Genomic DNA, 144,179 nt, shown 5'->3' with positions numbered 1-144,179 from the left:
ATCTCATGCTTTCTTACCTCCCATAGCCCGACCTTGAGGGTGACATTTTAAAGCCACAATATCGTAACCTTAGGGATATATTGTACAGTAGGTAGCTACAGTACATGAATTCTACTATATTGTATTTGACTTTGAAATAAATCTGGCTTTAAAGATCAGACTTTTTTTTTTATTTTTATTTTATTGAATCTTTATTTTGAACATGTTGAAAAAGTATAAAAAAAAAATAGAATTAAAAGAGACAAATGAACAAAGCAAACAAAAGGAAAACGAGCAACCACAACTCCAAATAACGTCCATGTTCAAAAAGGAGCAGGAAGAAGCATAAGCTTATTTAATCCCACCCCTTTTCCACTATCTAGTATCAATAGACTACAGAAATACCTCCTTGCAATTACATTATATGTTATGTGTAATTTTATTTTATTTTATTTTATTTTTTTAAATATATACACATATATGTTTCTATCTATCCATACATACGTATATACACACATACGCACATATACACATTTTCAATAACCCCATTAACACCTCAAGGATACACAGCCTACAAGTATATATATATATCCATACCAACAAACCCGTGCATGCGCACACACATGAAAATATTAGACAAGAACACCCTATCAAATCTCTACCTTTTCCCTGTACCCTGTAAAAACCATATCCTTAAACCGCTTTTTAAACTGCGCCATGCTTGGACATTGCTTCATATCTTTACTTAGTCTGTTCCACAGCTTCACTCCACACACAGAGATGCAAAAACTTTTTAATGTTGTACGGATACGAGGATGTTTTAAATTTAATTACCCCCTCAAATTGTATCCCCGTTCCCTTTTAGAAAACATTTTTAGAATATTGTCAGGAAGCAGGTTATTTATTGCTTTATATATAATTTGTGCTGTGAGAAAATGAACCAGATCTGTGAATTTTAGAATTTTTGATTTTAAGAATAGTGGATTTGTATGATCTCTGTAACCAGTTTTATGGATTATCCTTATGGCCCTTTTTTGTAATATAAAGATTGATGATAGCGAACATTTGTAAGTATTGCCCCAAACCTCTGCACAGTAATTCAAATACTTCAAATACGGTGCAATCAGGGAACAATAGACAATGTGGAGTGATTTGTGGTCCAGAATGTGTTTTACTTTACTCAAGATTGAGACACTTCTTGAAATTTTGTTATGTATATGATTTATATGAGACTTCCAGTTTAATTTATCATCTATAATCACACCAAGAAACTTATGTTCAAGTACTCTTTCAATTTCCACACCATCTACATGAATCTGCACTTGTGCATTTCTAAGGGAATTCCCAAATAAGATAATTTTAGTTTTACTTAGATTTAGCGATAGTTTGTTCCTGTTAAACCATTTTTTAATTTTGCACATTTCTGAAGTAATTGTATCCAGCAGCTCCTTTAGATTCCCCCCAGAACAAAAAATATTTGTGTCATCTGCAAATAATACTAATTTTAATATATCAGATGCCTTACAAATATCATTTATATAAATAATAAATAATTTTGGACCCAGTACAGAGCCTTGTGGAACACCACAAGCAATGTCCAAGCATGATGAGGAATGGACACCCAGCTTCACAAATTGTTTCCGGTCACTTAAATAATTTTTCACCCATTGCAGTACAACCCCCCTAATCCCATACCGTTCCAGTTTATTAATTAATATGTCATGATTGATTGTGTCGAATGCTTTCTTGAGATCCAGAAATACTCCAGCTGCATACTGTTTCTGATCTATAGCATTCGTAATCTCCTCAATTGATTCGATTAATGCCAGAGATGTTGATCTTTTTGATCTGAATCCATATTGACTGTCAGAGAGTAATTTATATTTATCTAAGAATTTGTCTAATCGTTTATTAAACAGGTTTTCTAGGATTTTGGAGAATTGTGGTAGTAAAGAAACAGGCCTGTAATTTGTGAAGTGGCGTCTATCCCCGGTTTTATACAGCGGCACAACTTTAGCTATTTTCATTTTGTTTGGCACTTTTCCCGTCTGAAATGATAAGTTGCAAATATATGTTAGAGGTCCTACAATTCCTTCAATGACCTTGTTAGATTTGTATTGTTGATTGTCATTTATGCTTAGAAATATTTACTTATATATGCTTAGAGTTTTGTAATTAGTTGTAGATTGGTAGAGGTTTTGATCCTTGATAGTCTGCAAACTTTGTGTGTATTAGACAGCACTTTGGGAGCATGAGAGGTCATACCGTGTCTTATTGTTTTATGGTAGGATTAACGTAGTTGCGTCTGTTCTAGTCTAAGTGCTCTTTGTTTAGATGAACTGCAGGACTTCCTCACCATGTTATCTAGGATGAACCATCTAGGGGGAGGGGGAGGCTACCCTCTTCCTGACCAAGGATGTTTGACCCTTTGATCAGCAGTCCACACACACACACACACACACACACACACACACACACACACACACACACACACACACACAGTATTCTTTGTTCACATGTATACCTATGTAAGACGTTATATGTTAATGAACCTATGCATATTCATGTAACCTCAATAAAAGGACAGTGTATGGGAGGACGGACGAGAGCTACTGGGGTCAAGCGAAGGGACGGCGCTCTGTCCAGTCTCTCCCGTGCACGAGTACCATGAAGAAGTTTGCCTACTTGTGTCTTGCTTGCAGTGTAATTATATTGTCTTAACGTTCCAGCGAATAGGTTCAAGCTACAAACCTAACATTAATTGGTCCTTCGATGCCGGCTCCCTGGGATCGCATTCACCGAGGGGGGGGGGGAGGCACGCTGAAAGACTGACGTCAGCCAGGAAGTTCCTGTGGATTCGCTGTCTGTCTTTCTCCTCGATGAATGGCGATCGGCGGGATTCAGGCTGATATTACACGCTAAGCAACGCCAAGTAAGTTTAAAGAGGCCGACTCTATAACCGTGTCGTTGTGCAGTCTCCGCCATTTTGTGAGGCGTTGAGAAGTTCGCTGCTTTGTGGAGCGATAACTGGGTTAGTGTCCCGAAAAAGAAGTTTTGGTTAAATCGCCCAAGGGTCCCAAGCGTCCGGTGAGTGTCCGGTTTTGAAATCGCCCTGGGTGTGTGTCCCGAGCGTCCCTTCATTGGGTTTTGTCGCGCGAGTGGGTGAGCGTCCCACAACTGGGTCAGGGTCCCGAGCGGTCCGGTGTGAGTCCGGAGTAGGCCTATTTTGTGTTGTTGTCATTGTTGTCGTCGTCGTCGTTTTTGTTGTTGTTGTGTGAGTGTGTGCGGAGCAGAACACGTGGTCTGTAACACCGACTGTTGTTGTTATCATGGGTTTCTAAGCAACCAAGAGTGAGTTAGAGGGAGAAAGACGTTTGTGCTGGACTTTGCTCCTGGCAGCACAAAGTATTTATGTATAAAAGAGAGAGAGCGAAGGCTCCACAGCTGCGTGGGTGCACGCGAATGCGGTCGCGCGGGTTTCACGCGGACCTGAGCCGTGCGGTTAATCGCAGGCTTATAAATGGAAGAGATTCAAATGTTAGAAGTTTTCAGAAAACACACCAGCCTTGAAGAGTGTGTGGAAAAGGCCAGCCCACATCAGCAGCTGTGCTCTGGTGGGTGGCTTTCCCCCCACCCCTTCCTGACACAAAATGTTAACAGCCTGTGTGCCAAACCATTGAGGTGGATAGTTGTTAAAAGTAACCTACATTAAACTTGTGGTTGCTTAAATTCAGTACAATGACATGTGAGGAGAAGTGATATAGGTAAATATTTAAACTCATGAAGTGCATAGAGGCACTTGACCTGTGTGGAAGACTGTCGTCTTATTATGAACCATTGTTGAGATATACAGCACACCTGTGAAAACAACTAATATGCTCAACCCTGTATGAAACATCTGAAAATACATGATGGAGGAGCTGTGTTGAATATGTAAGTGTAAGACTTTGCCACTGTGGGCAGAGCATGCAACTACTGTGTGATGTCGCGTTGCAGTTTTGTTTTTGTTTTTTGAGCTGATGAGCAAGCTACACATTATCAGATCAAGAGCTGTCTGAGAACTACTCAAAGAGAGGGAAACAGAGAGTGTGCAGCGTTTCCATGAGCAGTTTTTCTGCACCTTGACTCGTGTGTGTGTGTAGCATCAGCATCATGTTTTTGTTTATTTGTTTTGTTGGATTAAAAATAATTAAATAAACTGGTGATCATGCTTATGGATCACCATGGCACATATCTCCAGCCATATGGTTTATTTATGCAGATGAAAAAGTGAGTGTGAATGTGTCTGACATCACAGTGTTTTTGTGCGCTGTGTAAAAGTAATTGCCTTTGATTGTGAGTGAGAGCGGTGATTCTGCAGGTCACCAGCTATTGTAACGAAAAAAAAGAAAAAAAAGAGTGAAAAAGAAAAATCATAGGAAAAAGGTTTTGTGTTGATCAGCCAAAAACAACTACAATTTCATTTTCTGCTTTTAAGAAAAGACTGTTCACAAAAACACACAGAGAGAGAGAGATGTGTGTTGATTAAGCAGTGATGATAATAATGAAATGTCTTAGTTTGTCACTTTCAGGTGAAAAGCAGACCTGAATCAATTTTCCACATGCAGCAGTCGGAAGAAAGTTATAGTTTAACATCATTGGAAACATGCAGGCCAAGTTTCTGGCTGACTTATTTACAGCGCCATGTGTCTCTCAACCTCACAAGCAAGCAAGCTCTCACCCCTCCCTGAAGACAAGGAATGCAGCTCCAAAGCAATAACATGATAAAGAGACAGCAGCAAGTCCTGAGCAAAGAGTCCCAGCAAAGCAGCAGCAATGTGGACAAACAGTATCAGAGAAGAAGAGCAAACCCATCATCCTGACTGATCGGATGGATGGCACTGTGTTTACAACAGGCTGTGACTTCACTGTGCATGTGAAGAAAACGTTTGAGGAGAACTGAACAGTTGGAGTTTGACATTTGCCACCTGTGGAGTAAAATGGCAAGAAGAGACAGTGGAACACAGGACAAAGCTGAAGGAGAACTGCCGGCTGTTTGGACTGTTGAAGTGGGAGAGGACAAAAGAGTGAGAGGACAACAGAGTGAGAAGACTAGGTGAGAACACAGAGGAATGCTGTTATTTAATGTGGGAAATCAAAATTTGGGTTAGCAAACCTGGGGAAAAGAAAACTGACTGCTTAAGTTGGAAAATTGAGAAGGAGTCTGGATATATGCAAATATAAAAAACATATACATCATATACAAAATCACACACACAAGCAGAACATGCATTAACCCTACTAACACAAACACAAGAGAGCTCATGAAGATTAGACAACATCTTCAGCATGTGAGTCTGTTTATCATCTTGTCCAAGTCACTTAGTGTGATGCAAAGACCAGTGGACTCATAGCACATTAGTTAAGAAATGATTAAATAATAGCAGAGAAATGTGTAGGAAAGGCACAAACACCCATGCAATGAAAATTAGTTTGTTATCTTTCATCAGTGTTAAAATAGTGTCAATTTAGCAGACACTTGTTATTAAATACTGAATTTATCCAATGCAAAAAATTGACTCTCCAGGTTGCAGGACAACAGTTTAACTTTTGTGGGAAAAAAGATCCTGGTTTGACCAACCAGTGATCAGACAATAAATTTAGTTGTTAAAATGGTAAATTGGGAGAAGCTTCCTGCTTGATTGAGGCAGCACATGTAATTTACTGTATGAGGGAAATTGTCTTTTGTGATACTATTTTGAACATGCTTTTCTGTCGTCCTGTCAACTTAGTGGGTTAATAGCTGATATGAAAATTAGTTGATCGGTTTTAGATTAATGAAAGGTGACTGAATTCTAGTACGAGTGAATGAGATGTGTTGGAGTTTGTTGTGTGTTGAGTGGAGACTCTAAAACACTGAGTTTCCTGTTTTGATGTGCGAGTGAATCCTGTATTTAGATACACAACTCTGAATACGTCAGAACAAACTTCTTTTGTGAAGTGCATGACAGCATGTCACATGTTTTATGATGAAGGGAAAAAAGGAAAACTGAATAAAATAGATCTGTGGCTTAAATGAGTGAAGAACACAGACCTGGTGATTAAACTCATAAGTTAAAGAAGACATTAGGCTTATGTTGTGAGTGGTGCAGCTGATGGTTGGTTTGGAGTGAATCTAGCTGATGATTCTTCTCCTGTTGTGAAGTTGATGAGGAGTTTGTGTCATGACTTAGCAAGGCCTTTTTATTTTGATACTTTCACAGTGCACTGAAAGTTTGGTTTGATAATCTCTGTTATTTTTCATTTTTATTTTTTGAACAGGCACTGATTTTGTTTGTCTATTTCTTTTCTTTAAGCAGATCTGCACGTCGGGAATTAAAAGTGCTATACGACCTGTCGAGAAAGCTGTTACAAGTGAGTTTTCTCCACGTTGAAATGGGCTCAGGAGAAAGCTACTTATTGGGACAATAGGAAATGAGAGTCCCCCCCAAAAAGGATTCAACGAGGAAATCCAGTCTAAATTATTTTTCTTTTTGAAATAACGTCGTTTTGCTGAGCGTGGAAACGAATGCGATGATAATTTCCACAATTAGCAAAAGAAGGAACCACTGAGTGAATGAGTAAGAATTTTAAAATAACTGACTGACTGACTGAACATGATTGTGTGAAGCTAACCCCCACCTGACAAAGGTGCAGATGAACCCATGTGTTTCCTTTTACAGGAGCAGAAAGATGACAGCAACACTCGAGGTTGCATGATGATTTAACCTTTTAAATGCCATTTTCTGTGTCTGTGCATTTATCAGGTGTGTTATTCATAGGCTTGAGTTGCTCACAGAGATAACTGTGACAAAGTATGCATATGCCTGCGCAAGCGCTAATATTTGCATTTTCTTTTCTTACAGCATGCCAGTTCTTCATGTGAATTGATGATGCTGTTGCATTGTGTTGATGGGAAAATGTGAAGGTTACTTTGATAATGTGAATAACCTGTGTGAAATTTCCTGTGTTGAGAACTGGTGTTACTTCTTTCCACAGCTAGGGTTGACTTTATGGTGTTTTTATGGCACCTCTGGAACCTGTTGACCTGTGTCTGACCTCTGTCTGACTACAGTCAATGTGTATTGCTAATGTTAGTTTCTTTGAGAATGCTGTGGAAGATTCAGCTGAAACGGACAAGTGACATGAGTAAAACAAATAAGAGATACAGTGTTTCTGGGATAGTTTGATATGGGCTCATTAGCTGGCCACTTTTGAGCCCATAGTAATATATAAGTGGAGTGACTTTGCTTAAGAGCAGTCACCGATTACATTAATGTTGCCTGAGTACATGGGATGATCCATGTCTGAGGCGACTTATGAAAATAATTGTAGTTTACTGATTTGAGAAAACCTGCACATGACACTTGTCTTGCTGATGTTGAATGCTTCTTGTCCTTATGATACAATTGTTTACAGGTATGGAGTTAGATTTTACTTCCAGATTTTGTTTTCCAGGCCATGATGGTGTGTATGCAGGCTCCTGGGAGAGCCAGGTGTTAAGCAAACTTAATATGCAAAGCACACTAAAATTTTATTGCAGGATTATAGATCCAGGGTGGTGCTGCTCCAGGGGAGGAGATGCCCTGATGTTGCCTGGGATATGATCTAGCTAATCTTTTTCTTTAAGACTGGAATCCAGGTTTGGTGAGTTGACGCATGGGTGTGTCCATGCGTCAAGAGGAGGGGTCCAAGGATTAACATTAAACAATGTTTTTTATTATTGTTGCAGTGATTTGTGTGATTAGCCGTTTATTTACAAGTATTAAACCTATGCAAGTGGTGCACCCATGTTCAGATGAGGCTTTGATGGCCTATAAGTGAAGTTCACTGAACTAAAGAATGTGGTTTGATGATTGTTGACATACTCTCCAAATAGTTTGTCTTCCTAGCAAGGAAATACAGGTGCAGCAGTAATCTCCTGAGAAATCTTCAGAGACCCAGTGAGAAGCGTGAACCATTCCAGGCATAGCTGACAGCCAGGCAGTGGTTGAGGTCAAAGGTCAAGCTGATTGGGGCCCATCATGAAATCAGACCTTGGAGCCACAGCAAGGACCATGAAACTGCCTGCAAAATAGAGGAGAGGATCGTCCACAAGATGGGAGCTGAGGCCAGGAGAGAGGCTTCAGGAGGATCAGAGATCATCTTCAGCACAGCAGACATCACACAGAGAGCTGTGCTACTGAGCTTCCAGGAGATTTTAAATAAAATGAAAGATTCAATATTGACGCTGAGGAAGACGACTAAGGTGTACGACGTGCTCTGCCTTAAACCTTCAGCAGCGTTGGAACATAAACACTCAGGGGATGAGGAGCGTGCCAAGCTCCATCGACAGCGTAGAAGGAGTTCGAGGATGACATCATGATTCTGTAAAAGCACAGGAACCAGAAGCTATGGTGGTGATAACAGCAGTTTCCTATGAACATCACCTAACGCTGTGCCACTGTACTGTGCATACGATGACACTCTGAAGGCTGCTGGGATCATAATAGCAGTAAGACAACCCTGCACCCTTTCCACAGAGGTGTTTTCTGCAGAGTATGGACAATGAAGGACAATGAAGGAGTCATAAATATCCCCCTCACAGGACGAAGGCCTGAAGTGAGGTAATGGGAGGCCATAAAACTAGAGTGCTGAGAGGTCTGCAGCTTTGGAAATAGCTGAGAACCATGTTGACAAACAACAAAACCAACTGGTATGTTTGAATGTTTATTCTACATACATTTGGACTCTGGTCCTATGGACAACGATGGAAACAACTGGAAGAGACATTCATGACACCCTGCAGAACTCAAACCACTCTGCAGAGAGACATGTGATGTGCACACCTGGAGGAAGCATTACCAAGCTGAGATGTTTTTGAAAATGTTACTTTTTTATTTTCACTATTAAATTAACAATTTCTTTGTTTGCTCGTAAGATGCAGTTTGCCATGAGATGAGCTCAATGAATGGGATAACTGCTAATACATTTGTTAAACTGTGTACCTTTTCAGTAATTTAGGGTGATTTGACATATGCTGAGTATAAAAATGTTTGCATTGAAACTGTTAGACATGAGGTATTCATACCTGGGAACTTTTCAGGCATAAAGGTCAAAAAGGGGGGAAATGTTAGATTTGTATTGTTGATTGTCATTTATGCTTAGAAATATTTACTTATATATGCTTAGAGTTTTGTAATTAGTTGTAGATTGGTAGAGGTTTTGATCCTTGATAGTCTGCAAACTTTGTGTGTATTAGACAGCACTTTGGGAGCATGAGAGGTCATACCGTGTCTTATTGTTTTATGGTAGGATTAACGTAGTTGCGTCTGTTCTAGTCTAAGTGCTCTTTGTTTAGATGAACTGCAGGACTTCCTCACCATGTTATCTAGGATGAACCATCTAGGGGGAGGGGGAGGCTACCCTCTTCCTGACCAAGGATGTTTGACCCTTTGATCAGCAGTCCACACACACACACACACACACACACACACACACACAGTATTCTTTGTTCACATGTATACCTATGTAAGACGTTATATGTTAATGAACCTATGCATATTCATGTAACCTCAATAAAAGGACAGTGTATGGGAGGACGGACGAGAGCTACTGGGGTCAAGCGAAGGGACGGCGCTCTGTCCAGTCTCTCCCGTGCACGAGTACCATGAAGAAGTTTGCCTACTTGTGTCTTGCTTGCAGTGTAATTATATTGTCTTAACGTTCCAGCGAATAGGTTCAAGCTACAAACCTAACAGACCTTCTTGACGATTTTCATGTCAATATCATTACAATCAGTAGATGTTTTATGTTTACACATGTGTACAATGTCAATTATTTCTTTTTCCTCCACTGATGTGAGGAACATTGAGTTAGGGTTCCTATCAATCAGGTTTTCACTACAGTCTACTGATGGCAGTGACTCAGGAATTTGTTCTGCCAGTTTTGGTCCAATATTTACAAAATAATGATTAAAGCTGTTGACCTTATCAGCAGTGTTTTCCATAATATTGCCATTATCGATAAAGTATTGTGGATAACTTTGTTGTCCAGAATTATTTTTAATGATACCGTTTAAAACATCCCATATTCCTTTCATATTATTTTTATTGTTGTTCAATATTTTACTATAATACTCCTTTCTACATACACGTATAATATTGGTCAACTTATTTTTGTATTTTTTATATTTATTTTCAGCATCTTTTGTTCTTTGTTTTAGGTATTCCCTATAGAGTGTATTTTTCTTTTTACATGCATTTTGTAAACCCTTAGTGAGCCATGGTCTATCTGAATATTTGTGCTTTCTGTTGTATTTTATTGTTGGACAGTTTTTATCGTACAACTCCATGAATATTCTTAAAAATATGCCATATGCAATATCAATATCAGCTTCTTTGTACACATTGTCCCAGTCCTGATTTAATAGATCGTTCTTAAATGCAGTCATCGTTTCTTCCGTCCTTACACGTCTGTATCTCAGTTGTTCTTCATGCTGATTTTTCTTATAATTAGTGTCATAAACTGCAAAAACTGGTAGGTGATCACTGATGTCATTAATTAATAATCCGCTCACAATGTTGTTTTCCATATTGTTAGTGAAAATATTGTCAAGTAAGGTGGCACAATGTGGTGTAATTCTGCTAGGCCTGGTTATTTTAGGATGTAAACTCAAACTGTACATAGTGTTTAGGAATTCGTCGCTCATTTTATGCTTTTTTGGATTCAACAGGTCAATATTAAAATCACCACAGATAAACATAACTTTTTGATTTGTTTTAGAGAATATTTCCTCTATGAAGTCATTAAATACTTGAATACTAGAGCCAGGTGTTCTATATATACAGCTAATTATTACATTTTTTTCTTTTTCCTTATAAATTTCAATTGTTATACATTCTAGTAAATTATCAATTACAGTTGTCATACTTTCTACCACCTTGTAGTTTAGGTTTTTATCCACATACACAGCTACTCCCCCTCCACTCTTGTTCCTTCTATTTACAAAATTCACTTCATATCCCTCCAGTCCAAAGTCCATTCCTTTCTCCGCATTGATCCATGTTTCAGAAATGGCAATAATTCCAAATGGATTTGTCAACTCATTTAGATATTCCTTTATATTGTTGAAGTTGGCATACAGACTTCTGCTATTAAAATGGATTATTGATAATTTATTTTCCGTGTTGATGGTGTGCTTAAACTGTTCATCAGTGAAGTAGCAGCAGTTACAGCTGATGTTGTAGAAGAAATTATTTTCCGGGTCTATATCCTTTTCTAAGTCTAGAACATTATGGTCTGTGTATCGAAATGTTCTCAGTTCCAGATTATCATAAAGAGAATTCCAATGAGTTATGTTGATATTGTTGCCGGATGCAGATGAAGTTCTTTTGGACTGTGCCATGTGTTGTGTTGTGTGTCACGTCACATGTGTATTCATACCTCCAGAGTAAGTTGACCTCAGTATTTGTCCAGCTCTTCCATATTTCTGATGACCAACACTTTGGCTTGTTCCGGTGTTCCATTGAGTTTAATGAATACTTTGCAGTTGGTGGTCCATGTATTTTGAATTTTTCCCTGTTTCTTCAAGTAACGTGCTTTCCTGGCAATGTCCGCATTTCTTTTTATCAGATGTTCGTTCATGAAGACATCGGATCCTTTCAGTTTCTTTCCTTGTTTTAACAGTGCTGTTTTCTGTTTTCTGTTTGCAAATCTCACAATGATGGCTGGTTTGTCACTGTCATTTTTTCGGGGTAGAGGGTGGCAAGCCTCAATGTTGTTATAATCCACTTCCACACCTTTGGACCGTAGAAAGGTAACCACTTGATGCTCCGTGGAGTTGACATCTTCCTCTCCTGGCCCTCCTACATTGTCAGTGGCGACCGCCCGGGCGTATGACCGGGGTTTGATGCGAAGCCCCGTGATGATAACATCGTTCATCTGGGTGTACTGCTCCAAATCCGCCACTCTGTTCTCCAGGTACGCCAGCCGCCGATCTTCTCGGCGTTCTGGATGCGGAGAGCCTTAACTTCCTCGACCAGGTCCAGGATGGCTTTCTGCTGCAGTTTGACAGTAGAAATCTCCTCTGTCATAAACTCCAGCGACTTCTTAATATCGTCTCCTTCCTTGGCTGACAGAACTTTTTTCGGGCCCATGCTGAGAGATGCTCTTGTAGCTTTGCCGTGACGACCGGCTAGCTAGTTGATGCTAGCGTCCTGCGAGTCCTAATCTAATGGTGTGTTTGTTGCCAAAATGTGTGTCAGTAATTGACGAACTTAAAAGCAGAAGTCTGCAAAGACAACATCAAGGATATGATATTTCCCTGCTAGTGGGGTCAAGAAAAAGAAGTTGTTTTTTTACAGTTCACAAAAGAGCAAATCACTTGTCTCCATTTCAAAGTGAAATGCTCCAGCAGTGTGGCCTTTGGAGGAAGGCAGATGTTACATAATAAGCCCCCCCCCTCCCCCCCCCCCCACACACACACACACACAATACACACACACAGAGAGACGATGCTTTAAATACCAATGACAGAGGCAACAGTGTTGGCTAAATAACGTGTAATGTAGTTATGAGGTTACACAATATAATATGGCATATAAATCAGATATATGGGCAGAAACTGTCACACACACACACACAGGCACTCATAGCATTGAGTAAAGTATTATTCTTCCATTGAGAGACTGGTTTCCAGAGTTATGGCTCCACCTGGACTCACTACCAAATAGTTAGTGCCTGAACTATGGCTTCAAACACAGACTCCCAAACAGTGAGTCGCTTCTTTTTCTTCCTGTTTTAGCATTGTCTACAACCTTTGCATCTTTTCTTACACTTTAATACTTTTTTAGGTCTTATTCCAGTTTTGCCAATTTTCTTCTTCTGCATTTTACACAGCATGTAGAGACTCTAAGATGTAGAATTTTACAGTTACAGCATAGACATCAGCATAGACAGCATAGACAAAACAAAAAAAACCCTCGAATAAAAGCAGTAAAAGGTACACATTTGCAACCTTTCCTTTTGATTTTAAAATATTTCCTATATACATTCATGCTTTTTAGTGGGATGGAGTGGTTAGCTTGGTTGGCTCACATAAGATCTTGGGTTCAAATCTTGAGACCTCTTTTGCCCTTTTGCATGATAGTTTTTCACTGGTTGCTCCAGCTGCCCCCCGTAGTCCAAAGCAGGAATATATAAATGAATTAAAATGAGTTATTGTTCATTACATTAATGTAGGTACAAATGGCAAAGGTGTACTTAGTACTGCCCCTCAAGGGTACAGCAACTGTGCTTTCGAGGCTACCAACCACCATTATATACAGCACCACTAACCTTCTGACAAAAAAAAGACCATATTGACCATTAATTGTTATTCAAGCCACTGACGGTGATGAAATGAGTAAACATAATGGTGCTTTGATGTCTTGACAGGTAACAACAACAATGGTTCAATCTAGTCACAGTGGCCTACGTGTAACATTATTTTCCACATTTGTTTTATTCAGATATATAAATAGTGTGGTAAATTTTTCTAATATGTTCAATTCACAACTATTCTTCGCTCCTGTGCCACACTCTGTGACCTTCTTAAAATACCCGGGGGGTGCATTTTATTAGCATTTCCAGACTGGCCCTGGTACAAGAACCTCCAGGTAACAAAAGTCCAATGTGTACCAATGATTCTGCTTTAGCAGATGTTCTAGCAGAATCAGATGAGAGCTGAGGAGGGGAAGCTGCAGACTGAGGCAGAGAAATGTGGACACTGAAATAAAATGTGTTATTTTGTAATGCTTTGTACAGCGGTGCTGCTATTAGCTGCTAAGTGCTAGCTAACTGCTAAGCTTTAGCCAGGCACTAGTGTGCGTTCTCAAATTTAGTGCAGGAAAACAATACCAGGGGTGGTTTATAGGCTAGTGACTACAGGCCTGTAGTTTAAACCTGATGCTAATGGCTGGAGAAAGAAACAATGGGTTTAAACTAACTCCAGCCACCAAATGTCTTGTTCTTCAAAGGTTGCCACTGACAAGCAAGAGGTAAGAATCACAGACTATATAACAAACAAACAAACAAAAAAAGATCTCTGAAAAGCATGACCTTTTCTGCCTTTCATTTTGGATTGAGGGCAGACTGCACAGTACAGTGACCTATTATCACCTCTTGAATATTGAAAGTTTGGATAGACTCGTACTTGCGAACTAGCATCCTAATTTAGCTAATATCTCTGCAGTATAATATATAATCATGTGTTTGACATAACTACAGCACATCTTTGAAAGAACAAGCTCCTATTTTTTTATCCAGTATACTGTTCATTTTTACACAGTTTTCCACATTTAAAATCTAAAGAATTGACATGATGCAAACTATTTTTAGATTTAAGATTTTACTGAGTCACATCTATGATTTACAATTTTGTAAACAAAAATTTGGACAACATTTTCACAATTAGTCTGTTTTAACCACTGCAAAGATCAACCAGTGATTACCAACTCGTGAAATAACTGCTGAAACTGTTCAGTGTGATTTTTTCAATTTCTCTTCCACTACCTGATCAGAGGGTGACCAGATAGTGGTGGCGCCTCGTCTCTGTCAGTGCACCCCAGGGTGGCTGTGGCTACAATGTAGCTTGCCATCACCAGCGTGTGAATGTGTGTGTGAATGGGTGGATGACTGGATGTGTAAAGCACTTTGGGGTCCTTAGGGCTAGTAAAGCGCCATTCAAATACAGGCCATTTACCATTTTATATGTAAAAGATGGCGGGAGGCTGGCGTCAGCCTCACTCTTAAAGAGGCTTGATCAATTGGAGATCAAATGTTTATGAAGCTGATAGGACAACTCGGGAGGAAGACACGTTAAGGGTAGCAGCACCGCTATATATATATATATATATATATATATATATTTATATATATATATATACATCCTAAGTATATTTTGGGTATTAGAAAACTAAACTACAGTCAAGGGTGCTTAGAATTTTATTAGGAAGTAAGCACACAGACTTAGGTAGGTAAGGATGATCCAGCAGACAACCGAGTCACTTTGTATGCTTCACTAGCTCTAGCCTCCCAACATGCAGTAAACCCTCCAATTTAACCCCCGCCAATTGTTTTTCCCATCTCAAAAATGTGATTCCCTTCTTCTTCATTGCTCCTTGGTTTCCTATGTGCTCCCCTCTCCTCTACTTCCTTTCCTCTTACTCCTGCTGCTCTCTCTCAAAGGCTTGCTATCCACGGGGAACTAGTCTGTCTATTCATTTGGGCCTTCCCTTTGTCATTATTTTCCTGAAAAACCATGAAAACGTTTTCCTGCAGAGCTTGAAGTTCTACATTACTTTTTAAATGAAAATGCTCTGCACTGAAAGTTAAATGTTTTAAATTTCAAGAAAGAGAGGTCTGGGTTTGATAGGTTCTCAGTTGTTTCAAAGCAATGATAAGAAACTAATAAGTGCAATTCATTGTCCCACAAATGTGTCCATGTCACTGGAAGTAGATGGCACATGGACTGGTTTTTGCGTAGCACTTTTCTACTGTATCTGAGCACTCAAAGCACAAGCACTTTTTTTCCTACACTGTTTCTAAGTGCTTCCTATCTGACATTCATACTACGGTGGAAGAGCAACATGGGGTTAGTGTCTTGCCCAAGGATGCTTGGCATGCAGACTGGAATTGAACCACCAACCTTCCAGTTAGTAGGTGAACTGCTCTACCACCTGAAATATGGCAACTTCATATGTGCCTGCTAAATGCTGCTTGTTGGACAAATGGGCTGGATTAGAGAAGCGAGTGGCAGGTACTGAAGAACTACGTAAAAAACTTCAAAGAAACAAATAGAGTATTTGACAGACAGTGCAGAATTTTCTTTTTTTTTTAACACGAAGTGTCACTTCAGTTCTTTGTATGTTATAACCAGTGTTGGGAAGGTTGCTTTTGAAATGTATTCCACTACAGATTACAGAATACATGCCCCAAAATGTATTTTGTAACGTATTCTGTTACGTTACTCAATGAGAGTAACGTATTCTGAATACTTTGGATTACTTAATATATTATCATGCTTTTTTACAACTTATGAATGTCCTGTTCCTGTGTGATTCATTACTACTCGCAGGCTACTCAATAGCAACTAGATTTTTAAATCTTAATATAAAATGAGTAACAGTAGGGTGGACATTAGGTAAGGCTGCACTTTTTGCAGCGATCTCGTATAGAAAACTATTCCACACGTATATAAAATAGGTCCGCGGCTCCGAACCTTAGTAAAGGGACCTCTGGCTAACACGTCGGTTTCCGTGTTGGGCGTAGCCGAAAACTAGCTTTACTTTGCTGTCTTGGTCAACTTTGCTGGCGAGAGACAGAGAGGCGTTGAAAGGCTGCTCCAGCGCAACTTTATTGTTTAGGAGGAAAACAGGAACACAGTGTACAGTCGAGTCTTAATAGCTTACTTACAACTGGGCTCGTCAGGCACTCTTTTTTGGCTGCAGTGGTTATTATTATATTTACATGCTTCCAGCTCCCGTTTCTGCTCGATGACAACTCGTACTTTTCCATTCGCGTTCCTTTTTCTCCCTCCCTCGCTCATAGATACATTACGTGTATGTCAGTCCATTCTCCCTGCAGCACGGACTACACTGCCCATGAGGCTCCATTCTTTAGGGCTATGCCTGTAACACTCTGCTATTGCCTTCATATTAAATCATTTAAAAAAATATTTCTTCACGTCATTATGAGACTCGAGATTGAGACATGGGCATTTGAGCCTCTTAATGCGTGTTTTGTTTGGGTTTCCACCAGTGTGGAATTACAAAAAATAGAGAGGGCATAGCCTAACATATGAAACAAGAAAAGACTGCCGTGTAATCCCTTTATTTCAACAAAGTAACTGTATTCTAAATACCACCCTTTTAAACTGTAACTGTAACGGAATACAGTTACTCATATTTTGTATTTTAAATATGTAACGGCGGTACATGTATTCCGTTACTCCCCAACACTGCTTATAACAATAAGGCTTGCTAAAAGACAGAAGAGTAGCCCACAGACTGGGCTACAGTCTGTGACAACAGAGCTCTCTGCAGGTAGACTGCATCCCTGGATTAGCAGCGGACTGTGAACATGCTACCCCTGCTGGGCCATAAATTTGCTTCACAATGTTTCCAGATTCTGAAATGATTTGCCACACCAGAGTGGTACTCACTATTTGACATACTGTAGGGAAACCTGTATTTGCAAATGGCTCAGTCCCACTAGAATAAAAATATGACGTCAACCTCAGTTGTGCACTGATTGCACAAAATTTTCCTTGCATTTGGCAACTAATTGCAAGTAGTTGTCGTGACAAGGTGATTGAGTGTGCATTACCCTCAGTTTGATTGCAAGGCAATTTTTAAGGTTGTCTGTTAGGAGGCAAATAATCCAAACAAGTACTGCAGTCCACTCAGAGTCACTCACAGACACATACAGTATCTACTCTGTAGTCTGCCTGTTTGTCTGGTTTGCAAATAATTGTCCCTCTGATTTCTGAAAGCAAACAGATTCGTCACATCTGAGTCAGTCTGCAGCTCTGAGCTCAACTTGTTTGCAGCATGTGTCTTTGCAGTAGGAGACTCAACTCAGCTGGTCGTCAACTTGCTATATTTTGGTTGTATTTCTACATAAGAGGAAGTTTAATGAATCTATCCTGCAGGAACTACATCACTGTTTGTGGAGGAATTTCTCAATTACTGTTTCAAGTCAAGGAGATTCTGGCTGGACTCTGGATATAAGTTTTTAATGTAAATTCTTGTTTAAAGTAGCAGATTTGCACAGTTTTGATGGTGACAGATTTTCAGCAGACAGGAATTGTGTCTTGTCATATAAACACTGTATTATCACACAAAGGCTATGTAATTTGCATTCGTAAATTGATAGCAGACTGATATCAATTCCTTTTTTCTGCATTTATACACCATTTTGATGCACCCAAGTTACTTTGAAGACAGAAACTGATTATGAGTGAGTCACAGGCTTTGAAATAGCCCAAGAATTACTGTGGCCTCCAAAGGCCACTTTCTCACTTTGACTACATTTCAGAACCTGAACTTTTTCACATTTACTGAAATTTAAATCAGTACTTCCACTTTTACTGGAGTAACTTTTACTAAAGTACAGAATGTCTGTACTTTCTGTTAAACTTCTTTATACTGGCAGAGGATTTTCACTGGTCCAGCCCACTTAAGATCAAAATTAGCTGCTTGTGGCCCATGACGTAAAATGAGTTTGACATCATGAACTGTCTCCATTTGCAGAAGCTTGCCAAATCTGTCAGTTTTACAAAGCTCTTAATGATGAAACCACATAGTATTCTAATTAGTAAAACAAATCTAAATTGTTATACTTTCATTTTATGTTGATGGAGCTCAGAATCTACAGAAAACATTCAATAGCACATCTGACTTCCGACTTAATGCCATCAGTAATGCAGAATTTAGAAATGTACCTCTGGTCTCGCAGTAGATGTGGTATTGTTTTCTAGACTTCTTGTACTCAAAATTGCGTACTGTAGAGCTGTGGAGCCACTGAATTGATTAGACTAGTAATTTGGTTAAGGCAGAAGTTAAAAAAATACAAGCTTAAAATAGCTAAGGAGCCTTGAATTATGTTGTAAAATGAACTTGGGGGAGGGGGGTAAAACCTCCCTAAATGTGTTATATTTCAGAACATAATTTGTTCTCATCATCTGCTCATATCACGCCTCACCCATTTTTCAACGCCTTTATCACTTGCTGTCTTCTATTCACTCTCCCTCTCCCTTCCTGTCACTTTCATTGAACACTCACTTTTCTTTATCCCTCCATCTCATTTCCACCTCTCTCCTCTCTTCAGGACTCCTGTCGTGTAGCAGTAAGTGATTAGCATAATTCCCCCTCATGTAACAGATGGCACTTCTACGTCAGGGACCCTGCTCCTTACCGTGACAGTGTTACAGCGCAGAGAGCTCACAAATGGAACTGACATGGAACTTCTGCTAAACAGAGCACATTTTTGATAAGAGGTAAACATGCAGTGTGGTCATAGAAACAAAATGATTGGTGCTCATTTGTAAATAGAGTGTGGCCTCTACTCATGTTTTATGCCTGCCTCTCCTCATTACTGCTGAGTGGTAGGTCTTGTGGAACGTCATATTAACCCGTAAGGTTTAAATTGTTATCAGTGATGACCCCCAAACCCCAATCTTTGCAACTTAAAGACAAGAAAAAGCAAACAATGTCGGATGTGTATCAGTTAAAATTATGTTTGTCCCCTGATAGCTTAGAGTTTGGGTTTGGGTCATCTCTGATGATGGCTTATACCTCAGAGGGTTAAGTAAAAAATATCTGCAAATCAGTGGTTCCATTTTAGCAAATGATTTACTGTCAGCTGTCACCCAAATAAGTTAGCCACAATTCAGCTGCTGCTTGCCAATTACAATACCAGGGGTGGTTTATAAGTCTGGCTGCTCTCAAGAAATGCCATCCCTAATGAGAAGATATGATTCCCATTCGTGAGAAAAGTGCATTTAAAAATGTGTGTGTGCAAATGCATACTTTGCAAGAGTGTGAGCTTTAGGCCTTTATGGTGCTGAGTGGAGTATACCTACAGTACCAGTAAAGACTTTGGACACATTACTGTATTGTTTTCTATACTGTTGAACAAATCATCAGCTCATTTGACTCTTCAGCAAATTAGAATTTTTATATAAAAGAAGATGGATTTAGCTATGATGATATCACCTAGATTCTGCATTTTGGACTCATGTTCTGCAACTTTTGTCGTGAAAATTTCATTCACCAAATTGGAGCATAACTTGAAAGTTATCCTTTTAAGCTGAGTTTATGCTACATGAGTGTCCTAAAACCAAATACTACCTTATGTTAGCTAGAGATAAAATAAAAAAAGATGAACGCTTTAATTGAGGTAATGTGTCAGGCAAATACTGCAAATTATGTACAGTATCTCAATCAATAGTGTTCCTTCATATGTTATTGTGTCGATCCGGTCTGGGTCACCATTGCTGATGACCTCAACCCTATGTTTTGGAGACAAGCAGCGAGGGAGCATTTTAGGAGTAATGTAAAGCGTTTCTAGATTGTTATAGTAAGTTAAAATGTTTAAAAAATAGTTTAGTCAGTGTCAAGCTTAGGGAGCACGACAAAAAAAAAAAAGAGTATGTTTTTCTCTCCTCCCTGAGCCTGGTTCTGCCAGAGGTTTCTTCCTGTTAAAAGGGAGTTTTTCCTTCCTGCAGTCGCAAAACTGCTTGTTCATAGAGGGTCATATAATTGTTGGGTTTTTCTCTGGGCGTTTTTGTAGGGTCTACCTTACAATATAAAACAAGAAAACTGTTGCTGTGATTTGGCACTGTTCAAATAAAATTGAATTGAACTGAATATATATGTGTGTATATATACTTATTATGCTGAATTAGACTGCATATTGCAAAGTAGTAGGGCTAAGAGTGTTTCCTGACAAAACGTGAAAGTAACAGTCCTACTTAGAGATGGCACGATACCACTTTTTTATGTCCGATACCGATACCGATATCATAAATTTGGATATCTGCCGATACCGATATGAATCCGATATAGTGTGTTTTTTAATCAATAAAACTGTTTTTTTTAATATCTTGCTGCATTTTGTATAAGTTCATACTCAAGTTTAAATAAACAACACTAAAGCTATTCTGTTATACCTGTGTGTAAAAAATACACTGCACCCAAAATATTTCATAGTTCAGCAAAACTGATCAACCTAATAAACTTAAACCTACTCCATCCTTCCTATTCTGGTATTTTACAGAGTACTTAGCAGAAATATTAAGCAACCTAACTAATAGGATTGCAAACTCCCAGCAAAAAAATAATAATAGGGAACCACCTCCCAACCTCCACCTCATGATGCTTAATCGATGTAATCAACTTTAATTTGATGCAATGTGAAAAAAAATGCACACAAATAAATTAATTTTCCAAAAATAATTAAAAAGATTCAACATCTTTCTTCAACAGAACTGCAGACTGCACAGATCGTACCTTCCCAAAGGAAAAAGTACTATAGCTTACTAGGGTATATTAGGCTTAACAGTTACTATATACAATAACGGACTTCTATACATTTTTACATCAGATTAAAACTTTGGGTGTAAGATTCAGATATTTATTTATTAAAAGCTAGACATTTTAAATGAGAATAAGAAAGAAAAGTATGTCTTTGTGCCCCCTTTTCCCTGTTCATGCCCTATCGGCCCCCCTGGCTAAACTCTGCTAGCTCCGCCCCTGCAAAGTTACCAGCTGTCAGCTATGTAGAAAAAGATCCTGGTGTAGAGAGTAATATTAAATAAATTCTAACAATAGATTATCAAGCTTAAATGTGCTGCTGTTGTTCAGCCGCTGGTTTCTTCTTTCTGGTGCAAAGTGGGCCAAAAACAAACAAGAGAGACCGACTCGCAACAGAAAAGCTGATCAGCTGATCATTAATCAGTTTCACGATTGAAGTAGCAGCAGGAGAGGGAGGGAGAGAGAAGAGGCAGTCACTCCATATATCGGTTGTTAAGCTTAACGCTGGAATGCTTTACATTCAGAGATGAACTTGCACACTTGCTTTACTTCTCTCTGGGATCACTTCCTCGTAGATGAAATGCCGGTTTGGTAGCGAGGCTACAAATACACACAGCCGCTCTATCACTGACGCATACTGCTACGTGCTACGGTTATGAGCCGAGTTACGCCGCAAGTTTTGTGAGGTGCTTTTTTGATATTTAATGGATTTGATTACATTTTTCTCCGATATCTGATCCAGTAATTTACGTCAGTATCGGACCGATACCAATACGTAATATCGGATCCGTCCATCTCTAATTCCTACTTATGTATGTGAATGTTAGCTACAAGCCTGCAGACATGCACAGTGTTTTTTAGATGGACTTGTTCTACTATATGTATATACATGGACTACGACTCCATAGGTCTAATTTAAAATCAACCTTTGTCAGGACACAAGACAGATTTTATGGCAGTCCATCCTCAACAGCACCTGAGAATTTTAATATTTATTCTAAACATCATAAATACAGTTCTGGCTTTTGTAACAAGCCACTTGAAAAATGGTGGAAAATTTAGCAAGTAATATCAATTTATAATTGTTTACCGATTTATTCCTCCACAGACTCCATGGACATGCTCTAGGAGAAGCACCAACAACTGCAGCATCTAAATGTATAAATGTATGTTTCTGCCCTATTATTCCTCATTTTCATACATAAAACATGCAGCGTTAGAACTGAATAGTCATTACAACAATAAGAGGGAGCTATAATGTTGGAGCAATTACAGTGATGAGCGCTTCTTTGCCTTTGGTGCAATTATCTCATGTCGACTTCCAGAACAATAGAAATGACCTTCACTGTTAATCTTTAATTAGGTTTTGCAGACACATCACAAATATAAGGATGTGAATCATTTCAAAAACAAGATCATGGGAATGCTGTGCTGTGATGAGTAACAGCTTTTTCCACTTCCACGGGTATTGACATATCCATGTTACATTAATGAATGAGTCTAATCCCTACATCAATACATCCTCAAATAAACGAGACATACAGTATCAGTAAACGCTGGGTTATATGTTTCAGCAGGTGAAGGGCATTTGGATAAACTCCTGCTTTACGTTACCAGAATTCTACGTCAGACGCCATCGCTGCTGCCCTTCACTGTCACGGCCCAGCGGCACGAGGGAACAGAGATGGACACAGGTGCAGAAACCAACCCGGAAGCGAGACGATAAGGGAACAAAGGATTTATTTCCGCCCACAGGCAAACACAAGCAAGAAAACAAAACGACGCCACCACACTAGTGGCGCGTAGGATAATCTAAGATAACGGAGGGTGACCTAAACACCTCTAGGAGACGGCTGAACAGCAGAGGCAGCGGGGAGGTGGAAACAGGACTAGGTAGCGGCCGGGGCACTGGAATAAGAGGAGATCAGGATCAGTGGGATCCAGCAGACAATCAACGATCCTCCACAGTTGAATTGAGTTGCCTTACTTGGTTTCAGGTGGAGGGGACAGGTGGGGCGGAAGGCCCGGAAGCGGTCGAGACGTGGGGAGGCAGGCAAGTGAGTGGTGGGCCAGCAGGCCACGTCGTATCAGCAGCAAGCGGCCCAGGTCCAGGAAGGCGGGAATGAGGGAGACCAAACCTCCACTCCAGGTGCTACCTCTGAGAACAAGAAGAACAAGTAAGTCATCACACGGATTCTGGACAGAGTTATGATGCTCCACTTGACTAACATGGGGATAGCAGATACTCAGGCGATGAATGGTTGAGAGCGCAGGTCTGATATACTGCCAGAATAATTGCTGACAGGTGGTCAGCCAGGGAGGAGCAACCGAACTCCGCCTAAAGGAGGAGGGGCCGCTGTTGGAGACCTGCAGGTACCCACCCAGACCATGACACCTCACTATTCCCTCTTACATTTGGAAAACAAAGACTCATACATCAGGGTACTTTTTGTTGATTACAGTCATAGCTGGTACTGACCATCGGGCATACCAGGTGATTTTTCTTTTTTATGGGCTGATGTGGTTTTTTTTTTCATAACGATATAAACAATGAGAGGTGATGGATTGGCCAGATGCTGGCAGATGTGTAAAAATAACTCAATTGTTTGGTGGTGGCTATGATGGGACTTCCACAGATTCAGTAACATTAGCAAGTGGTGGGGGCCAGCAGGTGGATGAGGGAAAGAGGAGGCAGAGCAGAGACCCGAGGTGGCCGTCGGTCTGGGTATCAGGGGAACTGAACTTCAGGTAAGAAGTTATGACCTGCAGTCTATCTGGGTCAGATATAATCCAAGTTTAGGCGTAGTTTATTTTCGTTGTGCTAACTTTTTACAGTCAGTTACAATAACTTGTACGGCGTACTAGCTAGCATGGTGGAGTTTCTATACAGCTGGGCGGGTGCTATGATATTACTGATAGTGAACTTTATCTTGTTCATAAGGTTAGTTAGTAGAGTTTCCAAAAACGGAATCGTCCCGTATTCAGAGAAAATATTACGAGTTTCATATTGAGCTGAAAAGGAACACAGTTTGTCCTGTACTTCAGCTAAAATGAAAAACAGACAAAGCTGGATTTATTCTGTGTCTTTACGCTGCAGCTGTTTCTTCTTCTCTCATTCCCTCCCCCTCCCTCTCCTGTTGCTACTTCAATCATGAAACTGATCAATGATCAGCTGATCGGCTTTTCTGTCGCAAGTCTGTCTCTCCTGTTTATTGCCCAGTTTGCACCAGAAAGAGGAAACCAGTAGAGGTCGCGCTAAACAACAGCAGCACGTTTAAGCGCGATGTTGTTAGAATTTATTTAATATTGGGACTCTCCTCAGCTCTTACTGGGACAGTGGCGCGGCTGCCCCTCTGTTGGTCTTCCATGGTCTCTTGTGTTCTGGGGGCCTCTGGATGTCTGGAGTTTTGATCTCCTCCATACCCGCTTCACACCCTGGAGGACGGGGCTGTGGCCCCCCCACACTCCCTAGCAGATCATTACATGGAGAAACCTTTGGAATGCAAGCATGCTGATCCACACAGGTATGCACACATGGGTATTCACAGACACGGACTAAAGCTTTCTTGGCTGCTGCCTCAAAGCACACTGTGCGCTGTCTATCTTGCGTGCTGCACAATATCGTTTATTATTTAGTAAATATTGATATCTATGACTAGCTAGTTTATTGTGATGGTGCTTTGTTTTCTCTATTATTATGTTGCTCTTTGTTGTTTGCTGTCTCCTCTGTTTGTTTTTTTTGTTTGTTTGTTTTTTTTTTTTCCTCCATACAGGTGACCCAGGAGTTCCTTTTTTTTTTCTCTCTCTCTTCCCCCCCCTTCTCACCGTCTCTTCTCCTCTTTGGTTTTCTTTCTTTCTCTCCCCCTCTCTCTCTCATTCATTCCCCCTGTCCTATTTATTAAAAAAAAAAAAAAAAAAAAAAAAAGGAATGACAAAGGATGAACTGAAGCTCTGCCATCACGTAATGTCGCATACTGCTGTTTCTGATGTCATTTAAAAAAAAAAAAAAAAAAAAAAAAAAGAATTTATTTAGTATTAATTTCTAGTATGGGAGTGTTGAAGCCACAGCTGTTAAAGCTGCTGGTCATGATATCGGTTTGGATATGTGGTGAGAGGGAAAGATGAAGATGAAACCAGGAGATGTCCTTACTGGATCATCAGAGCTGAACAGGTGATGGAGAAACAGGTTTAATTTTTAGGTGTCATGAATGAGTTGAAGGGAAGTTATAAACTGTTTCTGAAAGACAAATAACACCAGGATCCTTTTCTATAGCTGACAGCTGGTAACTGTGCAGGGGCGGGTCTAGCAGAGTTTTGCCAGGGGGCCAGGTAGGGCATTAACAGGGAAAAGGGGGCACAAAGAAATATTTTCTTTCTTATTTTCATTTAAAATATCTCACTTTCAACAAATAATTATCTGAATCTTACAACAAATGTTTTCATCTGATGTAAAAATGTATAGAAGTCCATTATTGTACATAGTCATAGTTTATCAGGGTCCCATCATAATTTCTTCAGAAGTAAGTAGTGTATATGATGCCAGTATTTTCCCACATTTTCTAGATACTGTATCGGTACTGTGTGTAAAATGTCATCAACAAGTAAATTAAGTTTTATTCTTTCTCACCTGTCTTTCTGTTTTCTTTCACTTTTTTAAGGTTGCCATCTTAGAAAAATAAAATTGCCCTGTCATTCTGTTTATTGATGTGGTAAATAAATAGTTTATGAAAATATCACTAAATCTGTCATTTATTATTTTTAATATTCAGTAATGGCCATGTGTCACCTCTAGTCTTCTCTGTCTTAATTTCAGGGTTCCACCATTAAGTTTATTAGATTGATACATATATATCAACAAGACAGTGTACATCACTGTCACAACAGTGTTGGTTTTCGTTCAAAGGCTTTATGGTTTTTCCTATAATACCTGATGTGCTGGTCTCTAGTCAAAATGCCCGGGCCGATTTTTTGTCCCAGTCCAGCCCTGAATACTGTCATCCCACAGAAACTCACTCACAAGCTGGCAACACTCGGCCTACACCCCATCCTATGTGACTGGGTGGGTGAGCAGCTTTAGATACCTAGGCGTCTACATCACTGAGGTCCTCAGATGGACACTGAACACCACACAGCTGGTCAAGAAGGCTCAGCAGCGGCTGTATTTCCTGAGGAGTCTGAGGAAATTTGGTATGTCAGCCAATATCCTCTGTAGGTTCTACAGCTGCATTGTGGAGAGCACCCTGACCAGCTTCATTACTGCATGGCACGGCAGCACTACTGCTATGGACCGCAAATGTCTGCAAAGAGTGATAACAACTATGGAGAAGATCACCAGGACCCCGCTGCCCTCTCTGCAGAGCATCTACCATCGCAGAGTCCAGAGGAGAACTGGACTGTTCACACTTCTGCCCTCAGGACAAAGGCTTAGAAGTGTGAAATCCTGAACATCTCTTGAACACCTGATTATATAACCATTGTGCACAGGAGATAACATAAAAAGTTTATGATATCTATTTATTTATTTATGTAAGAATTAAGAATGGACTTGTTGCTCTTTGTCTGTTGTACCCTGCAGTACTTTATACTATGTAACATCCATGAATAGCAAAAGCTATGCCAATATATTTAATAGGTACTTGCCTGCCCAGATACTACTGAGCCAACTTTCTACTGGGAGTCATACATTTTTTTTTCACTCCACCAATAGGATTACTAAAATGAAGTAAGACAGTAAGACCTGACGGTCAAATGAAGATTTGAGTATGCTGTGTACCAGTGCTGCAGCTATGGTTAACAGATGAACATGCTTTAAAATCTAAAATAAAAAATGGCCTGCCGCTTTTTACTCAGTCCCCAAGGACCCCAAAGCGCTTTACACTACATTCAGTCATTCACACACACATTCACACACTAAAGTGTAAAGTGTGCGTGTTAGTCCCCATAGGGAAATAGTTCCTCTGCATTTAACCCATTCACCCAGTGAAGCAGTGGGCAGCCGCCAGTGCAGCGCCCGGGGAGCAGTGTGTAGGGACGGTACCTTGCTCAGGGGTACCTCAGGGTAGCCGTTCAGTGGAGTTGAACCGCCGACCTTCCGATCATGGGGCCACCACTCTACCTACTGAGCTATCCCTGCCCATACTCTGGCAATGGAAAGCTACATTGTAGCCACAGCTGTCCTGGGGCACACTGACAGGCGCACTAATCTAGAACAATTACCATAAACTTTTATTTGGTTTTTGTAACTCATGAAAGAAGCTGCTTCACTTTTGTGTATCTGCACTCCTAAAAAACTATTAAAATTCTTAGAACCCAATAATTGGGATAATTTTTCTTTGCTTTTTAACCCTTTAGAGCCGGTCGGAGCAGGCACGCTCTGTTTTACGTAACTATTTTTAAATCCCGGTAGCTCTGCAATCACGTAAGCTAGCGCAATAATTTTTTTTGCATATGAAACCGGAGGAGTTGTACTTACATCTTATACCATCAGCTTGTCCTAGGTCACAGTTTCCTTCCACATAAAATTTTGCAAAAACTGCATAAAAAGCGCTTGCAGGAACAAAAACATAATATTCCAGAAACAGGCTTTGCCGATCCGATCAGCTGTTCATAACACTTCCTACATTGGAATAGACGTCAGCACGAACTTTTGCATTTCCGCCATTACCTGCCCGAAACCGGAAGTGACGTCATTTTCGCGGAAATGTAGTCTTTTTTACCATCAGGGCCTCAGGGCCTATACTGGTCTTTTTAAAAGTTATCTTTGACTTTATGACTTTCTGTGTCGTTTCTGGGATGCTTAGGACTCATATTGCACTGCTGGAAATAGTTTATTTTGATGCACATGCTGCTTTTTTGCAAATTTGCAGTATAATATTTATTTTCGTTTTTCCTGCAGTCTATAAAAATTGGTGTATTTCAAAAATAAAACTATGAAGACACTCAAAATAAATTTCCTGTGGTGGGAAACTATTTTGTGCAACTTTTTTCTATTTACAGTTTTGAGGGATAAGCCTCTTAAATTTCTCTAACTACAAATATATGTTAAAAAAGCAAAAACAATTTTCAATTTTTTTGTAGTTTATTGCACTTTTTTGCAATTTATGTAATTACTATGCACTTAATGGATACATATTATTAAAATCTGGGCTATAATGGTTGTATTGATGTATATCAACTTGAAATGCTCCCAAAAATGGCTCCACAGCATGTAAAAATATAATATAAGCTCTGGCGGACTTGGTTCTATGGTAGGTCTTAAAGGGTTAAGGTCTAGGTCTAAGAATCGCTTGCAGGGTGAACATAGCTTAATAGTGCTCTGTAACAGTGAGTGCAAAAATTGTCTCTAGCACCTTTAGTATCTGTCTGTACTCTGTCCTTTTTTTTATAGAAACAAAACAACAACACCGTGCCACCGTGGTTAGCACTGTTGCCTCAAAGCAATCATTATCACTGCCAAACAGATACCATCAAGGGATACTGTTTGGGACCTTTCAGAAATCTTTAACCAACCAATCAATATGAAACATAGCATTATGCTAGTATTCCATGACCAAAAATGACATCCCTGTAAGAAAAACTAAATGACATGTATGTTTTTATTTTAATTCATAGAAATAGAAACTGCTCTTTTTAGGAGGGGGGGGGGGGGGGGGGGTATCTCCAGTTTAATTAATTTGATTATTTCTGAAAGTCCTTTTTTAAAAAAAATAAAAAATAAAAAATGGCAATGTTTGCGTGTGTCATAACTTAAGGAGGAATCATGCGTGATCACAATAATTGACCATTTACGGCCTATTTAGATGCACCTCTGAGATAAAGAGATCTAGAGCACAGCCAGACCCCTTAGGTGCTTAGAGGTCCAATTCATGAATGCACCTGATGTTCAGGTCTTGCCCTGAGGTAATCGTTATATAAGAGGCAGATTTTAATAAGAAAATCATATCAAACTCCAAGAGTGTCAAACATATCACAGTCAAATCCAGTGGCTGTATGGATGCCAGTGGATTAGACTTTTTCATTGAATGCAGTTCATATGTGCTGAGTCTAAGGCCCCAGCTGCCCCTTTCTGCTTCATGTTATTAGTAGAGCACATATGAGACAGATGCAACCATGCCACCTGAGGCTTGATGAAAGATTCTAGAAATGTTAATATGCTAAATTATTCACACATGCAAATAGGATGTGCCTTGAATGCAATTGTGCCTGCCTGAAACACACAGGTACTGCTTAAAGAGAGGACCTCATGTTTCACATATGCCTTAGCATATGTTCCATATGTGGTCTGCATATGGACTGGAAATGGTGAGCTATGCTGCACAGGGAATCCAACATTTCTGCCTCTTCGTGTAACAGACTTAACTAGAGGTTTTTCTTCACTTCAACTTTTTTTTTTACATACTGTTTAATACAACGGATACAAAAGTCAGCACACCTCATAAGATATATCATCAAGTTCAGCTGTTCTAGTAGGAATTCCTTTACATTTGCTTCTTCCAGACATAGTCTGCAAAGAGCTTACCAAGTATCAAAGGGATGTCTTTGTTGAAAGGTATCAGACAAAGGAGAGGTGCAACGAAAAAAAAAAGAATTAAATATACCATGGAATGCAGTGAGGGCACTCAACAATAAGCAGAGAAAATATGGCACAACAATGACATTACAAAAGCCGATGAAAAGAAGAGAACAGATCAGGGAGGCTATCAAGAGGCCTAGATAATAAAAGATCTGCAGGATTTTCTGGAAAGTACTGGTCGTGTGCCACATGTGACAACAATCTCTGTATTCTTCATATATAACTCAGTCTCACTGCAGTTCATGAAATAGTCAGAACCTCTGATCTACTGAAAAACAAAACAAAACAAACAAACAAAAAAAAAAAGCCTTGCAGGTCAAATCTCATCAGTCACTCCTGAATACCATTTGAATTACAGTCAAATCCAAGTCCAATCTATAAGTTCATTGTGGCCAATCTCCCCTTGGCACCTCTATTGGGATTTAGAAATGTCAACTTCTGCAAATCCAATCCTTTGAACTGCTCATCTTGCCAGAGACTGACCCACCACCTGCAGGCATCCCAGTTTATACTGTCAAGTACCCACTCGCCCCACCTCTCTATCTCTAATATCTAGTCAACCAATCGTCTCTCTTTACTCCACATTACATGACAAAGGTCATGACAAAATGTCCTTTTGGTGATTGCACAAAGCACAGGTTATCCTGAATGGTGGTGTATTAGAAAAGAAAACATATGATCATTAATGGTTTTTGCATATGATGAGTAACAGGTAACTAATTAACTCACAGGCCCACTTCACATAATTTGAGTGGTTCAAATGTACATCTGAGCAGTGTTAACAGGAATTCATCCATGTTAATCTCCAGTAAGAGAGACACAAATCTATTTTTCTTTCTCATCTGGTAGATTTGACTTTGATTAATCATGTGTCTGTTGGAGACCAACAAACTGTTATTATCCTATAACCTGTGACCGTGAACTGTAAATACACTGCAAAAGCTGTGTGTGGAGTGGTTTTAACAGTACATGACTTTTTTTTTTCCTGCAGTGGGACTTAAATTATCTAGTCTCATTGCAAATGCTTCTGGGTATAAGAAAAGTACAAAAAAGAGAAAATCCTCCCTGGATGTAGCTCATTTGCATGTGATTACTCTGGTGGATGTTAACAGATTACCATGGCAACCCTCATGCATTTTTAATATGGTCTAAATCAGTGTCTGTTATTGGATCCTTAGTCAAATTTTAATTAACAATCTACTCAATGGAGTCCCTTATAAAGACCTGGAATGTTTTCTAAGTCAATGTGATTTCTCTGACCTGTAATCTAATAACACTCTTTTAGTATGGGAACATGAACTGTTGCATTCTGTTTGTCAAGAATCTGGAATTTAGGCCAATAGTAGTTTAACTGGCAGTGTATTTAATACAGGGAGTGCAGAATTATTAGGCAAATGAGTATTTTGTCCACATCATCCTCTTCATGCATGTTGTCTTACTCCAAGATGTATAGGCTTGAAAGCCTACTATCAATTAAGCATATTAGGTGGTGTGCATCTCTGTAATGAGAAGGGGTGTGGTCTAATGACATCAACACCCTATATCAGGTGTGCATAATTATTAGGCAACTTCCTTTCTTTTGGCAAAATGGGTCAAAAGAAGGACTTGACAGGCTCAGAAAAGTCAAAAATAGTGAGATATCTTGCAGAGGGATGCAGCAGTCTCAAAATTGCAAAGCTTCTGAAGCGTGATCATTGAAAAATCAAGCGTTTCATTCAAAATAGTCAACAGGGTCGCAAGAAGCGTGTGGAAAAACCAAGGCGCAAAATATCTGCCCATGAAATGAGAAAAGTCAAGCGTGCAGCTGCCAAGATGCCACTTGCCACCAGTTTGGCCATATTTCAGAGCTGCAACATCACTGGAGTGCCCAAAAGCACAAGGTGTGCAATACTCAGAGACATGGCCAAGGTAAGAAAGGCTGAAAGACAACCACCACTGAACAAGACACACAAGCTGAAACGTCAAGACTGGGCCAAGAAATATCTCAAGACTGGTTTTTCTCAGGTTTTATGGACTGATGAAATGAGAGTGAGTCTTGATGGGCCAGATGGATGGGCCCATGGCTGGATTGGTAAAGGGCAGAGAGCTCCAGTCCGACTCAGACGCCAGCAAGGTGGAGGTGGAGTACTGGTTTGGGCTGGTATCATCAAAGATGAGCTTGTGGGGCCTTTTCGGGTTGAGGATGGAGTCAAGCTCAACTCCCAGTCCTACTGCCAGTTTCTGGAAGACACCTTCTTCAAGCAGTGGTACAGGAAGAAGTCTGCATCCTTCAAGAAAAACATGATTTTCATGCAGGACAATGCTCCATCACACGCGTCCAAGTACTCCACAGCGTGGCTGGCAAGAAAGGGTATAACAGAAGAAAAACTAATGACATGGCCTCCTTGTTCACCTGATCTGATCCCCATTGAGAACCTGTGGTCCATCATCAAATGTGAGATTTACAAGGAGGGAAAACAGTACACCTCTCTGAACAGTGTCTGGGAGGCTGTGGTTGCTGCTGCACGCAATGTTGATGGTGAACAGATCAAAACACTGACAGAATCCATGGATGGCAGGCTTTTGAGTGTGGAGATGTTATATTGGTTTCACTGGTAAAAATAAATAATTGAAATGGGTATATATTTGTTTTTTGTTAAGTTGCCTAATAATTATGCACAGTAATAGTCACCTGCACACACAGATATCCCCCTAAAATAGCTAAAACTAAAAACAAACTAAAAACTACTTCCAAAAACATTCAGCTTTGATATTAATGAGTTTTTAATGAGTTTTTTGGGTTGTACAATGTACAATGTACAATGAAGTTAGGTACCTTGGTCTAGTGACCCAGTGGTTCTGAATTTCTATGTTATATTCTGTGACTTAATATTCCTATTATTTAGTTTCTGTATTTCTTGCTCCCTAAGTTATTTAGTATCTCTTGATTTCCAGTCTTAGGTTTTGTTTATATGCCTTCCCTGTGTTCAGTGTTATGCCTGTCTCTGTCTCAGTGTCAGGTTATTTTGTTATGTTTCCTGTTTTATTTTGATAGTCCCTTTCCTGTGTCCATTTCTGGTTTGTACTATACTTTTTCCAAGTTTTTCTACTGCCGGGTTAATAGTTTTCTTGTGCTTATGTGATTCTGATTATGTTTTTTACCTCTACTGACTGGTTTAATTTGGTTGTTTAGTTTCCATCAGTGTTTCCCTTTCTATATGTCTTCAGTTTCTTGTCTCCATGTTTGTGTACCTCCGTGGCTCCCTTCTCTCCCTTTGTGTTGTCTGCATTTGGGGCCTCAGTCTCCGCTCCACAGAACAGTCTGACCACAATGCACAGAACCACCTCCTCATTCTCCGTGGGCAGCCATCGGCAAACCATGCGTCAGCCTGAGTACTACAGTCTCACACCAGAGCAGTCTTTTTTTTTAGTTCTTGGCAATAACTTGGCACCCAGTTCATCCCCCTCACCAAGGCTGCCTGAACTACCAAAGGCTCGGCCATCAGGCATGTCTAGGGCATTCTCAGCAACTTTCACAAACTGTAAGCTAAGCTCTCTGAGAGAAAACCCATCTGTGTTAATTATGTGTGTTTTGGATCAGTTCACTGTGTTCAGCCAGCTATTTCATAGACTGATTGTGTTCTTGAACCAGTCCTACGTAAGACTCAATCTATCTGCCAGACAGCTGCTCTGTTGAGTACTGAGTTCTAACGACTTTTGTGATCCTCTGTCAGCACCTGTAAAGACTGTTTTGCTCTTGTTTGTTGTAAGGCTGTCCTTCCACCTTTGACCATCTCTGAGCCTCCTCGTCCTTCTCCTGTTCTTACTCCACACTAAGCCTTGTTGTGCACCTTTGACAAATACAAATACATAACTGTTCCTAGGAACCAGTACAAGTATCTCGTCCAATGTGGCACACTACTCTTAAGCAATAAGCACATGATTTCATCTCATTACATTGATCAGCCATTTTATTAGTTACATCTCGTTACTAGGTTCGTCTGCCTTTTGACTTCAGAACTGCCTTACTTGTCCATGACACAGATTCAACAAGGTAATGGAAACATTTGCCAGAGATTTTGGTCCATATTGACATGACAGGATCATCAAAATGATCAAAAACAATCATTTCTGTTGTTTCTTTAAGTATCCTGCTTTATATTTGCTTTTTTGTGATCCACTGTGCTCAGCTAGTTTCTAAGCTTGTCTTGTTTATTCTTGTTTGGAAGGTAGCATATAAAGGGTTTATCAAAACTTGTTCACGGCAAAAAGAGGTTTCTGTGTCCTGAAAAGCAATATTAAAACTGCTCCGTAGCAAGCTCTTGCTATAACTGTAGATTTGGGTTTGTTTCACTTCAGTTCAATAAAGTAATGCCACCAAAGATAAAAATAATCCTTATTTATAAAAAACATTTATCCTGACATTTTCAGCCCAACAATTTTGACAAAATATGTGTTTCCACTATTGGAGCACATTTAAATCTTCATGTTGACAGTTCTTATAGCAGCTCAACTTTATATCATCAAGTTTCACAATCACATTTCTGTCTTTTCTTCTGTTTATGCCATTGTGGCTTGTGTATAACAGTCTGCTTGGCAAATGTTAAAGGGACAATAAGTTGATTAGAACCATGCAAAGCCCCCAAATTCCCCACATAATTCTTTTGGGAAAAATGCTGAAACAATTAGAATAGAATGAATACAGATGAGGATAATCCCTCAGCTTTTGAAGTTTGACATTTTACGATATCAACTGTGATCTCGATGACTCAGATTGGATTATGCCATTGATTAAGCCTTGTCCTAGACCATCGATTTTTTTTCTGTGGAGGTTTTCTGGGCCTTTCTTTTAGTCTGGGACTAGGCATAATCCATGTTTGGGAAACTTGCCAGATGTGTCTTAACTTTCCCCACAGATTTATACTTTGTGACCTCTGTTACCAGCTCAGAATTTGGTCTTTCTTGGACCACGACTGATAACGCAATTAATGGGAATTACGTTTTTAGTTTAGACAAAGGGCCTTACAGACTAAAGAGCCAGTAATTAACAAGAAGCTGCATAACTCCTGTTAAGAGGGTGGAAGTAACAAAGTACAAATACTTTGTTATTGTGCTTAAGTAAAATTTTCAGATATCTGTACTTTTCTGACAACTTTTTACATTTACTCCCTACATTCTTAAATAAATATCTGTACTTTCTAGTCCTTACATTTTCAACATGTACTACTTTTGGTTTAACAAATTTGAGGGGAATCATTATTTTATCACTGCGAGCCTTCAAATACCAAACCGATTTGAGTCTAAACAGTAAGACAAGAAAGAAAATCTTGTTCATGTATTAATCACCAGGTCATGTGGCACAAAAAGAGATGAAAGAGGAAAAACTGTGTGCCATATTCAGGGGTTAAAGTGGGCTGTTATTTTGATTTATTTAACTAAAAAAAATTTTGGGTTGTTTTTTTTTTTTAACTTTTTGGCACAAAACCAAAAGTTGCGGTTGTGGTACTTGAACATTTTGCTAGCCCTACAAAAGAAGAATCAAAATAAAGGGAGTGATATTTTTTAAGGGGCAGGTAATTTCAAATGTAATGTTTCTAACAGCTCAACAAACATCAGTGGTACTGTGTATTGCTAGCTAAAGGTCCAGCTGATGTATTTCACAAGGAGAGAAAAGAAAGAGAGCTAACTTCACTCAGAGAGGGAGAAAGATAAGAGAGACAGGAGAGGAAGAAGATAGGTTAGATTTAAAGTAAAGGACTGCTCAGTGGGATTTGATGAACTGGAAATTTAAAGTGTACATGTAAGTTCTCATGTTTTTAAATCAGATTTTGGGTCTGTACATGTGACATTATGTTTTTTCATATTGTGAAACATGCTGCCAAAAAAACTGAGATAGACTAACTGTTTAAAGGTTGCATGAAAATCCTCTGCAGGTTAGTGCAGGATGAACAGATTAGTTTACTGTACTGTGATAGATTTAAAGTAAAGAACAGTGTGTGTCAGAGTTAGCAGATATGAATTTGAAGTTAAGTGGATGATGCTTAGATTCATTCGCTGAATTCCACCTTCATACCAACTTTATACTGTCTAATATAAAGACAGTATGAACAGTGTACTGTCAGTGTAGAGGATGGAAATCAGCCAGGCAAACTCAAAAAAACAACTGCTGACATCTGGTCGACTTCACTTGTGTAAATCCACTAAGCGCAGCAGGTCAGCTGATCACAGCTTGTACATTAAGAATATCTACTGGGACTGTAACTTTATTATTACTTTAATAGAAACAGGTGGTAGAATTTTCCTTCAAGGAGCTATTTTTACTTTCTTGCTTTGAGTAGATTTCAGAGCCAGTGTTTTTCACTTTTACTTGAGTAAAGAAGTTGATTCAGTATTTCAACTTTTACTTTAACACTAGTACCTGTACTTCTACTTAACTACAGAATGTCTCTACTTTTGCCAACTCTGCTCCCATCTAAATTCATCCTAAAACTCAGTTTAGCAAAACTATTTCAGCTAAGCACTTTATTTGGGACTCCAAGCTCTAAAAACCATTACTATAACATTAAAATGCTCACCTTTACTGAACAGCACTATAGATGTAGGACATAAAACACCTGGTTAGAAACTGAGCTGTTTTTTCATCAACAACTATTTGAGTATAGTAGCCGTAGACTCAATATCCTTCCTTCAAAAACAAGGTTGGGGAAATCATTCCTCATGCAGTTTCTCATAAACAGCATTTTGCATGCATTGGAGTACCAGGCTTTGGCAATGTAATCAACAATGTTAAAATGCCAAAATGCATTTTTATACCAACATTAGAGCTTCATCCAAAGTACTGAGTCTTTCCCGAGATGTAAACAAGCCCCCAGCCTTTGAACAAATTGAAAGTAAATAGTTTTGGGAAATGGGGGAAAAAACTGTAAATCATGTTACTGCTGTTCACTGGGGCACATATTCCTTGAATATGTTTGCTCTTGGAGTGCTTAATTTGGGGATATTTATGTGGAAACTCTCCTGCTGCATTGTGAACTGTAATAAGCTAATACTTACTCATTCAAGTCCCAGGCTTTCTATTTGAGTGGGAGGTCTGCCGATGACCTGACGATTTTGTAATTAGAGTGCACATGATCTAGTAGGCTGACTGTGTAAGTATGTGTGACACAAATACAGAAGATGTGGTTCGGCTAAAAGTGTATGGGTGTGTGTGTTTACATGAGAGATCTCAAGTGTTACAAGTGCTATCTGGTGCCCCACAGATGGGATACTTCCCACTGCGTCTGTGGGTATTATGTGTGTAAAACAAGTGTTAAGTACGGCTTGTGCAATGTTCTGTTTATTGTGTGTAAGATGAAAATTTCACACAGCCCATGTTAGACACTTGCCTCAGACTCACTTTAACCTACAGTGGGGCAAAAAAGTATTTAGTCAGCCACCGATTGTGCAAGTTCCCCCACCTAAAATGATGACAGAGGTCAGTAATTTGCACCAGAGGTACACTTCAACTGTGAGAGACAGAATGTGAAAAAAAAATCCATGAATCCACATGGTAGGATTTGTAAAGAATTTATTCGTAAATCAGGGTGGAAAATAAGTATTTGGTCAATAACAAAAATACAACTCAATACTTTGTAACATAACCTTTGTTGGCAATAACAGAGGTCAAACGTTTACTATACGTCTTTACCAGGTTTGCACACACAGTAGCTGGTATTTTGGCCCATTCCTCCATGCAGATCTTCTCGAGAGCAGTGATGTTTTGGGGCTGTCGCCGAGCAACACGGACTTTCAACTCCCGCCACAGATTTTCTATGGGGTTGAGGTCTGGAGACTGGCTAGGCCACTCCAGGACTTTCAAATGCTTCTTACGGAGCCACTCCTTTGTTGCCTGGGCGGTGTGTTTTGGATCATTGTCCTGTTGGAAGACCCAGCCTCGTTTCATCTTCAAAGTTCTCACTGATGGAAGGAGGTTTTGGCTCAAAATCTCACGATACATGGCCCCATTCATTCTGTCCTTAACACGGATCAGTCGTCCTGTCCCCTTGGCAGAAAAACAGCCCCATAGCATGATGTTTCCACCCCCATGCTTCACAGTAGGTATGGTGTTCTTGGGATGCAACTCAGTATTCTTCTTCCTCCAAACACGACGAGTTGAGTTTATACCAAAAGTTCTACTTTGGTTTCATCTGACCACATGACAGTCTCCCAATCCTCTGCTGTATCATCCATGTGCTCTCTGGCAAACTTCAGACGGGCCTGGACATGCACTGGCTTCAGCAGCGGAACACGTCTGGCACTGCGGGATTTGATTCCCTGCTGTTGTAGTGTGTTACTGATGGTGACCTTTGTTACTTTGGTCCCAGCTCTCTGCAGGTCATTCACCAGGGCTCCCCGTGTGGTTCTTGGATCTTTGCTCACCGTTCTCATGATCATTTTGACCCCACGGGATGAGATCTTGCGTGGAGCCCCAGATCGAGGGAGATTATCAGTGGTCTTGTATGTCTTCCATTTTCTGATGATTGCTCCCACAGTTGATTTTTTCACACCAAGCTGCTTGCCTATTGTAGATTCACTCTTCCCAGTCTGGTGCAGGTCTACAATACTTTTCCTGGTGTCCTTCGAAAGCTCTTTGGTCTTGGCCATGGCGGAGTTTGGAGTCTGACTGTTTGAGGCTGTGGGCAGGTGTCTTTTATACAGATGATGAGTTCAAACAGGTGCCATTCATACAGGTAACGAGTGAGGGACAGAAAAGCTTCTTACAGAAGACGTTACAGGTCTGTGAGAGCCAGAGATTTTCCTTGTTTGAGGTGACCAAATACTTATTTTCCACCCTAATTTACGAATAAATTCTTTACAAATCCTACCATGTGAATTCATGGATTTTTTTTTCACATTCTGTCTCTCACAGTTGAAGTGTACCTCTGGTGCAAATTACTGACCTCTGTCATCATCTTAGGTGGGGGAACTTGCACAATCGGTGGCTGACTAAATACTTTTTTGCCCCACTGTATGAAGGATGCTATCATTGTGTGTAGCAAGGTATCAGCAATAAATCAAATGTAATGTAAGTACATACTGTGAGCGCTCCCCAATAGGAGTCATATGGTTAACAAGCATCCGTCATTTCAATATTCTAAATCTAACAAGACAGACCTTTAGGAGGACATGTTTGTTTGCTGTTTACGCTTCAGTCAGATAAGAAGATCAATATGCTTTTTCATGTGTGTCTGCTCCATCAATAGGTCAGCCACTCAAAAATGCCAATGTGCTTTAATTTGCTCTGTTATTTACACAACTATTTTATTTTCTTAAATTTAAAGGATTTGGTGATTTTAGAGTCTGGTTTGTTTTTTTGGGGGGGGGGGGGGGTTGCCGAATTTGCAAGACATTTCCAAAGTGAGGGTGGATTGCCATTCATTTTCTATAGCGGTGATTTGTAACCGGGAACAACAAAGTTGATTAAAACACTCAAAATTCAACGAAAGAGGTGCTCTTCACTTTTATATGTTCAAGTGCATAGTGTGGAGGATGTCATCAGGCCTCGAGGCCATTGGATGTAAAACAGAATATTTATGAGTTTTTTAATTTGTAAAAAACGAACACGACTGTCATGGTCGGACGGTCCTTCCCGGGCGACCTGCCTGTGTGTATATGTGTGCGTGTGTTTCTCTCTCTCCTCCTCCTCCACCCAGCGGTGACACACCTGCACCTAATTTGCCACCCAGCTGTCACTAATCATCCTTCGTTGTGGGCTGAGGTATTTAACAGTGTGTCCAGATGGCAGTCGATGCTGGATTTTACTTGAAGCGCGGTAGTAAAGAGTGTTTTGTGACTTGCAACTTAGCTTTAGCTGGCTAGCCTTCTCACCTGTTGTTTTCGCTCGTTTGTAGGAGGAAGAGATACGGAGCTGGAGGTTGGAGAAAAGGAGCCCGCGGGATTAAGCTATCGGAGCAGAACACACACTCGGATAATCACTTTGGAAACTCACCTGCGGTGCACCTGGGAGTTTGGAGAAGATCACTGTTGGACTTTGCACTTCACTTTGTGTTTTGAGACTGTTTTTGGGCACTGTAAATAAACACACTGTGTACTTCGCATCCAGAGCTCCGCGACTGAGTCCGTATTTTCCCATTACCCGTGACAGAACAATCCAGCCAGCAATGGAGCTCGCGCTTCAAACTGAACGGTTGGAACGGCATGAAAAGATGCTGCAGCATGTGGCTGAGGAGCAGTCCGCGCTACTACAGGTGGTATCTGAACTGAAAGGTATGTTGCTTGCTACACCTAGAGCACTCGTTCATCCACCAGAGCCCCCTACACAACCACAACCACCAGTAGAGCTTCTAAATGTATCAGCGGCCTGTCCCCTTCCTCCATCTCCACCTCCGCCACAGCGAGAACACACATTACCTGTACCTGAAAAATTCAGTGGAGATTTGGACAAAAGCCGGGGATTTTTGACTCAGTGCTCTCTGATTTTTAGGCAGCAGACTCGAGCTTATGCCTCTGATATTGCTAAGATCACCCTCATGGTGGAGCTCATGACCGGACGAGCACTGCTCTGGGCTCAAGCAGTCCTGAGCGCCCAACCTTCCATCTCATATAGTGATTTTTTTGAGCAAATTTCGGTGTGTGTTTGACAAAAGATCTAACCCTGACAGTGCTGCTCATCGCATGGTTACTTTAAAGCAGGGCCGGTGGAGCGTGGCAGACTTCTCCGTGGACTTTTGGATCTTGGCCGAGGAGACGGGCTGGGAGGAAAAGGCGCTATGGGGAGCATTCCTAAACAGCTTAAATGAGAATGTCAAACGTGAGTTGGCCACTAAAGAGCTTCCTAAATCGTTAAGTGCCCTGGTTAACATGTGTATCAGTCTAGACGACCATATGCGGGAGTTTGGCAGGCGGACTGGAGATGGGCGAAGGTCAGTAGGGGGCGTAGTTCCGGCTGGACTCCCATCTCTCGAGTGGAGAGAGGAGGGACCGGACTCACCTGCTGACGAGGAGCAACCCATGCAGCTGGGACGGACTAAATTCACCCGGAGCAGAAGACAACTGGTGGGTGAGTGTTTTGTGTGTGGGAAGAAGGGGCATTTCGAGGACGCCTATCCCTCACGGCTAAAAGACTCAGCCTGTCAGTAAAGGTGGGGATACTGACGGGTGCACCGGTGAATACATTCCTCCACCTCAGCTGCCACGCTAAATTATGGTTTCTTTCCTGCACCCATTCTTGTGATGCACTAATAGACTCGGGAGCTGAACAAAGTTTTTTGGATGAGAAAACTTCTTTTTACAGTGAAAAAAGCACCCCTAAACTTCCAAGCAAGCACCGAGTGCGCTACGACGTAATGGGAAACTCACAGAGAAACTCGCGGATTCTTCCACTGACCGCTGTGGCACACCTGTACCAGGGCAAACCTCCACCTACGCCACTCCTGCTTTACAGGTGAAAATAGAGCAACAGGACCGCTAGTCTTTGATTTTATATATTTCCTGCTGTGTTTTACTTGCATCTATTTGAAAGACAGTGTAAACACACACAAAAAAAATTTATGTGCTGGAATGTGCAGAAAATAAGTTTAAGTGTTAAACAAATTTCTTCCAGTCAGAGAATGTTGCATATAATTAAATTTTTGCTTGATGCATAAAGTTAAAAGGTTAAAACTAATAAAACAAATTTTAAAAAGACACTTTTCCATTTGATTACATTTTGTATGATGGATTATGCAGAAAAAGTAGAATTGGGCTGAAAGATCTATCGTTTTATCACCTATTCAGGTTGTAAATCGTGTTTTTAAAAAGTAACTAAGTCACTAAGTAATTAATTACTTTTGAAAATAAGTAATCAGTAAAGTAACGGGATTACTTTTTTGGGGAAGTAATCGGTAATTAGTTACTGATTACCTTTTTCAAGTAACTTGACCAACACTGGCGCTTAATGGCAGGCCTTTAGCTGCTATCACTCACCGCACTCAAGAAATCACACTCACTCTCTCCGGCAATCACACTGAACAGATGTTCCTGTTTCTCTTCAAGGCACCTGATACACCCTTAGTTTTGGGATTTCCCTGGTTCCAGCGACACAATCCACAGATTGATTGGGCCAAGGGATTTGTCGTGGGGTGGAGCACCCGTTGCCATGAGCAGTGTTTACGCTCTGCGGTGCCGGGTTGCATGTCAGACGATCCTGCGGGGCCGCCCACTCGCCCCGACTTGTCAACCGTGCCCACTGAATATCATGATCTAGGTCGAGTCTTTAGCAAAGACGGGGCCCAATCGCTGCCCCCCCATCGTCCGTACGACTGCGGGATTGATTTGCTCCCAGGCGCCCCCTTGCCCACTAGCCGACTCTACAGTATCTCGAAACCTGAGCGCGAGTCTATGGAGCGCTACATTACCGACTCCCTGGCAGCAGGCATCATCCGTCCCTCCACCTCTCCCTTGGGCCCAGGCTTCTTTTTTGTTGAAAAGAAAGATAAGACCCTACGCCCCTGCATTGACTATCGGGGACTGAACAAAATCACTATCAAAAACAAATATCCTCTACCTCTGCTCGCCTCAGCTTCTGAACTCCTTCAAGGAGCCACTCATTTCACCAAACTTGATCTCCGCAATGCTTATCACCTGGTCCGCATCCGCGAGGGGGACGAGTGGAAGACGGCCTTCAACACCCATCTGGGCCACTTCGAGTACCTGGTAATGCCGTTCGGACTCACTAACGCCCCTGCCATTTTCCAAGCCCTGGTAATTGATGTTCTACGAGATTTTTTGAACCACTTCGTGTTTGTTTACCTTGACGACATTCTGATTTTCTCCAGATCCAGAGCTGAGCATGTTAAGCATGTGAGACTGGTGTTGCGCCGCCTGCCGGAGAATCAGCTGTTTTGTAAAGCGGAAAAATGTGAGTTTCATGCCTCAACTGTCTCTTTTCTGGGTTTCATCATTGAACAGGGCCGGTTGCGAGCGGACCCGGCCAAGGTCAAAGCTGTGTTTGAGTGGCCTGCACCCGGAAGGAGTTGCAAAGTTTTCTGGGATTCAGCAACTTCTACAGACGTTTCATCCGGGACTTCAGTAAGGTAGCATTGCCTCTCACACAACTCGCATCGTCCAAACAGCTGTACCTGTGGTCTCCAGCAGCTCAGCAAGCATTCGACCGTCTCAAGAGCCTGTTTGCCTCGGCCCCCATCCTGGCCCAGGCTGACCTCGCCCTGCCGTTCGTGGTGGAAGTGGACGCTTCTGATTCGGGAGTTGAGGTGGTTCTCTCTCAGCGCAAGGAAGGTAAATTACACCCCTGTGCCTTTTTCTCCCGTCGGCTCACTCAAGCTGAAAGGAATTATGACGTGGGCGACCGGGAGCTTCTTGCCATCAAATTGGCGCTGGAGGAGTGGCGGCACTGGTTGGAGGGGAGCGAACATCCTGTTATCGTGTGGACGGACCACAAGAACCTCACCTACCTCCAAGCGGCTAAGCGCCTGAACGCCCGACAGGCCAGGTGGGCATTGTTTTTTGCACAGTTTAACCTAACCATTACCTACAGGCCCGGGTCCCGGAATACGAAACCAGACGCCTTGTCACGCCAGTTCGCGCCAGACACAGACCCTGAGGAGAAGGAGAGGCCCATTCTGCCGGCCTCATGCATTGTGGGGACCTTCACCTGGGAGATAGAAAGGGTGGTCTGAGATGCTCAGCGACAAGAGCCTGACCCCGGCACCGGTCCAGCAGGTAGATTGTACGTTCCCTCAGCGGTCAGGGGTAAGGTGGGCACACTGGGCACACACCGCACGGTTTACCTGCCATCCGGGCAGGAACCGAACTGTCACCTTTCTACAAAGACTGTTTTGGTGGCCCTCTCTCTCTCAGGACGTCCGGGAGTATGTGGCCGCATGTCCTGTGTGCGCCCGAAATAAGACGTCCAACTCCCCTCCATCGGGACTCCTCAGACCACTGCCTGTCCCCAGCCGGCACGTCGCTCTGTACTTCATCACTGGCCTCCCTCCGTCCTCTGGTAAAACTGTTATACTCACCATCATTGACCGTTTTTCTAAGGCTACCCATTTTGTTGCCCTTACCAAACTTCCCACCGCTCTAGAGACTGCCCAGCTCTTGACCCAACATGTTTTCCTGGTGTGCCCAATGGCCAGTCCACCTATGCGGTCAGCTGGTGGGTAACAGGCATCTCCGAAAACGTTAGAGCACTTATGCAAATATGTGATGTCTTGATAAATCGAGCAGATATTTGAAGTTTACACAGCACCATTCTCACATGAAAATATCTTAAAAGTTTATTTTGTGACCCAGAAAGAGTAATATTTCAAACTCCGCCACTGCCTCCTTTGAGTTTTGGATGAAATGCATTCTGGTATATTGCATTTCGTCATTTCGAGCTGATTAGAGACGAAAGCAGCCAATCAGATTTTTTTGCATCCATGTCTGTGATTGGCTGGTTTTGTGGGACAAATATAACGGTGTAACAGAAAGAGTTGAGCGCGCATGGGCAGAAATGTTGAGAGCGCAAGCAGCACATTGCGAGCAAGCGCAAATGCAAAAACTGAGCGAGAGGGGCTGCTATTGTGTGTGTGTGTGTGTGTGTGTGTGTGTGTGTGTGTGTATGGATAATAACAAACACTGAAATACATTTTTTGCACCCAGCAAATAATTTTGTTCACTCAAATTTAGCTTTTCTTTGCTCAAAATGCAACACTTGCACCTGCAATTTTTTTTTACATGCCCTCAGAATAGTGGCAGAAAAATAATGCCATAAGTATGTCCATCGTCTTCCGTTTCTCCATCTCTCACCCTCAGCCAATCACAGAAACACTGCTGCTTAGAGGACACTGTGAGTGCAACAAGTAATAATAATAATGGATTGCATTTATTTAGTGCTTTTCGAGACCCTCAAAGCGCTTTACAATTCCACTATTCATTCACTCTCACATTCACACACTGGTGGAGGCAAGCTACAGTTGTAGCCACAGCTGCTCTGGGGCAGACTGACAGAAGCAAGGCTGCCATATTGCGCCATCGGCCCCTCTGGCCATCACCAATAGGTGAAGTGTCTTGCCCAAGGACACAACGACCAAGACTATCCAAGCCGGGGCTCGAACCGGCAACCTTCTGATTATAAGACAACCTGCCAACTCTTGAGCCACGATCCCCCAAAAGCAGAAGTGTCTTCTGCTTTTTCTATTGAGTGCTACCTTTAGGTGTTGCCACAGAAGATTGTCTCCCTCCATCTCACTCTATCCTTAGCATCCTCCTCTGGTATACCAACCATCTGCATATCCTCCTTCAATCTTTTCTGTGGTCTACCTCTTTTCTTCCTGTCTGGGAACTCCATATTCAACAACCCTCCTCTGCACATGCATGTCCAAACTATTTCAGGCTTGCCCGTCTTTGTCTCTAAAACACCCAATCTGAACTTTTCTTCTAATCTAATCTTCATTCTAATCTTGTCCATCCTCAGGCCCAATGAAAATGCTCAACTTTATTTCAACTCTGCCACCTTCAGCTCAGTCTCCCGTCTTTTTGACAGTGCCATCGCCTCCACACCCTAAATCATGGGAGGTCTCACCACCATCTTGTAAAGCTTCCCTTTCACTCTTGCTCCTATCTTTTTGTCACAAATCACTGCTGAAGTTCATCCCCACCCAGCCTGTGTCCCCTTCAATCTTCTCTTCTAAACACATTTTCAGTATTTAGTAAATATATTTGTTATCTTAATTTCATGATCTTGTTAAATAATCAAGGTTACTTTTTAACTGGTAAAAATGTGGGTTTGGCTATAATTAAACCCCTCTAATAGTTCAGGTTATTTAAGTATTTTTGATTTGTGCTTATTTATTTCAGAGGTCTGATTCTGGTTCTTCTTTCCACCTTTGGAAGACATATTTCATGACAACCAGGATTTCAACATATCTTGTGGTTTACACAGATGTGGCACCTTTCTCTGGCTGCTCACATGTACTAACCAGCTGCCACATTCCAGAAAGATTCACAGTATCTGATGTTCTCCATGTCCAAGCCATTCTCAGGTCTGGTCCCCAGGTCTAATTATCACTTACACCGATCAGTTTATCAGTATTTACAGGATATATACCACAACCTTTCAAGGTGAACTGCTAATTAAAAGCCTGTGTTCAGCCTCATGCAGCATCCAACACCTTTTAATGCTGCATTGAATACAACAATATTGTATTACAGAGATTAGAACACTCCATAGGTATTAAAGGAAATGCACTGCAATGGTTTGAATCATATCTATCTGATAGACTCCAATTTGTTCATGAATTCACACATGAATTTAATCAAGGAGCTCCACAGAGTTCTGTCATGAGATTTTATTTACATTATTTATGATTCCCCCGAGGTAACATTATCAGAAAACACACCGTACAATTTCATCACTTATTTCATCAAGTTATTCTAAAAATAATACACTACATATTAAATACATGGTTTTCTTTATGTTAGGGCTTTGAATATCAAGGGTGAGGAGAGACTGAAAAACTATAACTAAAAGGGGGTAAAAAAAGATGAATAAGAATGAAGCTGAAATTCAACTAAAAGTAGTCAGGTCAGGTCAGCAAGAAACATCCCTTTCCAATTAATGCCTCTAATTACATGGAATAATACAAGCTATTCTATGCACTGAACATGAAGACCTAGCAATCTTCCTGAATGAGCCAGAAATGAATACTCCATCAGGCCTATTTGTATGATAACAATGTTGCCAAAATGACAGCATCAATTTCTACCTCTGAAAAATGGAAGCGCCGCATTTTCATACGAACAATCAAAACCTAATCAGTTGAATTTCCACTGTAGCAAATTAAGCGTGGAGTGGAAATTATACAATTGTCCTGTAAAAATATGCCAGTAATCACTTAAATTGAGCAGGAAAACAAAAATCAGCAACAAAAGGCCTTTAGACATACTGTGTGCTGGATCGAGTGTGAGAGTGGGTGCCTCGGCTCATCAGCGGAACATTATGAATAACTGAGGTCTGCGCGTAGTGTTGTAATAAAATGGGGTTTTTTGTGTGTGGAAATGCTTAAAAAGAAACTATAATGCTATACATAGCTACATCATTACCATTTTTTTTGTGTATTTCACACTGTCGAACCCGATCTTGCTCTGCCTTTTGTGAGATGTGCTGTATGCGCGTATTCTTCTTGTATTAACAGCTGCTGTCTATGTGCCAAGTCAATATTAGCTCAGTCTGGGAATTGGAGCACGGAGGAGAGAAGTAAGGAGAAAACACCCTAATTAAAGCTCAGTGATGAAAGAGGCGGAAAGCAGTGGGAAGTAAAGAAAATGAGAGGTCAAAAAGTGTATGAGTTAAAAACAAGGGACAAAGAAAGGGAAAGAAAGTTGATGTTTATGTCAACTGCGTTTGAGGGGGACAGAATGAGTGGAATAGAAGAGATCCCAATGAAAGAGCATCCAGATGCTACCTTCATATTTCATCAACTTCCTTTTTTCATCTTTAATTTTTTTTTTAAAGTTCAATTATTTAGTCAGTCTCATTAATAGATATGAATGCAGCGTGTACAGTCTCTGTGCCAGACATTTGATCTCTTCTGGCTCTGAGCATCCGATTGGTGGCGGGGGACGGGAGATATAGTGGGTATTGTTTTTTTCCCCCTCTTTCATGATGGCCAGCACTTTAGACACTGAAGTAGTTTGGTGGTGTCTGCATGCCTAGAAACGTTTACTCGTCATTATGTAACCTCCCTCTTACACACACACACACACACACACACACACACACACACACACACACACACACACACACATATTGTATGTGCATATTGTATCGCAGTGGGAGCGGCATTAATAAAGGAGGATTAAAAATCTCATGGCCTTTCACTGTCATAAGTCATTATTTTACCACTTTCCTTCTGTTTATTATTTTATGATCGTGCAATGTTACAGCCGTGCTGTCTGTCTGTACATGGTCAAAACTGTAATGCTTATGTAAGTACTACAGTGCAACGTGACTATAAAAGCCGTGAACAACTCAGTGTTCAACTTTTTTTTTTCATCTATTACTGATGAATACTTAAGGTTGGTTTTACCAAACTCTAATTAGCCTTGCCCTTAGCTCCCCTTGCAAGAAGGACCCTCATCTGATTTTGCATTTCCACAAGTGTCTTCACAATTTCACCGCCACATAATGACACTTGGTTAGGATGTCTTGCATCACATTTCAGAGCCTGACCATATATCTTAAAATGGGTTATGCTGTGAGATATATACTACTACTGCTACTTCTAATAATAATAATAATAATAATAATAATAATAATAATAATAACACAATTCTGGTATTTTTGTCACTACTTACTGTTACTATCTCATTAACTTGAGGTTGTGTTTTGCATCTGTATAGTTTAGCACTTTACAAGTATAGTCACTTAGTCACAGCTTGAAAATACTAACATAGTGACTTAAATAATAATCTTGAGACTTTATTTATGTTCATATTCTGTCTATGATTGTTTATACATTTGGTTTTTGTTTTGTTTTTTATTTTCTTTCACCGTAGAATCTGCAGTTGTTTTCACTTTTTCATGATTTTTTTTAATGTTTCTAACACAGAAGCATAAAACTCTACTGGAAAATTTAGTGGTTGGTTTAAACACAACACCAACTATTAGCAAGTTTGCAGCTATAAAGGCAGAAACTAACATTAAAAACTCTGTTAGTGTCACGATCTGGTTATAGGGACTCAAACGCAGAGCGGTTAGATGTCTCCAAAATGCAGTTTATTTACAGTTCCAGTGCACAATATATATATACAGTGAAGGGAATCCAAAACTCCAGGGAATAGCAGGGAAAAATGTCTTGCATTAGGTAAATACGTCAGCGCTGGACTGGTTTAAGTTGCTTTATCCATCCATCCATCCATCTTCCGCTTTATCCGGGGCCGGGTCGCGGGGGCAGCAGGCCCCAGGCCAGCCGAGAGATATAATCTCTCCAGCGTGTCCTGGGTCTGCCCCGGGGCCTCCTCCCGGTGGGACATGCCTGGAACACCTCACCCAGGAGGCGCCCAGGGTGCATCCTTGTCAGATGCCCGAACCACCTCAGCTGGCTCCTTTCGATGTGGAGCAGCAGCTGCTCTACTCTGAGCCCCTCCCGGATGGCCGAACTTCTCACCCTATCTCTAAGGGAGAGGCCAGCCACCCTTCGGAGGAAGCTCATTTCTGCCGCTTGTATCCGCGATCTCGTTCTTTCGGTCACTACTCACAGCTCCTGGCCATAGGTGAGGGTAGGGACGTAGATCGACCGGTAAATTGAGAGCTTCGCTTTTACACTCAGCTTCCTCTTCACCACGACGGACCGGTGCAGCGTCCGCATTACTGCAGCTGCAGCCCCAATCCGTCTGTCGATCTCCGGCTCCCTTCTCCCATCACTCGCGAACAAGACCCCGAGATACTTGAACTCCTCCACTTGGGGCAGGAACTCATCCCCGACCCAGAGTGGGCACTCCACCCTTTTCTGGCTGAGAACCATGGCCTCAGATTTGGAGGTGCTGATCCTCATTCCCGCTGCTTCACACTCGGCTGCGAACCGTTCCAGTGCGAGCTGGAGGCCCTCACCTGATGAAGCCAACAGAACCACATCATCTGCAAAAATCAGAGATGAGATTCTGAGGCCACCAAAGCGAAAGCCCTCCGCCACTTGGCTGCGCCTAGAAATTCTGTCCATAAAAATTATGAACAGAACCGGAGACAAAGGGCAGCCCTGGGGGAGCCCATCACCCACCGGGAACGAGTCCGACTTATTGCCGGCAATGTGAACCAAGCTCTTGCAACGGTTGTATAGGGATCGAATGGCCCGTAGCTTTATCTTTTTTCTTTTTATTCTTTGCTGCTAACTATCATCCTGTAGTTTCAGAACCATCTGAACTGCAACTGTACCTCTATGATTCTAAGCACGCGTTGTTTCAGCAGGTCTCTGTAGTAAAATGGTTCTCTAAAAAAATAATTACCAAAAAAGAAAAAACAGTGACAATGTTCCAAAACGCAGACTGACATAATCTTATGTTTGCTTTGTCAAGCCAAAGTTAATTAGAGCTTTGGTAGACTCTGCACTCTGATGGGATTTATTCAACAACAATAAGTCTTATCACAATGAGCATCACACTGACTGCAGGGGTCCACACTGGTTACATTTCAGTGGATTAGTTTTACACCTACAGGAGATCACAGTGAACCTTTTTTTTTGTCAGTAGACAAAAAACACTGTCACTATCATAAATAATTCTGAGGGTTTATAATAATTAGAATTAAGATTATAAAATAAATATGACAACAACTCTACAAAGTCTTTTTTTCTTGGTTGGTTGCTTTTTCACTCAAGCACAGAAAAGAGATGAACCAGTGTCTACACATGACTCAGCAAAGAAGTATTCGCAAATTGTATATTTAGGTACTTTGTTATTTGCAACCTATTTTCTGAGAGACATAAAATAATATCTTTTCACCAAGAAAGGGATCCTTAAAGAGCTGAAAACTTAGTATATCTCTGCATGGGATGCCTTCCCATGTGGAAAAAAAATAGAAAAACCTTATAAAAGACTTGCATCAGATGTGGCCTACTTCATGGCCTAGTGAATCATATAAGGCTTTTATGATTTACTCATGAAAGTGGCCACTTTCATATATTGTTTTAGTAAGTATCCAAAACATACAAGTTTCATTTATATAATTTTTGTAGGGATCTTATATCTGTTTTCACTCTTGTATGCTTTTCATACAAGTTTCACACAAGACAGATACAAACTTTATAAGATTTATATATATCTTTTCCATATGGGTTGTGTCTTCAAAAAATGGTGGACACTGGAAAAGTGGAGGACAAAAGAAGAAGTGGGAGGCAGAAGAGCAGTGTCTGAGAGTTACGTCTTTAAAACTTAAAAAACAAATCACTGAAACATGCATTTGAGCTTCAACATTTTAGGTACATTTAGGCACTGAAATGTGTATGTTGGGTTCAAGCACTCAAAAAAAATGCTTTTTTAGGTTAAGAGACACAGTGAAAAACTTCCATTATTCTCCACTTTCATTCTCAAGATAAATAATCACCCTGGTGCAGCAACTGACACCCTGTGATATGTCTTTAGTAGGTGTTTAAAAAGAAATCATGAATAGCCCTTGAAAAGGTATATTAAGTGTGTCCTTTCAACTAGACTGCACACCTTGCCAACTTCCACTCGTGACTGGGGTGCTGCAGGATTTGGCCCATGAGTCCAACCATATGTTCCTGCCAGCATGAGGCATCTATCATGGCCACATGAGAACTGCTTCACCCACTGCCAAATTGGAAGTTCACATGCAGTGAACATACTCAACACCATAAGTGCACTGATTGATGACTAAGACATAAGGTGAAGTGACCTAAAAAGATCTGTCCTCAATATTTTGTTGTCGCTGCAAGTGTATTTAGTATTTAGTATTTATTTATTTATTGTCATTGTCAAGAACAATGAAATTGCGTTTGGGGCTTCCATACAACCCCAAAAAAAGAAGAAAATAATAAATACCCCTTAAAACCCAAGTGTACATATTTAACCCAGTGTGACTCCAATGCAATAAGACAATCCTTAGCAATAATGTTCGTAGAAATTGTGTGTGACCCATTTAAATTAGTAGTTAAAGTATCTGGTGGTTAAAGGTTCATATTTAATGAGCATTTAGAGATGGGGATGTATTTCTATGGTGTGGACCACTTCTGGCCCATGAAAATAGATGGCATGTGAAAGTCATAAGGAAAATCGACAGACTTTTCCAGCATTAAAGTTAGAGCAGTGACTGTCTGATTGATAGGATTTTTCTTTTAAAATGATAGCATGGGGGGAAAAAGCTCATGTCTAGCCGCCTTGAGTGCTTTATAAAAGTATTATGATTTCTTTTAATGAGCTGATGTCCCAGAGGACATAAAACTACATTATCTTACTGCATTTTCGGTTAGAAACATCTCAAGTTCGGGGCTGCCAAAGTTAACACAACTGCCTCATTTCTAAGACAGAACACCATCTTGAAGATGTGAGTCTAATTTAATGTAAAAGTACATTTTCATATTGATTAGACAAACCTGTAAATAACTGCTCACTGCTTCCTGTCCTTATGCACTGCTGCGTGTATAAATTGCCATTACAAATTCCTATTGAAAATGGGAAGCAATCCTTGTTTGATCAGGTGGAAACAAACAAAGATGAAAATGAATTTAAAATGTGATTATTTTGCTGATGAAGGGGTAACGAAAAAGTTCACCTTTCATTGATGTGAACTCTGTTTTGAACTTTTTGAAATTCAAAGGTTTTGTGTTTATTTTAGTAGATTGGTGTATTAGTAATAAACACTTCAAAAGGACAGCCTTAAAACCGTGTTCTTTTTAAAGGCCAGCTTGGTGTGAATGCTTATAGGGGGAATAGTTGACTGATCCATGTAAAGGCCAATGCCAAAATAAGCTCCTTTTTGACAGAGAAGTAAAAGAATGATCTTGTTTTTGACACTTGGAAAATGAGATTTTTGATTATTAAATAACTTTCTTTCCTCATGTCTATATCTACTATTCTCTGATATACTTTAATTATGTGGTATTGGGCATTTTGTCTTAGTTTTTGGTAAATAAATAATATATTGTGCTGTTTTTCATCCCAGTTTGTATTTCCCCAATTTTAAGACCTGGCAATAGATATATAGAGATATTTTTTTTTTATCATCTCCTGAAATATAAAGGCTCAGAATTCTTCCATGACTGTACTAGTATCTTCATGCATCACTTCCATACTAATAGAGCATAAACTTAAACTCATTCAAATGTATAAATGGTACATTTTGCAGGAAGTATGAATATTGTTGCTTCCTTGGCAGTCTTTAGACTTAATAAGTGGTAAAAAGAAATAAATAAACAAGGATGTGCAAAACTGACTTTTAACTTTCTTCTTCTGTTAAAACCTGAATTCAATGTTTGACAGGCTTCAGGGTAAACACATGCTCATGTGTTCTGCTCTTCACAAATACCATATTTTCCTATATATTGCTGCATTAGAAATTGTTAAAGGGCCCTTCCAAGGTTGCAATATATAATGATTGATTACACAAACACATACACACAAGCAGAACTTTGTTAACTGATGGTTGATAATAAAGGTGAATACTGAGCCCAGGGTTTGAGCCGTATTGACAAGTTAGTATGCTCAGGTCAATACAGTGATCAAGGCATCTCATCAATTCAGTTCAATTTCAATTCAATTTTATTTATATAGCACCAAATCACAACATAAGTCGCCTCAAGGCGCTTCATAGATACAAAGAAAAACCCAACAATCATATGACCCCCTATGAGCAAGCACTTTGGCAACAGTGGGAAGGAAAAACTCCCTTTTAACAGGAAGAAACCTCCGGCAGAACCAGGCTCAGGGAGGGGCGGACATCTGCTGCGACCGGTTGGGGTGAGAGAAGGAAGACAGGATAAAAGACATGCTATGGAAGAGAGACAGAGGTTAATAACAGATATGATTCAATGCAGAGAGGTCTGTTAATACATAGTGAGCGAGAAAGGTGTGCAAGAGGTGCTTGTGTGCATCAGTCTGGAGTCTCAGGGGAAAGCATGGCATTGACTATTATTGGACTTGCTTGCATTTGAAGTATTTATTTTTTTCATTTCTTTTTTAACAAATTAATTTCATATACTACAGTTAACAAGTATTTCATTTAATTTTAGCAATCTGTTCGGTTCAGTTTTAAGTTCTTCTGTATCAAGAGGAGCAAGTTAAAATGGTCCCTTAGAAAAAATTCAACTGGGTTACATAAAATTATTTGTATCAGTGCAAACAATAACAATGTTTAGTCCACCTTAGTTTCGATGTTATAACTGCACAATTATTATCTGTCAAATTAGCAGATTTTTTTAGGTTTGAATAATTATCTTATGTTAGCGTAACAGTGAATGCTTGTGTTTACAGTTCAAACTTTCTCTCCTGAGTGTATTTAACACCCACTAACTGAGCAGTTATTTGCTGTTAAACCAGCATAATTATGTAATTTGAATAATTCTAATATTCTAATATTATATCTGCCAAACCGATGTCCAGCATATTAGGACTAACATTTATGCTGCTAATCTTAACATCATCACTAAGAAAAAATTTTTATACTATAGGCTCAGTTTTGATAATAATAAATGCATTTTGTCCCTATACATTAACTAGATAGTTATGACTTATTTACCACATTTCTTTCAAGCTGCTGTAGCCATTCTCTCTTGCTTTACCTGCTTGGCTCTCCCCTCTCTTCCAGGTCCCAGTGTGCTACTGAAATAGAGGAGTTATGATTTGATGATCATTACCAGCAGCACTAGCAAGCCTCTCCTGGCACTCCCGCTGAACTCACACCCCTCCCCTGCACCTGAGCTAGAGACCCCACCCCAACACAATGGCATATTGCAGTAGCTGAAGTGGCAGTGATCCCAGCACACTGTGGGTTCAAGGTGTTCTGTACTTGATCCACTTAAGAGAGGATCAGAAGTTCCCAAAAACTATAGTGGAGCCGTAGCCTCTGTGACATGCATGCCAACAGGGATTTCATCAGGTCTGAATTTTAGTGTGGCAGCTTTCCAAAAGCTGTGCATACCGTTTGCTAACACAAAATGTAACCAGTTCAAAAATCATAGCCTGACCTGACAAATCTCCATTTCATGCTATTTGGTGTTACCAACATTAGGCTATGAAACCAGCCTGTTGTGGTTTCATAGAGTACTGTTTTGAGTACTCGACAAGTAATGGGGGGATTTTTCCTTTACACACTTTGGGCCCATTACTACTGTACCAATCAGTCATGGTCTGAATGCCATGGTATGTGGGAATGGCAGCCCATCTTATTACTGCCATAACCCATTGTGTCACAACTACCTTGGGCATCACTGAGATACACCAGTGAGTTTGACATTATTTTCATTCTTGGCACATAAAATAAATTGTTGATTTAGCTCTGGTGACTGTGGGCCACTAAAGTACACTGAAATCATAACCCTTTGTCACGGTCTGCGGGAGGCAGACCGAATGGACAATGAGTGGAGGACTCAGGTGCGGACACTGACGAAAAATGAGCGTTTATGATAAGAGAGCATACAAAAATTAAGCAAAACTAAGAAAACTATGAATAAACTATTACAAGACTAGAGAGACTGTGAAAGCTATGAACGCTGAAAATACTATAAAACATGTAGGGACGCTATGAAGTCTAAACTTAGACATGGGAAAGGGAACACAGACGACGCCACATTGAACACAGGAAGACTGAGGACTTAAATACACATGAGGTGATCAGGGGATGTGGAGACACATGAGGAAAACAGCTGACTGGAATGAACATAATGACGCCACAGTAGAAGCGAAAGCTTAGTACATAGAGCATGGAAACAAGACTTCCAAAATAAACAGGAGACATTACGAAGACGCAGACATGACATAAATTTAACCAGCACCACAGAGACAAAGCGTGACAGGTAGACATGAAGAAGGGAGACTTAGGACAGGGGAGAAGACGCAAAAGGATCTGCAAAGCAAAGGACTAACACAGCAATCTAGGCATTGTAGCATTTAAAAAGGTAAACTAAACTCAAACCAGAACATGAATAGAAAACAAAATACAATAAAACTCAAAGAAAAGGGTGCCAGTACTGTGGCACCCTTTGTCACAGATTTATGGAGTATTATCTTCCTGAAAGTGGCCATCAGAAGATAGTAAGCTATCTATAAAGGTATGCAGAAGGTTAGCATGGTGAAGAGCCCTAAACCAGCATCTTTTGCAAAACGTAAAGAACTATTTAGTGTTTTGACCTAAACTGTCATAACCTTTAGAGTAAAGAACCCAAATGCAGTCAAAATAATAGAACAGATTGAGAGTCATTTATTAGGTGGTATTCAAAACCAAAAATACAGTCCAGAAATGTTAAATCCCAAACAAATCCTGGGTTGCTCAGAAGGCAGGAACACAGTGTGACTTGACAGAAAACACAAGCAAACTGAGACTTTAAATATATATAAAAGGCAATCAGGCAGAGTGTAAAAAAAAGAAGTGTAACAATGCACAGATCAACTCCATTTAGATAGCAAGGTATGGGAAATAAAAATTAAGCGGATGGAAAAAAAAAACCCACACACCAGTGGTTGAATTCATGGCACTTTTATATTCAGTCTTCCACCTTACATTTTTCAGCTGCATTTCCCAACCATCACAAAACTTAGTTACTCCTTGTTTAAAAAAACAAAGTTGTATTTCAGTAAACACACATACATACCATAAACAATGTTGAAGGCAGGTGAAAGTAGAAAGCTCAAAATGTATTTCTATTGTGAGTCAGCAGGGAGTAAACAAAGGGTAGAACTCAGGCACTTTGAAAAAAGCCCAAACTTTCTAATGAGATGTCATGTTGCCATTACTCATAGCCATTCTCCACTGTGGATACTAAAACACTGCTGCCTTAATGGCATTATTAAGCACAGGCTCTTCTGTTCCGTGGCTTTATTCAGTAGGGAATAAACAATTGGGTGTCATACACTGTTGTCAGAAACACGCACAATTGCATTTGGCTGGATCTTGCAGGGCAACAGTAGGACAGCCAAACCACTTGCTCCTGTGTATTTAGTCAAATCCTGACAATGTCATCACAATTCCCAAGTATCTTTACACAGAGCCACTAAAACTCTGTTCATTTGTCAGGTGTTTCCAAAAAAGTATTAAAATTGAATTTTGCTCCGGCATCACAGATCATTGTTGGCCTCTCCACAAATGCATTTTTCTGATTTATCACTTGAATTAATTCAATACACTGAACATCATTATGTATGCCTTCACTGTGTAAAAGATTCAGTTCAATTCAATTTTATTTATACAGCGCCAAATCACAACAACAGTTGCCCCAAGGCACTTTATATTGTAAGGTAGACCCTACAATAATACATACAGAGAAACCTCCCAATAATCAAATGACGCCCTATGAGCAAGCACTTTAGGGACAGTGGGAAGGAAAAACTCCCTTTTAACAGGAAGAAACCTCCAGCCGAACCAGGCTCAGGGAGGGGCGGACATCTGCTGCGACCGGTTGGGGTGAGAGAAGGAAGACAAGATAAAAGACATGCTGTGGAAGAGAGACAGAGGTTAATAACAGATATGATTCAATGCAGAGAGGTCTATCAATACATCGTGAGTGAGAAAGAAAGGTGACTGGAAAGAAAAAACTCAATGCATCATGGGAATCCCCGGCAGCCTACGTCTATTGTAGCATAACTAAGGGAGGATTCAGGGTCACCTGGTCCAGCCCTAACTATATGCTTTAGCAAAAAGGAAAGTTTTAAGCCTAGTATTGAAAGTAGAGATAGTGTCTTGTTCTGGATTTAACAGGAAGCCAATATAGGAGAAATATGCTCTCTCTTTCTAGTCCATGTCAGTACTCTTGCTGCAGCATTTTGGATTAATTGAAGGCTTTTCAGGGGGGGGGGGACATCCTGATAATAATGAATTACAGTAGTCCAGCCTGAAAGTAATAAATACATGAACTAGTTTTTCTGCTTCACTCTGAGACAGGATATTTCTAACTTTAGAGATGTTGAAAGCAGTCTAAGGTCTATCAGGACAAGCACAGAGATGAGTCCACTGTCAGAGGCCTTAAGAAGATCATTTGTAACCTTCACTAAAGCTGTTTCTGTGCTGTGATGGGCTCTAAAACCTGACTGAAACTCATCAATTAAGCCATTCCTCTGCAGATGATCAGTTAGCTGTTTGACAACTACTCTTTCAAGGAGTTTTGATATGAAAGGAAGGTTGGAGATTGGCCTATAATTAGCTAAGACAGCTGGGTCTAGAGGTGGCTTTTTAAGTAAAGGTTTAACTACTGCCAGCTTGAAGGCCTGTGGTACATAGCCGATTATTAGAGATAGGTTGATCATACTTAAGATTGAAGCATTAATTAATGGCAACACTTCTTTGAGCAGTTTTGTAGGAATGGGGTCTAAAAGACACGTTGATGGTTTGGAGGAAGTAATTATTGAAGTTAATTCAGCAAGATCAACTGGAGAAAAAGTCTAAATGAATATCAGTGATACTGAAAGTAGCTGTAGATAACTCACAATGGGAGTTGCTTCAGTTATGTTGCCCGTCATCACTTGAAACTGTCATTGACTTTCCATGATCTATGGTCACCTCTATTGCTGCCAGTTGCTTCCTGTGTGAACAGGGCTTTAGTTCTAAGATGGTCGAACATGGCTGAGACCCACATAAGTGTCTCATGACAGTAATTTATGCAGATTCATATAATCCAGCAGGGTACCAACTTTGCAACCTTGAATGAAATGGATTCCATTTGTCACTGAAGTTGTCATTGTGGAACTGATAAAATGTTAAAAGCAAAGGAATCTAAAGTCGAAAATCTAAATGAGCCAAGGCCAAAGTAGATGGGAAACAGAAAAAGCAAGGCCAAGGAGGTAATGAGTTATATATGAGAAATATCTGGAATCTGAGTTTCAGCATATATTTTTAGAACCGTGACAGTACCCTCCCCACAACAGGAGCCTCCCGGCGACCCCCAGGCTTGTCCGGGTGGACGCGATGAAAGTCCTGCTCCATGGCCCTATGCAACCCAGCAGCCCGGGGAACCCAGGACCGCTCTTTGAGTCCGTAACCCTCCTAGTCCACCAGGTACTGCAAACCCCGTGCTGGTAATAGAGCACTTTAGTCAGCCAGACACTGGGTTGATCAATGAGTCCACCACAAACGGGCCAATGTAATTTGGAGTGAGCTTCCTGGATTCAGTTCCGATTGCCACAAACCTGGTCGACAGCCATACCTTTTGTCCAGGCAAGTAGGTGGGAGCAGGGGTCTTATGCCGGTCTGCCCGACGTTTGTTTCAGTCCTTTGTGTGGACCAAAGTGGCTCGGGTGGCCATCCATGCCCGCCAGCACCTACGAAAATGATGTTAAATAGATAGTACAAAGTGCTCACCTTCATTGGTAGGGAACAGTAGTGGCTGATAACCAAGGGACACTTCAAAGGGGGACAGTCCGGTGGCTGTGGAGGTGAGGCTATTGTGGGCATATTCGATCCAGGGGAGTTGTTCACTCCAGGTGGTTTGGTTCATAGAGGCCACACAACCGAGAGCCGCCTCCAACTCTTGATTGGTATGCTCTGTTTGTCCATTAGTCTGGGGATGAAAACCAGAGGAGAGACTGACCTGTGCTCCAAGTGTGGAACAGAACTCCTTCCAGACTCTTGAGGTGAACTGTGGTCCCCCGGTTGGAGACAATGTCGGCCGGAATTCCATGAGTCGGAACACGTGGATAGTTAACAACCGGGTGGTTTCTAATGCTGTGGGAAGCTTGGGCAAAGCAACAAAATGTACAGCTCTGGATAAAAGGTCAATAATAGTTAGAATTACTGTGTTACCTGCAGAGGGAGGAAGCCCGGTGATGAAGTCGACCGCTATATGAGACCAGGGGCGGCCTGGGGTTGGCAGGGGCTGGAGTAGGCCAGCAGCCGGCTGGTTGGCTGACTTATTTTGGGCACACGTGGAGCAGGCGGAAATATATTCACGGACATCTTTAACTAGGGTGGGCCACCATCGCTGGATAAAAGAGGCAGTGCGATGGATTACGGGGTGACATGTTGTGAGACCCCAGTCGGTAAGTAATGGTGAAATCAAAGCGAGTGAAAAACAATGCCCACCTGGCCTGACATGCGTTGAGCCTCTTTGCAGACCGGTGGTACTCCAAATTCTTGTGATCAGTCTAGACAATGAAAAGCTGGACTGTTCCCTCTAGCCAGTGCTGCCACTCCTCCAGGGCCAGCTTGATGGCCAGCAGCTCGCAGTCCCCGATGTCATAGTTGTGTTCTGCTGGGGAGAGACGGCGGGAGAAAAATGCACAGGGGTGGAGTTTACCTTCACTGCAAGCACAGCTTCCACCCCTGAATCAGAGGCGTCTACTTTCACAATGAACTGCTGGTTAAGATCTGGTTGTGAGAGAATCGGAGCAGAGGCAAAACACTTCTTGAGTTGTGTGAATGCTTCCTGAGCTGGCCTGTCCCACAGAAAGGGAACCTTGGGGGTGGTGAGATGGGTTAGGGGAGCAGCAATCTTACTATAATCCCGAATGAAGCGTCGATAAAAGTTTGCAAAGCCCTGGAAGGATTGGAGCTGTTTACGATCGACTGGAACCGGCCAGTTCAGCACTGCATCCACCTTAGCAGGGTCAGCCTTAAGGTTTCCCCGTTCAATGATGTAGCCCAGGAATGACATAGTGCTGACATGGAATTCACATTTCTCAGCTTTGACAAACAGGTGGTTTTCCAGGAGACGCTGAAGGACACATGACGTTCATGCTCGGGCACAGACCTTGAGAAAATGAGTATGTCGTCCAAGTAGAAGACAAAATGGTTGATGAAATCACGGTGGACGTTGTTGACAAGAGCCTGAAAAACAGTTAACCCAAATGGCATGACTAGATACTTGAAGTGACCAAGATGAGTGTTGAAGGCCATCTTCCATTCATCTCCCTCCCTTATCCTCACCTGATGATAAGCATTGCGCAGGTCCAGCTTAGTGAAGATGGAGACTCCCTGAAGCAGTTCAAAGGCAGATGTTAGCAAAGGCAGCGGGTACTTGTTTCTCACAGTGATCTTATTAAGACCCCGATTCCTGATTTTATAGTTATATGTTTTTAGTAGTTCCTCTTAATAAATTTTGATTTGTAAACTTCCTTTGTCTCACCTCTGCCGTTAATAATGAGTGTGTGGGCTTTGGTAGCCAGTGCAACACGTAAATTGGCTAGAGAAATCTTTCCTGGGGTTTAACGCCCTTCCCCAGGTGGCGTTGTCAATATCTTAGTTATTGTCCCCGGTTATTCCTCATCACGACACCACAATCTGGCATTGTGTCGACAGGATATTTTCAGGCAGAGATCTGTTGCATGTTTTTTGTTTTGTTTCATTTTTGGGGGGTTAAATCTGTTCGGTTGGTCTGGTTATTGTAGTGCAGTGGCAAGACAGCAGCAGCGGCAGCGTCGGGATGGACTTCTGGATTTTATAAAGTGATATTTAAATACTCTGGTTTATTATGGAGGAAGAGCTCATACAGCGCTGCAAGCAGAAAATCGGTGGAGCGTCAAGAGCGAGGGGGGTGGGCACGATACACGGAATCCAAAGTACCATCAGGGTGTACACCCCACCCCTGGCGTCGTTGCCCACCTCTCAAAGTTAAATACACGTAGACATTGAGGGCCAGCAGGAGGGACCATGCGCTTACCTGCTGCTCTCTGGCAGGTAGCTCCATGCCCTCCTGGGTTTTAAATGCACCTTAGAACACACATGCATCAACACTACAATGAGCGGGTGGAGGGAGGTTTGGAGTCTTCTCTCACCCCCATTCTCTGCGACCTGCTGGAGCGGGGGGGGCTAGGAGGAGGAGTTGGCCGTCTGACTGCGGTCTGGAGTGTGGGGCCTCCCTGCTGCTGCGGAGTCGGGGCGGTCTGCCTCCCCCCACCGCAGGGAAAAGGGTAACACCACCTGGGTCTGGGTGCAGTTCCCCCCCCTCCAGGGGCAAGGGTACCTAGACCCGGGGCTTAGAGTACGCTTGGGGAGTGTGATCGTGTGTACAGCGTCTCTTTATGTCTGTCTCCACGTTGGTTGAGTGTGGAGTAAGTGTATATGAGAGCATGAGGGTGGGAATGGATGTTTGTATATGTGTGTGCCTGTATTTCTGTGTCTATATGTCAGGTTGGGTGTCAGGCGCCACCTCTCTGGGGACATCTTAGGCCCTCCAAGGTATGGAGGCCTATCTCCCCCTACCACCTCTTCCCCTGCCAGTGGCGGACTCCCTCAGACGTCGGTGCGTTGGTGGTTCTTTGTGTCCGGGGATGGGCGTCCAGGTACACACCGGCTCACTCCTTGGTGGCCGCTTATCGGGGCCTGGAGCCTGGGGCTTGCTCGGGCCACTTCGGAGGTGGGGTGCCCCCGGCCTCTCGGCCTGGGGCTCGGTCACTCAGGCACGGCTGGCTGCCGGCGGAGCTCACGGGCGCGTCACTGCAACTCCCCCTGGCTTCTGCTCCGCGGCTGCTGAGTGAGCCCTCATCTGGGACTCTCCTCAGCTCTTTCTGGGACAGTGGCGCGGCTGCCCCTCTGTTGGTCTTCCTTGGTCTCTTGTGTTCTGGGGGCCTCTGGATGTCTGGAGTTTTGATCTCCTCCATACCTGCTTCATGCCCTGGAGGACGGGGCTGTGGCCCCCCCACACCCTCTAGCAGATCATTACATGAAGGAACCTTTTAAAAAAACAAAAAACAAGCGCGTCCATGTTCACAGGTGTACACACGGGTGATCACACCCACAAACTACACCCTTTTTGGCTCCTACCTCAAAGCACACTGTGTTCTGTTGATCTTATGTGCTGCACAATAATGTTTAATATTTAGTATTTACTGTCATATTCCCATATATCATTGTGATGTTGTTTATTCTATTACTCTTCTTCTCTTCTGCTTGTTTTCTTTTTTCTTTCTCAGCAGGTGACCCAGGTGATTGATATATGCATTTTTTTTTCTTTTTTTCTTCTTTTTTTTTCTTTTTCTGCTCATTCTGTTGGTTTTTGGTTTTTGCCCTTCTCCCCCGTCCCTCTTCTCAGCTGTTTCTCTTTCCCTCTTTCTTTCTCCCCTTCTTTCCCCCAGTCAAGTCTGTCCCATGTTCAGTAAGTGAAAATAAAATAAACAATAAAAGGTGAATCAAATGGACAAAAAAAAAAAAAAAAAAAAAAAGAGCGAGGGTCGGAGCAACCTGGCATCAGTGCTGCTGCTACAGGTTCATCCACCAATGGGCATTCTGCTGTTTCAGCTCCCGTGACTGAGAGACTGATTTATATTCCTCGGGAGAGGAAGTGCCCATGGTTCAACGGTAAGACTGGTATAGGTATTGCCGAATGGGTGGAAGAGGTGCAGGCCTGTTTGAGGGTACGACATCTTTCGCCAGCCGACCAAGCCCTTTTCATCTATGATCATCTAGAAGGCGAGCCCAGAGAAGAGATTAAATATCGGCTTCCAGAGCAGAAAGACGATCCCGAAAAGATTCTGACTATTTTACAGGAACTGTATGGGTGTACTAAGCAGTGTTGCCAACTTAGCGACTTTGTCGCTATATTTAGCGAGTTTTCAGACCCCTTAGCGACTTTTTTTCTAAAAAAAGTCACTAAAAAAAAGACGTGAAAGTGCGTATCGCTTTTACCCTAAATATGCAGCGGGTGCTGTAACGCAGTCAGTTCTTCTTTTACTCTTTTACTCTTATGCTGTTTTGTGGATCACAAGGTTTAAAACTACTTATAAACACACACACACACAAAGTAACTCCACCAGAGTGCCTATTTCGGGTCACTTTTGCCAAGCCCGGGTAAAGGAGCAGGGTTGGAATTGTGACATTAAAAAAACAATAATTGCTAAAAGAAATTTAATTTGTAGTTCTAAATAAACTCTAAATGCATTTAGGACGTTTTTTACTCACTTTATGTCTCTTCCACGATGTTATTTCTCTCTCCAACAACATAGGTTACAATTAGATTAGCATGACCAATTATGCAAATCAGGCGATGACGTCATTTAGCGACTTCTAGCGACTTTTAGGACAACCAATAGCGATTTCCTTACTGAGGATTTGGCAACACTGGTACTAAGTCATATGTCTCTTTGTAGGAAGAGTTGTTTTCAAGATGACAGCAGGAGGGAGAAACATTGCAAGAGTTTTCGCATGCTCTTACAGTATGTGCCTCATGGATAGAGTTGTAAAACAGTCCCCTCATGTTCTGCTGAACAAAGATATGTTGCTTAGAGACCAATTTATTGAAAATGTGCTTGATTGTTTCTTACGCAGAGAATTAAAACAGTATGTCCGCAGCCACCCTACTGCCACCTTGATGGATGTTCGTCGTGAGGCTATATTATGGTACAGCAACGCAAGCCAGTTTAAGTAATGTTGTTTGTTCTTCCATGCAGGAAAACTTCCACCCCCTGAACCATTGAGCCAAAGTTCAGGTGGGGGCATCCTAGGCTCAGAGTCTGTACTACCTGACCCGTTGCTGCAGGTTACTGGTAGGAAACCAGTAACCTGTTAATGGTTTTAACAGCGGGGGTTACTTGTAGGAAACCAGTAACCCCCGCTGTTAAAACCATTACTTCGGTCTTCCCTGGGTATGCATTGTCTGACCTTCGTATGTTGCAGGAGACTGACCCCATGATCAGGGAGTTTCTACAATTTTGGAGGCGGGGCCCTGATGCCAAGGAGCGTGGTCACTCTTCAAGGCTGGCCCTCGGGTTGGTCAGGCAATGGAGTAGGTTAGTGGAGCGGGATGGTGTGTTATATCGGAAGTTCTGTCATCCAAGGAGAGGAGAGACACTGCAGGTATTGCTGCCCAAGTCCCTCCAGGGTCAAGTTTTGCAACATGTGCGCCAGGAGCATGGTTATCAGGGTGTTCGGAGCACGGTAGATGTGGTTTCTCAATGATGCTACTGGGTAGGGATGTATAGCGACATCCAACGGTGGTGCCAGAAGTGTGAGCGATGCCAGTCGGCTAAAGATGCACCAACCCATCTTAATGTGTGTGTGGGCCATTTGCCCGCACCGAAACCGAAGCAAATCCCTGTAGCTGATTGGCATAAGACGCGCCACGACCAGCAAGCCAAGGATGCTCCCCTGCGAGAAGGTCAACTGGTTTATCTGAAGAAAGTTGGACTCAGAGGTCGTGATAAAATTAAGGGTGCTTCGAGTTCAGTGGTGTATAAAGTGCTTAAGGTCCCTGACCAAAAAGGGTCAGTGTACACTATTGCTCCGGTAGATAACCTGAGTCACGCGAAACATGTCCACCATTCACTACTAAAGAATAAGGTGGAAGGTGTGACTACCTGCGCTCCCAGTGCTCTGATCCAAACATTAGAAACTGCCCCTGTAGAAGAACCGATGCAAGGTGGCGAGTGGTTTTTATTGGTCTCTGAACCTACTCCAGCCCCAAACAGTTGCCAACTAAGACCAGAGAATCCTAGCCCTCGTAGACCAGACGAGCTAGAACCCTCAACCATGGCTGTTCAGAGAGGAAACATCAGTCCTGGTTTCTCCTGACAGATTAAAGGTCAAGATGGCGCCTGTGTTTGGCTGTGCTGCTGCCTTCGTCCGTGTGTTTGTTTATTTTATATGCTATGCAAGTGTTTTTGTTACAGTTTTTTCTGGTGTCACCTCCCTTTGGATTTATGATCGTCATGCATTGCTAGCGATCAAATCTGCAATGTATAGCTTTCAGAGTCAACGAAACGAGGCTGTTTTCCTACCGCCGTTAGAGCGCAACGCAGCACCAGGTCTACCTCCACTCTTGCCGGTTAGCTCATTTTTGCTTCAGCGGCCTCGTCGGAGAAAGCAGGGGAAGCGAGCCAGCCTTCACGTCCTGCTCCGTCGTCTTCGGAAAGAGATGGACCTTCGGGGGCTCTATTCCTGGGTTGCTACCGGTGAGATTCGGCTGAAACTTGTCGGAACTGGATTAATCCCCACAACCCACTATGTTTACCACCCAGGCTGTCATCTGAAAGCATGGAAAGCCAAGCCTTATCGCGGCAGGAACCCTGTTTTGCTGCGCGGCTTACCGCATAGCGCAGACTTTGTCCTTGGAAACTCTACCCCTGTCCTGGTGAGTCGCAGCCTTAAATGGATGTTAATTAATGCCCGCTCAATCGCCAATAAGTCTTATATTTTAAATGACTTGTTCTGCTCTGAGAAGCTTGACTTCATGTTTATCTCTGAGACATGGCAACGTGAGAATGAAGTCTCACATCTTTTAGAGCTTTGTCCCGCTAACTGCTCATTTCTCTGTGCACCTTGGATATCTGGACGAGGGGGTGGAACAGTGGTAATTTTTTATGCCAGATGATTTCTTCAACCTGCTACAACTCTTTTGAGATGCTTATGATAAAAATTGGAAGAGAACAGCCCATATACGGCATTTTAATTTATCGTCCACCTGGGTCTGCTGCGTCTTTTTTTGTCAGACCTACAAGACTTTAACTTCCACTATTAAAATGGGCAAGGTTATCATTGTTGGAGATTTCAACATTCATGTGGATGACTCAACAAACAGTACCACTAAGGAGTTTCTGAGCATTATGGACTCTTTCAACTTTGTTCAGCATGTAGCAGGGCCTACTCATACGGCTGGGCACACTTTGGACTTGGTCTTCACCTATGGTGTTTCCCTTGACCACATGAATTTAAATGAAGTTGTTTTTAGGGACCATAAGTCAGTCTCTTTTACTGTATATGTTAATTCAGAGTCCCATCCTCAAGGTTCTACTAGGCGCAGGCGCTTTATTAACGACTCTATAATTTCTGAGTTTTCCTCTCTTTTTAATTTTAAAAGTTCCTCTAACGAGGTTGAGCTTCTAACTAATTCTTTTAATGAACACTGTCTTACCATTCTAAGTCAGGTTGCTCGGTACCACTTTACAATAAGTCTCCCCTTATAGATGCTAATAAATAGTTTATAGCTATATTATTAATTAATCTGTAAATGCTTTATAAACCATTATTAATGGTTTATTATGCATTAGTTAAGGGTGAGAAAAAGAAAAAAAACTGACCGGTTTCTTGCCAAATAGTGAGCCAAATGTGTTCACCTATATATTTCATCTAGAGTTGCTATATTAAACATTTCAGACTAAGTTACTATCCTGTAAGCACAATCAGCATTTGTAAACATATTTTTTATCATATAAAATTGTACTTCATAAATGCATTATAAATATCCACAACTATCAATCGGAGCTTTGTTGTAAAGTGTAAAGCATAAAACCATTTATTAATGAATAATAAATATTTATAAATGCCACATGGGAGACTTATTGTAAAGTGTAAAGCATAACACCATTTATTAATGAATAATAAATATTTATAAATGCCACATGGGAGACTTATTGTAAAGTGTAAAGCATAAAACCATTTATTAATGACAAATAAACATTTATAAATGCCAAATGGGAGCCTTATTGTAAAGTGTAAAGCATAAAACCATTTATTAATGACAAATAAACATTTATAAATGCCAAATGGGAGCCTTATTGTAAAGTGTAAAGCATAACACCATTTATTAATGACTACTAAACATTTATAAATGACAAAAGATAGCTTTGTCGTAAAGTTTAAAACATGTCAACATTTATTAAGGACTAATAAACATTTATAAATGCCAAATGGGAGCCTTATTGTAAAGTGTAAAGCATAACACCATTTATTAATCACTAATAAACATTTATAAATGACAAAAGATAGCTTTGTCGTAAAGTTTAAAACATGTCAACATTTATTAATCACTAATAAACATTTATAATTGCCAAAAGTGAGTCTTAAATGTATAATGTCACCATTTATAACACTTAGACCTAAATTACAATCAGTGCTTGAAATAACATTTAACTACTGTCAAAAATGTATTGTAAGAGTAACACATGTAACATTAAATGTGTTTTTTAAAACACCAAACAGTCACCCACTCCAAAAAAAGTTCATGCCAGACTGGTTCAAACTGGAAATATTTTTTGTATGTCCTTAAATAAGCGTCCCAGTGGTCCATCAGGGTGTCGCGAACCAAGCCAAGATGACCACTCAAGAACCATCAGGTGTTCCTCCAGCAACTTCTCAATTCGATTTCCTCTTAGTCTACGGACATGTCCTTTGATGGTCATCCAAGCCCTTTCGATATGCTGTGTATGACTGCCAGATTGAGGATCTACACACCACCTGCTGTGATTTACAGTGTAATGTCTGTACCCTATGTTTGTCAAAACATTCTTGTAGGCTCTCCACTCATCACTGATAATGGCACTACCCAACTTAACATGCTGTCTGATCAGAGGAACAAGGTGGCGCCTTGATCGTTTTTCAACAAGTTTTAACACGAGCCTTCGCCTTTTGTCTTTAATTCCCATCATTCCAAATACCCATTTCTTCCTTTTCCATGCATTTCCAAAGCGTCCACGTGCATACTGAAAACAAAAAGAATAAAATTAAACAGAATATCTACAAAGAAACATTCAAAAAGATGGTTGCTTCTACTAATTTTTTTTACTTATGGTAAAGGTTTCCATGTTTAGAGGACACATTCAGATCTGCATTGATTCTAACAAACCTGTCTGAGAGTTTACCAACCTTTCGCTGATGACGGAGACAGCTTTCATCTATAACCACAAATTCTCTGTCACCACCAAGACGGTGTCCATTGTTTATTCTGTGTCTTTTAATTGCACGTATACAAACATGTCGAATGTGTCTTGCCATGCTACTTAGTGTTCTGGAGCTGCCAGCCACTTCATCATCGATCATATCTATTTGTCTGAGCCTGAGCCCTTGTGAAAATCTGTAATAGAAATTGAGGCAATTATTACTTACTGAGGCCCTAATTTTATTTCACAAGTCTCGTATTGGTGTTCAATTATGAAAGGTGCATTGCTATTAATGTCTACATCTACATATACCTGTAAATGAACTTCATTCAACTGAAAAGAGATGCTTTTGATTTCTCAAAGAGGGAGCTAGTTCTAATTGTTCTGGAAACTTTCCTATGACTTGCTCTTTTGCAGCACCTGAGAACATACAAATGAGTTAAGTAAAGAAATGGACCCTTAAACAAGAGCATTAATTGAAAAGATAATCACAAAATTAAGTATGAAGAAAATAATAATGAAAAGAGGTTAATGCTCCCTCTTGCATTGATAACCGAAATATTTTGTTATATTTACTACATGCACTACATTATCATGCATTATACATACCACATATATTGGGCTTTCTTCACCACGGAAATCATTTTCATCTTATGGTGACAAACAGGACATCTAAGCTTCTTTTTTAGCAGGTGTTTCTTCTGCAGCCATTTAATGAGCCTTAGTGCCTTATATTTAGTTTGTTTTCCTTCTATTCTGGTGCGCAATCTCATTCCCAGAGACATTCTGGTGGGAAAAAATGAGTAATTTATTTTATTATCACCTCGAAACACCGTAAAATACTCTATGGGAGTCTAGTGCAAATCGGTTAAGAGTTAAAGAACTTCACATGCTATATAAAACAAGCCCTATAATCAAAAATAGTCCCACGCAAAAAAGAGGATTGTCTCACCTGTTATAATGTATCTCCGACTTTGTTATGTAGATCTAACCCACTGGATTCATGCTAAAGAAATATGTTCTGCCGCCAAAGGGAGGGAAAACAAATTTAATTTAAACGCAGAGGAGCTTATACAACCATCCAATCACAGTTAACTTTATTAAGGAAAGCCCCTCCTCTCAGAGCGCGACAGGCAGTGGAGCGCTCTGGAAGGTCAAGCCAAAGGGGCACGAACAGACACACTGAAGGTTCAAGTTCCTGCGCCATGGATGGAGCAGAAGATAAAAATTTGTGTGCGTCTGCGACTTACACAGTTAGCACACGTTCGAAGAGATACAAAAAGCAGAGACTGGATGATCTAGATTGCACTAAGCCAACGACGTCAGCAGTTAGACATGAAGGTGAGTATAATGCTAGCTAGCTAGCTACCGAGCCATTTGGCTGCTAGCTACAGTGGCTAACTAACATCACATAACATGTGAATAGCTCTATTACTATTGGTTATTCCAAACGATTTATATCACTTAGTTGTACAGTATATTTTTAGTTTTGTTTATGTGCATCATTAAATTTATATTAAACACCCTGGTAAGGCAGTACACATAAGAATTATTTGCCTTGTTTTAGAAATGCCTGAACCACCACAGGTGTATATAACATAATTTTTACAAAGTGGCTTTTTATAAATTCAAGTTGTAACCGTTTTTAATCAATATTTTATTTGAGTTTCCCAAGTTTAAATTATAAATTATTTTAGTATTGTAATTTAATAATTGTTTGTTCTTTAGATTCTTCTTCTAATCCTGCCCCTACTGCAACTGCCCTTCTTAACAAGGAGCGAGAGAAACTGACTTTTCTTAAGGAGAAACTGGAGTGGCAAAAGAAGAGAATTGAAGAACTGGAAGGAGAGAGAGATTTTCTCCGAAGTCAGCTATCATCCCTTACAAGTATGAAACTAGACTTGTTCCATGAACATTGTTTTTATTTTACAGTCTTCAAATTGGTCTGCTGGGGCGGCAGCATCTCTGCTGGGGACAGGAAGAGACTGAACAGGGTGATCCGAAGGGCCAGCTCTGTTCTAGGATGCCCTCTGGACCCAGTGGAGGTGGTGAGTGACAGGAGAATGGCGGCTAAGCTGTCATCCCTGTTGGACAACGTCTCCCACCCCATGCAGCAGACTGTGACAGCACTGAGCAGCTCCTTCAGTGGGAGACTGCGGCACCCACGGTGTGGGACGGAGAGATTTCGCAGGTCTTTCCTCCCCACTGCTGTCAGACTCCACAACAAAGACTTTAACTGAACAAACACACACATCCACACATGTGCAATAACACTAAGTGAAATAATCCTTTCTGGCATCGTCGTATTTTTACTCAGTTGTATATAGCATTCGTATTCTATTTTTATCTTATTGTATATTTTTATTCTATTTTATTCTACTGTATATAGTATATTATTTTATTCTATTCTGTACAGCTGTGTACTGTATTTATTCTTATTGTATTCTAATTTTTGCGTCATAACTTTTGCACTGTCCACTTCCTGCTGTGACAAAACAAATTTCCCACGTGTGGGACTAATAAAGGTTATCTTATCTTATCTTATCTTATCTTATAAACATTAGATAATTTATCAATCCCAGTGAAGTTCCCTTATTGTCATTGTGTTGATTAAAAGATTTTAGTCAGTTAACTTTAAGTGTTGTGCTAGTTCATTCCTAAAGAGACCTGGTTCCAAATTCAGTTCAGCCAGGTCTAACTTGATTGATTCAATTTCATAGTTCATAAGATCATAACTCCAACATGAACTAGTAATGTAACAGCCTTACAATCAGAATTAATATAGGTTTTATATATATATGTATGTATGTATGTATGTATGTATGTATATATATATATATGTGTGTATATATATATGTATATATATGTGTATATATGTACACCTTATTCACATGATGATTTTCTATAACAAAATCCTCATTCTCTTTAAGCACATAAGCTTACTAAATCATCAATTGTGTAATTGAAAAACAGGGGACTTGTTTCTAAAACCATCCATTTTGTTGTTTACATCCTGCAGAGCAACCTAAAGACGAACCATTCAATGATCCATTTTCCTCGAAGGCTTCTGAAAACTCAGATTCATCTTTCGCATCTTCATCTGTATCGTCTGTGTGGTCATCCTCATCTTCATCCCCAAAGAAGCGAAAGCACAAATACAACAAAAAGCATTCAAGAGCCAAGAAACCCAAGAAGGAGCAGAAGAAGCTCCGGCAGTGTGGTGAGCAAAATATTTTGGAAGAGAAGATTTTACAGAAGAGGATACTATAAATGTGACATAAAAGATAGTATTATGACTTTAATTTGTTCTAAAAATTACTCTGTGTTCACTACGTCATATATACATATCTATCTATCTGTCTGTGTATATATATGTATATATATATATATATATATATATATATATATATACAGTGGGGCAAAAAAGTATTTAGTCAGCCACCGATTGTGCAAGTTCCCCCACTTAAAATGATGACAGAGGTCAGTAATTTGCACCAGAGGTACACTTCAACTGTGAGAGACAGAATGTGAAAAAAAAATCCATGAATTCACATGGTAGGATTTGTAAAGAATTTATTCGTAAATTAGGGTGGAAAATAAGTATTTGGTCACCTCAAACAAGGAAAATCTCTGGCTCACACAGACCTGTAACGTCTTCTGTAAGAAGCTTTTCTGTCCCCCACTCGTTACCTGTATGAATGGCACCTGTTTGAACTCATCATCTGTATAAAAGACACCTGTCCACAGCCTCAAACAGTCAGACTCCAAACTCCGCCATGGCCAAGACCAAAGAGCTTTCGAAGGACACCAGGAAAAGTATTGTAGACCTGCACCAGACTGGGAAGAGTGAATCTACAATAGGCAAGCAGCTTGGTGTGCAAAAATCAACTGTGGGAGCAATCATCAGAAAATGGAAGACATACAAGACCACTGATAATCTCCCTCGATCTGGGGCTCCACGCAAGATCTCATCCCGTGGGATCAAAATGATCATGAGAACGGGGAGCAAAGATCCCAGAACCACACAGGGGGACCTGGTGAATGACCTGCAGAGAGCTGGGACCAAAGTAACAAAGGTCACCATCAGTAACACACTACAACGGCAGGGAATCAAATCCCGCAGTGCCAGACGTGTTCCGCTGCTGAAGCCAGTGCATGTCCAGGCCCGTCTGAAGTTTGCCAGAGAGCACATGGATGATACAGCAGAGGATTGGGAGACTGTCATGTGGTCAGATGAAACCAAAGTAGAACTTTTGGGTATAAACTCAACTCGTCGTGTTTGGAGGAAGAAGAATACTGAGTTGCATCCCAAGAACACCATACCTACTGTGAAGCATGGGGGTGGAAACATCATGTTATGGGGCTGTTTTTCTGCCAAGGGGACAGGACGACTGATCCTTGTTAAGGACAGAATGAATGGGGCCATGTATCGTGAGATTTTGAGCCAAAACCTCCTTCCATCAGTGAGAACTTTGAAGATGAAACGAGGCTGGGTCTTCCAACATGACAATGATCCAAAACACACCGCCCGGGCAACAAAGGAGTGGCTCCGTAAGAAGCATTTGAAAGTCCTGGAGTGGCCTAGCCAGTCTCCAGACCTCAACCCCATAGAAAATCTGTGGCGGGAGTTGAAAGTCCGTGTTGCTCGGCGACAGCCCCAAAACATCACTGCTCTCGAGAAGATCTGCATGGAGGAATGGGCCAAAATACCAGCTACTGTGTGTGCAAACCTGGTAAAGACCTATAGTAAACGTTTGACCTCTGTTATTGCCAACAAAGGTTATGTTACAAAGTATTGCGTTGTATTTTTGTTATTGACCAAATACTTATTTTCCACCCTGATTTACGAATAAATTCTTTACAAATCCTACCATGTGGATTCATGGATTTTTTTTTCACATTCTGTCTCTCACAGTTAAAGTGTACCTCTGGTGCAAATTACTGACCTCTGTCATCATTTTAGGTGGGGGAACTTGCACAATCGGTGGCTGACTAAATACTTTTTTGCCCCACTGTATATATATATGTATGTATAGATTAGTATGCTTTGAGCATTTGCTTTTCTAATTATTTGCTTTGTTTTCATTTTTAGTTCAAACGCCAAATGACATTGTGCAGCGATACAAATCCCTCCTCAAGACATTTCCAAAGCATGGGCTCGACAGGAACACTGTTGTGTCCACTTCATCAGATGGGGAGCTTGCTATTGCGGTCCGCAATGTCTACCAGGAGCTACTGTCCAACAGGCCTAGTGGAGAGACGGTACTAGCTTTTGCTAAGCGATGTGAGGCTGCAATTCAAGGCAGTGATGAAGTAAAAAACAAAATAGAAAGTATGAAGGCCGCTGGTACTTTGCTTCCAATTCGAAGAGGGAAATCTGTCTGAAACCCTAATTTGTTCTAAGTGGTTTTGTTTTTTTGAGCATATTGAACTGAAGAAAAGATCTGCAAAACCAATCATTTTTCAAAGATCCGTTCACATATGTGTTGAGTTTCCACACAACTAAGAGATTTACCTGTTAGTTTATTTTATTGTTTTTTTTTTTCAATGTTTTGATTTGTATAAATGTGTGTAGAGTAAATAATACAGCTGTGCAGTTTCAGTTAAGGTATAATAATTTATTATATTATAATTATTATAATTTTCCTTTGTTTTATGCCAGTGGTGAATTTAGGGATGGGATTTGTTTCCTTAATATAGTTTTAGCTATCTTTAAAGGGCTTGTATATAAGTTTAGAAATGCTAAATAACTGTTGGTGCTTTATAGTTTTTATAGTAATGCCCAGTAATACTTAGAAATGTTTGTTGATCATAAATAAATGTTGACATGTTTTAAACTTTACAACAAAACTCTGTTTTGTCATTTATAAATGTTTAGTAGTCATAAATAAATGGTGTCATGCTTTACACTTTACAATAAGGCTCCCATTTGGCATTTATAAATGTTTATTTGTCATTAATAAATGGTTTTATGCTTTACACTTTACAATAAGGCTCCCATTCGGCATTTATAAATGTTTATTATTCATTAATAAATGGTTTTATGCTTTACACTTTACAATAAGGCTCCCATTTGGCATTTATAAAGGTTTATTTGTCATTAATAAATGGTTTTATGCTTTACACTTTACAATAAGGCTCCCATTTGGCATTTATAAATGTTTATTATTCATTAATAAAAGGTTTTATGCTTTACACTTTACAATAAGGCTCCCATTTGGCATTTATAAATGTTTATTTGTCATTAATAAATGGTTTTATGCTTTACACTTTACAATAAGGCTCCCATTTGGCATTTATAAATATTTATTATTCATTAATAAATGGTTTTATGCTTTACACTTTACAACAAAGCTCCGATTGATAGTTGTGGATATTTATAATGCATTTATGAAGTACAATTTTATATGATAAAAAATATGTTTACAAATGCCGATTGTGCTTACAGGATAGTAACTTAGTCTGAAATGTTTAATATAGCAACTCTAGATGAAATATATAGGTGAACACATTTGGCTCACTATTTGGCAAGAAACCGGTCAGTTTTTTTTCTTTTTCTCACCCTTAACTAATGCATAATAAACCATTAATAATGGTTTATAAAGCATTTACAGATTAATTAATAATATAGCTATAAACTATTTATTAGCATCTATAAGGGGAGACTTATTGTAAAGTGGTACCGGTTGCTCCTCTCAAAACCAGTTATTGCTCTGTTAGTTCCCGGACACCATGGTTAAATAATCAGACTCGTGGTCTTCGACGCACCTATCGAAAAGCAGAGCGCCTGTGGAAGTCCACCGGTCTGACTGTCCATCGTGAGCACTTTAAAGAACTACTTTACCTATATAATGAATCAGTCAAAGAGGCCAGATCCTCTTACTTCAATAATCTTATAAATCGTCATAAAAATAATTCAAGAATTCTATTTGATACCATCAACAGTATTGTTTCTCCTCCAACCCAGCATGCTCTGTTGCTTTCTGATGAAGATTGTAATACTTTACTTTGTAAATAAGGTGATGGACTTGAAATCCAAAATTTCCTCAAGTGCCTCCCCTTATGAAGATTCCCCTTGCTGTCTTGGATCATTTACCTCCTTTTCTCCAATCACACTAAATTACTTAATTATAGTTTTATGTAAAATGCAATCCTCATCATGCTCTGTAGATATATTACCTCACTCTGTCCTGTCCGGGTCTATCACCAGCATTGGTCCCACATTACTATCCATCATCAACAGTTCACTGAGGCAAGGCTGTGTTCCATCTTATTTTAAACATGCTGAGGTAACTCCTCTGTTAAAAAAACAGAATCTTGATCCTAGCTCTGCTAGTAATTACCGACCTATTTCAAAATTGCCATTGGTAAGTAAATTACTTGAAAAAATTGTTGAAAATCAGTTCAGGTCTCTATTATAATAATAATAACAAACTTTATTTATAAAGCACACTTAAAAACCAAGGGTATGCCAAGGTGCTTAACAAGTAAGATAGAATATAGGCGGAGGATAATAGAAATAGGACCAAAGCAAGTACTAAGTATGCAAGCAGATAACTGTCACTGATACATAGGAAAGCAACAGGTACAGAGCAAACAAGAATTTAAATGAGCATAAAAGTGCATGATATAAAGTCATAAAAGAAATATTAACTAGAGGGAAAGGCAAGATTGAATACTGTAAGTGGGTTTTTAATCGTGATTTGAACAGTGCAATGGAATCAGATGCGCGGAGGTCGAGAGGAAGGGTATTCCACAGTACCCGGGCAGCCAGAGCAAACGCACGGTGACCCCGGGACTTCAGTCGAGATCTGGGTTGGGTCAGAAGTAGTAGAGTGGCAGATCTGAGTGTTCTAGCAGGAGTATGTGGTTTGAGAAGTTCACTAAGATAACTTGGCGCTAATTTAATAATAGTTATTATGTAAATTACACATTCTTGACCCTTTTCAGTCTGGCTTTCAAAAGCAGCACTCTACAGAGACCGCTCTCTTAAGAGTCTATAATGATCTATTAATGGCATCTGACGCAGGGAACTGTTCTGTGATCATTTTGCTTGATCTTAGTGCAGCCTTTGACACCATTGACCACACAATCCTACTTAACAGGCTCAAGGTTTTGGTTGGTGTCATGATCAGGCTGTGTGGCAGGCAGGAAATAGGTCCCAAACGCAAACTCACGGAAAACAGGAGAGACTCAAAATACAGCTTTATTGCTGACAAAATAACATGAAACTAAACTGGGAAGTACTAAGGAACTGACTTACGAGGAAACACACGGCGGGCACACAGTCATGAGGGAGAACGCGACACCGAACTGAGGGAGACGCAGACATAAATACACAGAGGGTTAACGAGGGAAGTGGGAACACACGGGGAACACAGCTGACACAGATAACCATAACGAGACAGGGAAGGAGTGAACACAACATGACGCATACTGGCGAGAGACTGTCAAAGTAAAACAGGAAGTACACGGAGGTTCAGACAGGAGGAGAAAGAGCACGGGGAGAACACAGACATAACGGGCTGGGGAAAACATGGAATAAAACACAAGGAGAGACGAGGGCTCACAGATACACAGGGGCACACAGGAGGTAACCAAATAAGGAACATCTTAACTAAATAACCTAGGAACCAAGGCATAAATAGGGAACAAAATACAAAACACACAAAAACTAAGAATACTGGGCCAACATGGCCCAGGACCATGACAGTTGGTATATCTGGCTCTGCCTTAGACTGGTTTTCTTCCTACTCATCAGATAGGACCTTTTCTGTTAGGACTGACAGGTTCACCTCTGACATTGCTGCCCTGACCTGTGGGGTCCCACAGGGTTCAGTTTTAGGTCCATTACTATTTTCTTTTTATATGCTTCCTTTAGCTGTTATCAGTCAATCTTTTAGTGACCTGTCTTATCATTTTTATGCTGATGACATTCAGCTCCATATATCTTTTAAGTCTCATCAGCTGGATAGGCTGTCCACCCTAGTCCAGTGCTTAACCCAGGCTTCTGATTGGCTTTCAAGCAACTACCTTGTTCTAAATACTAACAAGACCGAGACCATGATCATAGGTCCTTCTGAGCTACATTCTAAAATCAGTCAGGTTCTTGCCTTTTTCTGTCCATCTGTCAAGTCAAATATTCGAAATCTTGGAGTAATATTTGACTCTTCTCTGGGCCTCGACTCTCATGTAAAATCTTTGTCTCGTTCCTGTTTCTATCATTTAAGAAACATATCTAAACTGCGACATATGAAACCATATGTCGCAGTTTAGATATGTTTAGATATGTTCTCAGCTGAACTGGAAAAACTCATTCATGCATTTGTGTCATCACGCTTAGATTACTGTAATTCCCTTTTTACTAGCTTGGATAAATCATCTCTCTCTCGCCTCCAGACAATACAAAACGCAGCAGCCAGACTACTAACTCGCTCTACCAAGCGTGTTCACATCACTCCCATCTTATATTCTTTACATTGGCTCCCAATAGAGTTTAGAATTCGCTTTAAAATTCTTGTTTTAACATACAGAGCACTAAATGGCCAGGCTCCAGATTACTTATCCAAGCTTCTTATAAAATACACTGCTGCTCGTCATCTCCGCTCACAGACTCAGTCTCTTAGTTGTTCCCCGTACATGACTGAAGACAAAAGGGGACAGAGCCTTTCAGTCTGTTGCACCAAGGCTGTGGAACAGTTTACCACTACATTTACATTTGCTTGACTGTGGATTCTTTTATAAAACAGTTAAAAACTCTTCTGTTCAAACAAGCCTTTTGTTGATCTACATATTTTATATTTTTTACATTATTTACATTTGATCTTTTACATTGTATATAATGTCTATTGATTTTATTGTTTATTTTAATATTTTAATATTTGTGTACAGCGCTTTGTGATTGTCTGTCTGTGAAAAGCGCTTAATAAATAAAGTTTACTTACTTACTTACTCAACGTCCCCCATGGTGTCAGCTTGCACTGATCTGCCAGTTATGGCTGGTGTTCATAACAATATAGCCCCTCTACGTAGGACTACCCGTGGTAATGCTGGGACGCACTTGAACCTGCATCATTTGTCCCAGGTAGCAGGAAGTAGAGCAATAGGGGCTGGGCACTCCCAGGCACCTGTGCCTAATACAGTTACCCTGTATAGACCTTGGCAGTGAGTGTCAATCGTCGGGACGACGATTCAAATCCCGGAGGGTAGATTCTGGGGTAGGATTTTACATGATGTCCACAAACGCACCACTGACATCCACACCTTCCCAGCCGATGATTCCTCATCACGACACCACACTACAAAGAAAAACCCAGCCGAAAGAGGAGAGGAAGAGGGCCAGATTATTCCAGCAGCAAGGGATTCTGTGATGTATCTTTCCATTGCCTCACATTCAGGTTGAGAAATACTGTATAAATGGCTCATAGGAAGGGGAGCGCCAGGGAGGCGGTCAATGCCACAGTCATAAGGTCTGTTTGGGGGCAACGAAGACGCACGGTCTTTACTAAACACCTGCAGGAGATCATGATGAATGGGAAGGATGGAGGAGAGATCAGGAGAATCAGGGGCAGAGCCTGGATCTGAAGAACTGGTAGGCGGTGTTGCGGCCTTTAAGCAGGTCATGTGACATCCCTCCCCCCACCCCAAAACCTTAGCTGTCTTCCAATCTAGTGTGGGATTATGTTGTTGCAACCAAGGAAATCCTAGTACTAATGGCGTGAGCGGAGCTTTAAACACAAACAAGCGCAGGGTCTCGGAATGATTGCTGGAGAGAGTTAAAGAAATAGGCTCAGTAATATAGGTGCCATCAGGTAGGCGTTGCCCATTGAGCACCGTAATTTTAAGTCTGTGAGGAAGGAGCTCAGTTGGAATTGGTGATGGGATTTCCGGCTCTTTTTAGAGAACCGACTCTTTCGGTTCAGCTCACTAAAAAGAGCCAGCTCTTTCTGCTCCAAACCGGCTCTTCAGGTTGTTTTGTTGCTTTAATTAATTTATTATTAACAATAATATAAAATTATGCACAAAAGGAATTACTAATGTAAAAAAAAAAAGTGGTTTTATTTATATATGTTTATATATAAATATATGCGGTTTTCAAAAACAGATTGAACCGATTTTAACGCCCGCTCTCGTAACAGCTTGACAAAATACGCGATTTTAGCCCCATCACTCTCAAAAGCCCTTGGCTGCTGCCGAAACTGCAGAGACTGTTGAGTTAAAAAGCCTGTACACTTTTCTAACTCACCAGAAAAAGGCTCGAGGGTTGGGAGCGGTCGTTCGGGAAGCGCCGGCGGAGCTGGTGATGGCAGGGCTGGAAGCTCCGGCGCTGGGGACATCTGGGGTTGGGGTTGTGAAAGAGGAGATTGCGGGGGCATACTTTCCAACAGTGTGTGCTCGGCCAGTGCCAGAGTGAGAGCTGCCAGCTGTTGGTTGATATGCTGCAACATTTGCTTGTGCCATACCAGTATGGCTTCAGGCGAAACAGCAGGCTGATCTGACTGTGGCACGGATTCCGAGTCCGCTGAGTCCATACTGGCTGGATCGTTCTGTTACGGTCACTGTGGGGACTCAAACGCAGGACTCCTTGCTCACAGGAAGAACAGAGGGTTTTTATTTACAAACACCAGGTGAAATGTGTGACAGTGACTCAGTGCTATATACAAGAGTGTGGATATCAGGGCTCCAGGGAATCCACGGGAAAAGCAGGGGAACACTCTCACTCCTCCTCTGTCTCTCTTGGCGTCTCACCAGTCATTTACTCCTCTCTCGCACCAGAAACTCTGTAGGGAACAAGGGCAGGTACAGGGGTCTGTACACAGGGAAACCAGGCACGTGCAGAGGGCTAGAGGGGCTAGAGGGGCTTGAGCACCCGCCCCTTTCCTGATGGGTGCCCATAGTGCCCTTTCGTTGAGTCAACTTTTTAAAAAAAATTATTGTTATTTTTGTGTGCGTGCGGAGTCCTGTCTGTGCCCCTCAACAATAATATTTAACTATTAATCACAGTTTTGCTAAATAAAAGGATCTGGCTTGCATCAATCACATGATCACATTTAACCAATGATCACCCTTGACGGCAGAACGTGCTGGTTACAAGCCAGGAACGAGCTCACAAAGAGCACGCGCATTTTTTGCGGTCCGGAGCTGTAGGAGAAACACAAGTTAACTGAGAGACTTGGACTGATGCGACAAAACCAGTAAGTAGGTGTACAGCGTACACTGTAGTGTATAGCACAAACATTACCCCTCCTTTTATTAACTGCACAAGTAGTGTTGGTCATAGCTGCTGGCTACCTGTGTAAGGCTGTCATGGGTCTGTAGCTCTGTCCACCGTTTTAGTGAACATATTTACTTTTAAAGTATTTAGAACATATTTAGTTTAAGTTACAGGCCTTTTCCTGCCTTTCTGGAGGGATTATATTTCACTAAAAAACGATCTAATATGCATGTCCACCTAATTATGCATTATTATAATTATAATATATTAAAAAACACACGCTGTATTTTAAAGAACATACATTAAGAAGCAGATTATATTAGATTTATATTTTAAATAAGACAAAATTTGGATTTTACAGCAGTAAAATTATTGTATCTCTACAGTTTAAAAATGTAATAAGCTTTGCTCCTGCACAGAGTGGATAGTGAAACAAATGGAATCATCATAATGACATTATTTCATATTTATTACTTCCCCCTCCTCACTGCTTTATTATTGTAGCTCTAGTAATAAATAATAATGTAAGGATTCTGGATCAGCACCATGATGCCCATAGTATATACAGTATTCTGAAGAAGGTCTAAAATGTCCCTGTGTGTGCGTGCATGTGTGTGTTTTATTTAGATGGATTTTTTAAAAAAAATATTACTCATGATATAACATTGTCCAGACATGCCTGGTAAGGACATGAGGAGGAAACAGTAGGAGCTGTGTGAGGCTACTAAAGGCAGTGCTATAACATTTTTCTGTCATCATTTTATTATAGATTAAGTGCAAGAGTTGTTAGGTGTGGATAATTAAATTATAGTTTATTGCAATAGCAAGTTGTGCCTTGTTCTCAGATAGACAGCAAGTGGAGAGTGATATATGAAATGATGGAAGGAAGGAAGAAGAGAAGCAAAGAGTGATTCACAGGCAGAGCCTAAATTATTTCTCAGAGTTTTTGTTGCCTTATGGTTCCAAGCGCTGTCACCAATCTTTGCATTTTGTTATTATCTCATGACACTTGTTTAATCAGCTACCATCTCTCCTATGGACTTTTTAATGTGTACAGTCTCAGATCAACACAGCCCTGCCCTCCAGCACTATCCACAGCAACCCCTCAACAGCAACATTGTATCAATCAGGTAAAACATCGGCTACGTTTGCTTTGCCTTGTTGCCCATATTAGATTCTTGATGAATGTGTGTTGTTGTTATTCAGCCTGGTTCAATGTGCCCCTTTTTAACTTTGAGCACCCGCCCCTTTAAACCTCTCTGCACGGCCCTGAGGGAAACAAAAGTGTTAGCACAAGAAGCTGAAACACGGGAACTAGACTGTAGTGTCCAAGCCTGACACAGGTCAAGCAACAATCCAGGGGGGAGCAGTCTCGCTTCTTCCCTTTAGTAGAGGCCAGTTAATGAGACGCAGGTGTTGATCATCTCACGTATGTAGGCCAAAGGCGGGAGCCCACAACGAACTCAGCCCAGGCGACAGAGGGAGAGAGGGAGGGAGAGAAAAAGAACAAAGCCGAACTTCTCAGACAGATCTGCCGGACCGTGACACCTTGATGGTTCATATGAAATAAATTTTTTTCTCTGATGTATCAAAAAAGACGAAGTCTTGCAAACAGCAAAGTACCTTGTGTGTTGAGGGATGACACAAAGGACAGGGTTGCAGGGAAATTTACAGCCTGATATTCTTCACTTCCTTTACTAAATCATTCAGGCACTGCTCATATTTTCAAGGCAGTAGACTTCTTTGTTAGAGCTTCAGGGAGACTGATGACAGAAACAATTACATTAAACAGGACCCCAGAATTGTAGGAGAACAAAATAACACAATCTGACATCCTTGACCTTTTTTAAGTACTTTGAAAGATTATTATCCCTGAGATGTAGAACTGAGGGTCAACAATAGAATCTTTAATTGTGCCAGTTCATTTTCTATTGTACACACCCCAATAAATCAATCACTAGAATAAAAGCACAAAAACATGTATTATGTGAGTATATAAAATGTCAGACTTTTGCATCAACATTAATACATATTACATGAATAGAAATGAAACAAGAGGTCCAGGAGACAAGTTTTGTTTTAACTGTAGAGCAGCAATGATAGGTCTGTTAAACAACTAGCTGCCATCAGAGAACAACATTGGTGGTTTCAGCTCTAGTGTGAGAATGTGTTCATTCTTTTAACTGAAGATGAACATGAGCAACTGTGACGTTGGACTGCTGGCACTTTTATCTGTTTCTTTATATAAACTGTACATCAAGCAACTAAATACTTAAGCTATTCATTTGAATGTCTCCTTAACTAGTCAATTTACAAACTACCAGCAGAAAACAAGATCAATTTAAAATTGTATTATCTTTAACTCTTTCACATGAAGGGCATTAAAGTCTAGTTTAATTTTCTTCCATGCAATATAACTTTCATGAACGTCCACTAATAAATGTTTGTAGGAGTCTGCATGCCTAGGTGCTTCATTTTATTCACCTGTGGCAACAGAAGTGATTGGAACACCTGAATTCAAATTTAGAAGGATGAGTCAATACTTTTAGCACTATAATCCTTTCTGACAGTTGCCTTACAGTACAAAGAATCAGAATGATGGAGACTGAGCTGCTCATAAATCTGTGATGTAATCATCATCCTCAAATTGACAACTTGTTTAGTATAAAATCAAAAGTAACAAACTAGAAGGCACTGCAGTGGGTGGCTGAGGACCACTGTGTGTAGCTTACCTGACGTTTACACCAGCATATGCAAGGACAGAGACGCTCCACCCACCCTGCCCACAGACCCCATTTTTACACCTCCACTCAGGCTGGAGGCTGTGCAGCACTGTAGCAAGGTCCACCAAGTTAAAGAATAGCTTTTTCCAGATGCTGTGAGACTGTTGAACTGTGCCCAACTGCAACACCTCTGAGAATGCACAAATTATATCCTGCAGTTTTAAAGGACTTATTGATTAAGCTATTATACTTAATGGATCATTTATTTATTTGATAGGTTTTTATTTATATTAATACTATTATTATACACTTCTATATGAATTTATAATTCTAGGAGCATTTTAAAGAGTATTTTCATATTTTATCTTAAACAGCACTGTTTTGCAGAATAAAAGAAAATGCTGCAATTTTACAAGCAGACTTGTTTTTATATACAGTTATCCTTTCTACTGATGTTGTCATCTAAGCAACTCTTTATCTGCCTCATACTCTCACGTGGCAGTTGAGGTTAGCTTGCCAACAGCATGCAGCAAAACTAACCATTAAACTATGAACCTTTAAACTATGAGCTCTCAGGGCACTGGTTTAGCTGGTGCCTGGTTTTAGGGCACATGGCCTAAAAGCAGCAGCCTGGTTCGAGTCTGACTTCCGGCCCTTTACTGTGTCTGTTCTCCTTCCTCCCCTGCTTCGGTTTGTCTTCACTGTCTCTCTCCATTAAAGTCAAAAGCCTAAATAAAAACTATTAAATAGTTGAGAGGAAACTAAATGGTTAATGTCATACTGCTTTTACATCATGTGGTTAGTGATGGTTAGTTTGCCCATGCACACAAAGACAAAGTTAGCCATGAAAAGTAAGAGTAAATAATTATCTCCCAGAACATTTAGATGCAATTTTGCCAGATCTGCTGTCTTTGTGATGTACAAATTTTGTAATTGAAGGGATATCACATCTGGATGATACCATATATAAACACTTGTGATTGATCAGTGCTCCCTATATTCTCTCCAAAAACATTATGTTTTTGAGACTACAGATCCATTGACTTGTATACTGGATCCGTTTACCCATTCATTTTTAGCCCATAAAAACAAAACAAATTTTTTTTTTTTAAAGTAAGTACTTTTAAGTATGCAAAGATAGCCACAGAAAAATTCAGAGCCTGAATATCTGGAAGTGTCTGTTTACTTGCATACGCATTACTGGGATTTCCTTTATCGAGGCACAAAATATAGGAAAGGGAATATTTAAATAAATTGATTACTGTACTGTTTGCGAATTGATTGCAAATTGTACTAATGTTTTGTAGAGAAAATGCATGTCTTGTTTTTTGTGCTTGATAGGCTGATACCCAGAGGCATCCTAAAATTTAAAAGCATTTGCTGGTTTTCTTATTAAACCGTGAGAATTTCAGGACCATAGACAGTGAACGAGGTTTGTGTGGTGATCTGATGAGCTGCACGTTACTGTTTTTAGGGGTAGAACTACACAAATTCACCTGTATATAAACACAAAAGACTTCCCTATAAAATCTGTGCATCCATTTTTTTCCCCCCCTGTTTTTACTAAACAAATCCCACAAAGAAAAAATGCAGTGGTACTGTTAACACCAGCCATCACAGACTATAGAAGTAAACTTTTTCTTTTTCCATCAGGCATTTCTGGTTTGCCTTATCCCTCGAAGTGATGAAAGTAGTCTTAATGCGAGAATGCTACAGAAACAGCGTCAAAGTAATGTTGCATCATTTACAAATACTGTTTCCATTGTATTACATTCGTCTGCTTGGCTTAAATTTAATGTACACTAAATTTAAATGTTTTTTGGAAATATTTGTCCTGTCATCCATAAGACTTCTTCAGTTCTAAAATGAAAAGGTGGTTTTCCCTTAGGAGGGTTCCGTTGACTCAGTATTACATTTCATTTGGGACTTCCGGTCTGGCTGCCCAGCTACGATCAAAGAATTGCGTGCTTTCAGAAAAGATACGAATGAGCATTTTAATGCTATACGGGAGAATGTGAACGGCATCGGTAAAAGACTCGATGAAGCAGAGGGACGCATAAATGTTGTGGAGACTCGAATCCAGGTTTCAGAGGAGCAACTAATGGAATTAGCAAAACTTCAGATGTGATATGAAACTAAGTTATTGGATTTAGACGTTCAAGTCGCGAGAATCTCAAAATAAATGGCGTGAAGGAAGGGGAAGAGGACCCATTTCCATCGGTTGTAACCTTACTTCCAGACTCTATTTGAAAGACAATGCGTCTCTCTTCTCCCACCGCGTTGGGGATTGAAAGAGCACACCGGGCCGGTGCTGAGAAATTGTTGTCGAACTCGCAAGTTATCGTATCAAGGAAGACATCAAGAAGGCCTGGCAGGCTAGGGGGTTTGGTTTTCAAGGCACTAGGATACATGTGGACAATGATTATGCCCCGGAGATACAACGAAGAAGAAGAGCATATGTAGCAGCGAAGAAGGTGCTTAAGGAGAATAACATTCGCTTCCATTTGCCTTTCCCGGCCAGTCTGAGAGTGTACTACAGGGATGGAACAGTGACGTACAACACAGCGTATGAAGCGACTACAGACATGGTGAAGAGAGGATTATGGGTAGACATTGTGAAAGACAGGGCAAATAAAACAGCAGACTTGGCAAATATTATTGGCAAGTATTTTTATTTTTTATTCCTATTTATTCTATTTATCCCCTTTGTATATTTTATTTATATTTGTCTCTGTATTTATATATGTGTGTGTGTGTGTGTGTGTGTGTGTGTGTGTATATATACATATATATATATATATATATATAACAATTCTGTAACTGTAACTTCGGTCGTTGCTGTGCTTTTTGGAAGTCGAATTTCCCAGAGGAACCCACCCGAGGGATTAATAAAGTTCTATCTTATCTTATCTTATCTTAAATAAGCACGAAGCAGAAACGAGGAAACATGATCCAAAAGCAGGACTTCAAGGAGCATCTCCAGGCACCCAGGTGACTGTGGGTAATTAGGTTGCTTGTGACGGAGCATCATATTGGAGGTAAACTCAAGAGTAGAGCTTTAATAGTAACTGAGACTACAGACTTTATTTTGTTAAAGATGTATTAGTTATATTTTTTGTTAATCTCATAAAGAGGGCATACAAAAGTAGAATAAAGTCGGGTCATTTATGGCCTGTATTTATATAGCGCTTTACTAGTCCCTAAGGACCCCAAAGCGCTTTACATATCCAGTCATCCACCCATTCACACACTGGTGATGGCAAACTACATTGTAGCCACAGCCACCCTGGGGCGCACTGACAGAGGCGAGGCTGCCGAACACTGGCGCCACCGGGCCCTCTGACCACCACCAGTAGGCAACGGGTGAAGTGTCTTGCCCAAGGACACAATGACCAAGATTGTCCAAGCCGGGGCTTGAACCGGCAACCTTCCGATTACAAGGCGAACTCCCAACTCTTGAGCCACGATCGCCCATTTATATGCATAGTAAGCTGGACCCTACAAACCACTGGGCTTCCGGCCTGTGGGCCGATGAGGGTACTCTTCCACAAGTTGACAGAAGAGCTTTTCCCTCACTAATATAGAGTTTGTTTTTGGAAGTCAACATGATTGTATATTTTTGTTGTATAATGTTCTTTTCTACAATGCTGTTTTTTCCTCTCTTTTTTTTTTCCTCCAGGGGTGTACTTTTTGATTTCCTATTATGTACAGAGCTTAAAATCATATAAGAGTCCCAACCGCCCCCAACATGTCCGGCTGGATAACCACTGCTCATCTACCATCACAATGAACACCGGTGTACCACAAGGCTGTGTGATGAGCCCTTTCCTCTACTCCCTCTTCACCCACGACTGCAGACCTGCTGATGGTTCCAACACCATCATTAAGTTTGCAGATGACACCACAGTGATTGGCCTTATCAGTGACAATGATGAGGCCGCCTACAGGGAGGAGGTGGATCGTCTGGCTGAGTGGTGCGACAGAAACAACCTGCTGCTTAACACCGAGAAGACCAAGGAGCTCATCGTGGACTACAGGAGGAATGCTGACCCACATCGACCCATCCACATTAAGGGGACGGCTGTGGAGCGTGTGAGCAGCTTCAAGTTCCTGGGAGTCCACATCTCCGAGGATCTCACCTGGACGACCAACTGCTCCAAGCTGGTCAAGAAGGCTCACCAGCGCCTCTTCTTCTTGAGGACTCTGAGGAAGAACCACCTGTCCTCAGACATCCTGGTGAACTTCTACCGCTGCACCATCGAGAGCATCCTGACCAACTGTATAACAGTCTGGTACGGGAACTGCTCTGCCTCGGACCGGAAGGCGTTGCAGAGGGTTGTGAAAACTGCCCAGCGCATCGCCGGAGCACTACTTCCTGCCATAAAAGACATCTACAGGAAGCGATGTCTGAAAAGGGCTGGAAAAATCATCAGAGACCCCAGTCACCCATCACATGGACTCTTCACCCTCCTGCACTCTGGGAGGCGCTACAGGAGCCTAAGACCACGAGGTACTGGAACAGCTTCTTCCCCACAGCTGTCAGACTCCTGAACTCTGCCTCCTGACATCTGGCCCACGTTAAAACATGGACTGAACATACACACACCCACAATGGACAACTGTACCCTCAAACACACAATAATAACATGGACTGAACCACCACTCACAACCACTAGCACTTTATATAGCCTCTGTAGAAATTATCCACGTATCTCACTTATCTTATCTTAACTGCACTACTGTATAGCTCTGTAATAATCATTCTGTACATACGATAATTTTTAACCCTACAACTGTTTACAACTTGCACAGTTCCCATTTCTGTATAGCTGTATATCTCAGATTCTGTAAAGTTATTTATTTCATATTCTGTATAGTTTTTCATATTTATATCCTGTTCATAGCCTGTACATAGCTTGTACTCACTACAGCCTGTACATACCTATAGTTATAGAATATTCACAACATACTTCATACCATGTACATTATAACATTCCATAATAGACCCATTTCTGTAATATATTTACGTATCTATATTTATTGTAATATATCTATATCACTAAAGCACTTCTGGATGGATGCAAACTGCATTTCGTTGCCCTGTACCTGTGCATGTGCAATGACAATAAAGTTGAATTCTATTCTATTCTATTCTATTCTATATAACCTAGTGGGAGTAACCCCCCACAGAGGGACAAAAGGACCCCCTGATGATCCTCTAATCGCCTGAGCCAAGGTGTGAAACTGGGTGTGGGTCCCAATCAGCCAGAGTTTCAGGTGTGTTCATTGTGAAACCTGGCCCCACCTTATCATGCGAATTCCTGAGGTCAGATGGCCCAGGATGTGAGTGGGCGTTAAGGCGTCTGGGAAGGGATCTCCCAGACGCCTTAACGCCCACTTTTGTCCCTCTGTGGGGGGTTACTCCCACTAGCTTTATATCTGGGACTCTCCACCATTTGACCTTAGAACTGAAGAAGCTTCTCGGATGAGAGGTGAAACGTCTTCAAGCAACTTAAAGAAGTCCAGACGCTTTTCTTTGCAAGCTCCTTTGACTCTTGTTTGGATATTTATACTCAGTAAATGTGGATAAAGTGGACAAGCTGTTATATGGCATTTTGAGTCTGGCTGCCCGAAAGACTATCACTAAGAAATGGCTAAGTGTACAAATTCCATCACCAAATGACTGGCACGAGACTGTCTATGGGTTGTATGTCATATTTTTGAACTGCTACATATATATATATATATATATATATATATATATATATATATATATATATATATATATATATATATATATATATATATATATATATATATATATATATATATGTGTGTGTGTGTGTGTGTGTGTGTGTGTGTGTGTGTGTGTGTGTGTGTGTTAACTAGAAGGTACACCCGTTTGTTTACTTTTGTTTACTTGTGTTCTTACAGGTTGTGTTTTATTTTATGTTCCTTATTAAAAGAATGTATATTTTTTTTAAAAAGACTCAGTATTACATTACATGATCAAAGGTGTAAAAAAAAACAGAATGGATCATCCCTACCAGAGGCTATTGCTTCATCATATAATGTAACCTGACACAAGATGTGAGTTGGGGTTGAGGTGCCTGAGAAGGGATCTCAAGACTGCACTGAAGATTCCTGACGGTGTTGTGAGCCACTCCCTCTGTTCAATCATGGTTGTTCACACACACTCACACAGATGGACACAAAGGATCCTCTAGGTGCACCTAAAGGATAAAAGGTCACTCTTTTGAGGATACCATGCTGTGCCATGCTGTCACATTTTGAACAGACAAGACAGATTTATTGAAAGAGGGTTAAAAGAGGACTGCAGGCAGGAAAGTGCAAGACCCAGACTCTTGGAAAACAAAGCCATGGTGTTGGAATAGATGAAATATACAGTTTAACCTTGTTTCGGCTGAAATATGCAAGACACAGTTGAAAGCAATCGACTTTTCTTGAAAAAGAAGTCGTCTTGATGTTAGCATACAGTGCTGGGATAAAGTATCATCACAGCCATATTCCGATTCTTTTTTTAAATATGTCACACAACTGGTTATGACACCCTTGGCAGGTAGAGCTTTAACAGAGTCTTTCACATAATTTTGGAAAAATGTTGGCACACTTTTCTTTGTAGCATATTTTTAATTCAGCTACAATGGAGGCCTTTCCAATGTGAATCACTCAAAAGAGGACTGGCTGGTGGAATCATCATCCCCTCAAAACCCAAGTGACATGAACATGAACTGGACATGAACCGGTGGCTGGACAGTCTCCTTTAGGGTTTTCTGGTAGAGCAGCAGAATTCCATCATCATTTAAGTTTTCCAGTTTTTTGTCTGAAGCAGCAAAGCAGCTCCAGACCATCACACTACTGCCACCATATTTACCTGTTGATACAATGTATATACTATGAAATTCTGGGTTCCAGAACGGGAATCAAACCTTACAAAGAGTTCAATTTTTGTTTCATAAGTTCAAAGGATAGTTTCCAAAAGACTTTTGGGGATCATGAAGATGTTCTTTGGTAAATTTACTGGTGGTGGTCAGAGGGCCCGGTGGCGCCAGTGTCCGGCAGCCCCGCCTCTGTCAGTGCGCCCCAGGGCAGCTGTGGCTACAATGTAGCTTGCCATTGCCAGTGTGTGAATGTGTGTGTGAATGGGTGAATGACTGAATGTAGTGTAAAGTGCTTTGGGGTCCTTAGGGACTGAGTAAAGCGCTATACAAATGCAGGCCATTTACCATTTACCATAAATGTGGGTTCTGATTGGTCAGCAGTATAATTGTCGCCGGAAGAACATATCCAACATAAGCATAACCTAATGGAACTTCTCATAGTTTTTCATCCAATTGAAGTGATGGACAGCTTTTATTATGCAGAACATGTGCACTAGTATAATTAACCCTTTAAGACCTACCATAGAACCAAGTCCGCCAGAGCTTATATTATATTTTTACATGTTGTAGTGCCATTTTTGGGAGCATTTCAAGTTGATATACATCAATACAACCATTATAGCCCAAATTTTAATAATATGTATGCATTAAGTGCATAGTAATTACATAAATTGCAAAAAAGTGCAATAAACTACAAAAAATTGAAAATCATTTTTGTTTTTTTAACATATATTTCTAGTTAGAGAAATTTAAGAGGCTTATCCCGCAAAACTGTAAATACAAAAAAGTTGCACAAACTAGTTTCCCACCACGGGAAATTTATTTTAAGTGTCTTCATAGTTTTATTTTTGAAATACACCAATTTTCATATACTGCAGGAAAAACGAAAATAAATATTATAATGCAAATTTGCAAAAAAAACAGCATATGCATCAAAATAAACTATTTCCAGCAGTGCAATATGAGTCCTAAGCATCCCAGAAATGACACAGAAAGTCATAAAATCAAACATAACTTTTAAAAAGACCAGTATAGGCTCATAAGGCCCCAATGGTAAAAAACTACATTTCCGCAAAATGGCGTCACGCCCGGTTTCAGGAAGGTCATGGCGGACATGCGATAGTTCACGCTGATGGACGTAGGAAGTGTTATGAACAGCTGATCGGATCGGCAAAGCGTGTTTCTGGAATATTGTGTTTTTGTTGCTGCAAGTGCTTTTTATGCAGTTTTTGCAAAGCTGTATGTGGAAGGAAACTGTGACCTAGGACAAGCTGATGGCATAAGCTGTAAGTACAACTCCTCCGGTTTCATATGTAAAAAAAAATTATTGCGCTAGCTTACGTGGTTGCAGTGCTACCGGGATTTAAAAATAGGCAAAATGGAGCGTGCCCGCTCCGACCAGCTTTAAAGGGTTAACTAAATCAGGCTTGATAAGCTCTGTTTTTCTGTCTACTGAAACAAATGAACACAAACGTTCTGACTGTGTGTACCAGCAGAGGACAAGAGTCTGATTATTCTCACTGCGCTGCATCACTGTAGCTTCTCTGGGAAATTAAAAAGTGTCCACTCAGCATGTACAGACTGAAGTAAAGACGCCTCCCTCCTTGGTTTTTCCACCCACTCCTTTTCATTGCTTGCACTTACAAGCCCCCTCTGCAAGCTCTTTATCCTCATCATCCTTCACATCTACTTATTGACCCCTTCATCGTCCCCTTTCTCTCCATCTAACAAGCTGCCCATCAAACAAGGTAACTTTCCCTCTTCCACCCCTTTTCTCTCTTTTCGTCAACAGCTGCACTAAAAGAGTCTCTCAGCTGTGCCTTTCCAGCCAAACTGAATAACTCATTACCTGGATTGTGGCATTCCCTTCACCCTCTCAGTCTCTCTCTTTCGCTGTCTTTCTCTCGTCTGCGTCTCTCTCCCTCCCTCTTCTGTCACAGTTCAGCAGCTGTAACTTGTCAGTGCCAACCCCGGCCATCACTCTTCAACGTCTCTCTACAGCAGGCCATCCCTCTGTCTGTCCTCACTCATTCTCCCAGCTTCATTTCACACATTCTCCTCTTCTATCTTTCTCCAATTGTTTCATTCCCGTCTTTCCCAGCTCTGTACTTTCTTTCTCTTTCTGTCTTACCATGGCAGCATTCAGCACTATCTCAGCACACAGAGACTAGTCTGTGGAGGAAACAAAAACAAAATATGGAACGAGGAAGGAAGGGAGAAAAGTGCGAATAGGAAATCAGCGAGGAAGACTTCTGTTGGCTTGATTTCAGCCCAGCTAATTGGTTTATGCAGCAGCCTTCCCAGCATTGCCTGGTTCACTCAGCATTCACTGAGTGTGTAGGCATGTGTGTGTCTGCGTGTGTGTGTGTTTAGGTGTGTGCAGTTAACTGTGAAAGAGGCCAGAGTGTCTGTGTGGTTGAGGTTCTGAACTAAATCTTCACAATTGCCATTGCGAAGAGCCGGTCTCTCTCTGTGTGTTTGAGAGCGAGAAAAAAAAAAAAAAAAAATATATATATATATATATATATATATATATATATATATATATATATATATATATATATATATATATATATATATATATATATATATATATATATATATAGAGAGAGAGAGAGAGAGAGAGAGAGAGAGTGTCTGTGTGTATGTTTGAGTGGGAATTTAGCCAAAAGAGTATAAGAAAGATCTGCAGAGACAAAGCTGAAGTGGGAGAAAAGGAAAAGCAGATGAAAAAAGAGAAGATAATCAGAATTGGAGTTAATTGAGGGAGAAGTAAAAGGCTGCAAGCAGCTTAATGCAATTTATAGGTTCAGACGAAGCGGATGCTCGAAAAAAAACATGTTTAGAGAGGCTGAAAATAGTAAGTTGTACACCCAAATGACCAGCAGAAAAAAAGGAAAAAGCTTTGATTCGAGCAGGAGCTGTCAGTGTCATGTGCTTCGCTTAACTACACCCCCTCCAGGCCACACAAGGACAATCTGAGCGTGTGTTGTTGGTCTACCACATTCGTGCAACATCTTCCCTTCTGTTTTAGTCTCTTGTAGCGGTCTTTGTGATTATATAATATGTAATAAAGCAGAAATATAAACTACAAATGATGTTTTTCCTTCTAAATAAAGACAGCTGGCCTGCACTTCAGGGTTGAAAGCCTTGGAACCTGACACTGCTCTTGATTTCAAATAGAATTTTGACTGTCAAATCGCAGATGTTTGCTCATTATCAATTCTGACTGCAACACCAAAGAAGCTTTGAGCGTTTCAGAAAGACAGCTTGTTAGGAAATGAGCTGGATTTTCTCTGGAAACAAATGGAATTTTAAATAATATGTGGTCTCTTTAATAGCCACAAAGACCTTCACTAGATTGCCTGGTAGATATGCTGCACTAGAGGAATCTATTCACTGCACATCTGGCTCCAAATATATGATTTCTGTCAGGACCACTTTAAACAAACTAGAACTGTCTGCAGAAATTTGTATTTAGTGGTGTGGCTCTGTTTGGGGACCTCCTCGCCAATCCAAGGCAGAGACACTGAATGACTAAGGTGAGGAGAGCAGCAACTAGACTGCAGCACAGAGCATATGGCAGATATGAGACTGATTAGGTCATTTACAGTATATAGTTGAAAAGGTCTGTGTCACGGCCCAGCGGCACGAGGGAACAGAGATGGACACAGGTGCAGAAACCAACCCGGAAGCGAGACGATAAGGGAACAAAGGATTTATTTCCGCCCACAGGCAAACACAAGCAAGAAAACAAAACGACGCCACCACACTAGTGGCACGTAGGATAATCTAAGATAATGGAAGGTGACCTAGACACCTCTAGGAGACGGCTGAACAGCAGAGGCAGCGGGGAGGTGGAAACAGGACTAGGTAGGGGCCAGGGCACTGGAATAAGAGGTGATCACGATCAGTGGGATCCAGCAGACAATCAACGATCCTCCACAGTTGAATGAGTTGCCTTACTTGGTTTCAGGTGGAGGTGACAGGTGGGGCGGAAGGCCACGTCGTATCAGCAGCAAGCGGCCCAGGTCCAGGAAGGCGGGAGTGAGGGAGACAAGACCTCCACTCCAGATGCTACCTCTGAGAACAAGAAGAACAAGTAAGTCATCACACGGATTCTGGACAGAGTTATGATGCTCCACTTGACTAACATGGGGATGGCAGATACTCAGGCGATGAATGGTTGAGAGCGCAGGTCTGATATACTGCCGGAATAATTGCTCACAGGTGGTCAGCCAGGGAGGAGCAACCGAACTCCGCCTAAAGGAGGAGGGGCCGCTGTTAGAGACCTGCAGGTACCCACCCAGACCATGACAGTCTGTTGCCAAACAGCTTGCAAAGGCAGCAGCAACTGTATACAGGCCAAAACAGTATGAATAGCATTTACCAATAGGACTCAAAGAACAATACCAGGTGGCTTTTCAGATGACACGGGCTGGTACTGAGATCAGTTGATCTGCCAGGACTGCTGCCTAAACGTTGTTCAATGGCCTGCCAGCATTAATTCTATGGCTTAGTTTGTACAATATGTGTCCAGTGTGATATTTTCTCTCTTCAACAACCCAAACCCCACAAATATGTGATGCTGCACTAAGAAACCCCTCGCTGTTGAAGGAAGCCAACCTGAAAGTGCTTTTTGTTAATTTCAGACCTTTTTTAGAAAATATTATTATTTGCACATTTATTTTCTACTAATTATAAAATTGACATGCATTTAATTTACAGTCTAAGCAACGGCATCCTTACTGCCAATAGGTATCAAAATGTCCTTTGACCCATTGTCAGACCCTACACTGGTGCAGTGGGTGCTGTGTTCCTCCTGGTGCAACTTGCACCTCAGACTTCATTGGGGCTCTGTAGATCTACTGGTCAAAGATATCACAGCTAAAAACTTGTTTTGTGAATCTTCATATAACATCAAGATTTTTACAACTGAATAATGATTTACATTTTCATACTAGGTGGGAGCGTCATGTGTAACTCATGGGAAAAATGATGTCAGGAACCTGAAGGTTAAACAGGAGACACTGCTCATCAAAGTCTAGCTCTTCAAATCTGAGTAGGAAAGAACTTGCAATACCAACACCTACTCTAAATGTGCCTTTGTGCAGGCTTCTCAGCTCATTATTCCAGTTATTCCAGCAGAGCAACGGGGAGCTGCTGGATAGCTCCCAGTAGGATCAAAAGGCTTTTAAAGGAAAGCGACAAACACTAACAATGGCCGTTTCCATGGATAAATAAAGGCAGATGATGTTTAAGAGTAGACTTTATGTTACAAGTCTCATGAAAAACTGAGAAACAAAAATCAATTCCAAAGAAAATGAAAGAGCGACTGTGTGATGCAAATCATGGTAATTAAGTTGTGGAAAAGCTGCTTTAAATGAAGCTGAAAAGCTCCACTTGCACAAAATTAAGGCAAGAGAACGTCACTCAATGTTCATCTAAAATGTAGCGAGGGATTTCCCATGTAGCTGATAAGCTGTCTTCCATAAAACAGCTTTCCAGAGAATGACTGAAATTTAAATCTGTTTTCTCAAGAAAGACAAGATTTATGCAGCGTGTGCATGGGCACACTTTTTTGCCACTACATTCACATAACTGACAGTATCATAATTCACACCTGCATCACACAACTCAATTCTGTTGTGTTAGTACCAGGGGATTCATGCCCATTAAAGTGTGTTTGTGTGAGTGTGTGTCTTTGTGGATGTTTGAAAATGAAAAATGGAGTGTGAAAGAAACAGAGAGAGATTAAGATGACAAATTCCACGGTAGAAAAAAGGATTTGATTGCATGTGAGCCGAGTGCCAAGCTGTGAATTAGCCACTGAGGAAGTGACGCAGGTATTTGTGTCAAGTAGAATTACACACATTCACAAAGGTGAATTTCAGGGAAATGTTTAGCACATACACACACGATATTACTCACATGAACAGATATGGATCAGATATCATACAAAAAGAAGAGGAGAGAAGCTGTGAGGTGAATGTTAAAGTAACAAATTACTGATAGGACAGACAGCGTGCTTCTATGCCTTCTATGAAGTATTACTATAATACCCACATAGCAAAATTGGTATGGATCGGATCTGGCCCACACAATGTGCTTACACATGGCCCACATACCGCAGAGAATGATGGCCCTTTGGTGGCCCAGATCTGGTTTGCCAGAGGTGGCCCACACATGGGCCAGCACAAGACCAGTTGCAGACACATTGCTGGCCCTCTGCTGGCCCAGAACACATTCAGCTCTGGACCCAGATGTCAGCCTAATCCATACCTTAATCAAGCCATGTAATAACAACATGTGCATTATCTGGGCCAGACCTGCTTGCTATGTGGGTATATGCACTTATGATCTGTAACTTTCCCCATACATCAGGCTGGGTGATAAATAAACAGAGGCCAGGACAGACAATAGAGTGAATACTTAACACAATGAACACAGAACTGTATTGTCAGATTCACCGTGGAATAACATCTGGGTTTGGAAACAGCTTCATTTTTTAGCGATGATTCCACACATGCTCCTAATACAGTGTAAGGAAGGATGGGAATCACACCTTTTCAGAGACAATCACTGATTGTGGTTTGCATACTGTGTTTTTGCATGTTTCATGAAATCATTGCATCCCTTTCTATTTTCCCAGCAAAAATAAAACAAATAGCTCCAGTAGTGTACCATGATGTTGTTGATGGTTAAATTCAATATATTCAAATGTGTCAAAAAGGGGCATAAAACATGTATTTATGTTCACTGAGCTTTGATTGACAATGACTTTGACTGTTACTCACACTCGGTTAGACCCAGCCCTCAGGGCTTAGCGGTAGGGATAACCTAGACCTCAGAGGGTTGTGGAAAGACGGACTCCAAGAACTTACTGAGCTCTAACAGACAAGAGCTCGGTATTTCAGATGTGCAGTTCCAAGCTAAACAGATGTCATAAGACATCCAGCAACTGAAGACTGCACACTTTTGTGCATTTTGACAGATTTCAAGTAGGAGATAAAGTAGTAACACAATAGTGAAATGAATCAGAGACTATTCCAAAAACAAACAATTCCATCTCTGCGTATTGGACACACGATCATCACTGCATTAAGAAAAATGGCTTGGACCTTTAACTAAACATTGGCCTGCATCTCGTTGTGCACGCATTCTCAATATAATACATGCAGTGACAGCTTTACATAAATCTTCAGTTAGGGATAAATAAAAGACGCATAATAACTTGTCAGGATGGAGGTATCCTGCAGGAAGCCATCTTAATGCTTTACGCCTTAGGCTGTGTTTTAAAGCTTTTACCTGAGAAAGCGTCTTCAAAGCAGTGACTCCTTCAGAACAGTAAAAACAAACAACTCCTTTTATAAAAACGTCTCTGTCATTTTTTGTGGAGTTTTTCTATTCCAACTCTGCCTAATTTTAAATAAAGCTTACTGATGCTACAATACATCCTTTTTCAACATACTGGTACTAGCCTGCTTCCTTACTGCATGTGTTATGCCTGGAAACGTCCTAAATTGGTGGTAGCCTATGTTTTATCTTTGACAGCTAAAATCTGGTTTTGGGTCAGAAACCTATGCACAGGGAAGGGTTTAAGTTGTAACCCAGAGCTACCAGGTTATAGCAACAGCACAAACCAACCTGATTAGGTGAGAAATATGGCCACTGTTAAATGAAAGAAGTGGCATGTTTTAATTGCTTTTCTTGACTTTAACTGTTGGTCATGGACATCTTTATGAGCTCTTTGCAAAGAGTTGAAGACAACTGGAAGGTTTCTTCAGTAATGAAAAGTTCTATTAGTTTGTTAAACAAAAACAAAAAAACAAAAAAACTGTTTAATAATCAATGTGCCATTAACACACATGTATGCAGCCCTGCACAGCACAGTGGGGCTAATTACTGCCTAATGTTTCCATGCAACAAACAAGGAGGTGCACTCATTTGAAAGATGAGAGGAAGGTGGATGTTTATTTTAACAAGTGCGAACACACATGCTGTTATTCAAATTATTACTAGCCCACAAACACACGCCACCACCATGTTCATTATTCAGTTATTCAAACACACACACACGGAGAAATGTCTGAAAGGTGCCGAATACATTGTTTTAAAAGTTGAGATTACACACAGACTCAAACACACTGTAGCTTCAGGCATATGTAGGAGTTATTACTTTGCTGAAAAGCAAATATCCCCCGAATTACCTGATTCTGTAGCACTAAGTGCTATGTTATGTTATATGTAAGTGTGAGGCCTCACTAGCGGTCTCTGTACTGAGCTACTGATGTAATATTTATTTTTTAAAAACTGCAACAGAAAAAGAACTGTGTTTTAAATGTTAACCTAAATAATAACATTAAGAGGGAAACACAGGAAAGCTACATGATTATCTATCACTGCAAAAAAAATTCAGAATTTTGATAATCTCACAAGATCTACAAAATTAACAGTTTCACTAAATATTTTCTTTTAAAACTTTACTGATTCACTGTTACATCCTGGGAGGCTGTGGGAGTGTGTGGGCGTGGTGTTGTCTTCTCCCTCTCCTCCTCCTTCGTTCTGGCCCCTCCCCTTGTCTCTCTCTGCTCCTGCCTTCTCCTTTAGGTCACACCTGCTGCTCATCTGCTCTCATTACAACCAATTACCCTCAGGGGTGATATAAGCTGGAGAAGAGCAGTGTGGAGGAGGAGGGAGAGGTTTCTGGTGGTTTTCCTCTGTGCTGGTCAGAGTGTGCTACTGACTTAGGTGTGGAACAGCCTGCTGCGTGTGACCAGCCTTCTGGTGTGTGGCTCTGGTGTGTGAGTAGTGCTTAACTGAGCAGTGATTGCCCATGAGTGACGGCGGCCTTCATTAGTTTGTGTGGCCTGCCTGGATATTGTTTGTTAGCAGCGTTGCTGTCTCTTTCTGTTGAAGCCTTATTGTTGCTTTCTTTGTTGAGTGGTCATTACCACTTTGGGTTGACCTCCCTGATTTCTTATTAAAGCAGCGGTGCTGTCTCCTTTTGTTGTTGCCATTACATGATTATTGAGGTGTTTGCCTACAATAAAGATCTATTTTATGTTAAATACCTCTGCCTGGCGTTCTTTTCATTCCACCTGGATCTAACTGTTACTGTCCCCCACCCTCATCGCCTAGACTTTTAAGTGGGGACGTAACAAAGTGGGGGCTCGTCCGGGATCGGAATGAAAGGAATTGGGTTGATTACAAGTGTGAACAGGTGTTTGTGTGTTGTGTGAAGGTCATTTGGCTAGCTGCTGCTCTCCCCGGCTAGCACAGGGGAGTGTCTAGCTGAGCATTTGCTCTTCCTTCGGACACTCGTTTTTTGTTTTGCCTTTTTTATTTTCGGAGCAAACCCGGGTGGGGATTAATTCTCTGTTGGGGGTAGGCTTGTCGGTGCCTGTGGCGCTTGATGATTTGCCTTTAAAGTGGCCTCGAGCCTGGTACGCTCCAGAAGCTAGGACAGGCTAGAGTCTGAGTAGGCAGGACTGGGGGGAGTGTGGGTAGAATTTTTTAATTAATGGTTGACTTGACACAACACATTTTTATTTCGCCTGTTTTTTGGTTCTGTAGTGAAGGCGTTGTGTGTGTGTGGCCCTTTAGTGATTTGCTTGTGTTTTGCAGGCCGTTTTGAGTTTTCATGGCCACTTTTGATATTGCTGGGTTTACGGCAGAGCCGTCGCTTGCCCTGCTGGATGTTTGTAGGAAGAGGGATCTGCATGAGCTGGCTACATATTACGGGATCAGTGTCTCCACTGGTCTACGCAAAGCCAAGCTGAAAGCCGCTCTGGTGTCCGGGTTGTTGGAGGAGAGGGTGGTTGTACTGCAGGAGCCCCCGAGCACACCCGGTCCGGCTGGACCAAGTGCGGCGCCTCACGTTCCAGGCCAGGTTGTAGAACCATCAGTGTCTACACCTATGGACCAGGGGTTGCCCGAGGGGGGGCTAGTGACGCTGCCCCGTTTTGATCCACTCTCCATCCAGTCATCAGAGGGTTCTAAGCAGGATGCTAGGCTCAAAATCCGTCTGGCTCGTCTCCAGCTGGAGAAGGAGCAGCGTGAGAGAGAGTTCCAGCTGAAAAGGGAGATAGAGCTTAGGCGTTTGGACGCGGAACTTGCTAGGGCTAGGGAGGTTGAGCTGATGAAGGTGGAGGCAGAGACGAAGGTCAAGCTGCGACAGCTAGAACTCCAGCAGGCCTCCTCCCCTCCTGTGGTGGCTTCGCTGTCACAGACAGACGTACAGTTTGATGTAGGACGGAATAGTCGTCTGGTCCCGGCATTTCGTGACACTGAGGTGGAGATTTATTTTGAATCGTTTGAGCGGATAGCGACAGCCTTGCGTTGGCGCGGGATGCGTGGGCCATCCTGCTACAGTGCAAGCTGGTGGGCAAGGCACAGGAAGTTTGTTCCTCGTTGTCCGCTGAATGCAGCTTGGACTACGACAAACTGAAAAGTGCAATCCTGTTAGCCTATGAGCTAGTCCCCAAGGCTTACAGGCAGCGATTTCGGGGGCTGAAAAAGGTGCAGGGTCAATCCTTCCTGGATTTCGCAAGAGAAAAGAGTGTCCTCTTTGATCGGTGGTGCATGGCCTGTAAAGCTGCAGACCTAGCTTCGGTACGGGAATTAATTCTCATTGAGGAATTCAAAAACTGCGTCACCGAGCGGATGGCGGTATATCTGAACGAGCAGAAGGTCTCTACGTTTGCACTCGTCCATAAAACCAGTGTTGTTAAGCATGAGCGACGCGACATACTAGCAAAGGCTAGCGGTGCTAGTGGTGAGCAAGACACAAGGAGAGAGGTGCCTGTGCCTCGTCCCAGGTCAGACCGGAAATGTTTCTACTGTTTTAAATCCGGCCATTTAATAGCAGACTGCGAGGCCTACAGGCGGAGACAGCCAGTTTCAACACCATGTAAACCAAAAGGGATAGGGCTGATTAAAAACGCTTCTCCTGGTAGCAGACCACTTAGCACTGAAACGCCTGATGAATGTTTTAAACCTTTCATTTTCAAAGGAGCGGTGTCACTCTCTGGTAAGCCTGGAGATGGGCGTACTGTGACCATTCTACGCGACACAGGTGGTTCACAGTCCCTCATACTGGCTAGTGCACTTGCCTTTGATGAAAAGACCGCCAGCGGCACTGATGTTATTGTTAGGGGCATTGGAATGACTTATGTGCCAGCCCCCCTCCATCAAATTTGGGTGCAGAGTGACCTAGTAAGTGGCATTTTTCCTGTAGCTGTGTGTCCTTGTTTCCCGATTGATGGTGTGGACTTCATAATGGGCAATGACATTGCAGGTGGGAAGGTTTATCCTGCCCCAGAGGTCACAAAGACCCCTGACCCAAGCCCCTTGCCAGATGTTTTAAACCGGCAGCACCCGGATGTATTTCCCGTAGGTGTTCTTACCCGGTCACAGGCCCATCGGCAGGGAGAAGTGGTTGACTTGTCAGGGTCAGTGGTCGGCTCTATGCTGGGGATGGATGTGATGCCCTCGGAGGGGGAGGTGGGTCCTGATGCCAAGGAACTGGCTCAAGAAGTGGCTGAGCCTGCTCCTGAACCCGCAGCCCCCCCTCTCCTCACACGGGATGCCCTTATTATCACTCATAAAGCAGACCCATCGTTAACCAAATGTTTTGCTGCCGTAGATGAGAGTGATCATCTGACAGGAGACAGGAAGCAGACATTTGTTGTATGTGATGGATTGCTAATGCGCAGGTGGACTTCAAAGCCAGGGGAGGACTGGAGTGTAGTCCAACAGATAGTGGTCCCGGCTAGTTTGCGTCAGCACGTGCTACAATTAGCCCATGACCATTCATGGTCAGGACATTTGGGGATAACTAAAACATATGACCGTATTCTGCAGCACTTCTTCTGGCCGGCGATGAAGGCAGATGTTGCGAAGTATTGTAATACTTGTCATACGTGTCAACTGGTGGGCAAACCAAACCAAACTGTGCCCCCCGCCCCACTATGTCCAATACCTGCTGTTGGTGAGCCGTCCGAGCATGTTTTGGTCGATTGTGTTGGTCCGTTGCCAAGAACACGAGCAGGCAATCAGTTTTTGTTGACCATAATGTGTTTGTCCACGCGGTTCCCTGAAGCAATTCCTCTGCGGAGGGTCACCACTGCAAACATTACTAAGGCGCTAATCAAGTTTTTCACCACCTTTGGTCTTCCAAAAACAGTGCAAACAGACCAGGGAACTAATTTCTTATCTCGAGCATTTAAACAGACTTTAGCTTCCCTGGGCGTCTCTCATTCTGTGTCTAGTGCTTATCACCCAGAGTCGCAGGGTGCACTTGAGCGTTGGCACCAAACACTTAAGGCCATGCTAAAAAAGTACTGCCATGACACGGGCAGAAGCTGGGATGAGGGTGTCCCCTTTGTACTGTTTGCAATACGCAATGTTAAGCAAGAGTCCTTAGGATTCAGCCCAGCTACACTTGTGTTTGGCCGCGAGGTGCGGGGCCCGCTAAAGATGTTGAAAGAGAGGTTCCTTAGTGGGGGTGTTCCAAAAACTAACGTGGCAGATTTTGTGAAGACATGTAAGGATCGTTGGCAACGTGCTACCTCATTAGCGAAAGAGGCCCTGTGTACTGCCCAGGCGTGCATGAAGACGTGGCATGACAGAAAGACTGTGAAAAGGCATTTTCAGGCTGGGGACAAGGTTTTAGTGTTGCTACCGGTGCCTGGTTCTGCTCTTACGGCCCGTTTTGCGGGACCGTACATCATAGTGAGGAAAGTGTCTGAGACGGATTATGTTCTCAGTACCCCAGAGCGCAGGAGGAAAACACACCTGTGCCACATCAACATGTTAAAACCCTACCATGATAGGGAAACCCATGAGACTGTTGCCAGTGCGGCAACCTCCAGCTCTGTCTCTGCCACCGTGCTGAGTGTAGAGGCCAGTGCTGACGACGATCTGCATATACTTTCTGAGGGACAACAGTGTGGACGGTTGGCGAATTCAGCTTACTTAGCCGAAGTAACAGCCCACTTGTCTCATCTGTCCCCTTCACAATGCGAAGACGTGCTTAATCTACTGCACTCCTACCCCTCTCTCTTTGGTGATGTGCCCTCGCGTACTAATGTTTGTGAACATGATATCGATGTTGGTGACGCAACCCCAATCAAACAGCACGCGTACCGCTGCCCTATGGGAAAGCGCGAGGTGATGAGGAAGGAGGTCAGTTATCTAGTGGAGAATGGTTTGGCGAAACAGAGTCACAGCCCTTGGAGCTCTCCATGTTTACTTACGCCCAAGTCTGATGGCACCCCACGTTTCTGCACCGATTACCGTAGGGTAAATGCAGTGACTGTCGCCGATTCTTTTCCACTTCCTCGTATGGAGGACTGCATTGACAACATAGGTCCTGCCACATTTATTTCCAAACTGGACCTTCTTAAAGGATATTGGCAGGTGCCTCTGACATTTCTGCATTTGTCACACCCGACCATTTCATGCAGTACACTGTGATGGCATTTGGCATGAAAAACGCTCCGGCCACATTTCAGCGTTTGATGCAGCTGGTTTTAGGAGACGTGCCTCAATGTAATGTGTACTTGGATGATGTAGTGATATACACAGCCACGTGGAAAGAGCATGTGGCCATCCTACAATCGGTATTTCAGCGACTGGCTGACGCCTCGTTGACCCTAAATCTCGCTAAGTGCGAGTTCGCCAAAGCGACAGTCATGTACTTGGGGAAACAAGTGGGTTTCGGGCGGGTACGCCCAGTGGAGAAAAAAGTCGAGGCTATCCTCAGCTACCCGGCCCCAGCCACTAGGCGGGAGTTAAAACGGTTCCTGGGAATGACTGGATACTACCGCTGTTTTTGCAAGAACTTTGCGGTAGTTGTGGCCCCTTTGACAAGGCTATGTAGCCCCAACGTCCCTTTTGAGTGGTCAGGGGAATGCCAGCACGCCTTCGAGTCTGCAAAATCCCTCCTTTGCAGCGCCCCAGTTCTGGCTGCCCCTAACTTCTCTCAGCCTTTCAAGCTGGAAGTCGACGCCAGTGCCACCGGAGCTGGTGCGGTGCTGTTACAAGACCACGCAGAGGGTGTGTGTCACCCAGTCTGCTACTACTCTGTAAAGTTCAAGCGCCATCAGCTAAACTATTCCACCATAGAGAAAGAAGCTCTAGCGATGCTGATGGCCTTGCAGCACTTCACTGTGTATGTGGGCTCTAGCTCTTTTCCGGTAACGGTGTATACAGATCACAACCCCCTCACTTTCCTCCAGCGCATGTACAACCACAACCAGCGACTAATGCGCTGGGCATTGCTGGTGCAGGATTATGATCTGGTTATCCAGCACAAGAAAGGGACTGAAAATCTGGTGGCTGATGCACTCTCACGCAGTGCATAGTGATGGGTCTATTCTGTGTTTTGTATAGTGTGGATATAGGGTGGGGGGAATGTTACATCCTGGGAGGCTGTGGGAGTGTGTGGGCGTGGTGTTGTCTTCTCCCTCTCCTCCTCCTTCGTTCTGGCCCCTCCCCTTGTCTCTCTCTGCTCCTGCCTTCTCCTTTAGGTCACACCTGCTGCTCATCTGCTCTCATTACAACCAATTACCCTCAGGGGTGATATAAGCTGGAGAAGAGCAGTGTGGAGGAGGAGGGAGAGGTTTCTGGTGGTTTTCCTCTGTGCTGGTCAGAGTGTGCTACTGACTTAGGTGTGGAACAGCCTGCTGCGTGTGACCAGCCTTCTGGTGTGTGGCTCTGGTGTGTGAGTAGTGCTTAACTGAGCAGTGATTGCCCATGAGTGACGGCGGCCTTCATTAGTTTGTGTGGCCTGCCTGGATATTGTTTGTTAGCAGCGTTGCTGTCTCTTTCTGTTGAAGCCTTATTGTTGCTTTCTTTGTTGAGTGGTCATTACCACTTTGGGTTGACCTCCCTGATTTCTTATTAAAGCAGCGGTGCTGTCTCCTTTTGTTGTTGCCATTACATGATTATTGAGGTGTTTGCCTACAATAAAGATCTATTTTATGTTAAATACCTCTGCCTGGCGTTCTTTTCATTCCACCTGGATCTAACTGTTACTGTCCCCCACCCTCATCGCCTAGACTTTTAAGTGGGGACGTAACATTCACTTTTGCCCATGGTTAAACTTACCTACCTTTTGGCCCTCTTGCAGTTCTAAATGGTATTAAAACAGGCACTGTTGCAAATACACGTTTTCCTAGAGCAGCGTCACTTTCCAGATTTCCTCACAACCTAACATCATTATAAAGGTTATCTCCCCATCCTCACTATTCTTCTTCTGCTTTCACTGATGGTAGAAAAGGGGATCCATGAATGTGTTATTTGTATATATTAGCATTCCTTCAGTGGATCCTACTTGTTATGCATGCTAACGTTAGTTAGTATGAATATATCTGTGATTCATAGCAATGTGGCATCCAGAGATCCCAAGATAAACGTGCAAGCTTAAAAGTGAGCAATTCAAGTGACTACCAGTGACAGCACAGGATAATTTGACTGACATACAGCAGTTAGCTGCTTCCCGGTTTGTTTGTGTAATTACTGACATACGTACTTCTTTGTAGCATGGTTATTAAAAACAATTTAAAAAAGCAAAAGTGTTATCTAATGCCTAAGGACATATTTTAAAAAGAACTTGCTTAACCAGTATAAAAAATCTCTGAAAGTTTGCATAAAAAGTATAATAAAATAAACCTTTATTAGTCCCTTTAATAAAACTAACCTGAGCACCAAACTACAGTGACTCAATCATATCAGCCACAAATCTGGAGAAACCTTCAAGTCAAAGCACAGTGCAGTATGCCAGGTTCATGGAGGGCTCTGAGCTATGGCAAAAGACAACAAAACAGAAATTAATGTAAAAAATCAAACAATAACAAAACAACAGCTTAATTGCACCAGCGTGTAAGTTACTAAGTCTAAATTAAATTAATTACTTTGCTGAGTGAAATGAAGCTTTCCTGGTGTGTGAGAGAAGTTACCACAGTGACAAAAAAGTACTGTCAGAATACAGTGTGTGGATGAGCTATGGCTGCAAACCTGTTAGTTTGTAGGTGAGTAAGTGCTGGTGTTTGATGTTTTTTATAGTCTTGACATGCCCGTCCAATATTAACTAATAAATAAATATATATAAATATATTAGCTATGAACAGTACCGGTCTATCATGTTATACATACCCTTTTAGGTATATATAACATGACAACCCCCCACCCCCAAAAAAACAAAAACAAAAACAAAACAACCCCCCACCCATCAGCATTAAAATCGCCATTCCTGGCTCATAATGTAGCATAGTAGTCTGCTTATCAAAATGTGTGTACAGCAAACAGCATTGCCACAGTTGCTGAGAGCAAAGAATTTTACATTTGTTCCTATGGAGGCTGAAAATAACACAAACAGCACAGAGGACATAGAACACAAGCCATATGTAACACGTTACATGTAGCAAAAGCAACAAACACATTGTAAAGCTTAATGGCATTTTCTGCTGCTACTGCTCACAGATGTGGGCATGTAGACGACCATGGGCACCAACAAAAATACTATTTTATGAAATACATTTTATGTTTTTGCAACAGACTTCTAGTAATAATAACCTTTATTTTTTAAAATACCTTTCTAAACCAAAGGTAAAAAGCAGGATAAATACGGCACTTGTAACAAAGTACCAATAGATCAAATTTAAAATTGGCTCCTTCCTACATTATCAATTATGTGTTGACACAACACTGGTCCGTCTATTCAGTTATTTGCCTTGTTTAATGCTTAATAATTAATAATTCATAGGTCAGTGTTAAGTGGGTGACCAAACAAACACAGTATGGAGGCAGCCCCTGTAAGAGTTATGAATGATGTTCTGGTAGCTACTGATTGTGGTAAATATGTAGTGCTGGTCTCAATGGACATGACTGCTGCCTTCGACACAGTGCATCACAATCTATTGATCTCTCGCCTTCACGATTGTGTGGGAATTTCTGACTTGGCACTGTTGTAGTTTGAATCATATCTGTCTAACAGGAGCTTTCGTGTTATGTTGCAACCCGTTCTCACTCCCGACGCGTAAAATAATGACGATTTGTCACGTCCCTTAACTTCTCATGCTGACGCCTAAGGTACCCTTCCACGTTTTTATGTTACGCTGTGGGTTGTCAATTCATTCCAATATGAACCCGCTCGCGGCGATCAGAGACGCTTCGAGCAGAGGCTCCAGCCATCCATTTACTCCAATAATAACCCCGTCACGGCGAAACATGATGCCGTGAAGCACAATCTAACTGGAGAACCGGGGACCCTCTCCGCGAACGGGTTTTTCTCCCTAATTTAATGCTTTCTTTTAATGACATCGTTAACATTTCTCAACAAAAACACGTGAAAGTATCACTGATAATTCAACAATAAAATCGCTTCATGTTGTGGCCATCACACAGTGTTTTCCAAACTGATTCACGATCTGAAAGTGCGCAGATTTAACGTACATAATCCTTTGTTAGGTTTATTATTTTCATTTCACACGTAAAACACATTTATAGATTCATTCACCACTCCTGTTAGTTTTGGATGCGCTCGGCTCCAGCCAATCAGACGCAACCTGTGTAAGCAAAGGCTGATGGGAGAACGGAGAGACCCATTTATAAGAATAAGAAAATGAGGCGGAACTGATTGATTCTAATGCAGGTATGTAAAAAATACATATATTTAAAGTAATACCTTGATGTGTGTTTCAAAGTTTGTTTTTTCATAAAAGCTTCAAACAAACAGAGGTGACTGATCTCGGAAACAGTGTAATGTATTTAAAAATGGCTACAGCTACCGTCAGCATGCTTGCTAGGTAACAACTACACGTGTCTACTGCAGCATTAGCCATTTAATCCAACGATGATGGATTAAATCTATTACAAACGTTAAAGGACTTGTGTGCTGCAAAATACCCTCACATGGTGCGTAAAGCAGTTTTTGCGCTAAGAGTTCTGCTAGCTCTTTACAAACTGATGATGCTAACGTTAATTGCTAACATTAACCGGAGCGCCAAGACTGAAAATCATTTGAATTGCGTTAGTTATGTGTTTATGTCACTGAGTTCTGCAAAAATCTCTTTCCTCTTTAGCTTGAAAATGAGTGATTCAGAGGATCCCGAGCTGGAGGAAGAGCTTCAGGCTGCTGACGAACTCCTTCAAGATATGCAGGTAACATTTTTAGTGGAAACAGTTGTTAAAGATGCCGAAGAGAGACAGATAACCTCTGTCTCTCTTCCACAGCATGTCTTTATCCTGTCTTCCTTCTCTCACCCCAACCGGTCGCAGCAGATGGCCGCCCCTCCCTGAGCCTGGTTCTGCCGGAGGTTTCTTCCTGTTAAAAGGGAGTTTTTCCTTCCCACTGTCGCCAAAGTGCTTGCTCATAGGGGGTCATATGATTGTTGGGTTTTTCTCTGTATCTATGAAGCGCCTTGAGGCGACTTTTGTTGTGATTTGGCGCTATATAAATAAAATTGAATTGAATTGAATTGAATTGAATTGAAAGAGGGAACATGCTTGTCTAATATTTTGTACGGAGTAAACGTTATGTTATTTGAATTTTTTTTAAAGTTTATGTCAAATTAAGTTGGTTAACTTAAGATGTTTGATAATCTTTGCTTTAATCAGAGACTGTATTTTAGGTGTTCCCTTTTTTCCTTGTTAATTGCGTAGAATGATCCACAGAGTGAACCTCAGCCAAGACCAGTTCGCTGGAAAAAACGTGACAGACAGGGAGCTTTTATTCCTCAAAGACCATCAACCAGTCGAAGTACTAGTTGCATGCCACGTGGTCAGTGTTCACACAACCATTGATTTTATCTCACAACTTGTTTTCACCAAAGAATTTCAGTAAGTAAATATTCTTCATTCCCCCCCCCCCCCCCCCCCCCCGTGTCCAGAGAGCAGCATCAATGTCCACGTGAAGAACCTAGTTATGTTGCCAGTGTCAACCCAACAAAAGGTACTTTACCTTCTTGTATATATTGTGATTTCTGTTTACTTTTATATTTGTTGTTATAGTTGAGTTATGCAGGGCTTTTGTGGAGTCCTAAGAAACATACTGCCTAGAGTGTTTTTCACTTTGTGGAAGAGTTTCTTCCTTTCTTTATTTTTTTTTCTTTTAGTGTATGGAACTGAGGTGCTTCGTCAGGAGCTCCTTCAGTTGTTGGAGGATGGAGAAGAGGACGCAGCCATGACTTGTGAGACGTCGTCTGAGTCAGCTGCTACTCACTGGGCGATCAGAAATATGGTGTCCTCGCAAAAGTGGAAAGAGGCCAGGCCTTGTCTTATCGACAATATGTTAGCTACTCTGGATCCACAGTCACACCGTGTGTGTCAGTGTGGCAAACAAGTAGTTGTGAGGTGTCTGGACTGCCTGCCTCTTCCATTCCTTTGTGCTGACTGTGATATTGCAGTTCACACACGCTTTGTCCTGCACAACAGAGAGGCAGTAACAGGAGGGTTTTTGCAGCCTTCATCAGAGTTTCACAAGCCAATAGGTACAGTTTTGAAGTCTTATGCATTTCTTGCTATGTATGAGTATGAGTGGGTGCTGTTATTGTATATTTATTGTGTATCAGTTAATTTCTAATTCTTTTTATATATATTGTGTGTTTTAATGTTAGTTCGGCTGTTGCCTGTGCAAAGGCCAGACCATGTGTGTGACTGCCCAGCAGGTAAGGTTGAGGTTTCACCCGGCGCAATTGTGGCTCTTGTAACCATAAATGGTAAGTTGCCCTTTTGTCACACACTACATACACAATAGATGTGTTTGGAGGTTTTATTGCAAATTGTGCATTGCTATCTTGGTTTTAATTACCCTCGGCCCGCAGTATATGTGGGCACCTGTCAAAGGTCATTTGGATTTACCAGACCGATTTGAAAACAACATGAAAAAAATGAATGCTTTGAGCCATGACTGAATTTATCCTTATCCTTTCTAAAGGCCGTTATAACCTTGCACTGCCAGTGGTGAGCTGCACCAGCTGTGGCCTAATGTGGTCCCCCTCAGTTAAAGACATCCTGGGTAGTGGATATTGGCCTGGCACCTTAAATTTCTGCACCCTGTTTTCAATGGATGTCTTTCAGTCTTTCTATGACATTAAGAAGGCTGCACCAGGGATGTCACTCAAGGCATTTGTCAAAATGCTGGATGAACGAACAGCCCATTTTGGAAGGGTGAGTTTCTAAATTTGCTAAGTTTAAGGAAATTGTGCAAATCAATGTTTATGATGACTGTCCTTGAATATTCTGTTGTATGTCCTCTATGTAAAAGAATGGCCGAATATCAGCTGATGCCTTCAGTAAAAGTTTCTTGGAGTGGAGTGCTGTAAAGTTTGAGGTGGACAGGATGTGCAAGGAACCATGCTTTAGCTGCCCTGCCTGCACTCCAGACATGCTTGCCGTCTCAGTTGATGGAAACCGCAAGCTTTATCGCTTTCAGTCTAATGCAAGGTACGTTATGCATTGTGTACATAAGTCAAATATGGATTTGTAGAAAAATGTATTTTAATGTTTCTTTTCAAACAACTGTCACTGTGTTCGTTCAGCACTTCAGAGCAGGGGAACTTTGAAGGTGTCTTCATTGAAAAAGATGAGGAAGTTGCTGAGTTTGTGAAATACATCCAGAGACACACAAATCATGTAAGATACACATATATATATTAGTGCTGTTAGCGTTAATCTTGTTAAAATGACGTTAATGCCGTAACCATATACACATACGTGTGTGTGTGTGTGTGTGTGTGTGTGTGTGTGTGTGTGTGTGTAGACATATATGGATGGGTCGATATTTTTTTTTTCTCTTGGTGTTGTCGTAATACTATTTACTTTACTTTATCTTAATGTGTACTTAATTTTGTCACCATGTGTATTTAAAAAAAACAACATGATTTTTATTTTGTGTTATCAGTGCTGTCCTGGGGAGATATGAGGTCTTGTGTGACTCGAGGCTAATTCAGCTAATTGTTATGCATTTGTTTTAAAAAGTTTGTCCCTGATAGGGCTTAATCATGTCATGTCTTTTATGTTAAAATCTTTGAGTGTATAGGTCCCGGGGAAAGGGTTGTGCGGATCTTCATCTTGGACTGCAGCAAAGGAGTCGTCCAAAAAGTCCACTGGGAAGTTGGATGAGGAGGGCATGGAAATAGCTGTTTGTCGCCACGGAGTCCTCTTAGCTGCATTGAACATGTTTCGAGGGGAGATCTTTGCTTACCCCCTTTTTCTCCAGAGGAAGTTGGCAGCTAACGTCCCAGGACATATTACGTTCCTTTGCTCCGATGTGGCCTGTAAATATTTCCCCTATTTAACCAAGGTGGCTCAGCAGTGCCCTGAGCTGAGGAACCTCTTGTCAATGCGTCCTTTTCTCTCCATCATGCATGCAAAGGCTCACACTTGGAAATGTGAGGTATACTGCAGCTTGTAGTTTTGGATTAGTTTGAGACATTTTGTTATAAGGTTGAATGAATTCAGCAGTCATGTATTGTGACCTCCTTTCTATAGATCAAATGGGGAGGTGCGTTTCAGGATGGGGCCGGTTCAACAGTTGGAGAAGAGGTGGAACAAGTAAACAGTTTCCTGTCTAGGGCGGCCATCACAACGAAGTACATGTCTAAAGCAGGTGTGTGTCCGTGTCTGAGATTCCACTCAGTCTCCTGCTCATTAATTCTAATTTGTATACTAACTGAAATGCAGGGCGAACAGACATGCTGACCCTCCTGGCTTTGGGGTGGAACAAAAGGAAAGTGGAACAACTGGGCCGCACTTTGAGCCAGCAATATCTAAAGGTCATTTTTTCAACACCCATTTTAATGTGTGTGGTAATGGGGGGAAAACACCAGTACTCTTTTAATGTCAATATGAATGACATTTATGAATGCATTCTTAGATCATAAGGATCCTTAGAGAACAAGTGGAGAGCCTGAATGCGACCAGAAATGAGCTGGGAGTGGATGACGACACACTGCAGCAATGGGTGGCCGATGTGCAGAAATGGGCTGAAGGTGAGTCTCAATATAATGCACTCATGTATAACAATAGGACCCACCATGGCCTCATTAAAGAACTTAGAGTTAAGATCTTTCTGACAGTGTCAACAAACAATGAAAAATAAGCCTTGTAAAAGCAAATTTATGGCAGAGTTGTTGCGTTTCATCAAATTGGATAGAACCTGGGTTGAAATGATGTCGTACTAGTTGGTTTTATAAACCTGAACACCAACATACTTGTTATCTCATGATTATCATGAGATAGCAGCACATGAAGGCTCCAGATGTCTTATAATGAATGTCATCAAGTCAGTGATTACAGAGTCCACTGTAGTTTGGTGACTGTTACTCATCCTGTATTCTGATTAATATTCCTCTCACTTAGAAAGTGATCAAACTGATGGCAGCCTTGGAGCGTTGCAGGCACGAATAGAGGAGCTTGTCGTCATCATCAGAGTGCGAACACAAAGTCTTTACAGACAAAATGGTACGTCCCAGTTTCTTTGAAACGGACCGTTTGATACTTAGTTTGTACAGCTTGTGCAGCTACTTTGTAAACAGAATAAAATCAGATCCAGGTTTGTTTAAGCTGGATGTGATTTGTTCTAGCAAACAAATTGATGAGTGTAGATTAAAATGAAACTATATACATTATGTGAAGGTGTGAATTTTTTATGATTATTTACAGATAGCAACAAGAGGCGACACAGAATTCGCAAGGTCATCTTAGTTGAGAAGAAACGCTTGGCGGCTGTTGTTGACGACTACAACAAGCTCGCTGAACCAACAAAGCAAATCGTATCCAGTGATGCCCTCATGCAGACCGATATTTGGCCCTGGCAGAGCACAAGTGAACGTAAGCTCTTGATTTATAAATATCCTTTTTAAACAAACTCCCAGTATCTGAGCAGTAGTTGAATGTTTTGTTCTTGAATCATAATATGCTACTATGTTTTCCCATCTGATGTTGTTAAACTGTAGCTGCTGCTGACCTCCGGACAAAGAGAAAGGTCTTTGAGAAGGTGATGGCTGTGAGGCGCCTGAGAGAGGAGGAGATGATCCTTTGCAGGGAGATGCGGCATCACTGGACAGTGTTGCGAATGCGTTCTGTGGTGTTGGGGACAATCTCCTCAGACTGTAAGCACTTTATTTATTTATTAATTTTTTGATGAATCGATTGAAAATAAGAGCAGATGCTGAAGTCTTACTGGATCTTTTACCTATATCTAGATTGCTAGCTAACACTGCCTTCTCCCTTTTAAAAAAATGTTTAATTACAGCATCCTAATTCCTTGTGTTTATGAGGTGAGGTTTTTTTTTGTTTTGTTTTTTTTTACTTTTCTCATATTTATTTGTTTTGTTCTTTTTACAGCCTCCTTTGTTGGCATGTCGGAGGATGCACAGAAGGGACTCTGTAGCCTGGTTTTAAAAAACAAAGTGAACTGAAAGCTGAAATGCTCAAAGTAAAGGACGTGTACAAGAGAATCCTCAGCCACCAACCACTCCTGGAAATGGACTCGGAGGAGGAGGAGGACATTCCAGACGATGCCACTGAGAGTGATTTGAGCACTTCTGATGAAGACTGATTGTGTCATCATTGATGTTATGTTTGGTAAAATAAAAAGTTAATCACATCTCTGTTCAATGTGATTTTTCAACAGACATTTTACATTTTGAGAAGAAAAATGGAATTTCCTTGGTGCAGTTGTTTACCCTGAATCATTATTTCCCATCTAATTTAATGACTAGTGTACATGTTCAGATACAATAACATAATTTAATTTATGGGATGCTTTCTGGGCTGCTCAAATTATCACAAAATTTAAAAGCACCAGGCAGCACACTCACAAGTAAATTTTTTGTTCAGTGTTTTGTTGAAGAAATCAACAAGTACAATTGAGATGTTTGCTGTAGTGGTGTGTTTGTTAAGAAGCATGCCAGCACACTGGTGAACTGACAGTCCCAGAATGCACCCAAACCATTGACTCGCCCCAGAGCAAATGAAATTGCTTATCTAGAAAGACAACCGTCATCAAAGAAGAAGTAAAAGAGTAGGAAACAAATGGTAAGGAAAGGTACTGTGAGGTAGGAAAGAAAGGCCAGAGCTCTGCAAAATGACCTCCAGCAGGCCACAAATGTGTACGTCTGCTCAAACGGTCAGAAATGGACTCCATGAGGGTGGTATGAGGGCCCGACGTCCACAGGTGGGGTTGTGCTTACAGCCCAACACCATGCCGGATGTTTGGCATTTGCCAGACAACACAAAGATTGGCAACTTTGCCACTGGCGCCCTGTGCTCCTCACAGATGAAAGCAGGTTCACACTGAGCACTTGTGACAGTCTGGAGACGCCGTGGAGAACCTTCTGCTTCCTGCAACATCCTCCAGCATGAGTTTGGCAGTGGGTCAGTTTTGGTGTGGGGTGGCATTTCTTTGGGGAGCTGCACAGCCCTCCATGTGTTCGGCAGAGGTAGCCTGACTGCCATTAGGTACTGAGATGAGATCCTCAGACCCCTTGTGAGACCATATGCTGGTGCGGTTGGCCCCGGGTTCCTCCTAATGCAAGACAATCCTAGACCTCATGTGGCTGGAGTGTGTCAGCAGTTCCTGCAAGATGAAGGCATTGATGCTGTGGACTGGCCCGCCCATTCCCCAGAACTGAATCCAATTGAGGACATCTGGGACATCATGTCTCGCTCCATCCACCAACTGCACCACAAAATGTCCAGGAGTGGGCAGATGCTTTAGTCCTGGAGTCTGGGAGGAGATCCATCAGGAGAGCATCTGCCACTTCATCAGGAGCATGCCCAGGTGTTGTAGGGAGGTCATACAGGCATGTGGAGGCCACACAGACTAGTGAGCCTCATTTTGACATGTTTTGAGGACATTACATAAAACCAGATTAATGATTCTGTATTGCATTGATCAAGGAACCAACCCAATAGGAGCTAAAGGAATCCTCTTGACATTACTTCACTCAGTAAGTTTATACTATGTTTAATGTGCATTTTCTTCATCAGTTTAGAACATAACATGTTAGCGCTCCCTGGTCCTTTTTGGAGACAGATCCTGAGACAGCAGGCAGCTATGGAGAACTCGTGTCAGCTGTGGTATTTAAGGAATACTTTGATTTAATATTGATTTCATGACAACTATCCTCAGGCACATATTCCTGGATATATATAATGACATAAGTAAACTCCCATTTTAGAATCATTGCCTTCTTTGATCTGAGTTATTGCCTCAGACTTTGGCCCTGTGTCCCCAAAAGTATAGAAAATCCATGACACTGAGTAAGAGGCCTTTATCATGTTATAAGTGAGAGAGTTTGGTGTAACAGTGGTTGAACATGCCAAATCAATCCACAACATACTGCCATTCCCCAGCTGTAACCTGCATATGCATCAAACCAAAATCCAGTATCATAGCCACAAAAAAGACATAAAGATAAGGTTAATAGGGTTGTCTCATTTTGCCAGATAGCTTCATCCCAAAAAAGATAAACATTCTTCAAAAACAAAAGTTTGTGAATATTTGCTGTATTGCCAGGCCTAAACCAACCTGTTAAACTTATCAAATTATTGTCATAGATACGAACCTATTGATTGAAACAGAATAATCCATTGAAGCCTCCATCATCATCCACAATCACTGTTACTGTTCAGATTATTTTATCTCTGTTTTCCTCTAGAATGTTTTGAAAATCAGCATTTGATCAACAGACTTTTTAAAAGTTTATTTTGATCCTATTGTTTACGTGTGTAATTGCATTTTTATTGAAATTATGACAGGAAAACCCTCAATCAAATTGTATCTTTGATATCTATAATATTAACAATAATGTTACATATGTAATATGTACACAATAATATTGTGCAAACAAACAAGAAAAATAGCAAAAAAAGTCAATTTTTTTTAATACCCTGTATATAAAGACCACATATGACCACAACTCCAAATGTGCAATTGTCACTGCATCTAAACATGACATATTACAAAAAGGTAGAAACATATAATATACAATATGTAGCGGCGGATGTGTAAAGCTGGCCCACATTCACGTAATGTAACGTTTGTGCTTTTGTTTTGGTAACTTCCTGTGGGACCGGAAGTGAATGTTTTAACGGTAAACGGCTTGATGTGCAGAAAGACGGAAGAAGGTGAAAAATTAATGCTAACGGAGAAAAGGGAGAGAGGGATATAGTTAAATTGTACGAAGACAAATGGTTCTAGCTACAGTCGACAGGGGAACAAGGTTTGTAATGTATAAGATTTAATTTGAGCAAGTTGAAATGCATAATATGTATTATATAGTTTAATAGATAACGGTTAGACCAGCGTAATGAGCGGTTAAGATGCTGTACATGAATAATATGGTAATTGTTTCATTTGTTTGTCTAGCTCTTACGTTGGTTCGTTGTCTGATACACGGCAAGGAATAATAAAGGTCATTCAACAACCATCAGTTCTGGCCTTCTCAGTTCGACTGGATGCTACAGTAAGAGCTTGACCGCCGCCATTTTGCTACACCACGAGGGCTCAAGGTTTAACGGCAATTCCCACAACGTCCAGCAGATGGCAGAAGCAGGTCAGAGAACAAAACGGCGAAAGGCATAAGGAAAATAAAGTTAAAATGGAGGATTCAGAAGAAGACATTAATGAACAGTTTGCAAACAAAGAACAAATATTAAATGAGCCACAAGATAAAGCTCAAAGTAACTCTGCGATTCCAAGGCGTTCGGAAAGAGCCAAGGTGCCAACCGAAAAAATGCTAACTTATCAGAAAGAAGAGATAAGTAAAAAAGAAAAAAGACTATTAACTCTTTATGAACAATGGAAAATACGAGTGCGAGAAACAAGAGAAAGATTAAAGTTGGACATTTCAGAGAAAGAAATGGCAGATCTTGCAGATGATGTAGAGCAAAGAAAAGATGAACTGCTAAAGTTGTACACTGAAATGAGAAGTCACATTGCACCTTCATCAGACATACGAAGAAAAACCGATGCATGTGAAGCAGTTACTCATGACATCGTGAAAGTCATCCTGGAAAGAATAAGCGGGGTAGATGGAGATTTTGATGGAGAATATGAAAGAAAACATCTACGCAGACTATTAGAACATGATTATGCCCAATCCATCTATGGTTCAACTGCAGCATCGAAACGTAGCCAACTGTCTTCAGCCTCACATCTTGCTTCAAAACGAGCAGAGGCAGCAGCAGAACTAGCAGCAAAGGAGGCAGAGTACAAGATTGTACAAGAGGAACAAAGACAGAAGGAAAAGATAAAGGCTCTAGAAGAGGAGCATAAGAAACAAATGGCAGTTCAAACATCAGAGTTGGAACGCCTGAAAGCCGAAAGGGAGGTGGAAGCCGCTCGCGCCAGGTTGGACGCCTACAACAGAGAGTTGTCGCAACTTGATGATGCATATTCAGTTAAGATGGAAAAGGTGAACCCAGAGCACACACCCAAACACACTGTACCATCATACTCCATACCGGCGCCAACAACCCCTCCTAGTGTCAGCCAGCTTGCACAGGCGGTACAAGACAGCATAAGAATAAATAGACTCCCCACGCCAGAACCAACGATGTTTAGTGGTGAGCCAATAAAATTTATTGAATGGAAATCCACTTTCATGTCACTTATTGAACAAACTGGCATGTCAGCAGCAGATAAACTGTACTATCTGAAAAGGTATGTAACTGGCTCAGCTCGCAAGTGCCTTGAAGGGACTTTCTTCAGAAATGATGAAGAAGCGTATAACGATGCTTGGGCAAAGTTAAACCAAAGGTATGGCCAGCCTTTCGTGCTACAAAGGGCATTTAGAGAGAAGTTATCTAGTTGGCCTAAAATACAGTCGAGAGATGCTGATGGGCTAAGGAACTTTGCTGATTTTGTGAATGCATGCACACTTGCTATGCCTCACGTGAAAGGACTGCAAATACTCAATGACTGTGAAGAAAATCAGAAACTGTTGCATAAATTGCCAGACTGGATAAACACAAGATGGAACAGGCATGTAACAAAGACACTCATGGACGGTGGTGAATTCCCCAGCTTCAGTGAATTTGCCTCCTTTCTCTCACTTGAAGCAGAAGTAGCATGCAACCCAGTCACTTCCATACATGCACTTCGCTCCACGGAAATAAATGATGACAAAAGAAACACAAGAGAAGTCAAAAGAAACAAGGCAAGTGTATTCAACATTAACACAACTGAACGAGATGCAAAGACTAAAATATACAACAGTTCTTCATGCACACTGTGCCAAGAGTCGCATCCACTTATAAAGTGCCCAAAGTTTCTGCAAATGACCCTGGAAATGAAAAAGAAACATGTAAAGGATAATAAACATTGTTATGGTTGTTTAAAGCAAGGTCATAGTGCCAAGGACTGCAAACGGCGTCTCACTTGTGAAACCTGCTCTAAGAGACACCCGACCTGTCTTCACGATGAGAACTACAGCATCAGTCTGCAAAGAGAAAAGCAAGCTCAAGTGAGTATAGACATCGCAACACAAGGGAACTCACCTGAAAGTGCAACAGCCATGGCGTTAAATGTCGCTAGAGCAGAACACACAGTCAGCACCTCCATGATAGTCCCAGTATGGGTCTCAACGGCTGCTAATCCACAAAGGGAAAAACTAGTCTATGCGCTACTAGACACGCAGAGCGACACTGTTTTTATAGATCAGGATGTAACACAGAAACTGCAAGCAAATGTGTGCCCTGTGAAACTCAGACTAACCACGATGATGGGTAAAAATGCAGTAGTAAGCAGCGGAAAGGTGTGTGATCTTCTAGTGAGAGGTTACAATTCAGCAACAGTGCTAAGGCTCCCAACTGCTTACACAAAGGACTACATACCTGCAAATAGAGAACACATACCAACATGTGACACGGCAAAACTGTGGAGCCATTTGTCGTCCATTGTAGATGAGATCCCACCGCTCCTCAGTTGTGAGGTGAGTCTCCTGATTGGTTATACTTGTCCCCAAGCTCTGGCGCCCAGACAAGTACTCTTAGGTAAAGACAATGAGCCATATGCCATCCAAACTGATTTAGGATGGAGCATCGTTGGCAACTCAGCGCCATGCAATGCATCAGAGACAACAAGGAGTCTCTGTCACAGAATAATTGTTAAAGAAATGCCTCCATGTACTCCCGCAGATGCAATACGTGCACTAGAAAGGGACTTTAAAGAAGACGAAATAAACGAAAAGAGGGTGTCTCAAGACGACCTTAGGTTTCTCGAGAAACTTGAACAAGGCATAACACAAACAGAAAGGGGACATTACGAAATGCCATTGCCATTTAAGGAAAGGCCACAAATGCCAGATAACAGACAACTCGCCGAGAGCAGACTCAATCAGCTCAAACGTAAACTAACGCGCGATGAAAAATACAGAAGAGACTATGTCACATATATGAATGACATCATACAAAGGGGCGACGCCGAAGAGACCGATGATAATGGACCTGAAGGCGAGACATGGTACATACCGCACCACGGCATCTATCACCCAAAGAAACCAGAACGGTTACGTGTGGTGTTCGACTGTTCAGCCAGACACAAGGGTACCTGTCTCAACGACCATTTACTAAATGGCCCCGACATGATAAACAACTTGATCGGCGTGCTCGTCCGCTTCCGACAACATCAGGTAGCGCTAATGTGCGACATTGAAAAAATGTTCCACCAATTCAAAGTCGACACGAACGATCGCGACTACCTACGCTTTCTATGGTGGAAAGGAGGAGACATGAGCAAACCACCTCAAGCTTATCGAATGACCGTACATCTCTTTGGTGCTGTTTCATCACCTGGTTGTGCAAATTACGGATTTAAACGTTTAGCCAAAGAGAACAGCTCCAAGTACCCCGTAGCGGCACAGTTTATAACCAGAGACTTCTATGTCGATGATGGGGTAACAAGCGTTGAGACCGTGAAAGACGCTGCACAACTCACAAGAGAAGCACGTGAGCTATGTGCGAAAGGTGGGCTAAGGTTACATAAGTTTGTGTCTAACAACAGTGTTGCACTCAAAGACATTCCTGCTTCAGAACATGCAACAGACACAAAAACAAGGGACTTGACATTCAGCGAATCACAAACAGAAAGAGCACTCGGGATGTATTGGAACATAGAAAAGGATTGTTTTACATTCAACAAAGCTGTAAAGGATCAACCCCCAACCAGACGCAGCATCTTGTCCACAGTCGCAGCAATATTCGACCCGTTGGGTTTCATTGCTCCGTACGTTCTTAACGGCAAAAGAATCCTGCAGGAAATGTGCCGCCAAGGTACAGACTGGGACGATCCACTTCCTGAACATCTCAACCCGCAATGGCAGTGCTGGAAAGAAGATCTACACAACCTGAAAAGGTTGCAGATAAACAGATGTTATGTTCCTGCATCGTTTGGAGATGTGGTAAAAAGAGAATTGCACCACTTTTCTGATGCAAGTACGACAGGATATGGACAATGCACTTACCTAAGACTGATAAACAAAAACAAAGAGGTACACTGTAGTTTTGTAATGGGCAAAGCTCGAGTCTCTCCAACAAAGGTTACCACAATTCCGAGGCTGGAGTTGACTGCAGCTGCAGTATCAATCACAGTAAGCAGCATGCTAAAGGAAGAGTTACCCTATGACAATGTGGAAGAGTTCTTTTGGACAGATTCAAAGGTCACGCTGGGGTACATTAGCAATGAAGCAAGACGCTTCCACACATTCATTGCCAATAGAGTGCAAAAAATACGTAACAATACCGCACCACAGCAATGGTTCTATGTACCAACGGGTGAAAACCCTGCTGACATAGCTTCAAGGGGCACATCAGTAGCAGAGCTGCTATCATCAAACTGGCTCACAGGCCCTCAGTTCTTATGGGAAAGGAAGTTAAATCTTCCAACTAAAGAGTCTATTGAACTTTTGGTGGGAGATCCAGAGGTGAGAAAAGTGCAAACACTCAACAGCCAAACTACAGAACACAGGAGTCTCTGTGACCGTCTCACAAGGTTCTCATCCTGGTCACATGCTGTCAGTGCCATAGCACGTCTCAAGCGGTTCCTACTCAGAGACAAATCAAAGTCACTCAGCACTGAATGAAATAGACACTGAAAAACTGACAATCTTTCTATCTGAGAAACAATGTGAATTCGTGTTTAACACTAGCATCCCCAGGCTTCTACCTTTCTACCTATAAAACCCGAGAGCAGTCAAATGGTGGAAGTGGAAGCTAAATTGGCTAAATTGACCGCGGAGTCATCATTTTGCGTTTCTACCTTTAAAAGCCGGAGAGCAGTCAGTCAAATGCTGGAGTCGTTCATATGTATATTAGGTCGTTACCTAGGAATTCTGGAGGGAGGGGAGTGGGGGTGAGTGATTGAGGGGGTGGGGGAGTGGAGTGTTTCAGTTTGCCATCTTAGGGAGAAATCAACACATGTCCTTTGTATGTCCTTTGTTGCTGAGATTTATTGATGAAAACAGTACAAAAAACCAACCATTTGTACACATATTTACAAATAATGATAAAAAGTGAGTGAGTACATTTCAACATTTTCAGCAATCACTCACAATCCTGGCACTGCCACGGTATCTGTCGTCTGCATTTACCACATGTGTACCTGTAGCAGTGAACACATTGCACAGTGGCCTGATTTTTTTTGCATCTGTGTACTTGGATTTTAGGTCGCAAGCCACCCAAAACTTGCTCCATGCACCACTCAGCAGGCCATTTGTAAATATGTGTACAAATGGTTGGTTTTTTGTACTGTTTTTATCAATAAATGTCAGCAACAAAGGACATACACCCATGTGTGTTGATTTCTCCCTAAGATGGCAAACTGAAACACTCCAAGTTGGTGACTTTTGGAGATTTGTTTCCCTGGATGATTGAGAATGCATCAAGATGAAACACAAAAGGAAGCTCACCGCTTTTAGCAGCTCCCCCACCCCCTCAATCACTCACTGAGTGATTGAGGGGGTGGGGGAGTGGAGTGTTTCAGTGTTTCAGTTTGCCATCTTAGGGAGAAATCAACACACATGGGTGTATGTCCTTTGTTGCTGACATTTATTGATAAAAACAGTACAAAAAACCAACCATTTGTACACATATTTACAAATGGCCTGCTGAGTGGTGCATGGAGCATGTTCATTGGTTCATGGACCTCCCTGAACTAATGGCATTTATGGCAGCAACAAAAGCGGTGAGCTTCCTTTTGTGTTTCATCTTGATGCATTCTCAATCATCCAGGGAAACAAATCTCCAAAAGTCACCAACTTGGAGTGTTTCAGTTTGCCATCTTAGGGAGAAATCAACACACATGGGTGTATGTCCTTTGTTGCTGACATTTATTGATGAAAACAGTACAAAAAACCAACCATTTGTACACATATTTACAAATGGCCTGCTGAGTGGTGCATGGAGCATGTTCATTGGTTCATGGACCTCCCTGAACTAATGGCATTTATTGCAATTGTCATCTTGCGGGGGGTTTACAGGGTTCCATCGGGAAATGACTGCTGGTCAGCAAACCTGGGAAACCCACAGATAATTGGAACTATGGCACGAAACCGCTTCCAAGACATCATGCAACACTCCACTCCCCCACCCCCTCAATCACTCACCCCCACTCCCCTCCCTCCAGAATTCCTAGGTAACGACCTAATATACATATGAACGACTCCAGCATTTGACTGACTGCTCTCCGGCTTTTAAAGGTAGAAACGCAAAATGATGACTCCGCAGGGGTCTAAGGTAGAAAACCAAAATGACTGCTCTCCGGGGGTCTAAGTGTTAACACACCCCATGCTAGCCACGCAGGTGGAGTATGGGAACGACAAATTCGGACTGTGAGAAACGTCCTCAACGCCACACTCGCTCTCGCAAAGAGACGACTCACCGATTCATCGCTCAGAACCTTTCTCTATGAAGCAGCTGCAATAGTAAACAGCCGCCCATTGACGACAGACAATCTCAATGATCCAAACAGTTTGAAACCAATAACTCCAAATCATCTCCTAACTATGAAGACCACAACAGCCTTGCCTCCTCCAGGACAGTTTGTTAAAGAGGATCTGTACGCCCGGAAGCAATGGCGTCAGGTGCAATACCTAACGGAGCAATTTTGGAGCAGATGGAAGGGAGAATATCTGCACAACATCAGGGTCCGGCAGAGATGGCATGTTGTTAAAAGGAATATGCAAGTAGGTGACATAGTGATGGACAAGGAAGAAATACTGCCACGATCCCAATGGAGACTTGGTAGGGTTGTGGACACCATAACAGACGAAGATGGACTTGTGAGAAAGGTCAAAGTAACCTTTGCAGACAGAAACCTTAGTAAAAAGGGTGAACGTTTGCATAAGATGTCTACAGTGGAACGCCCAGTTCATAAGTTGGTTCTACTGCTGGAAAGTTAAGCAGTAGAACCAACAGTTAAAATGCGATGAGAATTTGTTGTTGCATATACAAAGGTATTATCATTGTTAAGTTACCTGTTTAGAAATTATTTGTGTTTTATTTGTTTGTAACAGCAAATAATTTGGTGGGAGTGTAGCGGCGGATGTGTAAAGCTGGCCCACATTCACGTAATGTAACGTTTGTGCTTTTGTTTTGGTAACTTCCTGTGGGACCGGAAGTGAATGTTTTAACGGTAAACGGCTTGATGTGCAGAAAGACGGAAGAAGGTGAAAAATTAATGCTAACGGAGAAAAGGGAGAGAGGGATATAGTTAAATTGTACGAAGACAAATGGTTCTAGCTACAGTCGACAGGGGAACAAGGTTTGTAATGTATAAGATTTAATTTGAGCAAGTTGAAATGCATAATATGTATTATATAGTTTAATAGATAACGGTTAGACCAGCGTAATAAGCGGTTAAGATGCTGTACATGAATAATATGGTAATTGTTTCATTTGTTTGTCTAGCTCTTACGTTGGTTCGTTGTCTGATACACGGCAAGGAATAATAAAGGTCATTCAACAACCATCAGTTCTGGCCTTCTCAGTTCGACTGGATGCTACACAATATGTTCTGAAGCTGGTACTGGTGCAGTTAACTTCACTTTAGGCTCCCATACACAGTAGGTGTTACTTACTATACGTGCAGTGCAGTATTACTTTACCTTGTAATATGTTATAATAAGCAAGTCACTTCTATATTTATGAGGATGTAGACAATAATGTTGGCTGATATGTAAAACTATGAGATGTCGAGTGCAGGGAAGATATTATTGATCAATCAGATTCATGAATGTGTTAGGTACTTAAGCCACAATTAGAGAGTGAAACAGAGACTGACACTGGTTGAAATGTATAGTAAATATTTTATTTTGAACTTTTATGCTGAACTACAAGCTGTGAACTGTGCGATCTCTGCGACCTGTGGTGCCTGGTTTACTGTGTGTAAAACTGCGCAGGTTCCCATGTGTCATCCCACACTTTGCCACTGTCAGGAGAAAAACATAACAAACAACAACGACAACCACACACAAAATAGGACAATTTAGGTTGTGACATATGACAATTTTTTAGGATGAAATATCTTCTATATTCATGTCATGCTTTATACACCTTCATTGTAATATAAATTAATCAAATCAAGTCAGAGAGTATTAATATATGTAGTAGATGTCAAGCAGGACCACAGCAGCAGGCACGATCCATTGGAACCTGCTGGATGAGAGAGCACAGAAACTCCAGGGAAGAAGTTTAGTTAGTAACATGCATGAGCTGCATTACTGAGACATGTATGTTTACAGATGGTGGTGAGGGAGAGGGGGAGAGTTTTCAGTAAAAGGAGACGTGACTGCATCTTCAACCAATACTGAGCCTGCATAACCCTGAAAGAGACAGAGAGAGGGGGGGGGGGGACACTAACCCCCAGCAGTCTGGTCCTATTACAGCATAACTAAGGGCTGAGCTGAACCAGCCCTAACTATAAGCTCTATAAAGAAGTAAAGTCTTATGCCTACTCTTAAAAGTGTTGACTATGTCCACCTCCAAAACTCATAATGGACTTTGGAGGTGGACAGCTATCAAGCTCCTCACAGAAGAGGAGCTCGATAGCTAAAAGCTCCCAATTTACTCTAGTCCAAATACATGAATTCAAATTGAGTTGATAACTATTTATCAACAATATGAATGTCTGTTCCCGTCCAACAAAGTTGTTACTACATACCATGTTGAGCAAGGCTTCCACTTGACTTTAACTTCTTCTTTTTCCTGAAAAACATGATATAAACAAACAATTAATTAAGAAAGACATGCAAGTTGCATACAAAAAGGAGCTTATAAACATTTGTGTACTATTGAATGGCTCAATATATTATACAATTAGTTTACAAAAACATAAGAACCACTACAATGCTTGTACTGCCAGCATCGAGTGCATGTCAGCAAAGCAACACTGCTTACATTGTGGCTCACAAGCAAAACTAACTGAAGCAGATGTTACTGAATGGGAAGGAGCACCTCCACATCAATCACTCCTTCTGAGCATGATGTCAGGAGGACTTTAAAGAACGTAAACATCAGGAAGGCAGCACGACCAGGTCGTATCAGGTGGTCTGTTCTTATTTAATGTCCTATTTGGAGTGAAATCCTGACTCAGTGGCTGAATTAGTGTAGATTCATCAAATACAAAAGCTTATGGATATTCAGTCAGGCACAGTTCAAATCCGGGAAGTCCAAAGACGCAAACAAATCTGCACAACAGCAGGCTAAATTACTTACATTTACAACTCTCCTGTCTACTATCTCTTCATATTTGAAAATCTTCTGTGTACGGTGTTTTCGGCATTCTGAAAAATAACAAATGAAATATTTACATGAGTTCTGTAAAACTGGAAAAAATGCAAAAATTAAGAAAAAGAAATCTTAACAAACTTAACGAACCTGTCATGTGTTTCGTACATTTACAATACCATAACGTCTAACCTTTCCTTGTCCTTTTTTTGTTTGGGACATCCGAGGTGTACACCGTAGAAATTGAGGGAGATGCAGGATGTGGAGATGGAGAGGAGAATGCAGGAGAAGCAGAGATGAAGAGGAGGATGCAGGAGGAAGCAGAGATGGAGAGGAGGATGCAGGAGGAAGCAGAGACAGAGAGGAATATGCAGGAGGAAGCAGAGATGGAGAGGAGGATGCAGGAGGAAGCAGAGATGAAGAGGAGGATGCAGGAGGCTGACAGAGGGAAGATGTTGGTACAGGCTCTAAATGAAGAATAAATTCCTCGTTTAGAGCCTCTGGGTCTGGGACTGGTCCAGCATCGACACTGTCAGCAGAGGATGGTCCAGCTGCTGGTGTAGAACTTTTAGCAGGAGGTGAAGCTTGTAATTCTGAAAAATTTTAAATATTAAACATTCATTAAAATGGGTTGAAAAAATGTACAGTACACATAAACACATAATAAGTAGTGATTTGCATGTTTTCAGTTAAGTTTTTACTAAAGATACAACTGGTAAATATTGGCATCAAATAAGTCATCTCGCACACTCACTGACCCAAATAATTCAGTACAAGTGCCCTCTAGGGTAGTGTGACATCTGTAGTGCTTTTCTACATTGTACATTAAAAAATTAATGAGTGTGACTATAAATCCAGATAGATAATGACTTTTTCCTCGGATGACACTACTTTCCTGACTTTGTAGTGAATAACATTTGACACTTCAAGCTAGTACTGTGACTTAGGAGTTTTGTACAATGGTGATGCTAACTACCTCAGGGAGGTAATCAGGTAACCTCTTAAGAAGTATATAAGTTATTTAAGAATCTTGGTGTTCATATTGGTAACATTATATAACATTTGTTATACTAGAAAGTCTCGAAGAGAATTATCAGGTCTGGTTTTCGTGAAGATTTTTAAAATTACATTTGTATATACATGAGTGTGAAAGACCATACTATACACACACACATACAAAATTGTTCAGGTGGGTAACACCAGAGGTTCAGTATGGCTAGCTTTGGTGATGTGACCGACACATGGGGAGGTAATAAGGCAGATATAACACTATTTTCATGTTAGCAACAGGACATGTAGGGCAGCTGTCACCTCACAGCAAGAAGGTTACTGGTCTGAACCTTGGCTGAATAATAGAATAGAACAGAATAGAGTAGAGTAGAATAGAATAGCTGGTGACTGTTAACTATCCTCATCCTCACCATCTTGTTTGTCTCTATGTACCCCGTGATGATCTGCCTTCTTATCTAGGGTGTACCATGAGTATCACCCAAAGACAGCTAGGATAGGCTATCTGATAAGGACACCTGGTTACAGATAATGGACAAAGCATATCTTACTTCTCAGAAGGTGTTCATAAAGCTTCCTCATCTTCATGAGGATGTCACGTGCAGCACCTTCCGCTGGTTCGATCTGAGTGATCACGTCCCCTACTATACGGCCCTTACGGTCAAACTGTCCAAGAAACAGAATTGGTTGGTAGCCCAGGGCATGTAGCTTTGAAACCTGCAAGAACAACAAAGAAAAACATGCAGCCAGTCTTTCATGTAAGCAAATTGATGTATAACAAACCTTTAAGTTTCACATCTTTGTTGTTTTATTGTTGTCGATAGTTAAAAAGTATTTATGGTGACCAAACCTGTAAATGTATGATAAAATCCATCTTGAAATGTTTTGTCTCTCAGTTAATAGCCGATTAAATTAAAAATCAGAAGTAGCTTGAATAAAAATAGTTTTTAACAAGTTTTTTCTAGTTGGATGTCTTTAGTGTGATGATGTTATTCTGATGTGAATAACTTTTTTATTTATGCTCTTTTATAAATTAATATTTTATGTGTATATACATGTCTTGTTAGTTTCTTACTTCATGATATACAAGAAAACATTGACAACTGTGATTAATAAAGAATTGTCTACCAGACCAACCACTTATTAGATCAGAACTTTTAAACTTACTGACAACTGGGCTGAATTAACCACCCTGCTCGCATTTCTGTTTTTTTTTAACAGAGGCAGCCCAGTTACTGTTTTTAAACTGTTCCTGTTTTTTTTTCAATCCCTCCTTTACATTCAGGCTGCCCAGGCATCCACTGCATGTCTTCCTGTTGCAGGTGTTTGGGGCCTGACAGGAAGGGCATGGTTTGGTTTTTGGCTTTGTCATTTCTGCAAATGAAAATGGAACATGTAGGGATTATTTCAGGTCTGTTTTGGTGAAACGATTACAAAAATAATTTATGACCAAAGAAATAACTTATATTACGAGGCAGTATTACACCATATTTAGAAAAAAAAATCAATTATGAGATTAAAGTCATTAATATTGAGTTAATTACGTGAATAGGGTTAAAAAAAAACCTGAATTGATTACAGAAAAGATACATTGCTAAAATAGAGCAGTACTAACATTAGCTGGGTGGCCAAGCAAGTGTCTTACACATGAGAATACATCACAAAAAAAATTAAATAAACTTTTGCAGAAGTAGTTCTCTTGGTACACAGACTGCTCTGTGAAAACATTTCAAGTTTAATATCAGTTTAATATCACTGAAATTAATATTTCAGTGAACATGCAAATTACCCACAGTTTATCACAACTTACTTAGCTAGGATCTGCCTCGTGTCCACTCGAAAACTTCGCTGCAGGACCGTGAGTTGAAAGATACATTTACTACGACTCCCAAGATGCATTGCAGTAAAAACCATCCAATCGCCTTGCTTAAGATCTGTTGACGTGTCGCTAAAGGCGCGCTGTAGATAAATATTGCAATTTGTAAAAAAAAAAAACTAAAATTTGCAATTTTTAATTACATAATTAAACACTGGGCCAGTTTAATTTCGTATTATCGCTGGTTATTATTTTAGAGTAAATAAAGGAATAACGGGTAGCACCAAGCTGTTGTTATCTTCATTTCCATAGCGATGGCGGTTGAGGATTATGGGTAGTGTGCAGTTACGGGATTAGTGCGTCTGCGTAAATTGGTCTGATTGGTTGGAGCCGAGCGCATCCAAAACTAACAAGAGTGGTGAATGAATCTATAAATGTGTTTTACGTGTGAAATGAAAATAATAAACCTAACAAAGGATTATGTACGTTAAATCTGCGCACTTTCAGATCGTGAATCAGTTTGGAAAACACTGTGTGATGGCCACAACATGAAGCGATTTTATTGTTGAATTATCAGTGATACTTTCACGTGTTTTTGTTGAGAAATGTTAACGATGTCATTAAAAGAAAGCATTAAATTAGGGAGAAAAACCCGTTCGCGGAGAGGGTCCCCGGTTCTCCAGTTAGATTGTGCTTCACGGCGTCATGTTTCGCCGTGACGGGGTTATTACTGGAGTAAATGGATGGCTGGAGCCTCTGCTCGAAGCGTCTCTGATCGCCGCGAGCGGGTTCATATTGGAATGAATTGACAACCCACAGCGTAACATAAAAACGTGGAAGGGTACCTTAGGCGTCAGCATGAGAAGTTAAGGGACGTGACAAATCGTCATTATTTTACGCGTCGGGAGTGAGAACGGGTTGTATGTTGGGGTCGGCTTCATCCTCTGTGGCCCCTCTGTGTTGGGGTGTGCCGCAGGGATCTTGGGCCACTTTTATTTTTGCTAAATCTTCTCCCTCTTGACGTGATTTTCCGAAAACACAAAGTGCCATTTCATTTATATTCTAATGACTGCCAGCCTTATTTACCTTTTAGTCATGTGGATACCCTCCCAATTTGACCTCTCCTTGACTGTCTTAGTGATGATAAGTCATGGATGGCTAAATTTTTTTTTAAAATTTTAACAATTGCAAAAGCGATTTTATTTGGCACAAATCGATTTTCCGACCCTCCAGATGTTGATTTCGCTGTTCTGACCCTTCATTTGAAAAATTTGATCACAACTCTTGGAGTAAAGATTGATTCTGCACTTACCTTTGATGACCACGTGAATGGGGTGGTAAAGCTGAGCTCCTCCGGCAGCAGCGCTGGCTCCACCGGCAGCGGCGCTGGCTTCTCCTGCTCGCTGAGCTGCAGCGGTGCTGGCTCCTCAGCTGGTGGCTCGCTGAGCTGCAGCGGTGCAGGCTCCTCAGCTGGTGGCTCGCTGAGCTGCTCCAGCTCCGGCTCCGGCTCGCTGAGCTGCTCCAGCTCCGGCTCGCTGAGCTGCTCCTCGGCTGGCAGCGCGAGCTCCTCCGGCTCGCTGAGCTGCTCCTCGGCTGGCAGCGCGAGCTCCTCCGGCTCGGGCCGAGCAGGTCCGGGTGGCGTTGTAGCAGGTGGCACTGCTACAGATGGTGAAGAAGTGAGCAGTGTGGAGATTGCTGAATGAGGCAACGCTAGCTACTGTTGGCTGCCTTACAGCAGCGTCGGCGGTGTCACCACCCACTGTAAACAAAGAAGCAGATGAGGTGAGAAATGAAAAAGTGTCCTTATTACTCACCACAGCCGGCTCTTGAGATGTCCGGGAAGTCGACTGCGGTGAGGAACGTGAGGCGCGAACGTCGTTTCCGGGTAGACGTCGGGGCCGGCGTGTCAGGCTGTGCATCCACCAGCTGACCGGGCTGGTGAGCAACCTGATTAGGAGAGTGGAGGTGGAGAGTTGAGAGCAGGAAGTCCTGGACTACTGAATTAAGGGAGTACACCAGCCAGGGGAATTTATCCCATTTACCACATCACCCTAATTTATCCCATTAAGTTTTACTTTCATGTGACACTAATAGCTAAAATATAACAAAGACCAAGCTCTTAGAGAGCACCTCACGTTTGTGGCGGGCTGTGAACTGTCCTCCCTTAAGTATTACCCCCTTTTTAAGTAGAATCCGAGTTTAAATCCACTTCTGACTTCCCTCACTGCTCACGGTAGAATCCAAACAGATATAATTAACTTTTTCTGGTAAAAGGTCCTACATTACTTTTGTCACTCTTTGGAAAATGCCTCTATAACGTTAACCTGTTTCCTCTTTAAAAATTGACTCCGGTTCTTTTAATCTCCTACACAACAAAGTTTCTGAAACTGTGCGATTCTCTGTTCTTCTTTTGGGTGCCCCTTTCTTCTAGTTCCGTTCGGTCTGGTCCTTCCTGTATTCTTGCCAACCGCTCCGTGATTTTCGCTATGGTCCGGAAATCTCCTGTAAAGGATCAACAAAACACCTCTCCCTGCTATGCCTCCATAATTATGTTCATCAATTGTTCTCTTAATTATTTAAACTTGGTTCAACCTATCATGTTCTAGGGTCTATCATTTATACATATATATAATCTTCAATTTTATTTATTTGGGTAAACAACACTTTTGACAACCTTTGACACCCTTTTAATAAGCTCTCTTCTTCTCTTATCTGATCATCTCGAGCACATCTTGTACAAAACTGTTATTTTGCAGGCACACATACAGTTACAAGCTCAACCACATTTTGCCCTATACACTCTCAGAAATAGAGGTACGAGAGAAGAACATTTTTGTACCTATAGGTACATTTTTTTAAAATGTTCCCTTAAAAGTACAATACTGGTCTTTAAAAGTCCAGAAACGCCCCTTTAAAGGTACAATTTGAAATAAAGTACAAATCTGTACCATTTTGACCTGTACTGCAGTGACAGTGGCAGAATGTGGTAATGGGTCAGCATGGGAAAATCTGGATGGGCCTGGTTAATTGTAAAATTCATATGAGATGTGAGTGTGCTCATAAAAGCTACATGTTATAATCAAATCTGTTGGTCCTCTCCTCTCTACGTAAATTATCCTATGATGCAAAGAATATCTGTAACCTACCTTTGTGTAAGTTATGTTAAATTATATTAAAAAACACACACACACAATGACATGCAGGCACAACCAAATGATGTTAAAAAAAAAACTGGTCCATTTCCATTTTATTAAGTTCCAGTTATAATTTTTTAATGTTTTAAATCTTTCAAAAACGTGAAATCATTTTACTGTTATGTTTGGCCATTTACTTTTTTGCTTTTACTACATCCTAGAATTGTTCATTAATTGTGATGTTTTTATGGAATTTGCAACATCAAGTTAAACCGAGGTTCTTTGGAAGTTAAAATGTCAAGCAGATTTTTATGTTACGGTGACTACATTTTGTAAGTTACAAATATAGTTCACCAAGACAGCATAACGGTTTCTAAACAACTGCGCATTAATACCACAATGTTGTATTTTCATGTGTCAAGTTCGCAACGCGCATTAATCCCAAAGGCCGAAAAGGCAGCAGCGATGAGTGCTCCGCCTCCGCGCTGACTAGCGTTGACGCAGAAAATGACTCTCAGGGGGTTATCCACGGAGGAGCTCCTTAAAAGGTTGATGGAAGAAGGCATTGATGTGTCAGACGACGAGGCGCAAAGATTTAGAGGTAAGTCGGGTGTGATTTTGTGTTTTTATAAAAATTACAACGTGTAATTTTACAGTAGAGTTAGCAAAAGTCCGAAGAGCTAGATTTAACATGGGCGAAAGATAGCAGTTAGCTAAGTTTTAAACAAAGAAAGGTACAAATGTGGACTATTTAGACTGTTGGTGGAATGTTCAACGTCTGTCTGCCTGCGGTATTCGAGTGTTTTATCAATAAATAGTGACGAACCGTGTACAACAATGTAAAAAAAATCAATAATTTCTCAAAACATGCTAGTATGTAAATATAGCTATTAACAAAATCGTTTTCTAAGCAAAATTTATCGCATCTAACTTGTTTCCCGCTCAAAGGGATTTTAAACAATGGAAGGTACACATTTGTACCATTCCACCTACTTAGTCGGATTTTCGAATATGAGAGCTGTAAGCTCTGCGCAGGGACACTTACTTACATTTTTATATTACCAGTTAATTTATATTAACAATTAATCAAGAGAATTAATTATAACTTCCTTTTGGGGAATATAGACAGATTCACAATGATAGCTTATTATCATTATTGTTATTATTATTATTATTATTATTATTATTATTATTATTATTATTATTATGTATTGACCATAATGTCACTTTAAAACTAAATTTGAAAATGGTTTTATTTTTATTTCATACTGTACTTTATATTTCAGATAACGATTTAGATGGAGAGACGGTAGACTGTGGACTCACTGAGACCATGGTTGCATATCTTTTTGACAAGTCTTTCAAAAAGCAGCTGAAGTTCAGAGACTTCACAAACCGCTACAAGGAAGTCATCATCACTTTACAACCGGTCGACCCATTTGAAGGTACAGTTGAAGGTCCAGTGTCCCAAGCAAACCAGAGGTAGGTTGTGATAAATGTCTAAATTTGCATATGCATTTAAGTGCTTGCAAAATGGCTAGTTAATGCTGTTTTCCTACTGTATTGCAGTTCTATACCTTCTTGCCGTAGACTGCCTGCAGTTATTTCCATTCCAAAATTCCCACAAGATGTCCAGAGTCGCTTGGATCTCAAAGAACCAGTCCAGAAAGAACAGAAGTACCGAAACAAAATAATTGGGAGTCTTTATGAAATGCTGTCACAGTACACAATGTAAGGGTTCCTTTCTGAATAATTACATTAATTTCTTAATATTAATATTGCTGTTGTAAGAGAGGCAGAGAACAAATGCTTAGCCCATCTGCCTCCCAATCTGGAGACCAGCGTTCGAGTCTGGTGTGACACACGGTTCCAATGAACTGGCAATAGTGGTAAAACCATACATCCTGTGTCTCCAGACCTTGTCTGGACTATGATAGCCAAAGTGTTCATTTTCGAATTTGCTCAAGAGTAAATTAATAATTCAGGACTGCAGTCAATTAATTAATGAAGTTTGGGAGAGGTGTGGCTGTTTGTCCACGCCCATTTTAAAAAAATTTAAATCAACTTTAGCTACATTGATTTGACATTGGTCTACAACATACTATTTACGGTAATAACAATATGATTAGAAGAATTGAAGAACAGAAAAGCCCCCAGGAAAGGATAAGAGTAATCAGTGTACTGTGGGTTGTTTTTCTTATGTTTGAAACAGGTACCCAACCCACTCAGACTACATCCAGGTCATCAAAGCCCTGATTGTGAAGTATCCTTTCTCAAGAGATGTACACGGAAATGGTTATGTGAGTACCTCTCCTTTTTTGTTTCTTTTATAGATTATATTAATATAAAGTAACCATAATTAACTACTTATATACATTTGAAACAACTAGGACACCTGGCACAGCCAACTCAAGAGAAAGTTCAAAGCAGAACGGGCTCCCCTAATCAGCAACGAAGAAGTGAACCGGGTTAAAGAAAAGTTTGGACGCACGCAGAAACATCGGACCACAGAGGAATCCAGCAGCTCCTGTCTGAAGAGACTGAAGCCCTCTCTCGTAAGTCCTCACACCCTCAGCCTCTAAGAGCTAAGGTAACATATGTAGTCTTATTATGTTCACTGTAAAGCTAAAAGTAAACATTAATTGAAAGAAACATGTTAACAGATAACATTAACATAGAAAAAGGAACTTCACAGTTGATTTAACAAAAGTCAGCTCAACTTGCAATTCCTATTCAACATTTTTGCATTTTTTTCAAAGCATTTGGTGTACAAATTACCGCATTTCGAGTAACATTAACTTATCAGAGTTTACTTATGATAATACTGATATCTGCTTTGACAAAGGATTCGTGCTTTGTGGGGGAAGATGCAGCCTCCGTTGATGCTCATATCAAGGTGCTAAATGATCAGCACAAGAAGCTACATCCTGACACAGCACTGGTGAAAGACCGCATGACAAAAACCTTTGCATGGAGACGTCGAGAGGTAGCTGAAGGAATGTGTACTGTGGACCTATTAAAGAGATATCCATTCCTGGGGACATCTGCAGGGGTAAGAATTGTTAAGATGATTGGGGAAACAGCTAATGATTTTTTTGTCTCTAAATCTGATTATTATTTTCTGTACTAACTGATTAATCAATCTGTTCATTATTGTTACGTTTCGGTGTGTCAGTGTTTTGTTTTTGCATGACTTATGTATTTCCTGCTTTACTTTGAAAGTCTGTGTTATCTTAGTGTGTTCAGTTTACATTTTCCCTGTCTCGTCAGTTCTAATTTGCCCCAGCTGTGTTTCCCTCCTGTGGTCCATTTCCTGATTGCTCCCTCTATGTATTTAAACCCTGTGTTTCAGTGTGTCAGGGTCGTGATCTCCCCCGTGTTGTAAATAGTTTGGTGGTTTGTTGTAAATAAATAGTCTGTTGTAAATAGTTGTGAATGGGTTTGTCAATACTTTCGTCATGGGATATTTTCGTTTTGGGATTTTGGTGGAGAGCCTTCGTGGTTTTATTTTCCTTATCTTTGTTTTTCTACGTTGCACCCCGGTTGCCTAGGCCGGGGTGTAACATATGGGGGCTCGTCCGGGATTGCTGGAGGGTCCGAAGGAGGGACAGCTTCGGCCTTCTGTCTTTGCTGGAGGGTCCGAGGACCGCTTCAGCCTCCGTCTGTCTTCGCTGGAGGGCCCGGGGACCACTCCAGCCTTCATCCGCCTTCGCTGGAGGATCCGAGGGACCGCTCCAGCCTTCTGCAGCTGGTGGGCTGCGTGTCCGTGTGTGCAGCTGGTGGGCTGCGTGTCCGTGTGTGCAGCTGGTGGGCTGCGTGTCCATGTGTGCAGCTAGTGAGCTGCTCATCCGCCTTCGCTGGAGCGTCCGAGGGACCGCTCCAGCCTTCATCCGCCTCTGCTGGAGGGTCCGGGGGACCGCTCCAGCCTCCATCAGCTTCGTCTGCCTTCATCCGCCTTCGCTGGGGGGAGGGTCCGTGGGACCGCCCCAGCCTTTGTCGTCGCTGGAGGGTCCGTGGGACCGCTCCAGCCTTCATCCGCCTTCGCTGGAGGGTCCGAGGGACCGCTCCAGCCTTCGTCGTCTGCTGGAGGGTCAGTGGGACCGCTCCAGCCTCCATCAGCTTCGTCTGCCTTCGTTTCAGCCTTCGTTTGTCTGAATCAAACTTTTCACTTGGGGTTACATGTTTGATTTTTGGGTAGGGGGAAATGTTACATTTCGGTGTGTCAGTGTTTTGTTTTTGCATGACTTATGTATTTCCTGCTTTACTTTGAAAGTCTGTGTTATCTTAGTGTGTTCAGTTTACATTTTCCCTGTCTCGTCAGTTCTAATTTGCCCCAGCTGTGTTTCCCTCCTGTGGTCCATTTCCTGATTGCTCCCTCTATGTATTTAAACCCTGTGTTTCAGTGTGTCAGGGTCGCGATCTCCCCCGTGTTGTAAATAGTTTGGTGGTTTGTTGTAAATAAATAGTCTGTTGTAAATAGTTGTGAATGGGTTTGTCAATACTTTCGTCATGGGATATTTTCGTTTTGGGATTTTGGTGGAGAGCCTTCGTGGTTTTATTTTCCTTATCTTTGTTTTTCTACGTTGCACCCCGGTTGCCTAGGCCGGGGTGTAACAATTATCTTTAGAATTTTTGTTCAAGGGTTAAAGCACTTTACATTTATCTCCAGTCTGTGTCTTTAAACATGTCAAAAGTTTAAATCCTCAATGTAAAATGTCATTCTTTTGTCTATTCTGCTCTTTTCATTTCCAGTTGTGTGATGAGGTTGATTTAATGCATCCCTGCCAAGACAACATCTGTCGCCGCTTTAGCGAAAACTTCACTGCTGTTCTTCAAAATGTTCTTCAAATGACCAAGGATTTGCCACTGAAGAAGGTCTACATGGAGGCAAGAGAGAATGCACTGGCTGAAGACATTACAGGTGCTAATTTGACCTCATACAAATAGTAAATTTTGTGACAATTCATTTGCTCTCTCTTCCAAAGATAATTGATGTACCATAGTGCCATGTCAAGAGCATGTTAATGGGAATTTGCATGCTATCAAAATCTAATGAAGTGTATTTGCATCTGTATGACCTAGGAATTGACTTCAAGGGGGCACTTCTCCTCTTGCCATCCATCTTCAAGGAGAAGATAGAAGATTTCATCATCCTTGGAGAGGTAAATGCATGATGCAATGCATAGCCTTTGGCCACAAGTTTCATTTTCTGTGTTTTGTTGGCATGGAGCTGAATTCAGCTGCGGTTCAGCATCACAGCTAAGCTAATGTAGGGGAAACACTGCTGTTAATCCACAGTGCTGCTGTGCTCTTGGGTTTTGTCTGGTGTTTATATAGATAGATAGACCTTTATTGTCCCCTTAGGGAAATTCTTCTTCACAGGTACTGTCACTGTCAGGGGTGATTGCTTTTGCCCTTGAATATTATGTCAAACTTTAGCAGCTTATCAAACACTACCACAACAGTCATTGGTCAAGAAGCTTTTTGTTTGGAGTAGGGGCCATGTTTACAGGTTATCAGAATAGACAGTTTTGTTTTGCAGCAAAAAAAAGAAGGTAATTTGAGGAATCTGTTGAAAATCCACTTGGCACATATTGCTTAAACATACTGTATACTAATGTTTTTCTTCCTCTTCTGCAGAATACTCCCATGAGTCCATACCCAACCATTCGAATGAAGGATAAGAGTTGGACAACTGCCCTCTCAAGACAGTGTCGCTGTGTTGTCACAGTTGAAGGAGTGGATGTTTGCTCATGCTGCTCGCTGGATGAGGCCTACATCTCAGCATTCTCCACCTTCTTCGTGTTCAACATGACCTACCCTGCATACTTCAAGAAAACACTTGTCTTTCTTCAGAACTGCATTGTCAACATAGGAGACCTGGGAGACAAACCCCTGCCAGTAAGTGTCACCAGGGTACTTAACCAACTCTATTAAATATGCCCCCACTCCACAAATGTTCAAAATGTTCAAAAAGGGCATTTACTCTGAGGAAGATGATTACACATGTTGGGTTAGTACACGCACATGAGCCTCATTTCGGCATCACTTGTGGAATAAATGACTGCCAGGCAGCTTTTTCCAAGTATCACTCTTTTCAACGCCATGTGTGATCCGTCAAAACATTGTGTTCAGGTGTTTAATGTCTTTATGTGATTGTTTACTTTTTTTAAATGAATGTATTTTTCTTGACATGTCCTATGGCAATATACGAATGTAATCAAGGATGTATTCCTGTGGTTGTTTAAATGCTTTGATGTGATTCTATTATTGAAAATAAATGGTTAAATAACCAAATATTTTGGACTATTGGGGTACATTTTTGTCTCTTTAGGTACGAAATAGGTTGTCGCTGGGGGGGTACCCTCATAGGTACCCTATTGTACCCTTTTCAAGGGAACATTTCTGTACTATAGTTTGAAGGTACATTTATGTCTTAGGAAAGTACATGATTGTACTTCAGATGGTACAACTTCATAAGGTACAAAAATGTACCAAGCCTAAAGGGTACAGAAATGTCCTTCAAAAAGGAACACCCCCAGCGACAAGCATTTGTACCCTTTTTGGTACACTTTGGCACCCCTATTTCTGAGAGTGTATGGCTGTCTCAGCCTCCAGATGTTTCCTGTCGACCTATTCAGGGCATGCCTATTTTCACACCTTCTGCATTACTTCTTGCTAAGCAAAGACAAAGCAAAATGTTTTTCACCTCTACCCCAGAAACTAATCTACGTCATGTCTGTGTCTGTAAGCGTGTTGGCGTTGACCTTATTTCATTCTAAGTCACCTCTCCCGATGTGTCATCTGGACACTCTCGCCAGATGAAGCTTCTGACCCTTGAACGACTGAATGCTAATTTGACTAGTAATCAAATTCTCCACCCTCAGCAACATGAGCTCATTCATTTGTTTTATTTAGTTTTTTGTTTTTAGAAAAAGAGTTCTTTATTATCTTAGAACCTGATCAGATCCCCACAGATGGCACAGTTGTAATCTGGAAAAGGTCACCTTAAATTTGTTCTCCCGAAATTTTTTACAGCGCTGTTAATTCAATCTTGCAGGCCTGCTTAGAACAAAAATGAGAAAAAGAGAGCTGATTATTAGTTCATCAAAACACAAAACATAATCACCTGACAGGATTTCTCTAAGTGCACTGTTACAATTTTAAAGGGCCCAGTTATAAACGTTTCCATGATTAGTAAAACTCCCACTATTGAAATAAGTAAACAACCCAAACCTAACTGACAGAATCAACCCATCACTAAAACAGCAACCCCAAAAATCTTAATCAGAGAAAAATTTTACTTATTAATCTATTAATATGTTGTGGGGATTAGAACTTCAGGGCAACAAAGGTTTTGCCCAACTCTTGGCTTAACTAATACTTACATAGTCTAAAATCAGACTTAAAATCACTCCCTCTGTTCATTTTCCCCGCATCATATCTCAGTGGTCTCAGGTTCTTCAGCGTCCTGAGACTGAGATCAACTGACATAATTTCACCTGCTAATTACACAGAAAATCTTGTTAAAAGCCACACAGTTTTGCACAACATTAATATTCACATTAAGCCTTTTCTACACAGTTTCTAACAATCTATCATCACTAAATTCTACATTTACATTCACAGATAGACAGGAAGCTTCAGTTCTTCTTTTTTGTCACCACACATTGAGCTAACTTGCATACTCTCTCCTCTCAGAATAAGTTGCCTTGACAAGAGAAATGCATATTAAAAACATTACCACATTATTATTATTATTATTATTTTTTTTTTTTTTTTTTTAGAATAATCACTTGTCTTGGTCAATCGGCACAAAAGTACTTCTAATTCACTATTCTAAAACTACTTTAAACTTTCAATCACTGTTTTATCCTTTTTCCTTTTCACAAAACCCACTCTATTATCTTGGAACTCCCTGAGTTATTCTTCAACTTCAAGCTTTAAGTATGTTAAATCTAACATTTATGTCATGTATTCACATTCATGAATGTAAGCATGTCTTCATTGCGTGTATGTTGTGTGTTCATATTAATATTGAGTGTAAGCTGATCTTCACTGCATGTGTTTTTTTTTAATAATCAGGTGTAATGTATGCATCTTTGCACTGAGCTGTGGATTCAAACTGTCTCACTTCTGATTCTCTCCAAAAATAATTTCACATGTAACAATTTGTGTGTGTCTTTTCTATTCATTCATGTAATTGTTAGTTTATTTATTTCTTTATCTATCTCTCTCCTTTTTTTTCTTTTTTTTTTTTTTTACCTTTCTGTTGTTATGTTCTGGACATTTTCTAAACCTCCATGAGTTCAGTCTCAATCTTCAATCCAATTTCCCATATGCTTTCACTGTACTACATCCAGGTTCACCTTTCACTGATCCTCGTCTCTGTTTTCAGTTTCCTGTGTGGGCCCCCAGATAGTGATGGTAAATTTGATTATTTTTACTGAATCGAGTTTTAATGAGTCAAACACCAAAGTGAATCAGGTTTTTTGAGTCATTTGATTCACTGAGTCAGTTGACCAGGGAGTGCAAAAAATGTACATTTTCATGTATATCCTACTGCTAAGATGAGTGATTCTAAAAGAAAACAACTATTTTATAGAGAACAAAAACAGCAAAAACATTTCTAAAATTAAGCAATTTCCTATCAAAATTGCTTAATAAACATTTATTTTGTTTATTTTTACTTCATTAGTATTTTCCTTAAATGTGTCAAATATATATTTTCTCATCTAATTCAGCACAGGAGGGAGGGGGTTAGTGAGTCCTGAGTGATTCGTTCGCTCTATGATTCAGCACAGGAGGGAGGGGGTGAGCAAGTCCTGAGTGATTCACTTATGCTTACGATTCAGCACAGGAGGGAGGGGGTTAGTGAGTCCTGAGTGATTCACTCGCTCCATGGCTGTATCCCAATTCAAGGTTCAAGGTTCTTCATTTGTCACATGCATAGTTATACAAGTATAACACACAGTGAAATGTAGCCTCGACATGTGCAAAAATGGGGGGGGGGGGGTGGTAGAGGAAGAACATTATATATATATATATATATATATATATATAGTATATACATTGGGTGAATGTGCAGTAGTAGCAGCAAGCAGGTGAATTCTGTACATTAATATGAGTAGACATCTGACTATTTTACAGAGTAGACAATATAAACATATTTAAAATTAAAGGAATTTGGAATGTACATTGTGCCTTGGTTTAGAGTGTCTGGAAGAGAGTCCTGTCTCAGTCAATTGTAGATGATGTGAGAGGGCGGGTGTGTGTGTTTAGGGCCCGGATGGCTTGGGGATAGAAGCTCCTCTTTAGTCTCTCTGTCCTTGCCCGGATGATGCGGAACCTTCTACCAGATTGCAGAAGTTGGAACAGTTTGTTGCCAGGATGGGACGGGTCCTTCAGTATCTGCGCTGCTCTAGTCCGGCATCTCCTGGTGTAGGTGTCCTGGAGTGAGGGGAGAGCAATCCTGCAGCAGCGTTCTGCTGTATGGATAACTCTCTGGAGAGCTTTTTGGTCCTTCACACAGCTGTTCCCAAACCACGATGTCATGTTCTGTGTGAGGATGCTCTCCACAGCGCCTGTATAGAAAATCCTGAGGATCTTTGGAGAGACCCTGAACTTCCTCAGTTGTCGTAGGTGATACAGGCGCTGCCTAGCCTTTTTGGTCTGGACCTGAATGTGGGCAGCCCATGTCAGGTCTGAGGAGATGTGGACACCAAGATACTTGAAGGACTGCACCCTCTCCACTGGAGCTCCATTGATGATAATGGGCTTGTAGTCTCTGTGCTGACACCTTCTGAAGTCCACCACCAGCTCCTTGGTCTTGCCGACGTTCAGCTGGAGGTGGTTGTCCTGGCACCATGATGCCAGATTCTTCACTTCATCCATGTAGGCCGCCTCATCGTTGTTGGAGATGGCACCCAACACCACTGTGTCGTCAGCAAACTTCACAATGGTGTTGGAGCCATGGGTGGCCACACAGTCTGAAGTGTAGAGGGAGTAGAGCAGTGGCGAGAGGACACATCCCTGAGGTGCTCCTGTGTTGATGGTGATGCTGTTAGAGACGCATCTACCCACCCTCACCACCTGAGTTCTGCCAGTGAGGAAGTCCAACACCCATGCACACAGACGGCTGTTAAGTCCCAGATCCCTGAGCTTTGTGAACAGTCTGCAGGGCACTATTGTGTTAAATGCTGAACTGTAATCAACAAACAGCATCCGCACATAGTTACCCTGTTTCTTGTCCACATGGCTGAGAGTGGTGTGCAGGATGTGGGCGATGGCATCCTCTGTGGATCTGTTGGATCTGTAGGCGAACTGCAGCGGATCTGTGGTGTCTGGGATGGAGGAGGAGATGATGTTCTTCAGCAGCCTCTCAAACACCTTCATTACTACCGAGGTCAGTGGAACTGGCCGGTAATCGTTCAGGGATGAGGGTTTGCTGTTCTTGGGCACAGGGATGATGGTGGATCTTTTGAAGCATGTGGGGACCACAGACTTCGCCAGGGACTCGTTGAAGATGTAAGTAAACACACCTGCTAGCTGGTTAGCACAGCAGCGCAGCAGACGGCCGGTGATGCCGTCTGGCCCCGCCGCTTTCCTTGTGTTCACTCTCCTCAATGCCGCTCGGACGTCATGCTCCGCGATGCTGGTCACTGGTCTCTCGCTGATGACGTCACTGTCCTCGGTAGTCAAGTGGTAGATAGCATTAGCCGCCTAGCTAACCTCGAAATGGGCGTAGAACTGATTCAGCTCGTTGGTGAATGCAGAGTCGGCGTTGATCGGCGCAGTGTCCCTGGCTTTGTAGTCCGTAATGGTGCGTAGTCCGTGACACATACTCCATGTGTCGCCCTGGTGGAAGCGGGACTCCACACATTCCCTGTACCGGCGTTTGGCATCTCTCACCGCGTGCCGCACGCCGTATGAGGCCGCTTTGTAGGCGCTCATATCGCCAGTGGCGAGACCCGCGTTGTAGGAGGCAGTCCTGGCGTTTACTGCAGTGCGGATCGATCTGTCCATCCACGGTTTCCTTTTTTGGGAATGTGGTGACTCTCGCAGTGGGGATAATCTCCTCCGCTAGCAGATTGACGAAGCATTCTGCTACTTCCATAAACTCGTTGATGTCGACTGCGCATGCTCTGAACACGTCCCAGTCGACGTCGTTGAGTGCGTCCTGTAGCGTAGCTTCTGATTGGGCAGTCCACCGTTTTACCTCCCTCGTGGTCACGTCTTCCCTCCGTATGTTTTGTTTATACTGGGGAATGAGAAAGATGGCGTTGTGTTCAGACTTCCCAAAAGCCAGGTGTGAGACAGCTTTGTAGCCCTGCTTGTATGACGTGTAGCAGTGATCTAAAATTCGATCCCCTCTCGTTGGACACGAGACATGCCGATAAAAGTTTGGCATGACTTGTCTGAGGTTCGCTTTATTAAAGTCTCCTGCTACAATGAGGGCTGCGCCCGGGTCCTTGTTTTGAAGCGAGCTCAGCACATCATGTAATTCGGACAAAGCCATACCTGTGTCCACTTGGGGTGGGATGTAGACCGCCGTGGCGATGACCGAGGTGATGTCACGGGGCAGATAGAAAGGGCGGCACTTAATGCTCAGGAACTCCAGATGTGGCGAGCAGCCGCTGGAAAGAGTAGAAATGCTCCTGGCATCACACCACTTTCTGTTTACCATGAAACACACTCCTCCACCTTTGGTTTTGTTCGACTCTGCCGTTCTATCCGCACGGAGCACAAAGAATGAATCCAATGGAGTTACGGCCTGGTCCGGCACGGTGGGGGTCAGCCATGTCTCCGTGAAGCACAGAATGTTGCAGAATGCAGTCCCTCATGCCACGTTGGAAGGTGACCCTTGCTCTTAGGTCATCGAGCTTGTTCTCCATGGATTGTACATTGGCCAGTAGGATACTGGGCAGTGGTGCGCGATGCGCCTGCTGTCTCAGTCTGTTCCTAATACCAGCGCGTTTCCCCCGGCGCTTCTTTGTTCTGCGCCTCGGATGAGCGGCCCGTCCTTTGTTGTTCTCCGCGCCGTGTAGAATCTCTGGCGGCAGGAAGGGTGGGGTTTAAAAGTGTCCAAGATTAGATGTGCAACCTTGGCACTGATGTTTACAAGTGATCCGCTGTCATGAACTATAAGACTAGAGGATTTTGGGACGTAAACCAGAGCAAAAGATAAGTAAAAAACAAGAAAAGTGGATAGTCGGAGCGGAGTGGTCAGGAAGGCGTCTGTCACGGCTGGCGGGGTGAGCCGTGTGGTGTAGGAGAAAAAGAACCCAAAATGCAGGCAGTGGACTGGTGATGAAAGTGATGTTTTATTTACAGAAGTGGAGCGACCGAACAGGCAGTGAGAAAAGACGAATGACTGAAAAAAACCTAGACTGGAAAAACTAAATAACAAACCTAAGCATGAAACATGGGCTGAGAATGCAGAGAGACGTAGTTACACCGAGAAACACAGACGATCCAACGATGAACAGAAGCCAACACACACTATAAATATACACTAGGTAATGAGGAGATGACATGCAGGGGTGGACACAGCTGACACTAATGGACATGATGAGAAGCAGACCTACAAAGTAAAACCGGAAACACACAGACTGTTTTACAACAAAACGCAGGGACCTGAACGGAGCACAGAAGGGAGACACAGGTAGGGATAATAAACACGACAACCAACCCAAAGAATTATACAGAATCAGAAGAAACACCAAACACAAGATGAAACCAAAAAGAAACACAAAACGCTGGCTCAACGACCCAGGATCATGACAGCGTCTGGTCGTGGCCGCGCAATCT

General features: G+C 41.6%; 4 protein-coding genes and 5 long non-coding RNA genes across 9 annotated transcripts; 6 read left to right on the top strand and 3 right to left on the bottom strand.

Moving 5' to 3' along the window:
- Positions 1 to 24,392: 24,392 nt before the first annotated feature.
- LOC309689131 (uncharacterized protein) lies at positions 24,393 to 112,509 on the top strand (the record flags this gene model as incomplete). Its single annotated transcript, XM_082505323.1, has 15 exons — positions 24,393 to 24,577; positions 107,913 to 108,013; positions 108,562 to 108,630; positions 108,794 to 109,168; positions 109,295 to 109,396; positions 109,615 to 109,847; positions 109,945 to 110,123; positions 110,219 to 110,312; positions 110,719 to 111,075; positions 111,171 to 111,288; positions 111,363 to 111,454; positions 111,556 to 111,670; positions 112,041 to 112,142; positions 112,344 to 112,460; positions 112,499 to 112,509. The coding sequence occupies exons 1-15, from the start codon at positions 24,537 to 24,539 to the stop codon at positions 112,507 to 112,509; spliced, it is 2,106 nt and encodes a 701-aa protein (XP_082361449.1). The 5' UTR covers positions 24,393 to 24,536.
- Positions 68,052 to 68,969, bottom strand: LOC309690290. The gene is made up of 3 exons (XR_014271689.1): positions 68,786 to 68,969; positions 68,443 to 68,619; positions 68,052 to 68,253 (listed from the first exon to the last, which is right to left on the bottom strand). It is a non-coding gene; the product is annotated as an uncharacterized lncRNA (long non-coding RNA).
- LOC309715706 (uncharacterized protein) lies at positions 69,039 to 79,246 on the top strand (the record flags this gene model as incomplete). The annotated part of the gene is made up of 5 exons (XM_082549037.1): positions 69,039 to 69,174; positions 69,562 to 69,720; positions 70,853 to 71,053; positions 72,926 to 73,095; positions 79,082 to 79,246. 5 exons carry the CDS (start codon positions 69,039 to 69,041, stop codon positions 79,244 to 79,246), a joined length of 831 nt encoding a protein of 276 aa, XP_082405163.1.
- Positions 112,510 to 112,517: 8 nt separating the features above from the next.
- On the top strand, positions 112,518 to 113,289 carry LOC309717499. The gene is made up of 2 exons (XR_014279703.1): positions 112,518 to 112,792; positions 113,028 to 113,289. It is a non-coding gene; the product is annotated as an uncharacterized lncRNA (long non-coding RNA).
- A 2,400-nt stretch (positions 113,290 to 115,689) lies between these two features.
- LOC309689125 (uncharacterized protein) lies at positions 115,690 to 120,769 on the top strand (the record flags this gene model as incomplete). Its single annotated transcript, XM_082505309.1, has 2 exons — positions 115,690 to 115,909; positions 116,056 to 120,769. The coding sequence occupies exon 2, from the start codon at positions 116,288 to 116,290 to the stop codon at positions 120,767 to 120,769; it is 4,482 nt and encodes a 1,493-aa protein (XP_082361435.1). The 5' UTR covers positions 115,690 to 115,909; positions 116,056 to 116,287.
- A 3,350-nt stretch (positions 120,770 to 124,119) lies between these two features.
- Positions 124,120 to 125,687, bottom strand: LOC309718594. Its single transcript, XR_014280027.1, has 3 exons — positions 125,604 to 125,687; positions 125,400 to 125,467; positions 124,120 to 124,889 (listed from the first exon to the last, which is right to left on the bottom strand). It is a non-coding gene; the product is annotated as an uncharacterized lncRNA (long non-coding RNA).
- Positions 125,688 to 125,689: 2 nt separating this feature from the next.
- Positions 125,690 to 128,254, bottom strand: LOC309718597. The gene is made up of 4 exons (XR_014280028.1): positions 128,230 to 128,254; positions 127,587 to 127,793; positions 126,971 to 127,136; positions 125,690 to 126,004 (listed from the first exon to the last, which is right to left on the bottom strand). It is a non-coding gene; the product is annotated as an uncharacterized lncRNA (long non-coding RNA).
- Positions 128,255 to 131,716: 3,462 nt separating this feature from the next.
- LOC309717255 (sterile alpha motif domain-containing protein 3-like) lies at positions 131,717 to 134,499 on the top strand (the record flags this gene model as incomplete). Its single annotated transcript, XM_082551687.1, has 6 exons — positions 131,717 to 131,970; positions 132,656 to 132,851; positions 132,960 to 133,100; positions 133,582 to 133,669; positions 133,760 to 133,924; positions 134,215 to 134,499. The coding sequence occupies exons 1-6, from the start codon at positions 131,877 to 131,879 to the stop codon at positions 134,497 to 134,499; spliced, it is 969 nt and encodes a 322-aa protein (XP_082407813.1). The 5' UTR covers positions 131,717 to 131,876.
- Positions 134,500 to 136,016: 1,517 nt separating this feature from the next.
- LOC309717601 lies at positions 136,017 to 137,618 on the top strand. Its single transcript, XR_014279752.1, has 3 exons — positions 136,017 to 136,290; positions 136,452 to 136,531; positions 137,010 to 137,618. It is a non-coding gene; the product is annotated as an uncharacterized lncRNA (long non-coding RNA).
- The last annotated feature ends 6,561 nt before the right edge of the window (positions 137,619 to 144,179 follow it).

The sequence above is a fragment of the Aulonocara stuartgranti genome (genome assembly GCF_965226115.1).
Source record: "Aulonocara stuartgranti genome assembly, chromosome: 2".
NCBI lineage: Eukaryota > Metazoa > Chordata > Actinopteri > Cichliformes > Cichlidae > Aulonocara > Aulonocara stuartgranti.
Note: the sequence above shows the minus strand (reverse complement) of the source record. Positions and strands in the feature narration are given on the sequence as shown.